We start from the raw sequence: 131,208 nt of genomic DNA on the forward strand, positions 1-131,208 counted from the left end.
GATATTAGTCATTGAAAAGACTGAATCTTGGACACACTCCACATTCCAGATTACCATGTAAAAATATAACATTTTAAACAAATATTTTAATGTAAGCAAACATTCAATTCACCCTTGCTAGCAAGCACAAAATGACTTAATTTCTATTTTTTTTCAAATACCAGCTGAGTTCTAACTTAGGATCAGCAAACGTGATACAGATTATCTTCTCCTGAGATCTTGTTCCCTTGCATTTCAGGAGGACTTAGAAGAGATAATGCACCTCTTACCTAATCACAAAGTCATTCTGTGGTCAAGATAATTTTTAAAGGTGTCTGATTAAGGACCTCAGGGTTCAATCACAAAAGAATTAGTTTAAGATCTGTCACTCAAAAAATTCGGTTTTAGCTTAGGTCTTCTTTTCCTATCAAAGTTTTAGTATCCAGGCTACTCCTTTCCCTTCCGCCTTGTATTTTTAATGACTTGTCTGCTTCTTGTTACATTTCCTTTACTGTGTATACAAGGCATCAGGGTGAGATAACACCCAATGTTTTGTGAAAATATATTAAAAATAAATTCCCACATATTCCCATAAAAGGAGGCTTCCATGATGTGTTTTTGTCATGACATGGAGCAAAAGAGGGGCACCCTACTTTTAAAATAGGTGTTAAACCAGAGACATGGGTTAAACTCAGACCTTCGGGTGACACGGGCACCAGAGGTAGCGTAACATTTTATTTTAGCTGGGGATTTAAACTCATAATGTAGTTTTATGGCATTTTCTTGAATTACATCAGATTTTCATCATCAAGACATATAATTTTCACTTTTGTTATTTATTTGTTAGATCGTCTCTAAGAGATGTGTTTTAGCATGTTTTAAACTGCTGTGGTCCTGCTTGGGGATATGTATTGATTTGGGAATTCATTTATTGACTATCTACGTTACTGCCAAATAATCTGTTTGCTTGTCCTCATCTACTTTAGATTCTGGAAGCAGTGTGGAAATTTCACACACCGCTCATTACATTGATGGAAAATATTGTCCAGGAGGTGATCAGAAGACTAGGGAACAGCATAACCATCTTGCTGCTCTGCATGCTGCCTAGGATTACTTATTTTGAAATCTTTGGCTGAAAATGTTGACATGTTAGGTAATGAATAAAAGTCACATCATAGAATCATAGAATGGTTTGGGCTAGAAGGGACCTGAAAGATCATCATCAAAGAAACAATTTTTTTTTTTTAAAAACTTTATGGATTACAAAAAAGAAAAACCCACAAAACCACCTGCAAATGCAGTGGATTTCCAGTAAGTCCCTCCAGAAAACAAAAGTGTTCAGAAGGTTAAGTATAATAAACCTGTGACCTGAATGGTGAGGGGTGTGGGGAGAAGGAGCTTGCAAATAAGAATGCTATTTGGCTTTGTAGCCAGAGAACTGTAACTACAGAGCTGCCTAATTTATAGGTATATTTATGAAGACTTAAAATGGAAAGGATGCCATTTTTTTTTGCAGGTGCTCCTACTTTGCAGTTGAATGTGCTTGTGTGTCTCCCTGCTGCCCCATGGAGTAGGATGAAAAGGTAAAACAGGAGTCAGAACTTTCTCCGATTTTTGAACTTTGTCCTTTGTAACAGAGTAGGTGGAATTGGAAATTTGCTTGGCTGGAGCAAGGAATCTGGGAATCCAGTCGCTAAAAGGGGCTGACAAGAAACCTGGAGAGGAGCATTTACCAAGGGCAAGTAGGGATAGGACAACGGGAAATTTAGGTGAGATCTTAGGCAGAAGTTTTTCATCCCCTGTGAGGGTGGTGAGGCACTGGCAGAGGTTGCCCAGCAAAGCTGTGGCTGCCCCATCCCTGCCAGTGTTCAAGGCCAGGTTGGATGGGGTTTGGAGCAACCTGGTCTAGTGGAAGGTGTCCCTGCCCAAGGCAGGGGGCTGGAACTGGATGATCTTTAAGGTGCCTTCCAACTCAAGCTGTTCTGTGATTCTGTGATTCCTGAAGCTACAGCCTGTCTGCAGGGGTGCAGCCCTGACCTTAACTCTTCTCGGGGCCACTCAAGGCCTCCTGCCTGCTACTGCACATCAAGCTCGTTGTGTGACATGCTGATGCCACCACAACCAGCCACCATCCTCAAAACTGGCTGTCCGTGCCTGATGGGCAAAAGATGTGACAAAGAGGAGGCAGCTCTCCGTGGCTTTTCCCTGTGCGTGTGCGGGCAGCGAGGCCTGCAGCCCCCGCAGGATCTCCGCGCAGGCTCCCGAAGCCTACCCCCGCGCTGACCATGCAGCTGGGTCCAGCCCCCCGCCTCGGGGAGAGCCGATCTGGCGCTGGGCCGGGGAGGTGGCAGCAGGCGCCCACGGCCGTGCTGCGGGGCGGGACGGGGCGGGACGGGGCGGTGGCGGGCACCGCCCTCGGTCCCTCCCCCGGCCTCCCACCACCCACCGGCCTCGCGCTCCGTCGGGACCGAGCTGCCGAAACGGAGGAGTTTCGAAGTTTGTGGAGCAGCCGGCGCGGGGGCCATGTGGCTGCTGTGGTTGTTGCTGGGCTCGGCGGGTGAGTGCGGGCGGTGGCGGCAGCCCGGCAGCGGCGGCGGGGCGTGCTCCGCTCGGCGGAGGAGGGCTCCGGGCCTCCCTCCCTGCTTTCTCCCGCCTCCCCTCGCCGGCTCGCTGCGAGCAGGGCCGGGGGCGCCGCCGACCTCCCCTCCCCTTCCCATGGCCGCTCTTCCCTCCCATGGCGGGCCGGACGCGGGGCTCGCTGGGTGGGCCGGGCCTGGCTGTGGCGGGCGGAGACCCTCCCCTCAGGGCGGTCTCGGGGCCCCCGCTATAGGGTGTGTGGGGCAAGCGTGTGGCGAGGCATCGGGTAGGAAGGTTTTGTTGCGTCTGGGCCAAGCTTGGGCATTAAGACAGCCGAGGGGCTGCGGCCCCGCTGGTACAACCCGGGCCGGCCGACGCGGGCCCCCTTCTCTTTGCCGAGGCCTTCCTGGGGTGGAGGAGGCCGGGGCGGGCTCGGACAGACGCACCGCCGGGGTCTGTGCACCGAAGGGAAGCGCTCGGGTCCTGCTTGGCTTTACTTGGCGTCTTCACGGGGCATTTCCTACTTTTTATTAATACTCATCTTGTAGAAACTATTCCCCCCTCCCCCGGCCCGCATGTCTGTCAAAGCCGGCGAGTTGATGATGTTTTGTGCAGCTTTGCTGCAGGTGTGAATTATTTCTTAGCGGGCGCCTTTCCAGGCAGTGTAGGTAGCCTGCCTGCATGCTGCTGGCTCTGCTTTGGAATCGCGCCGTGGCGATGGAGTGATGACATGCAATGGATACAACTGATTATCAAGTTCCATTTCTTTCTTTTTCGAAGAATGTTTGTTGTCATGATGAGCTGACAAGTTTCATAGCTTCAGTGGTAAAAGTTTGTTTCGAGTGTGTAGATGGATAGGAAGGAAGAGAAGCACAATAGGACTTGTGCTGTTTTGAAATTAACTGCAAACCAAAGCAGCAACGTTCGTATGTCTTATGTAGGTTTGTCTCTTTGCAACACTACCTCAGCAGTTCCTTTTTTTGGAAAGCTTCAGGCCCAGCTCAGGTTTGTTTATCTGGATTGTGTTGCCTTCTTCCTTATTAATTTGCATTTACTACTGCCAAAACTTTACCTAATTATTCATAGCAAGGTGTAGTTTCCATGCGTTGCATATATTTGCTTGTAATATCACCCTTAGATTCACATGGAGGGTTCTATGCTGCAAGATACTGATCTTCACATGGGAAGATTTCCCAGCCACCCACTGGTGTTCCTGCTCCGCCTTGGCCTGGGGGCAGTGACCAAGAAGACCTGTTTCTCATGTGGAAGTTAGTACTTCAGCTTTTTGACTGCAAGCTGCCCTTCTTGAACAAGAGTTACCCTGCAGTTATTTAATGAGAGGCTTTGGCTTATTTTGGGGTAGATTCAAAGAGCTTTTCAAGCCTGTTAGTTTGTTGGGGTTTTTGTGATTCTGTTTTTCTTGTGAAGAATAAAGTATGGGATCTTTGGTGATTTCTTTTTTAAATGTTGCTTTCTTTGTATGTTTTGGCAGCCCTGCAAGCTTCCCGTAGGGCAAATTAGCTTGTCTCTGCCTGGCCTTCACTCTGTTTTGAATTTTAATTCTGATAACTCCTGAAAACATTTCTTTTCCTGTTGATCATTTTTTGGGTACAGATGGGAAACCTTGAAACCCTGGGGATTGATTTCAGCTAACAGAAAATAACCACTGTGTAGTGTCTCTGTGTCTACAGTTCTGCTAGGTGCAGAAGTCTTGTGTTGGTGAAGATACGGATGGCGAAGTATTGATCTTTTGTTTCCATCTTTATTCCTAACATTATTACTGGATCACTTCGTGCTTTTGATTCTGAAAGACTTTATCTGCATGGGAAAGGTTTTATCTTGTGTGATATGTAGTGTGAAATTATAGTTCAAGGCTAGGTTGGATGGGAGATGAGCCATAATGGGGATAAATTCTAATGGATACTGGGAATGGCTTTAAGCTGACAGAGGGGAGATTTAGATTAGATATTAGGAAGAAGTTCTTCCCTGTGAGAGTGATGAGGTCCTGGCACAGGTTGCCCAGAGAAGTTGTCGCTGCCCCATCCCTGGCAGTGTTCAAGCCCACTTTGGACCGGGCTTGGAGCAACCTGGTCTATTGCAAGGTGTCCCAGCCTGTGACAGGGTTGGAACAGGGTAAGCTTTAAGGTCACCAACCCAGAACAGTCTTTGATTCTATAATTCTGGTTTGATTTCAATTTGTAATTGCAACTGATAATCAATCAGAAAGAGGCTATTGATCTGAAGCTTTATCTTGAGCTCCCTCATGCGATGGCTTTCCTTTTCCAGTTCCCTCTCCTCATTTCAGGTTTCCTCAAGATCTCGGTATGTGCACACCCAGTCTCTTTCACCAGCAAGTGCCCAGGCAGATGAAAGCAGGTTGTGCCCAGTGCTGATCCACTCCTGCTGCCCTGCCTATTTCATCCTCTGACCCAGCTCCCAGTAGTTCCCAGTTCACTTGACTCAGTGTCAGCCCAGGAGTTCCTGGACATGAGTTAGGTCCTGCAGGGATTCCAGTTACCAGCTTAGGCTGTGACAACATTATTGAGTAAGTTAATGTGGAAGAAGGTTTATAAGTTAGAAAACAGACATCTATGTTTATCATCTTCCACAGTTTGCATTACTTCAATAATAAAAGCTGATCTACACACAGTTATAGTGAGTCTAGGGAAGGATTGCTTCAGAGACCTTCCAGTATATTATAGCTGAATAAACCAATGAAATGTAAACAGTCCCTAAAAGAAAAATGGATTATCTGTAATTCTGACTATCACTGTGCTTTATCTCCTATTCAAGGAAACCTGAATCTACTGAATATATTTGAATACAGATTTATGTATTTTTTTTCTTCAACCTGCACAACCTCCATTCAGGAGTGAAATGATGGCAGGAGTCACAAATATTTAGCTAAATGAACTGTTTTTTAAAAGTATGATTGCAAAGTGAGTGGAAAAGGAAGACTACTTTTTTATGAGAAGTACAAAACTTCCTGTTTGAATTGTGGAATAGGTCTTAAAAATGGCAGCTTTCAACTGGCTGGAGAGTCAAAGTGCGGTCAGTGCAGCACTGGAATTCCTGGGTGTGGTCCCCAAGATGTCACAGCTCAGTGGAAGGACCTTTCTGAGCCAAATATGCAGTGCATATATTATACCTTTTAACTTGTTCTGTGTTCAGGGAAGACTTTTGTGCCTTGTTCTCTAGCCTTTTGGTCTAATATTGTTGGAATCACGACTGTCTTCCACAGGCAGCATAAACATGCAGGCCCACACATGTGATTTTGTCGCAATTTGTCAGTAAATCTCAAATACTGTCAAAAAAAAAAAAAAAGCAGCATCCCCAAAATCAAGCTGGGGTAGGAGCTGCTTGAAGAGTAATATTGCCATGTTCATCTGCATTGTGTAATGTCTGCTAGCTGAAAACTTCCACATGCTACTAATGAAGTAGTATTTCCTTGCATGGGACTTCATTTGTACTAACATTCAGAGATACTGCTTTTAGTGGAGGTTTTCAAGCAAAGACATTCTACATACTGCATGGAAGAGCACTGCTGAGCATTGCCCTGTTCTACTGTGCAAGCAGAGAACGAGAAAACCACTCACTACTTGGAGAGCTGCATCTGTCCTGCTTATACTCTAGGTGTGTTTTGTATTTTTGATGCAATCTTCGGAAAAACTTTTAAACTGGGTCTAGTGGTCTATAACCAGTGTTTATCTCTCTTGGCACACAAGCCAGCAGTGGGCTTGTGTAGCACGTCAGTGTGTTGGCAATGGATAAAGATTTTTGTAGTGCCTTTGGCAAGTCAAGAAACTTCCAGTGTGGCAAAGTAGTGGGAGAAATAGGTGATACACAGTCAGCCAGCTATGTCCTGGGCTGCATCACTAGCAGGTCGAGGGAGAAGATTCTCCCCCTCTGCTTTGGTGAGAACCTCCTTCAGTCCTGTGTCCAGCTCTGGGGCCCCCAACACAAGAGGGATGTGGAGCTGTTGGAGCGAGTCCAGAAGAGGCCACAAAGGTGCTTCAAGGGCTGGAGCACCTCTGCTATGGGACAGGCTGAGAGAGCTGGGCTTGTTCAGCCTGGAGAAGAGAAGGCTCTGGGGAGACCTCAGAGCAGCTTCCAGTGCCTGAATGGGTGGCAAGAAGTCTGGAGAGGGGCTTTTGACAAGGGTCTGTAGTGACAGGAAAAAGAGGGAATTTAAACTGACTTAAAACTGATTAGATGTTAGGAAGAAGTTCTTCCCTGTGAGGGTGGTGTGACACTGGCACAGGTTGCCCAGAGAAGCTGTGGCTGCCCCATCCCTGGCAATGTTCAAGGCCAGGTTGGACAGGGCTTGGAGCAACCTGGGCTAGTGGAAAGTGTCCCTGCTCATGGCAGAGGGTTGGAACTGGATGAGCTTTAAGGTCCCTTCCACCCCAAACCAGTTTGATTCTGTGGTTTGCTGAAGATGTAGGTCTGCCAGCAGTCATAATGAGAACAGCTGGGAAGTACTAACCTTAGTGCAAAGCTCCACATCCATGTTGGAGAGAATGTCTGGGATTTCTCATGGGAGCCAGCACCTGCAGACAGGTTCTCTCAGGATGAATTTCTGGTTATCTGGTTTGATGTTTGATGCTGTTGTCAGACTTCCCTCTTGCAGGGTCCTTTTTGATGCAGGGACGGAAATAAGGATATGGTGATTTTGTGGGTATCATGTAAACTTAAGGGATTTTGAGTAGTGTCAGGGAAAGTGATGTCTCCTTGGCTAGGCTTCCATAGGTTTCTGTTGCTCCTTGGGTGTTTGAAGTTGCAGTGATTAGGAGCTTCCAGTTGTCCATCCCACTTGGGATAACTGCCACAACAGTAACCTGCAGTTGTTGAGGGCTGGGAGGGTGAAAGAGTGATTGCAGTGTTGCAGTCACATGTTGTGATAGGAGGTGGAGATGGCTAGCTATAAAACAGGTTGTAAAAATGCACCTTTCGTTCAAATGTGAAAAAAAGCATTACAAACTTACAGTCAGTTGGCATTGTCTGATGCAGTGGGAGACTAGCAAGCTCCATACTTCTTTGGATGCAAAAATGTCCTTGTGATAATATGTTTATCCTACTTCCATTCATATGCTGATTATCTACCAGGTGAGAAACAAAATGGCTCCCTTTGCTGTAAAGCTGTGAAATGTGCTGTGATGATTATAGTGCTATTTTGCTATCTTGTCCATTTGGGCAGCTAATGATGAGTTTTAGGAAGCCCTGTAGACTGTTACTGTTCAGTTGTCCCACCTGCTGCAAACTGGAGCTGTGTATGCACTACCTTTGGTAGGAGGCACACTGCGATAAGTATTTAAACTGGCATTTTCAGGGCTTGAACTTGAAAACAGTTGTGAGCAGGTGGGAGAAAGATCTTATGTTTCAATAGTTATTTTTGGGTTTGGGCATTTTTGTCTTTCCAGATATTAAAGCAGAAGAGGTCTTGCAATCTTCTGCTCTGCAAGATCTCGTAACAGGATATGCCAAGATGCAGAATGGAATATTTCAAGTAAAACCAGTTTTAATGACATATTTTAAGCTATCTCTAAAGTGAAACATTTAATGACAGGCTGCCTTTTGCCTGAAATGTAAGTAGATCATGGCTGGAGGTAATTGTAGAGTCAGCCATTAGTATAATGAGTTTATCATTAATTTACTGACTGCTGGAGAATTTTTGAGGGGGAGCTCATATGTGTTAAAAAAACCACAACAACCCAAAACACAAACCAACAATGAAGATAAAAATTTAAACGAATAGCTTAAGAAAAAACAAATCAATAAACTTTGCCGACACCCCTGCAGAAAGCATTTAACTAAATTAGACTGTCTCATAATGAAACTGTTAATTTATATGATCGGTGGAAATTTACATTTGCTGTGGACTGAGTATGTATCCAGATACTTGTTTCTCTGACACGTACAGACTTGTTAAGCTGCAGGAACTTGATTGTGTGTTTGAGTGCCTTTTTTTATGCAGCCTCTTGTACTAGTAAAACTGCCATAGCATAAGGCAGTTTAAGCCAACTTTACGTTGCATGCAGGGTTGTCTAGTGGGACAGAAAAGCCTTATTAAGGGAGGGGATGGTGTAATGCTAATTGGTTTTCATGTGAGTTTTAATTTGCCTGTGAGAAATGTGGAGGCAGTGAGGAGGTTTCTAAATGGAGCCGCTTGTCACTCTGGTCATTCTTGTCCTCGGCTGCTTTTGCAGGTGTCCCCTTTTGGTTGATTGCAAAGGAGCTTGTGGAATTGGATACCAAATTTAGTTGCACTTCATAGAAGTCCTCTGAAAAGTTGAGAGAAAAAATAGGTAGTTTCTGTTAGTGTTGAAGGGCTGGAGAATCTTGTGGCTGGGTAATCAAAGAGGCCCAGATAAACAAAATCGAAGTGGAAGCAGTTTGTGGGAGGGTGGCTGATGAGAACTTTCTCCTCTGATCCTCAGGCCTTCTTCCTGCCATGGCCTGGACAGCTGTGAACTTGGGCACAATTAAAACATATCAAGCAAAGCTGTTTTTCGGATATGAGCAAATGGTTGTGTAAGTTGCTGTGCTGCCACAGAGTGTGACATGTCACAGTGAACAGGTAGCTGAGGCAATGAGGGGAAGGTGATGTTGCCATGAAACTTGTCTAGAATGATCTCTGTACTATGAGTTTTTATCATGCTGTGTGATCCTTTATTTGGGGGTTACAGTCATCATTTTGGGGGTTGGAACCAGCTGATCTTTAAGGTCCTGTTCAACCCAAACATTCTGTGATTTAGGATTAGGGGCTAATGAACTTGTACCAGATCTGGGGAGGTTCTGATATTGTGTCCTTTTAGCCAGGAGGTTTCAGTTATTTTAAAACAGATTTAATGTCTCTCAGACAGCCTGTAAGCCTTAATTTATTAAAGGTCAGGAAGTGTGTAAGTGGAATATGGTTGAAGTGTGCTATTCTGTTATGAAACAGTTTTTTTAGTAGGACCAACAATATATTTTTTCAGTGCCGTATTTTGTGGACTTGTCTCTTAGCATTGATTTATCACTTCACTTGTGAAGGAGCCAAATGACACAGCTCCAGACAGAACACATCTGCCAGCCACATCTGTGTCAGCTCAATGCTTGTACTCTGATGGGCAAAGCTGGTCACGGTCTTCATGCGCTGCAGGATGTACTCCAGGTTGTGTTACTGATCAGCAGCATGACTTCGGGCAAGATCTCTTTCTTTCCTCGTTCTAGTCATTTCCATTTTACCTGTTTAATCAGGGTTTTTTGGACATCAACTGTCTTTCTTTCTTTCATGCTATTAGCACTACCCTAATTTTAGTCAAGAGTTGTATGTTACAAATAACAGGCATATCTTTCTACAATTCAAAATAGCTCTTTACTTTGAAGAAATGTTTTTGATATGATGTTTTTTTCTCAAGCATTCCTGTTTTTTCTTGGTTTCGTTGGTATTGCAGTAAAGTCATTAAGATTCTTCAAACAGAGGAGTTTCAGTTTTAGAAAAATGTGAAATGTGATATAGACACACCAATGGATATAATTCTGACAATCTCCCCCCCTCTTTTGGCACCTCATAGTTGTGTTGCTTGTGCAGGGTGCTCTTCACAGGTAACACATGCTGTATTGAACCTGCTACCTAGTGGCTGCTTCCCACATATGGCCTTAGAAGGTGATACTTCAGCTGGTGTTTCTGAGTTTGGAGACTGCAAAGACAGTCTTGGGCTTTGTATTCTGCTACTGTTTTCCTGACGCAAGAGTAAGTTATGTCAAGGGCTATTAAATGTTTCTGCTGGACTTTCTATTAGTTTAGCTAAAATTCTTCAGCTAAAAATAGCACTATTTCTCATTGTGAATCCCTTTCTTGTCAAATTCAGACTTCTTTCCCTTCCTTTCTTTCCCTATATCTTTGTTCTTTTGTTCAGAAGCTGAATGCTAATGGCTTAGTCTTCACTAAATTGGTCAGCATGAAGAAGAGGAGGCTCTGGGGAGCCCTTAGAGCAGCTTCCAGAGCCTAAAGGTTTTGACAAGAAAGCTGGAGAGGGGCTTTTGGCAAGGACATGTAGTGACAGGACAAGGGTGAATGGCTTTAAACTTTCAGAGGGGAGAGTTAGATATTAGGAAGAAGTGGAATGTGTTCTGTAGCTGAGTTTGGAAGGTGGTGGTTTGGTACAGCAGACTGCTAAGGACTTGGTCTCCCTAGGTTCTTGGTACAGTTTCACAAGTGAATTGTGCATCGTGAGTAAGTTACTCAGTTTCTGGGGGATCAGTTATGATGTATAGTCAATATTTTTGCTTGACCCAAAATTGAAGGTGTGCATGTATGTCTACATAATTTGTGAATGTGGGCATTGTTAGTGAATGTTAAAAAATATGCTAGAGCAGTTCCTTGTGTTGTTTAATATGAAGACTAGCCCTGCTTTGCTTCACCTGCCAAAACTTATCAGCTCTTCATGAACAGATAAATTGATAGAGTCAGCCCATAAGACCTCCAAAGGAAGCACATTTCAGTCAATGAACTCCAAAGGCAAAATAACTCTTCTAAGTTGCTAACCAGTGTCCTGTCAGTGGCATAAGGTGCTCTTGTGGCTGGGGGCAAAACTGTAGTCGCAAGAGCTGGGTAGAACTGCACACTACTAAAACACTGGGCTGCATCACCAGAAGTGTGACCAGCAGGTTGAGCGAGGTGATCCTGCCCCTCTGCTTTGCTCTGGTGAGAGCCCCCCTGCAGTGCTGCATCCAGCTCTGGGGACAACAGCAGAAGAGGGATGTGGAGCTGTTGGAGTGAGTCCATAGGAGGCCATGAAGATAAGATGCTCCAGGGGGTGGAGCATCTCTGCTATAGACAGGCTTAGAGAGTTAGGCTTGTTCAGCCTGGAGAAGGCACTGGGGAGAACTTAGAGCAGGTCTAAGGGAAGGTGTTTGGAACTAAATGAGCCTTAAGGTCCCTTCCAACCCAAACCATTCTAGACATACAGTCTAACTGGAACCTGAAGTGCATGTATTTTGTGCTGGGGAGAACTGTGGTTCTCCAGAAGAGTTAGGGGCTCTGATATTGATCTTGGGGATGGGAGGACTAAATCTTCTATGTTCTGAGCCACAATAAGAAGCATGTCTTATCAAGGACTTGGCATGTGTAGAACAGTCTTCTGCTTTGCTTGCTAGAGAGTGGAAAGACAATCAGATGCCGAGATCAAGATCTGGCTGGCAAGAATGCCAACTGCCATGGTGAAATCCTGGAGTCTGAAAGAACTGTACTTGCTGCCCAATCAGTTTTTAAAAGACTAAGTCATTAAACTAATTATGCATAATTGAGATTGGCTAGGGAGCAGTAGCAGTGTGTTTGTGGGGACCGTTATCTATTCCAACTCAAAATAGACTTTTTTTCTTTTTTCTTCTTTTAACCAAGCTTTTGAAAGGTGGAAAGAATGAAGCTGGAGAGGTAAGAAATGATCCATGTGGCTGATGCTAGTCCTTTCTCTTAATAAAGTGCTGGATTAATACCTGATAAATCAGGTATTAATAAATACCTGATTGTGAGTGAAATGCCTACATTGAGTAAATTAGAATAGTAAAAAAATAAAAAATCATAAATCATGAGAAACCAAACAACCCAAAACAAACAGCAACAAAAAAAACTCAAATCCCCAGACAAACAAAAAACCCCAACCCATTGTGAACTTTTAAATTAACAGATCCTTCACTTTGCCATGTAATCAAGGTTCTGCATTTTAAACTTGCCCTTCATTAAATGGAGTACTGTTGAATTCTGATTTACAGTTTCAGACATTTCTGTTTGCTAGCCCTTTCTTAAAAGGTGAGGCATTTTTGATCTTGTGGATGTGTTGGCTTTGAGTATCAGCAAACATGAAGGTAAGAAAAAAGTGAAGCCATGTAATACTTCAGCCTATGAGCACTCAATCTACAAGCATTTGTTCTTGTACAGTTAGATGGAGGGCTTCCCCCTAGATCTGCACCCAGTATGAGTTTTGGGAACCAGGTTTTTTTTTTTCTCTCCTCCAAAAAAGGAGCCAACATGTGCAGTGAACAAATCAGGAGTGTACTTCTGACCAGAGATCAGAGTGATTGGACTAGAACTCTTAACAGTACCTGAATGATAAAAAGGGTGTTGATAGAGCTCCTAAGAACACTATGTTCAGTTCTGGGCCCCTCATTACAAGAAGGACACTGAGGTGCTGGAGCGAGTGTAGAGAAGGGCATTGGAGCTAGTGAAGGGTCTGGAGCATCCTTGGAGCATTCCATGAGGAATGGCTGAGGGAACTGGGGTGCTTAGTCTGGGGAAGATAAGGCTCAGGGGGGACCTTATCACTCTGCAACTACCTGAAAGGAGGATGGAGCGAGGTGGGGGTTGGTCTCCCAGGTAACAAGTAGTAGGACAAGAGTAAATGGCCTCAAGGTATGCCAGTGAAGGCTTAGACTGGATGTTAGGAAAAATTTCTTCTCCAAAAGGGTGGTCAGGCATTGGAACAGGCTGCCCAGGAAATACGGTAGAATCACTGTCTCTGGAAGCATTCAAAACCCGTGTAGACAAGGCCGTTAGTGACATGGCTTAGTGGTGGACTGGGTAGTCCTGGCATATTGATAGGGCTTGATGAACTTGAAGGTCTTTTTCAACATAGTTGATTCTGTGATTCTACATTAGTTACAGCAGAAATGCCCAGTGTCTCTTCCTGCAGCATCTTTGGTAACTCTCAGGTTCTCAAAGTTAAAGGCTCTCTTACTTATTACTGACTTCTATGTGAGTTAAACTTTGGTGTGTAATCAGATTAGGTATCCTTAAAATTTCTAATGGGATCCTTGAAAATCTGCCAATGGACTATTTAGGTTTTCTGATGAATTGTTTTAATGGAGCTCTGCCTTGCTATTTGTTTAAGTCTTCAGGGTAGCCTCAGGCTGCTTACTTTCCAATTTCCTTGCGTTATCTATAGATAAATGTCTGCCTTACTGGAGCTTAATGGCCAGTCAGCTGAGTCAAATGAAATCTGAAAATACAAAAAAAACAGTTCTTGTTGCTGACAGGATCTTCTTGTCCTAACTGAGGCTGAATTCAGAGCTGCTGGTCTGCTGACTGCCTTGTACGTGGTCTCAGTAGTCTCATGGGGACCCCGTGTTTGGCTTGTAAAGCCTAGTTTAGCTAATTTTCACTGCAGTGTTGGTGCTTCATTTGTTTGCTCATCAGTAGCTGCAAAATTAAGCAGCCCACTCTTGTGAACAGACTTTCCCATTTAAGAAACGATAAATATAACTTCCTTTGGGCCTGTATCAGAGACACCTTTGTAAGGCCTGTCGGATCCTGTTAAAATTAAACCAACAGAACTTAGACTTCGAAAATACCTGGTGGTTATCTCTCTTGAACAGGAATCTGATATGGGGTATCTCAAAGAGGCAGTTGCTTCTGGGAAATGAGGCACTCTTTCCACCTTCCCCAGTCTGGCCCTTGAAGGTGCCATGAGTTGATCATTTGCATACATAAGCCTTCCAAGCTGCTCCGCACATCTTGGTAAGAAAACACACCTGGCAAAGGCAATGTTTACTTCAGTTTGGAAGTTGTTGGCCTGTTGAATAGCGTTGGCCTATTGTTTTGGAAAAAATTGTGTTATGGAAATGCTGTAGTAAATGTTTTGGTTAGAGAACAGTTTGAGTGAGCTCAACTGTCGAAACTAAACCCTGAGAGTAAGCAGCTCTACCAAGAGCTTGTCATTGCATGATTCCAGGGCACAATTGTTTCGGATAGCTTGAAATCTAGAGATTCATAATTGTTTTTTAAACAAGCTTCCCAAGTTGTTTCCTGGTCTTCCTGCAATGCTGCTCCTCCAGCATTAAACAGAGTAAGGGATAGGTACGTATGCATACAAGAGAGAAAAGTTGACACCATAACAGGGGTTCATATTGAGACCCTGTGAGTGTGAAGAAGAGGGCAGTTAATCACTATGTCTAAAATAACTTTAATTTTTTAGTTCCAGGGGATCAGTTACCTCTATAAAGTCACTGTGTGGTAGTCGAGCAGGCAGGAGTTTGGGAAGATGGAGTTTCATCAGCTAGAGGGAGGGCCTAGCTGTATTTTAATTAGAATCTCTGGACTAGGTATTAGCTGCAATATATATGGGTATTAGACACCCCATTCCTGGCAGTGCTCAAGACCCAGGTTGGACAGGGCTTGGAGCAACCTGGTCTAGTGGAAGATGTCCATGCCTGTGGCAAGGGGTTGGAACTGGATGAACTTTAAGGTCCCTTCCAATCCAAACCATTATGTGATTCTATGATACCTGCTCAAAAACTTTTTGTTATGACTCTTCATGTTTACTACTGAGGAATAAATTATGCAAGATACACCTGTGGGCTTTAATATTAATACTTTGCATTTTTTTATTAGGAGTCTTAAAAAGCAGTTTATATATTTGGAAAACTATTGATTGGTATGTATCTTCAGGTACCCATTTTCTTGGCATCTGGGAAGCAGGGAAATATAAATTATGCATGCTTGCAACATTCCCATGGGATAGGAGAGCATTAGTAATCATTAACAGATTAGGAAGACTGAAGTCAAGGAAAGCAGAGTAATATAATCATATAAGACATCTGTGGCAGGGATGAACCCTTGTCTCTGCTCTTCTCAAATTCCACCCAGGAAGCTGCCCTTTCCTGACAGGGATCCTGCCTGCAAGACTGGTCTGTGTCGCAAGTACTGACATTAATCTTCCCCATCCTGAAGCTTTTTGCCAGCATTCCTACTGGGAGCAGACTAGGAGTCGGCACACTGGCATTGAACCATTGCAGTGTTTAATGTGTCATTGTGGGGTTTCAACAGCAGCTGGGTGATGTACAGCTGCCAGTTGGTAAAGCCTCAACTCTGGCAACTGCTGTTGAGGGTGGAAGTTCCGAGAGTGTGGAAACTTTCGTGTACGTGCATGTGGACAGCACATAGGGCTGTCCGTTTGGTAAGCCTGATGAAGAACTGGGAAGGGGCAGGATAGGTAACACAACATGCAATGAATGGTCATGTCCTCCTATGTCCGTTTGGTTTTTAGTAGTACAAATAGGTAGTGGCATCAGTGGAAAGCTCAGGTGGGAAGTACAGTAGGGGTAGACTGTATTCTTTTTCCTAAATTACTTATATGTGTTGGTGGTAGGAAATGTGCCTCTGTGGTACCTACCACTGACAGTCTTCAGTGGCTGGCAGGAGGGTTTTAAATCCAAGACTGAGTTCTGTGTCTTTCTGCTGAGCTTCTAGTTGAATTTATTTGCCTTGGCAGAAAAGTTGTCTGATTTGAAGACACGCTATGCACAGGCTTAAAATATCTTGAAATAGTAGGGTTTGAATACCACCTTTGCTTTTTCAGGAGCAAATACTGCCACTGAACATGCAGATCACATTTGAAAGTGCTTTTTCCGTAGCTGCCCTTTACTTCAAACACAGCCTTTTATTTATTTATTCCACACACACCTCCCCCCCCAGCCCCCAACAAGGTAGTAAGATGTAGTTACTGAAATTATTTGATTTTGTGCATGGAGCACTCACTGTGCTTCTCTGAAGTGGGAGTATTTCACACATGGGTAGAGTGGAACACAAATCAAGGTGATGTGTGATGATGTACAAGTAGAATCAAGATAATATCGTAGAGATAACGGTGCTCCTTGGCAGTACATAACACCAGGCCTATTTGCTGTCTACCTCGCTTTGTGCCTTATTGAAATGGAGGTACCACTTACCCACCTCAGGTTCTTGAGTTTTGTAAAGGCTGGTAAGTGCTCGGTATCTCAGAGTGATTGTCATCAATAATTCATTATTACTTAATTGCTGGAGCTGACTTCTGATTGATTTAGTAAGTAGGACACTAGGAAATGGCACTTCTCCCCAGTCAGTTCTGTTTTGCTGCTTTTGCCAGCCTCTCATGGGGGAGTTGTCCACATGCCTTCTCACTCTGTCATGGATGCTTTTTCCTAGGGCCACAATAAAACTAGAGGAGCTTGCAAAAAGAAGGGGATAGGCAGCATCAGATGGGGTTTGGGATTTCTTTTTGCATCAGTAGCATGTCCAAGAAAGGCTGGACCACAAAGACTGGAGTTGGAGGGTTCAGCTTGGCACTTGTGACACACCATCACTGTGTGTCGATGCATCTTTTGCTTGCTCAGATAGACAGTTTTCTCTTGGATGGCTGTCTTTCATTCCTGCTGCTCCTCAAAGTGCTTAGGGTTCTGCTTGTTCTGTCTATTGCTGTTGCCTATAAGCTAGTCTGAGAAGACTGTTTCACTTGTTCCTTTTAGCTCACACATAAAACACATGAACACCATGTAGGACACTTGTGGCCTGTGTTGTTTACCAAGAACAAGTTGTTTGGTGCTAGAGTCCTGGGCAAGCTTTAGCATTGCATTTTATTCTCTATATCTTAGTTTTCCCTTGATGCTTTCAGCTATTTCACAACTATGGGTCAGTGTACTTATGTTTGTGTTAACTTCCTGAATGTAATTATTATGTTTGAGTTAACTTCCTGAATCAGAAATACCACCTACATAACTTGCAGCAAAACAATGAGTGTGTAAATCTGTCTTTTGCAGCGAAACAGTGAGTGTGTAAATCTATTTTCTGTGTTGGATATTGTGTTTAATTAAAGAATTAATTGCATAGGAGATTAGGAAAATGAGAAATCCATTACATTCAGCCTTTGAGTGATGGAAAAATTGCAGTTAAATGAATTGTATTTATTAATTGAGCTTCATACCTTTTTCCTTTTTAAAAGGGACTGACAGTTGAATAAGAGAAACCTTGTTGCTTAAGTAGAAGGCCAAGACAATAAAAGTGCTTTCAGTATAACAGGCAACTATATAGTTAATTTCTCCTGCAGCTGCTCCGGTTACATGGCCATTAACAGTTAAATTATTAATAAAGTAGTGCTGAAGGAAGCTGATGTTGGTTATCCTCTTTCCTCTGTGCTAGTCACCAGGGGCACAGGGGTCTCATTCCTCAAGCAAAGCGAGATGCAGACAGGCTTTCTTCCAGACTTGAACATGGCCAAGTTGTCAGTGTCTTTCACAAGGAATTTATGTTACAAGGAATGATGAGCAATCTCTTACCTACTGGCAAATGAAGGCCTGCCTAGAATGAATGGGTTTGGGAGGCACTTTGCACTGGTGTCTCTGATGGCCAGAACACCCTGATGTATTGTCATGGTTTAACTCCAGCTGGCAACTTGGCCCCACACAGTTCATTATTATTGCTCACTGCCCTCCATTGGGATGGGGGAAAGAATGGGAAGAGTAAAAGTGAGAAAACTTGTGGCTTGAGATAAAGACAGTTTAACAGGTAAAGCAAAAGCCACGTGCACTGAAGCAAAGCAAACCAAAGAATTCATTCACAGTCCTGGCTGTGCCCCCTTCCCAGCTCTTTGTGGGCCCCCATCCTGCTCAGTGGTGGGGTGGAGTACAGAGCAGAAAATGCCTTGGCTCCTCATAAGCACTGCTCAGCTGTAACAAAATACACCCCTGTGTGATCAGCACTGTTTCCAGCACAAATCCAAAACACAGCCCCATACCAGCTACTATGAGGAAAATTAACTCTGCCTCAGCCAAAGCCAGGCCAGTTGTGTTAATGTGAGTCACATGTTATCCAGTGACTTCACCTGTGTCTCATGATGGTGCTTGTCCTGTGTCCCAGGCAACATGGCTTGTTGTGTTCTGCTGATGTGGCATGTCTCCTGCTAAGAGGAGGGTAGAGCTGTCCTGTGAAATTGCTGTGACAGATTGTCACTAAGCATTAAAGTGCCTGGTTTTGGAAGGATCTTGAAGGATAGTGGCTTTTTTTGTTTGTAATAAAAACAAGATTTTAAAAGGTCCTGATTTCATGGTGTGTATGATCTAAGTGCAGGATTCATCATCTTTGCCAAGTATATTTGTCTTTGTAACAGTGTTTTTTTTGGTGGTTTTGTTTTTTTTGGTGCTAATGTGCTCATCTCCATATACTGCAGTAATTTGCCACTACTTTGTAATATAAGTGCAGGAAAAATTTAGGGAAGATAATTGTGTTGAATTAAAACCCACTTCTACTTTTGTAGGAGGAAAGTCTTTGCTCTTTTTCATTATTTTTTTCCATTTGCTTTGCATCTTCTGTGAAGTATATGATCTCTTTCTGAACTATTTAACTAATTTTCTAAGGCTACAGCAGGGTCCATTACCTCAAGGAGCTTTGTACCTTACCTGTGAAGACTTGTTCCTCTGATCCCGATGAAGTGGATTCAGAGAAGAGAGAAAACCTCATTGTACGGATGACTGCGGTTAACTGGGCTTTCTGCCTGGGAAGGTGGGAGCTGTGACTCTGCAAGTCTTTGACAGAAAATCTGAGCAGAATGTGTCAGCTTGTCTTTTAAGAAAAGTAGAAGTTATTTTAGTGGCTTGGAATCAAACTTTAAGAAATGAGTGTAAGAAGAACCTTAGGTGCCTTTTTAAGGAAATAATTGCTTCCAAGTGTTTTCAGTTCAGGTTTCCCCAGGAGAAAAATGATTTTTGGATGTTCAGCACCTCTCTTATGAAGGTGGGCTGAGAGAGCTGGGCTTGTTCAGCCTGGAGAAGAGAGGGCTCCAGGGAGCCGTTAGAGTAGCTTCCAGTGCCTGAAGGGCCTGACAAGATATGCGGAGAGGGGCTTTTGACAAGGGCCTGTAGTGACAGGACAAAGGGGAATGGCTTTAACCTGACAGAGGGGAGATTGAGATGAGATTTTAGGAAGAAGTTCTTCCCTGTGAGGGTGGTGAGGTGCTGGCACAGGTTGCCCAGAGAAGCTGTGGCTGCCTCATCCCTGGCAATGTTCAAGGCCAGGTTGGACAGGGCTTGGAGCAACCTGGTCTAGTGGGAGGTGTCCCTGCCTGTGGCAGAGCATTGGAACTGGATGATTTTTTTAGGTCTCTTCTAACCCAATCCACTCTATGATTTTGTGGTTCCCATTCTATTAAATATGGGCCAGCATGTTCAAGGTGAGATTATGTATTGCAGCACTTCTGGTCCGGTGTAAGTGTGCTTAGGTACTTCGTTAGAAAATCTAAATACAAATAAGCAGCAGCCAGTAAGGGCTACAAGTGGATTGTGGTGTTGTTCTGTCCAGTAGAGTGCTGTCATAGAGTAAGATGTATTGAAGAGTTATTGTAATAGCAGTGATGCACAGATACAACAGCTCATGGAAATGCAAAGGTTGGAGACTGCTTGCTTTGGTTGCTGCTTGTGTTGAGTGGAATAGGAGAAACCTTGGCTAGTGTTCAACTAGTGGTCTGTTTTGATAGCACTAGCTGTTAATTTAGTACTGTGTATTACCTACCAAAACATCCTTTGTTGTTTCTTCTGAACTTTGTGTGGTGTGGGAGAGGGACAGAAAGCAAGGTGCAAATGTGTATGTGAGTGGTAATGGAGAGCCACAGTTAGAACCAGCCAGTTGCTTATTTTTGGGGGCTATAAAAGAAATGTGAATATGGTTATTACAGAGAAAATATGTTCTGGTTTTCCTTGTATTCCAAAGACATGTCTTACTGCTTGCCTTATCTTACCCAGATGTGTTAGCTGCTTGGCAGAAGTCTTGGCATTGCATGCTGTTAACAATTCTCTGCTCATTGACCTGAAAGTAATAACTGTTGAAACTCAGAAATGCAGGGTTTTGAGCTGTGCTGCCTTATCCGGTCAGTTGTATTTTTCTTCTTTATTTCTTTCCAGAGATCAGGGGAAAAACTAGACAAACTACCATGAAGTGTGATATCTTTCTTTTATTTCTGATTAACCAAATACAGTCTCAACCAGTAAAAAACCACAGTGTGTGAGACCCACTACACTAAATTTACACCCTGCAATTTTCAGACATTAGCTGCTGCTAAACTGGCAGAGAGGCTGGAGTCAAATATACCTGCTTTGCAATTATATCTGCTGCTTCAGTAATTACGGGAATGGACAACTAGGCCAATGAGACCGAAAATTAAAATTAGCCCTTAACAGCAGCATGCTGAAACTGCTGTTTCATTTGTGTATTTATTCATCAAGGCTCTCGAGAACCTTCATTGTGGCCAGTCTCAGATACTGCTGCAAATGATAGTGCTTGCTTCCCTAGATCCTTGCAAAAAAGATCGTCAAATCTATGAACATGTGCATCCTAAGGTTGAGGTTTGTGTGAATACAAATGTATCCTGCCTTGGAACCAAGTAGATACAAGAATGATAAATTTATCATGTAGAAGCCATGTCTTTTGTCTGAGCATCTTGAGTTCTCTGGGTTACTGAGATGTTATGGACTTCTCTTTCTGCTGAAAATTTCACACAGTTCCTGAGAATCTTGTCTTCTCCTCCTGGTTTCCATCTGTGTAACTCTGTAGGTGATGCCCTAGCTTTGCAGTTTGGCACCGTGCTCTGTCTGGACATGTCTGGGTAGGAAGCCTGCTTGGCTTCTTCAGAAAGTTCACTTTGTAGCATACATAAATGCGGGGGATGCCAGGAGGAATGTGGAGATTTTAGCATTTGTTTCATTAGCAAAATAATGCTTGGGGTTATAGTAAGGTTTTGGAGATCTCCTAAGTTTTAAGGGCCACAAAGGTGCTCTGCAAGCTGGAGCATCTATCTTGTGGAGACAGGTTGAGAGCTGGGCTTGTTCAGCCTGGAAAAGAGAAGGCTTCAGGGAGACCTCAGAGCACCTTCCAGTGCCTAAAGGGGCTGACAAGAAATGTGGAGAGGGGCTGTAGTGACAGGACAAGGTGGAATGGCTTTAAATTGACAGAGGGGAGATCGAGATGGGATATTAGGAAGAAGCTCTTCATCCCCTGTGAGGGTGGCGAGGCGCTGGCAGAGGTTGCCCAGAGAAGCTGTGGCTGCCCCATCCCTGGCAGTGTTCAAGGCCAGGTTGGATGGGGCTTGGAGCAACCTGGTCTAGTGGGAGGTGTCCCTGCCTGTGACTGGCGGGTTGGAATTGGATGAGCTTTAAGGTCTCTTCCAACCCAAATCATTCTGACATTCTAGGATTATTGTCATGCATGCATCGTAAGTTTTTCTGCTTTTTGCTAAATCTTCCTCTGTCTTCATTCCTGTGTTCTTCACTGTACTCTTAAATGCAGCAACTGTTGAAAGAGCCAACGTCCAAGATTGCCTATATTGCAAACAGCCTCCTGATTTTACTGCTAGTTTGAAAGCAGTTTAGAAAACATGGTTTGCATGGATGGGATCTGGCTGTGTAATATTTACTGGAAAGAACTCATCACCAGTGTCTTGTGAAGGTTCCAGAGCCACACCACATACTGCACATTAGTTTCCTGCCTGTGTTGGGGGCACTGCATGTGTTCCTTTACAATGCAGAAAAGTTGTTGCTCTCAGCTCAGGCTTCTATGAGTAAGTGAAATAGACAAGGTGAAACTAAACTCTTTTGGAAAGAACAAGCCTCTCCAATATAATCCCTGCCACGTATCTTCCTAATACTGTATTTCCTATTGACAAAATGCAAATTCCATTTATTTTTCTATTGTTGATTTGCTTACAGAAACCAGCAGAAATCTAATCCATGCAGCAGATACCAAGTCACTTTATCTTCTGTATAGTTTTTTATTATTACTGTATAAAGCATTTCAAAGAGCTCATTTTAAATGGTAGAAAAGCATGCTTCAGGTAGGTGGCTATAAAAGCTGTTATTTTTTCACTTGAAGTGATTATTTTCTAGGTCTCTGGTAGTGATTAGGAGAAATGTCTAACTTCAGGTAAATTACTAGTTGTTGTATACATCTGTCCTTCCTGAACCCCATCTTCTGCCCCCAGTTAACTCTCTTTTGAGGCCTACCTAGTGCATGACATGTCACCAGAGCTACAAGGAAAGGGCAAACGCCATGGTCTTTTATAAAAGAAACCTCTTAATTCTGAAGTAATGGGAAAATCTCTTTGAATAGACCTAGGGGAGAACATTTGAAGAGGCTCATGTCCTGTGAAGTCTCACTGTTGAATTAGACCAGTATATCAGCAGTGATATCCAAAGCATTGCAAGGGGGGTGTGAGGTCCTGGATAGTGTAAAGGATGTTGCTGAGGCTGCACCACAGCTTGTTTTGTTTTCAGTACAGAGTGCAAGAAAACTGGCTTATTCTAACCCAGCCTAGTGGTCCTCTGAAATCAAAGCTCTAGTATGGTGTGTGATCTTAAATTCATGTTTTTCTAAAATGATTTTTTTTCTTTTTTTTTTTAATCATCTATTTCCAGGCAATTCTCCTGTTTAGGAGCCCTGGCCATGTGCCATCATTGGCACCTGGCCCAGCCCCTCTCCTCTTAAACTGTTGTTTTTCCTGATTGTCTTCTGCTAATTCTTCTGATAATTTTAATGGTTGCTTCAGTGTATTGTTTGAAAAACACTGTTGTTCCTCTTCCCGATATTTTTAGGAAGCCTCAGGAGAGAGGTTTCTGGTCTCCTTGTTTTCTCTTCTTAGGGCAAGACTTCAAAGCAGGAGCTGAGTTGCTTTCCCAGGGAGGGAAGTCTGCAGATCTCTCTCTGTCTAGATTAAAATCATGGTTATCTGTCATCAGTCTCCTCACACTTGGAAATTAGCTCAGTGTTGTTGAGTGAGAGCTTATGAGGATTTTTTCCTTATTGTTAAGGACACTGATGTTTTGTTTGTTACTCTGGCATGCATCCTGGCCTTTCTTGGCTTTGCCACCTCCGCAGAGCCTCGCATCCCAGCTGTGTCTAGCTGGCTCTTTCCGAGGTGTGGCCTTTTCATGTAGTCACACAGCCCCAGTTCTCTCCTCCTTACCAATATCCCAGCTTGCTTTCTTTTCCTGATGTGGAGTACTGATTCTAAATGCCTAAGTTACTCCTGCTGTCATCAGGAGTATAATATATAACATGTAATGTTTAAAATAATAGTCCTGCATGTGTGTTGGGGCAGTCCCAAGCACAACTGCTTCTTGGGTGAGACTGGATTGAGAGCAACCATGTGTAGAGGGCTTGGGGGTGTTGGGTGATGAGAAGCTCCCCATGACCCAGCCGTGTGTGCTTGCAGCCCAGAAACCACCTGTGACCTGGACTGCATCAGCAGCAGCGTGACCAGCAGGTCAAGAGAGGGGATTCTCCCCTTCTGCTCTGCTCTGATGAGACCCCCCCAGCAGTGCTGTGTCCAGCTCTGGGGTCATCAACACAGGAGGGATGAGGAGCTGTTGAAGCTAGTCCAGAGGAGGCCATGAAGGTGCTCCAAGGGCTGGAGAAGCATTTGCTCTGGAGACAGGCTGAGAGCTGGGCTTGTTAAGCCTGGAGAAGAGAAGGCTCTGGGGAGACTTTAGGGCAGCTCTAGTGGAAGGTGTCCCTGCCCATGGCAGGGGTTGGAAATAGATGAGCTTTAAGGTCCCTTCCAGCACAAGCCATTTCATGTTTCTATGATTATCATAACTTATTCTTGCTTTGCTTATTCCAGAATGTTCACTCAGTGAGTTAGCTTTTAGAGCCCAACTCTGTCTCTGGCACACCTGTCATCAAATGCTTATTCACCAGTAAGGTCTCAGCATCTGATACCAGCCTTTACCACCTACGTGCTTGCTGGGGCACAGTACGGCATGTCTGGTTCTGATATGCAGCTTTCCTTACTGGGGAAGACTTTGAGGTGCAGCTGCCAAGACAATTGCTGCTTTTGAAAATTTGCCTTAATTGCTTAAAGAAGGAATTGTGGCATAGTTGTTAAGGACAAGCAACTTTATCAGCCCAAGTGTTACCTGTTGGAGTTGGAAATGGAAGTGTTTTTGTTTTAGAATATCTGGTTTAGGTAGATTCTGAGAAAAGATTACTGTCCTTGTCTTCCTCTAAACCTCTTAAAACGCATGCCACAGCATCAAGGTGTTTGGGCTGTGCCTACTTCAAGGGCATGTGTATTCCTCTCCAATGAACATTCTGGGATGGCAGATGCCCTTGAAACTGGCTGGTGGGTTGATGCACAGAGTGCTGAGAGTATATGGCTTTAAGGTTAACTTTTTTAAAGCTTGCAGCTCTCTTGTGTTTAAGTTTATGCAACTGGATAGTAAGAGGAAAACCACAAATTTACAGCCAGGGTTGAAGAAAGATGTGGCAGCTAATGCTGATTTGTATCATTAAGCTTTTGAGGAGGTAACACCTTTAGCTAATCACAGCTGTGTACAAAAAGCAGATGTGGTTAGTTTGATGTAGTGCTTCTGAAGCTGACCAATAATCATAGAATCTCAGAACAATTTGGGTTGGGAGGGACCTTAAAGCTTCATCCAGTTCTAACCCCACCTACTACCAGACCAGGTTGCTCCAAGCCCTGTCCAACCTGGCCTTGAACACTGCCAGGGATGGGGCACACAGCTTCTTTGGGCAGCCTGTGCCAGCGCCTCACCACCCTCCCAAGGAAGAACTTCCTAACATCTCATCTCAGTCTCCCCTCTGTCAGTTTAAAGCCGTTCCCCTTTGTCCTGTCCCTACCTGCCCTTCTCAAAAGCTCCTCTCCACATTTATTGTATCTGTGTAGTGCCAAAAAAAAAAAAAAAAAAAAATTAGTAAATTAGTCCTTGCAGAAACAAGTCTCAAAGAACACGTAAAAACTTCGATCTTTGAAAGTAAATGTTCAGATTCTGTGTTGGGGAAACTGAAAGTTAACTGTGCTAAGTAGGTTTTTATCGACATGGGGTATTGTGTGAGGAGGTTTAAACCTAGCCTCTTCCAGTTAGCAGAACGAATCAGTAGCTCTCCAAGATGCTTATTGTTAAATGGAGTTTCTGTTCATCACTTCTGTTCTAGGTTATTCCTTTAAATATGATTAAGTTTTGGACATTGGACCTTTGTTTTGGACCTGTTAGGTATTGGTAGGGCAAATATTTTTTTTTACCAGCTCAGCTCAGATCTGTGGACCTGAACAGTTAGGCTGCAAAATCCCAAATATAACTTCATTTCAGACATTGTTGTTCTTTATTTGTTTCTTGCCCTTCCTACCACTGTTGAATGGTACATTCTTCTTTCAACATGGTGTTGACTTTGTGCAAGAATTACTGTCCAGTTCCACTGTTTGTCTTCACTGGTTTACACAAGCTGATGATTTATGCTGGGCAATGATGTTGGGAGTATCCTGTTGCAAAGAAGATGTTAGGCAAACAGGGCTGTGTTTGAGAGAACAAGTAGCTAAAACCTTGTTATAACAGCAGAAAGTAACTATAACTAAAGGGGGCCGACAAGAAAACTGGAGAGGGGCATTTGAAAAGGGTGTATGTAGTGACAGGACAAGGGGGAATGGCTTTAAACTGACAGAGGGGAGATTGAGGTATTAGGCAGAAGCTCTTCCCTGTGAGGGTGGTGAGGCCCTGGCACAGGTTGCCCAGAGAAGCTGTGGCTGCCCCATCCCTGGGAGTGTTCAAGGCCAGGTTGGATGGGTCTAGTGGAAGGTGTCCCTGCCCATGGCAGGGTACTGGGTGAGCTTTAAGGTCCTTTCCAATGCAAACCATTCTGTGATACACAGATCTGTATGTAGTTTGGTTTCATTTCACATGTTTAAAGGCTAGATTTATGGGTGAGTGATTAGGCCCTGCATTGAGGGAGCACTTTAAAATTTCATATTCTGTTGTGTTTTGCAGACAGAATGTAATTTTCTCAACAGTTTGTGAACTAAAGACAATTTTGTATTGAATACGTAGGAAAGATCCTTGGATAAATCACAGACTGGGACCTGTCCAACATTAAGTATAACCTTCAAATCATTTGCTAATAAACAACCATTTGGTTTTACCTTGCAACACCATGTTGCTGGAAGTGAGTCATTGAGGTTTCTGCTCTTTTGGCTAGGCCTGATCAATTTTAAATCTTGAAAATGCTAGATACTGAATATATTGCATCTTGTGGGTCACAGTTGGAAAACTGAAAGAGGGGAAATTGAAGCTGAACAGTGAGCAGTTCCTTGAATAATCACTAATTTACCCACTGCTTCTGTGAAGAAACATTTTTGAGTACTCCTATTGCAATGGGACTGTCAATCTGCCTTTGCAAATAACCCTCATGACTTCCAGTGTTGCATATGCAATGTAATCATCAGGCAGTTTAAATGAGGATAGGGGAGGATAGGGATTAAAACTGTTCAAGAGGATTTAAGTTGTTGATAATCACTGGCAGGTGTCCTTGTGACAGATGGCTTAGGTGATGTCAGAGGTTTTGCAGCAGATCAGGAGAGAGCTTGTCTTATTCTTTGCTTCCCAAAGCCAGCCTGAATGTGCACTGGGGTGCTTTTTTGCTGTTCTGGCAAGGTGCCTTTGCGGTAGTGCATAGCAAAGCAAATAAAGATGAAAACTAGCATTTATGGGAATTTGAGATTAATAAACGTGCAGCTGCAAACAACTTTTTTTATTATATCAAAGGTGTTCATTGAAGAGATGGAAAGTAAACTTCGTCCTTGTTAGTGTACTTTCCTACCTGTTTGGTGCTGTTAATGGGCAACCTTTTATGTACTACATGCTTGAATTCAGTATAGGACCTTCCTCTTCAGAACAAGTGCCTTTGTCTCATTTTAGCATAGGTAAAGTGTAGTAAAGAGTTTAAGTTGTTGCTACAGATTTTTTGTGTGGATTCAGGAGTCCTGACTTTGCTGTTCCCTCATAAGCACGTATTGGCTCTGCCTTCTGTTTCAGTCCAGTGACCATTAAGCCAAGTCTGCCTTAATTCCACTGGTGTTACCTTGCTGACGACACACTTTCACAGCCAGTGAAGTTCATGCATACACATGTTAAACTCAAGTTTATAGGCCAAGCATAATGTTTGGAGTTCCTTCACGCTCAGCTTTTGAATTAGCCTTCTGGGTGCATCATCTGCTTTAGTAGATATCTACAAAGTAGATGCAGAGCGAGTCAGATATTTCATATCAACACAAAGAAGTATGATAAGATACATCAGTTCTTAGTGGCTAAATTTACAGGAGCAGATGGACCTCAGTGTAAGCATTTGTAAATAGTTTTGCAGTCTCTGAGGAATCAAGTCTCGTAATATCTTACCAGTCACTTAGCACCACTTGTTTGTCCTCTTTAAGGTGATGGAGGAAGATCAAAAAGTGTTTGTTGAAGTCTGCCGTTACAGCTCACCTTCCTCTAGCTGTGATGTGTTTTGCTGGTGTACAAATACTGGCAGGTATTGAAGGTCATGTCTTTTTGATGCCATTTTGCCTCAAAATCCAGCTATTGACATGTTTTAGTTCCTCTCCTTTTGTTTTCACCAAACGTTGCAGATTTCAGTAGAGAGTAGATATCGGATGTGCTGAAAACAAACCTGGTGTGGAGTTACATCCAGCAAAGGGATAAGCAGGAAGAAAGAATGAATTCGTTAAAGTATGGAACATACTGTGTGTATCATGTGATAGGAAAGTATCCTGAGTACCTCATCAGCCTCACAGCTCCATACCAGCCAGGATCAAAATAATTTTCCTCACATTTGAAAAGCTTTAAGCAGTAATCCGTTGAACCTGTCCAGTGCAGATCACAGGATTCCCACAGATGTGCCAAAAGATTGGCAATGAAGAGTTCATGCTTCGTCATTGGCAACAGATCCCTTTTGCAAAGAGGAAGTTACTGTCATTGTTCACGAGGGTGTTGAACATATTCTCCTTCAAAACCTCCTTGCCCAGGGTGATTATCTACTCTTACTAATGATAGTTTCCGATACAGAGGCAGCAGTGTTACCATTAGCGATCTGTTCAGTAAAAGGGGACAGTTCTCTGGAGTGCCTCCAGGTAAAAGGTTTTGTTGTTTTTTGTTTTGTGAAAGATATCCTTGACTTGCTTTCTTCACAGTGTGAAGTGCTCAGCATGACTAACCCTTTATTTTTCCCCAGTTCTTTTTTCAATGAGTATTAAATATTTAGATGTGAACATTTTAGAAGTGACTGCTAAAACAGATTGACTTTCCTTACTCAGACCCTTCAAAGTGAAACACGAGTCCCTTTTTTTATTCAGCCCAGATGGTATGCTTCCTAAAGTGAGCAATGTGTTGCAGTGAAAATGGACCACTTCTATCCCCTTCTTCCCTTCCTCCTTTACTTAACTGCAAGCGTCAATGTAGCTCATATTTGGGCTGAATTCAAAATTAGTCAGAGGATTCAGGGTAGATATGTCAACTATTGGAAAGCCAGCTCTGCCAGATTGAAGGAATTTCTGCCTATGCCTAAAGGCAGCATAGCAAGTTGGCTGCACAAAACCTGACATTGGTATGGACCTTGTTAGAAAAATGGAAAAGATCATAGAGTCCCAGGGACATCTTCCGCTAGACCAGGTTGCTCCAAGCCCCGTCCAACCTGGCCTCGAACACTGCCAGGGATGGGGCAGCCACAGCTTCTCTGGGCAACCTATGCCAGGGCCTCACCACCCTCACAGGGAAGAACTTCTTCCTGATACCTCATTTAAATATCCTGTTAGCTTAAAGCCATTCCCCCTTGTCCTATCACTACAGGCCTTTGTTAAAAAGCCCCTCTCCAGATTTCATGTCGGCCCCTTTAGGCACTGGAATCTGCTCTAAGGTCTCCCCAGCTAAACTAACCCAGCTCTCTCAGCCTGTCTCCATAGGAGACAGATCTGGTATCCATTATTAGCTAGAAAATTGCCCAAGTCTAGATGAGGGTTTCACATTAGTGTTGTCAGCAGGATTTTTTTTATTTTGAATATGCACAGCTTCCCTGGGGGAGTGGAGTGGGTTGGATGAGAGATGCGGGTATGAGATAAGAGAAGAAGGTAGCAAAGAGCAGCAGGGAGAGATCATAGAGTCATAGAATGGGTTGGAAGTGACCATCAAAGGTCATCTAGTCCAACCCTGCTGCAATGAGCAGCAACATCTTCAACTAGATCAGGTTGCTCAAGGCCACATCCAACCTGTCCTTGAATATCCTAGAACTTGTAATAACTTTTGTTAGAGAGAATTTATAACTTACAGGAAAGTCTTACTGATCTGAAAGCTGTTTTTTAGGGGGAGTGTGGAGAAAGGATTTAGGTTCTGCTGTTGAAGCTCTTGGATGCTTTATGACCAATCCATATTTGGCTAATTCAGGAGTTTCTGGAAAGCCTCATGCTCACAGGCCCATTGTTTTGGCAGCTGAATTTTCAAAAATGCCTGTACAGAGTGGGTTCCTCCCTGGGCCTGCAGGAACAAGCATGGAAAGGGTCTTCCCTGAGAGTGCTGATCCTGGCAGCTGTGATCTGCTCCGTGCCCCATGCAGCCCTAAAGTGTGGGGCCTGCTGGTGTTGAACCAGGTGTTTAGCATGAACCTGGTGTTGAACCATAAAGATTTGCAGGCAGGTGGCAGGAGGAGGGATGTTTTTGTGACGCCTTCACCCTTATGTGCAAAGGTTTGTGCTTCTGTTTTTTGTAATACGGTCAAGTGCATGTTGCGTAGCACTAGTCTGGAACCTGATAGAGGAAGACAGAGGGAAGGATATTCTTTCTTCATCTGCTGCCTTGCCTTGCAGCTTCCCTCCAACTTGACAGCAAGACATGCCATTTTGTTGCCTATTAAAACCACTGAGTGTTGTCATCTTCTTTCACTGAACTCTGTGTTCTTGTGATATCAGCATTCCAAAAGTAATGGAGTGGGAAACATGGTAGATTAAAATGGCTGACTAAAGCTGTGTTTAATCCTGAATCTTGAAGGCAAATCTTTAGGTTTCCCCCTTGTGCGGTTTTCTCGATGTATAGCATCCTACTGCTAAACTCCCTCTACCTGGCAGACTCTTAGAGTGCCAACTGCCTTACTAGCCTGGGGACAGATGTCCAGGGGACTGGATAAATACCAAGAACCTCAATTCTAAGTTAATCAAAAACGTAGTATAAGTTAGTCAATATGTTATGTAGCTCCTCCCCCTTGAGTAACAGCAGAAAAATACTCTGCAAAGCTAAGTACTGATGTTACAAAAGCTTGAGAGTATGAAGGTGAATTCCTACAGCCTTGTCCATTTGACTTGTGTTTTAGACTGACCCTGTGAAGGAGAGATCTTTCTTTGTATTTTTTAACACTTGGCTTTGACCTGAGGATACACAGAAGGCTGCACGTGTGTTCCTGGAAAGAAAATATCAAGAAAGAAATCTGTGAAGTGGGGAGTGTGAATGGAGAGCAGCTAAAATGATTATTTAGGGAAAAGAAAGTACTACTGAGTACCATGCTCAGGAGAATGATAGGCTAATGAGAAAACTACCAGGGTCAGGATCCATTTGTCTTGTCTTCGTTCAGTCACCGATGAACACCTTGCTTAGTAATTGCTTTTGCTGCCTCTTTTAAAATCCCCTGTAAACTTTTCTGTTTTTTTCTTTGTCTCAGAGAGCCAACTGTTGCCTGGGAATAACTTCACAAATGAATGCAACATTCCTGGAAACTTCATGTGCAGTAATGGGCGCTGTATCCCGGGGGCCTGGCAGTGTGATGGGCTGCCAGACTGCTTTGATGACAGTGATGAGCGAGAATGCCGTAAGTGACATTGCTATAACTTTAACGTGCTTAATATTACAAGGCTTGGCTGCGTATTGTTACCAGTGTACTCTGTAGTGTGTAATAGGGAAGTAACAAAACTACTACCAGTTTTTTAATTTCGTCATTCTTAGAAGAAGATGTACAGCCTTCCTTATTATTTCAGGTCTTTAACATTCTTCAAAGTGTCCAGTTTTAATACACCACTTGGTAGCTGATACCTAAACCCCTAGTCACAGATGGATATATTGAGACAGACTTGATTTACTTTCTTTCAGTGGAAGACTGTGGTTTTTAGGGGTCATGTGTATACTGTTCCAGCACACTGGCCTAGTGCTTGAAGTTGACCTCCACTGTCATCAAGACTAGTTCCTTTCATTTCAAAATCATTGACTGTATCCTATTATTTTTGATCTCTCCTCTCAAAATGTAATTTTGAACCCTTTGAAACTTAATACTAACTTTCTGTAAAATAGACCAAATGAGTTGATTAATAATATTTACATGTTTTAATCCTTTCTACAATACTACTGGTTCTAGGGAGCTAAAAAAAGTCTGATCTGGTTCTCCTCTGTGATTTCATCTTTTTCTTAGCATTAATTAAGGTTCAGTTAATGTTATTCAGCCATTATTTAGCATTAAACTTTCCAGCCTATATGTTTTACCCAGACAGCAAGATGATGCTGCAGCATAATGCTAGGATTTAAAATCCAGCTGGCAGTGCAAAAAACCTTAAATTTCATGGGATTCTAGAGTGACTGAGAAATTTCTGAGAAGTTACTGCTTTTCATCTGACCAGTGTTGCTCCTTCACATATATACTTTATGGAGATTTTTGTTAAACTGAAGTTGAGTTGTAAGAAGCTTACCCTTCCAAGACATCATTAGCTTTGCTTATGGAGCAGAAGGAAGAAGGAATAGCTTCTGCCAAACTACCTGGCTAGAAATACCATGTTTTGTTAAAACCTCTTGCTTCTTTAAAACGATACCTTCTCTTTACCACCAGTTATCCATCCCTTTTAACATAAGGGGGCTTTAATAACTGTGCTGTGGAAATCTCCATACATAGTTTTCCTTTAAGCCAGTGAGCTTTTCTCGCTTTCTAAGGCATTAAAAGTATCTGTATCAAATATCTGAAGCTTTGCAGTCTCTATAAGGCATCAGGCTTGTATTGCAACAGCAGGAAAAAAAAGTTAAAAAAATTAACCTGTCTCGCTTAGATTTTACCATAGAATCATAGAATGGTTTGGGTTGGAAGGGACCTCAAAGTTCATCCAGTTCCAGCCCTCTGCCACAGGCAGGGACACCTTCCGCTAGACCAGGTTGCTCCAAGCCCCATCCAGCCTGGCCTTGAACACTGCCAGGGATGGGGCAGCCACAGAGTCTCTGCACAAGGACCCTGTGACAAACAAGTGAAAAACGGATCAAAAGGTCAGTTTACCATTTTGAGGTAAATGGGTTATCTTTAATGCTGACCTTTATATATACCTGCTGACATATTCCTTGGGGCCACAGCATCCCATTGTTGGAAGGATTCTCTTCTTGAAATTTAAGAATATGCTAATATTCTTAGTTAAGCTCATAATTTACTCTTGTCATCTTTGTTTCCTATTTCCTTTGCTCTTTGTACATCTTTATATTAGGTTATTACAGAAAGAACAAGGCAGACACTGCGAACAGCTTTTGTCAGCTAATGAGCAGCAGCTAGTGAGTGGTGGCATGTTGCTGCTTTCGTCAGCTAACGAGCAGCAGATGGTGCAGATTCAGAACATGGCACGTCAGCTCTACTAAGTGCCTGCCATGACAGCAGCCAGAATTAGAGCCGCACCAAATACCCAGAAGTCTAGATTTTCCTTCGTGACTCGGAGCCATTTCTTACATGCCAACTTTGCATGTTCAGCTATGAGCAAATAGCATCACACTGTGACTACAGTGACTAGCCCTGTTAAGCTAGGGACTGTGGGCTGAAAAAACATCCAATGCAGGAATAGCCTGGGGCAGTGTGTTCTCATGTTAGGAACCTCTGCCTATCATGTGTTTCAGTTCCCACTTGTCAGTGTGGATCACTCAACACAAAGATAAAGATAAAGCAGGTTTTTGAGTCAATTGCTAAAAGGCTGTGTGATTTGAGTGTTGAGATGTCTGTACAACAGGGCATTATCCATGCTTCTAGGAATGTACTGCCAACACACTTCCACACTGGCTAGCCAGAGCTGGCTTCTGTAGGATGAGGGGTGATGGTTTTAAACTGAAAGAGAGGAGATTCAGAGTAGATGTGAGGAAAAAAAAAATTGTAATGAGGGTGGTAAAATACTGGAACAGGTTACCCAGAGAGGTGGTAGATGCACCATCCCCGAAGACCAGTGTAATTGCAGCAACTTGAATACTTTCAGGCTCTGCCTTCCTGCTAAAATGTGTGAAATGTTGGAAGTGTGGGGCTTGTGGGGTTTATTAAGAGTATGATCTGGGATTTAACTCTCCCTCTAAAAATGACTAAGTCTACCTTTATGGTACCCTCCCTTACACTAAATCTCCATCTAGTGCTTTTTAAATGGCTTTGGTGAAAGCACAAGTCTCTCAGGAAACCTGTATGTAGGTAATATTTTTATACCGAGTGCTTATTGTGGGAGTGTTAGTTTTAATATATGGAAGGGCAAAATCTAACAGCAGGACCAGAAATAAAGAAGAGACAAGCATTCTACCAGAGCTTTCACCCTCAAAGGTTCATGGCAATGAAAATATACAGTCATAGTAGGTTTTGTGTGTTTATGTTAATCGAGGAAGCATTATCATGTGCTAGCATTCCAGGCTTTGAGATGTTGTGCAAACAACCACCTTACAAAACTGTACAAAATCAATCTTCAGTGGTCCCATTCGTATTTATAATCCAGTAAATATTTGTGTAAAAGGCTAATGACTTCAAGACTTTTCTTTCTCTAAGTAACTTAAACATGTAGCAGAACATTACAAATTCTTCTATAAAAGTAGTTGTATGTGTTGCAGTAATTGTACGTATACATGTAGAAAACCTCTGGACTTCTGTTCACAATTTATGATTACTGGGTGCTTCTAAGCCTCCTGTTTTTCTTGCTGCTTACTGTAATCTCCTGATTGACGTGGAATATTTGTTGCAGGTATATTCTGACAGACATCAGAATTCTTGAGCAAAGCTGAATATTATACAATGCATGAAATGACCATCTGCGTTACTTTGGAAGATGCTGTAAGCCAGCTGCTGATCTTTTTGTCACTCACATGGCTCTCAAACTTGGAATATGAAACTGGAATGAACTCTTGTTTTCATTCATGATTAAGCAGTCAAGTGCTTAGTAGTTATAATAAGATTTGTAATGATATGACCATGGTGAATGTTTCATTTGAAGCTCAATTACAGAAATTTACACATGGGTAAGGGCAAGTACAGTAACTACTTACATTTGGTAGCTTTTTATGCAAGGGTTTGTGATGCTAATTATTTAATCCTTTTGATAGTCTGCTCTAGATGGGGGGGGGGGGGCAGTAAATAGCCTGATTGGAGAGCTTAGAATGAGGCAGGTTTAACAGCTAGGTGAAATCAGTGGCGTAACTGAAATAAAAGTCAGGTAGGTAGTAGTCCAGGATGGAGTGAGGGATCATAGCTCATCAGGTATGCAGAGGTCCTCTGAGGAAGGTTGCCCCTGACACTGAAGTCCCTTGCGGGTAGCATTCTGTCCTGACTGAGCTCATCCTGAATAACTTGACAACTTCGAAGTAGTACTTAATTTTTTGGGTATACCAGCCGACTTAGAATTTGTCCTTTTGTGTGATAACTTCTAAAATACTACTTCTAGTGAGAAATCACTTTATTGAATGTCTGCAAAACAAGCTTTTTGTCTGTGTTCTCTTACGACATCTTGTGTGTTTTGTGATCACTTTAAAGGACTGAAACATAGACTTCTAGATTGTGAAGGAGTACTTTAAGGCCTTACTGTCTGGCAACAAGTAAAGCCACTGACCCATAGTAGTCCAACTCTGAAATGCTTTCTTTTTTCCCCTTTTCAAAGGAATTAGTTTACTCTTCATGGCAGCAGACTCCATTGGCTTTTTTACTTCAGCATTGTCCTTTCTCTCAACGTATGCTATAGTGTAAATATTGCCCATGTAAGTGCGTGATAGTTTATTATGTTGGAGGCAAATTCTCGTGTTTCCTATGGGGCTAATTTTGCTACATAAAAACCAAACAAAACCAAAAAAACCCCAAAAATTCTGTCTTTGAAATGAAGTACTTTTTTTAGGCTCACTTTCTTTGAGTTTATGTTAGTAATTTATGACTAGAACTCTTTTATCTGTGTGGCTAGCCAGGGAGCAAAGGCAAGAGTAACCCAAAGGCTTTAGTAGGTGTAATGAATGTTCTACAGTTCACTGTTTTTTTGGATCAAAACTCATTAAATTGTGGACCTGTTGGAACAAGTCCAGAGAAGGCCACAAAGATGCTCCGAGGACTGGACAACCTCTGCTTATAGAGGCAGGCTGAGAGCTGGGCTGGTCCAGCCTGGAGAAGAGAAGGCTCCTTAAGGGGAGACCTTAGAACAGCTTCCAGTGCTTAAAGGGGCTGACAGGAATCTGGAGAGGGGCTTTTGTCAAGGGCCTGTAGTGACAGGACAAGGGGTAATGGCTTTAACCTGACAGAGGGAAGATTGAGAGGAGACATTAGGAAGAAGCTCTCGCCTTGTGAGGGTGGTGAGGCGCTGGCACAGGTTGCCCGGAGCAGCTGTGGCTGCCCCATCCCTGTCAGTGTTCAAGACCAGGTTGGACGGGATTTGGAGAAACCTGGTCTAGTGAAACGTGTCCCTGCCTGTGGCAGGGGGTTGGAAACTGGACGAGGCTTAAGGTTCTTTCTAGCACAAGCCAGTCTGTGATTTTATTGACTTCTGCAACAGTAGAATATTGGGAGGATTTTATACTGGGAATAATACTCACGTATTAGCTTTTTCTAGGTGGGAAATAGCTAGCTGAGAAGTGAAACTTCTCCATGTCTGCAAGACAGCCCTGTTGAAGGCCCCTGTGATGCATTTCCCTTCTATGCTGAGGCAGCTGAATGACTGCAGGTAGTGGTGGCTTTCCCACTGGGAACTGAACTGAAAATACTGTGGAGTCCAAACAGTAATTAACAAGCCCAAAATAATGTTAGTATTAACTGTGTTATGGTTTATATCAGGTTTTGGGGTGAAAGAGATTGTATCCCAGTGCCATTCTGCTGTGTTCAGTGTTGCAAAATCGATCCTCTGCTCTGTAAATTCAAGTTAAAACCTGTTTTTCAGAGTTGAAAGATTAAGATCTAACTAGTTTGTGTAGAAAGAGTTGTTAAAGGTATCTCAACTTTACCATGTTGAAAATAATATTTTTAATTCCATCATGTGGAGTCTTTACTGAAACACTGCGCCTTGCCATGCATGCATCAAGAGAGACCAGATTTACAGCACTGCCTGATGTGGCTGTGACATTTCTCGACATCAGTTAATGACAGCAGAGAAGTTTAAAGTAGTTCATTATCAAAGTCAGGAAAATACCTGTGGCTCTGCAATAATGCAGCATCTGCACACAATGGTTTCTGTCCAGGGAGCTGCTCTTCTTGCATGCAAATAATCAAGTTTTGATTAGCTGTATAAGTCATCATCTGTTGTTGAACTGAGACATGTGGGTGTGAAGTGGTATGAAGTTATTTTGTGTGATTGCTACCTGAGAGGGTGCTAAGGCAACAATTTGACTTCAGAGGTACTGATGCTGAAATGCTGTGCAGTTTACTTCTAGCTGCAGGTTGTCACAAATGTCTGCCACGGTGTATCTGCTACAACCCCTTTCCTTCACTCCAGATTGCAAAATAACTGATAAAAAAAATCAAAATAGAAACCTTTGTAGAGTTAAAGAAAGGAAATGTGTTTGTCCTGGTGGCCACATCATGTTGGGTGCCTATAGGTGTGATAGGCTGGAGATGTGAACTGTCAGAACAGTGATGATTCAGTCGTCAAGTTTCTTCCCTAATGTTTCTATAGCAAGACTTACGGAAAAGAAACTCAACCTGTCATATATGTGTAACATCTTTAAGCGTTGTATCACTATAGTGAGGAATAGCTCTCACATTTTACTCTGATGCCTAAACAGTAGGTTAGTATTTAGATATGACAAGAAGTCGGGATATGCCATCTTGTCCTGGCTATATTCCCCAGTTCTGTAGTCCACAACTGCACTTTACTTGCTGATAATTATAGAAGACGTTTGATGCCTGTGCTCTATCTGTGGAAAGAAAAATCACTTGCCCATCATAGATCTGCTGTAACCTTCTAGTTGGGTTATAACTATTTGTAGACAATCAAGAATGTCAGAATTGCTTTTGTGCAATGGGGTGTATATATACGTATATAAATACATATACATACAGCATAAAGTTTTACATAGTATATGCAAAATCTGATTTTTTTTTTCCCCGCTGCTGTTCATCTCTGCTAAGAAATTATAAAATGGATTACAGTTTTCTTAAAAAATAGAGCCTTTTCACACTTTGTACCCTAAAGATAGCATTAACAGAAAACCATTTTGCTGTAGAGCTCTGCCTGCAAACTCTCACATCTTCAGTAGAAGGTACAGCTGGTCCTAATGGGAAGTTACTATTTTTTTTAGAGCCTTAAAGGAAGGGGGTGGTAAGATTGGTTTCTGCATAGCATAAGGAGTGACTTCACACATTCACACGTACAACTTCCAAAATAGTTTTCTTCAAAGAGGGGAGATTTAGACAAGATGTCAGGAAGAAGTTCTTCATCCCCTGTGAGGGTGGTGAGGCGCTGGCAGAGGTTGCCCAGAGAAGCTGTGGCTGCCCCATCCCTGGCAGTGTTCAAAGCCAGGTTGGATAGGGCTTGGAGCAACCTGGTCTAGTGGAAGGTATCTAGGGGGGTTGGAACTGGATGAGCTTTAAGGTCCCTTCCAACCCAAACCATTCCATGATTGTACAATTTAGGCTTGGGGCAGTGACGGGCAACAGGCTTCCATGCACAAAGGAGATAGTTGCTCTTGTTTTCTGTGAAGTACGACCCTCTTAGTACTGTTCCTCCAATGATCCCAGGCTAGCCAATTCACATGGGTCTTTAGTTAGGAGTATCTTGCTTGCTAAATTTACACACTTTTACTCCAGAGTGTTGAGCAATTTAAATTTGCTTTGAGAGGTTCTTTTAGTCAAATTTAAGTTTGAATGTTTGAGTCATTCTGTAAATCATATAAACTAGAAAAAAAAAAATCAACCCAAGCAAGTAACATCTCACAAACCTTAAAGCATTTGAAAGCATGCCATAGGAAGGCACCAAACACTGGTGCCACCATTGCTGCCTAGAGTATCCTGTACTGCAACAGAAGTATCTCTAACGTTTGTAAATGCTTTCTTTCATTCTTACCCTCTTATGTCTATATCTTCTGCCAGCAAAAGCCAAATCCAAGTGCGGTGCTACATTCTTCCCTTGCGCCAGTGGGATCCACTGCATCATCGGCCGTTTTCGGTGCAATGGCTTTGAGGACTGTCCTGATGGCAGCGATGAAGAGAACTGCAGTAAGTGCAAGCCCACCTGCAAGTGAGGGCACTTCTGTCAGCTAATTAATAGAACTTAGAAGGGAAGCATTTGTTAGCCTTCAGTTTCTGAGTCAAATATTCTCCCTGTTATTCATGATCCCAATGATCCTTGTGGTTTTCACCTGTTTGTTTGTTTTTAAAGGTACAGTTCAGTCTTGGTGTGTATATAATGCCTATATGATGCTTAAGGCGCGTTTAACTTTGAAATGAGATTTAAGCTGACTGTTTGACTTTGAACAGCGTTTCTGCACTCAGATGTATCTCAAGTTAGCCAAATATTTATTGTGAAAATTTAATTTTTATTTTCTGGTTTTTGTCACTGAAGAATGTGACTTACTTGTTCAGTATCATTTAGATTTCTCTGTTTATGTGTGTTCTCAAACAGTAAAAACCCAAAGGGTTATTTAGTGAATCTCTTTGAAGGAAGGGGTTTTCAAATTCAGATGTGCCTGCCAATGCACTAGTTTGAGGTGGTGTTCAGCATCTTGCAGGGAAGTTCACAGCAGAGAGATCATCTGAAATACCACTTGACTTGGGCTAAACCCTCTTGAGTGCGTATGTAGACCATTTGTATATGTAACTCTAGCAGGGATATATCGTAGCAGTGAGGAAAGGTTGTGTTCAAACCAGCAGCTCTGTTGCTATTACCAGGAGCTGGTAAAAGCGTGGGTCTGTAGGCAGAAACTTGCAGCAGATATTTAATGACATTTAAAGGTCAGGAGGAGGACACCGCACATCAGCTTTCAAAGATAACAAAAGGGAAAAATCTTTATAGTGATATGTCACTGTCTGATTCTTCGCATTCTTGCTTTTCTTGTTTGTGTGCTTTCCCCAGTGTCATGAACATCTCAAGGTGCCATCTGTTGTTGGCCTGGTTTGGGCCCTGCCAGGACTTTGGCAGTGAGATAGCACCTCTGCAGAGCAAGTGAAGCTAGAGAAATAAGATTGAAGGCTAAGGAAATGACTTTGGGTTATACTTTAAAAAGTGGACTAGAAAGACGTTTCAACAAAAGTGTTTTGAGTATCCTTGAGGTGATGGACTGACAAGTGGCAGATCTCAGTTGAAAATGCACCAGAGTTGGTTATGAATTACATAAATTCCCATGAGCTTGTAGTATATAATAGCTCCAATGGGACCTTGCAGCTGATAATAACATGCTGCTGATCTCCCTGTTTCCCTGTGCCTTTTAAGCATGCATTTGGCATTTTCTGGTATATCCAAGTGTCTGATCTCTGTTTTGCTTACTTAGAGGAACAACACTGTAGGTCCTAAAGTGACCTGGAAAATTAATATGCTATGCAAGTGTGCAGTGGTTTCAGACCGAAGGACACTCGGCATGTTCATGATAAATGTGCTTTGGGGGAGCTAGAGAATTGGGGGTGTTTGTTATATATGTTGCAGGTTGTATGCAAGGCAGACTTTAAGGTTTGCTTTTTAGATGACTCTTTAAAGAAAGATCTGACCTCAAAGAATAAAAAATAGGCAGTAAGTATTTCGGCATTGTAGCCCCCTGTGTTATTGTGGCAGAGAAGCACTTTGAAGCAGATAAGGCATCTAAACAGCTTTAAGATTTTCAATTGGAAAGTCGCATTCTGTTTCAGTTGTCTTATTACCAAAAACTGGCAGGAGTTCAGATAAGAGTGCCAAAAACAATTAAGAGACAGAGAGATTGATTTATGAGGAGATACTAAAAACTGCTCAGTTATGCATATCTCTGCTAAGTGATGACGGTGTTGGAAGTTGAGGCTGTATATGTGCTGCATATGAAGGATGCAAATGCTGTTCAAGAAGGGATTATGTAGTTACATATGCTGGGCTATAGCTAAGAGTAGAGGGATGAAATTAGAAAAGAGAAAATTAAGATGAATATCAAGAGGACCTCCTTGACTGTGAGATGCATTGATGCTGTGATGTAATCTGCTAGAAGTATTGAAAACTGCACTGCTTGAAGCTTTAAATGGACCTAGACATAGCATCTTGAAGAATGTTTACTACTGGGTTTGGAATGGGTGAGAAGACTATTCTACCTAAACAAGTCTGCTTTAATACTGTTCTGGTTTTGCTCTGTATGCAACACTGGGCCTTATGTGAAAGAATTTTCTGGGTGCTACTGTAATGTGCATGCATGTTACCCTTAAGAGGGGTTGAAACTCAAACACTGAAAAATTGAAAAATATCTACATTGCCATTCTATCAATTCAAAACAGTGAGGAGAATGGGGAAGGTAGAAAAAGAAGCAGAGGTAAATAAAGCACAGCTTAGCAGTTCTCGGCCAGGGTTGTTGGCTTGTAGTCTGAAACTTGAGCTAGACAGTTTGTTGCAATAGGAAGCAGCAGGCAGTGTTTATGGTAGGCAGTGCTGCCCTCCTTGTCTTCAGTGTGAGCAAATGCTGAGCAGTGATCATGACAGGGGCTCTCATGAGAGTGAGCAGAAGGCTTATCACAACTGTGGGTGGACTGAATCCCTGCTAATGGTAATGAATCCTGCATAAATTAGGAATTTCATCTCTCTCTCTTTAGAGAGACAGGGTTGCTTTGATTGCCAAGCTACTCCCACATATTCAGCGAATTGACCAACTGTTGAGTTGTGACCTTTTGTCTTTGATTGCTGAAGGGCTGTTTCACTGCCTGGGTAAGTGAACCTCTAATGGAAGATTTCACTCTTTTTGCAGCAGCCAATCCCTTGCTTTGCTCTACTGCCCGATTCCACTGTAAAAACGGTCTTTGCATTGATAAGAGCTTTGTGTGCGACAGTCAAAATAATTGTCGAGACAACAGTGATGAAGAAAGCTGCGAAAGCCCCCAAGGTAGGCACTGGGGTTTGATTCTATTCTGCAATATTATCCCAACTCCAATTAATGCGGAATACAGGCTCAATAGCAAATATGATTCTGTTGGCATTCTCTGTGGGCTAGAGCTGTGGTTTCTGAATTCTGCAGCTAATGAGTGAGATGTGGAGTGTGTGTGTGCACACACTTCATGCTTAGTGCTCAGAAGACTGGAATCTTTTTCAGATGAGTATAAATGCACTTTTGCAGAAAGTATTTGTAATCTATGATCCAGTGCTCACTGAAGTTGCTGGGAATCCATTTAGTGGCTTTGAGGAGATGTATTGGACCCAGTGGGATGAATAGTAAAACTTTGGTTTGAAAGTAGTTCAGTAGTCTGTCTGTTTACTAGATGAGTAAATCTGTGTAGGCTTAAAGCTTTATATTGTCGCTGCTCAGTTACTTCCTGAAAGGCGTGTTTGTGGCAGGACAAATATGCAGTGAAAAAATTTATTCCTGCCTTGCCTTGGGTTTGTATTTAGAGAAGAGAATGAGGATGGCAAAGAAAACCTGTTTGAAATTAGTTGTGTATTAATTCTTGTGAGAATCATGGAATACTAGAATGGTTTAGATTGGAAGTAACTTTAAAGACTATCTAGTTCCAACTCGCTGCCATGGGCACAGACATATTCCATTAGCCCAGGTTCCAAGCTCTGTCCAGCCTGGCCTTGAGCACTGCGAAGGATGGGGCATGAGCTAGGGAAATAAGGAACATCAGGCCAAAGGGGTAAAAGTTGAAAGATTCTAAATCTGCCCCCTTTTTAAATCAATAAAGGTTTGATATATCCAAATAATTGGAGACAGATTATTTTATAGGTTAGAAATAATCATATTTTATTTGCAGAGTTCTTTCTGTGGTTTAAAGCCAATTTTGTGCATATGTTTGTGTCCACTTTTAAGTATCTCCATTTTAAGAATCTCAGTGCAATGTCTTTTTTTTTTTTTTTTCTTTCCTTTTTAACTTATAGTAGCAGTCTACATGTGGTGCTCCTCCATTTGTTTTCTGTAACTTAATACTACAGTATGTTATAAAACATGAACCATATATAAATGATTTGAGGTTAGCAAACGATTAGGCAGCCTCAGAAGATTAATGTGGGTGCTAGGGTTTCTTGTTTGGTTTCTTTTTCTGTTTTTTGCTCCTTTGGCTTCTGAAGCTTAGAGCAGCAGTGTTCTTTTCAAAGGTTGGGATGAGTGCTTCCTCTGCAGATTAGTTGCCTGGCTTGCCTCCAGTTTGATTGTTGTCATGACAGTCTGCTTTTGGAAGTGACTGTCAAGCTCATGAGAAGAAAAGAGCTGGATTTCATGGAGTTGTTACTTCTGTCTTTATGTTTGGTCCTTCTGGAAAGTCAGATTAATAAGAGGGTTAAGCAAAGTAATTCTGTTTCTAAACCCAGGAAAGAAAGAGCCCCCAAGAAGAAAGAAGGAACTCTCTCATTAGGACTAGAACTTTTTGAGCTGGTTTATTTTGGGGGGGGGGGGGGGGGGGGGTTGGGGTTTTTGGTTGGTTGTTTTTTTGGGGGTTGGGTTTTTTTTTTTGGTGTTTTGTGTTTGTTTTGTTTTGTTTTTGTTGTTTTTTTTTTATTATTAGTATTAAAAGAGTCCAAGTACAGAGTTGGGAGTAAGGAGCTCTCAAAAGGAATTGCTGGTTGTGAGGAGTGTGTGTGATTGCGTTTGGTGGCTTTAGAGCCTCCCTGAACTGCCATTTCACCATCTGTAAGTGGATGAGTCTTATGTACCTGTCTTTCACAGCAAGGATTAAACAGTATAACATGCTCTGCTTCCCATCAGAATGTAAATGACAATTCCCTCTGGTTTTTGCAACTATGGGTATGTCTGTCCTGGCTGCCAAACACAACAACTGCTTTGTGTTAATAGGGATTTAGAGACTGCTGTGGACAGTCTTTCATTTCTTATAATTCTTTATACAGCAGATCTAATTACTGTAATTACAGTGTGTTTTGTGTTAACACAGTACCCAAGGTCATTAGCTAGAACTCAAGTGTTCTGGGTACTTGGGGACAGAGCAAAGCAAATCTGTAGGGTATTATGAAAGCAAGATAGAGGGTTTTCTTCCCACTAGATGTGTTGCCATGTTCAGTGTAATAGAGTGTAGTCTGACATACAAGATAGAAAAATAGCACAAGGGTAATCTAAAAATGTGTTGATTTAGACATCACTGAGCTTCTGAACCACTGTATGATAGTGTCATTATCGCTATTTAACAGATGGAGAAGAGGGGGCATAGATCAACTAAACAAAATGCTCCCAGAGATTGACATCCTGGTTGGTAGGAGCAGAGCTTCATCTGTGCCTGTCTGCTTCAGGGGGATGTTGTGAGAGTTAATCAATGTTTGCAAACTGTTTTGAGATACTATAATAACATGTGGAATAGAAGTGTGAATTATTAATTGGTACTTTGCTCTCCTGCTCTTGGGTATACTGACAAGCTGTTTAAATTAACACCTTTTCCTACTCCTCCATGATCTTCAAAGGCCTCCTTTATTCTACTGTTGTACGCTCCAGTAGCATATCGGTTTGGGTTGTGTCAGATATTCCTCCATGCATAAAGATCCTTTCAGTCAAGAAGGGTCACTCTGCAGGCTAGGAAAACAGGAATGTGACCTTCGGGGAAAATGTATTGACCTGGCTTTAACGCGGAACAGCTTAAAATGTGCCATCCTTCCTGAATAACAGTTCTGCAAACAAACTGCAATTTGAGATGAGCCTGAAGTTGTGGGTTTATAAAGATTAACTTCAGTTGTACTTAGGGGTGGAATCACTGGGGAGACGGGGGATGGAATGGGGGGAGGGGAAAATTGTGGCCCCAGGATTTAGTTGTGAAAGTGGGAGAAGATCAAGTTTTTGAGAATGTGTTCCCACCCTGCTTTCTCCTTACCACTTATAACTAAGTGTTGTACACCTTGCAGAAGCTTTGTATGTTGTGAGAAAAGCATCATTTTAAAAACTAGAACCATGAAAATTTAGCAGCAACTCAAATAATTCTCTAATTCCCAACAGTAATTACTCATAGCTCTCGCCCCTGCAATGGTAAACTTCAGAGACGTTCCTTTAATCCCACCCCAGCTACACAATGGTTACCTCCAGTTTCCGGCATTGTAATAGTACAGTCTTTGTGTGGAATATAGTGTATTCATCTAAGTATGCACCTGAGTTTTAGGATTGGATAGAGGGTATAACTGCTTGGATTATCCACTTGAGTTGCATATATGAATTGAGCTTTCGAGGGGGTTATTCCAGTTTAAACAACACTTGATTGGAAATTTCTGCTCCGGTTCTATACTTAATGGATTTTAATCCAGGGAAATTCCTTTCTCCCACATACTGGATATTTTATTTAAAACTCCTTTTCATGGCCCTTTTGTTCTAAGTTTGCTAAATACCTTTATCAGCTTTAACCACATTGCCTAGAAAAGGGGGCTTACTGCTGGAACCAGGTGATCTTTAAGGTCCCTTCCACCTGCAAGCATTTTATGATTCTATGAAAACCTTAAAAGGGTGTTTGTAGATCTGAGAGATGTCCAGCCTCTTCACATGATCTGCCTGAAGCTAAAAGCAATTATCAGCAGGTGATGACTTGGGTAGTGTAAAAATCAGTTTTATGACCTAGGTCAAATATTAGACAAGGTCACTAGGGGCTCACCATGTTTGTCAACACCTTTAACAGTGGGGAAAAAGGGGAAAAAAAAACAGTCTGGCAGTAATTGCCTTGCCCTGAAAGCAGTTCATTGAAGGCAGTAATAACAACATGGAAGTAACTTTGTGTCTTCAGCTCATATTATGTCTGTTCTGTAGATAGGTGTACTTCTGGATGCTGGTGGTAGCCTTCCTGCAAGGTGCAGCTTACTCTCATGATGGAGGTGCTGTTCTTAATGGGAGTGACTTATTGGACTCTTGCTGTAATCCTTTTTTTTTTAATACGTATTTTTAGGTAATTCCAAACTCAGTATGTGCACGTAGTAACAGCTACTTTCAGTCAGTGGCTGATAAGGGAAGCTGGAAATTGAAGCTGTAAATGGGATAGGGTTTTTTTTCTCACCTGTGCAGAAATGAAATATGAGCTCTTAACAGTTGTGTCCAGATATTTTTATCTTCACTTCATGACATTTATGTCAAATTAACAGTTCTAGATAAGGGTGATGACATGAGTGTGCAGTTTCTTTGCCTGTGCTTCAGAACTTCGAAACTAGGTGATAAAATGTCATGCTAGAGGAACACAGGTGTAAAATAAAGGACATTCTTTCTCCCCTTGTTCTTGAGGCTAATTAAATTCTCTCAAACTGTCATTAGTAAAAGAATTCCTTTCAAATACATTTTCCAAAAGTTTTTAACAGCATGTAGGTGTTTGAAATACACTATATACTTTGGCATGTCATGCTGTGTCCAGGCTACTGAATTGCATTAACTTTTCGTAGATATCAGTTTCATTTAATTAATTGTTCAGAAGCTTTCTCCTGCTGGATTGCAGGTGCCAGCCCCCAGTCTTTTTGCTGTCAATGGAGGGAATTCAAATAAAAGGCACAAATAATCATAGAATCATATAATGGTTTGGTTTGGAAGGGACCTTAAAGCTCATTCAGTTCCAACCCTCTGCCGTGGGCAAGGACACCTTCCACTAGACCAGGTTACTGAAAGCTCCGTTCATTAAATCTGCCTTCTGACAGTCCACAGCCATCCCTCCTTGTCCTGTCACTACATGCCCTAGTCAGAAGTCCCTCTCCAGATTTCCTGTACCCCCTTTAGGTATTGGATCCAAGCACCTTGTATAAAAGTGTCTCTATCCAGATGTTGTAGCAGCTTAATACACAATCAATGCTGTAATTCACCTAAAGGAGCACATTTTCAGTGGAGGCAGTTCCCTAGAGCAGGGTCACCAAAGGTCTGTTGAAAAGTTTTACTGACATCTGCTCAAGAAGAATAAATGCAGTGACTCCAGGTCAGCCAGATGTCTCTGTAGCTAGTAACTGTGATGATGAAATGCACTTGGCTCATGTCAATGGGGAGGAGAGCAGCTAGAAATGCAGAACTGAGATATAGGCAACCCCATGTGTGTGGGACCTCAATAGGCATGGGCAGTTTTGTCTGTTAGTTTGAGAAATCCTTGCTTGGAGTAATTCTGTTTTTTCTCAGTTGTTCCACTGTGCTGGCATTGCTACAGTTTTACTCAGCCTTACAGAAAATATGATTCTGTATCATCTTACAGGAGAAATAGTGGTATGGAAAACTGAATTTTGGAGGATGGTGGGATGTGTCACAACAGGTGGTATTTACATTAAAGTGAGTATACCAGCCTCCCTGGTTTTTCATGCTCGCTCCTGCCAAATGCTAGTCCCAGCCAGGTCAGCGAGAGCATTAGCTTTCTGCAGCTGAAGCAAATGGCAGTTGTTTCCTTATTGAAGGTCATGCTTCAGTGGCCGTACCAATACGCTGTATTTACAGCAGAGAGTGAATTGCTTTAGGGTGATTTTTAATACCTGAGCAAGACACCAGCCAGGGTTCCTAAGAGAACCCTGACAAGAAACCTGGAGAGGGGCTTTTGACAAGGGCATGTAGTGACAAGACAAGGGGGAATGAATGGCTTTGAATTGACAGAGGAGAGAATTACATGAGATCTTAGGAAGAAGCTCTTCTCTGTGAGGGTGGTGAGGCACTGGCAGAGGTTGCCAGGAGAAAGTCTCCTTCCAGACTTTGGATTAAGCTGAGATTCATCTTCAGCCAAGCATTTCTGTACCTGTAAATCTGTGAAGGATGAGGCTGTTGAATTCTAGCTTTCACTTCTTTGCTGCTCTTGCATTAAAACTTGTGTCCCAGAGTCTGATCAAGCCTCCTTGGAAGGCTGGGCACCACAGTGGATTTTCTTCCGCCTGCAGAAAATAGTGGTGAGACACATCATGCCAGTCTGTGGTGTGTGCTGTTCCCTGAGCTTGCCAAGCTAACTCATCCTCCTATCTGACATTACAAGATTCTGTACTAATTTTCTATAAAAGATCATACTAAAAATCCATATTTATGAAGGGTGCTAAAAATGTAAAGCAATTATATGGTTTTCAATTACATAAACATCAACATGCAATGGAAATTATATGCCAAAAATAATTAATTTTCTGTTTATTTTTATTATAGAGTCTATGCAAACAGTAAAACCTGGAGAACAAGCAGGGGGAGGAGTGCAGAGGGTACAGTGAAATAAAGTGCTTTTAGAATCTTCAAATTCAGTTGTCAAAGTAGGTATTGGCTGTTAAAGGAAGTAGCAGCCTGGTTGAGTGGGAAGCATTGTGTGCAGATGTCCTGTTCCTATCTATGTCCTGTTAAGTAGTGTTTCCACTAACATGTCCAAAGGTTGGGACAATGAGAGTAACTTTTCATGAGTCCTGAGCACAGAGGTAGCAGCAATCAGAGCTTGCTGTTCATTTACCTGCTGTTGGCATGGTAAATGAACTTTGGCATTTTGGGTTAACATCGGCTGTATACCTGATTTTTATTTTAGAGATGACAAATACAAAACTTGTAACTTCTGAGAGCTTTATAAGAGTTTTCTCAGGGTTGCCCAGAGAAACTGTGGCTGCCCCATCCCTGGCAGTGTTCAAGGCCAGGTTGGATGGGGCTTGGAGCAACCTGATCTAGTGGAAGGTGTCCCTGCCCATGGCAGGGAGTTACAACTGGATGAACTTTAAGATCCCTTCTAACCCAGACTACTCCGTGATTCTAAGTTTTTAAACTCATCTGAAGAAAATAGATATCATTAATCATTTCTGAATGTTATCTGTCACCTGAAGTGCACCAGCAAGTCACTGTGGGTTCTGGGCACTGGTACTGAAATAAATCCTTCAAGGCTTCAAAGCAGAAGCTTTCAAGTCTTTATTTATTCTAATATCATTATTGCATCACCATAAATACAGTGACTACCAATTAGTTGTTAAGTGGAAGCAATTTTGAGGAATTTTTGCTAAGAGGTTAGGAAACTTGTTAACTGCATGAAAGCCTGTGGGAATTAAAAACTAGCTTGTTTCATTTGTTCAACTGTTTGTTCTTAAATCATCATTACCCTTTGACTCCAATATGCTGAACAGCTGGCAAACACCAATCGTGTTTTAGTGATGAGTGTTCAAGAAAATACTTTTAAGATTTCTTTAGGCAGGTTTTCCCGTGTTAAATAATGCTTGTGATTTACAGAAGACTCAGAGCTAAAAGTTTTCTTCGAAAAGGGTTTTCTGAACTAACACTTGAACTGTTTTGTCAGTTAACTTTGGAGACCATGGTGGCTGGAGCCTTGCTGGCTGGTTTGCATGGAGGTGATTTGGACTTGGCTTGAGGGAAAGGGATCATTCTATGCAATTAAATGGAAACTCTGCAAACTATTTGACACTGATGCATGTAAGAACCCATAGCTGCAGGAATATGGTATGAGAGAGTATCCTTATGGGAAGTGACTGACTGACTTGCTGTCAAATTTATTTTCCTTTTTTCACACTCTAGAAGCAGAAAGCAGTTAAGCATGTGATTTCACAAATGCAATGCTGAGTGGGAATTTTATCTTTGCTTAGTAACTGGTATGGTTGTGATCAACCAGGAAAAGGCAGATGAGAAGATTTCATATTCTGCTCAAAAGCTAACAAATTCCAGCCTTTTTTTTTTTTTTCCCCTGTAGTTTTTCTTGCTTTTAAAGCCAAATTTGTCTGACCAGATTGGAACAGGTATGTTGGTGATTGGTTTAATAGAGATATTCTTGAGAGATGTCCGAGACAGCAAGGTGGCTCCAGCAGGTATGATGCCAGGTTGGATGGGGCTTTGAGCAACCTGGTATAGTGGAAGGTGGAAGGTGTCCCTGTCCATGGCAGGGGGTTGGAACTGGATGAATTTTAAGGTCCCTTCCAAACTAAACCATTCTGTGATTCTTTGAAAGGACTGAAGCAGTTGTTGTGATAAAAATAAGACATGATGGCAGTGAGCAGAGCCTGGCTTTCTAATAGTTGGAGATCATCATAGGCAGGGGCTTAAGCCATGCTCCTACTTTTTTTTGTTTGTTTTGTTTGGGTTTTTGTTTTGTTTTGTGAAAGGATCACTTGGCTGTAATCTTGTCATTATCTACTGTGAGCCTGCTTGTAGAATTAGGCTGAGATGGTGGAAACCTGCTGACGCCCGATCAGTTTTGTGGTAAGTCAGCTGCCAAGGTTTACATTCCTGAGCCTAAATTCTTGCTCTTTCCATTCAGTTCATAGTACAAGTATGATCAAATCAGTGAGTGTTTGCAGAAGCCACTTCTGGTCCCTTCTTTGCTTTCCAGACTGCCTTTTCCACCACCTCTTGATAGATAAATCCCAAAGAGCTGATGATTACTTGGCAGCCATGTGAGATCAGATTCTATTCATGACTGATAATTGCAAGAAAATATTCAGAGAGTACCTTCTTGGCCAAGCTGGATGTAATTCAAGACTCTGTGTGAAGGACTGCTGGCTGGAGATGCTTAAGGACATGTGTAGAAGTGGTATCATGAGCTTGTATATGGCAGAGAGATCATAGCACGGTACCTTTGCAAGCTCAGGTCTGAGGTGGAAACCAAGTGAAATGGAAAAACACTGTGAAATGAGTTAGCCCTTGACTAATGAATTTTCCAGGAAGCTACAGGGCTGCTTTTGCTCTGTGCCTTTCTTGTCTGAACATCAATTATGTGGTGAGTCGTTCCAGAAATCCTAGTGCAGGTACGGAATAGAGAAAACATACTGAACCTGTTCCTGTGCTTCTTCATTTATTGTTTCACTCTCACCGTGTTTTCTACTGTCTCTTGTTAGAAAAATTTTTCAAGCAGTTTATTGATGTTTTGTTTATAAATTTAATTTGATTGGTTTGTTTTTTAATTTGATTTGTTTGGTTTTTTTTTTAGTTTTTGTTGTTGTTTTTTTTAATTGCCATCTTTCCTGTAGGGTATCAGGGGCTTTTCCTCCTTTTCCTCACTGGTTTGTGTTGTTTGTTTGCTTTCTGGTTTCTTTCTCTCTTCAGTTTTTGTATCACACTCTTCATGCGTTCCGTCTCATCCCTGGCAGTGTTCAAGGCCAGGTTGGACGGGGCTTTGAGCAGCCTGGTCTAGTGGAAGGTGTCCCTGCCTGTGGCAGGGAGGTTGGAGCTGGATGAGCTTTAAGGTCACTTCCAACCCAAACCGTTCTGTGGTTCTCTGTTTGGTTTTGGCTTTTCTGGAGATATCAAACAAAAGGAGCTATACGTTAAGCCACATACAGATGTTAATCCACAACCTACAGTTAAAATACTACTAAGTTTTATTCCCTGTTCAGGTAAATCTTTCCTACTCAATCATTGTTTCATATTTTATTGTCACCCTGGAAGGGCATGAGGTGATTTACACTTAAAACACAAACCTCAAAAACCCCCTATATGGGAGAAATCATACATCTCCCTGACTGGATATACATTTCGTTTTGTTCTACCCAGCTCTATGAGGTACCACATCTCTGTCCTCTCCAATACAAGTGCCAGACAGTGGGCCTCTATGGGAGCATTGCCAGTTGGCAATACAGTATACATAGTAAATGTGTGTTTTACAGAATCACAGACTGGTTTGGTTTGGAAGGGACCTTAAAGCTCATCTAATTCCAACCCCCGTGCCATGAGCATGGACACCTTCCACTAGATCAGGTTGCTCCAAGCTCTGTCCAAGCTGGCCTTGAACACTGCCAGGGATGGGGCAGCCACAAAATCCACAAAGCTATTAGTGTTGATGAAAATACTTCTTGATTATAATTTCATAAGAGTTTTAATATTAAAATTTTAATGGTGTACACAAGTCACAATCAGGTGTGAAAAGGAGTCGACTTCTGCTCCAGTTGTGCTGAAGCTGTTAGAGTAGGAATTTTCTTCCTGCCTGTTTTACCACATGATCTATACTGCTTATATTTTATGGCCTTGATTTATAACGTTTGTTAGGAGTTTCTCGGACATGGCAGCAAATGTGGCATTGTGGCAGTGGATGTGCAGAGCAGGAGCTGCACTAGTAAACCAGCCCACTCATGTATATTAAAGAAGAGGAGGGAGAGGAAGCCCTTAGCAGCTGGTTTGAGTGCAGGCTGCTGCCAGCAGTTGTTGAGAAGTATTCCTCAGTGACACCCGGGAATAGTGCTTTGGAGTAAAATCTCCCTGGGTTTTTGATGCTTTTCAACTACAAGTCTTTGTCATTTGCAAAGGGTGGAGCTGTTCTCACAGTGCTTTTCCCCAGGGTTTTCGGCTGTGGGAGCTGACTGAGGAGAAAGGGGAGGGAGAACAAGAAAATAATTGGGCTTTTTCAACTCCTTCCTTTCTCAGGGCTACAGTACTGCCTCTCCAAAACTGTTACATTAATGCCTGATGGCAGTTGCTTCTGGCATTGCAATTACAACATACTCTGTCTCCTCCTGATAGTTAGAATCGTAGAATCGCAGACTGGTTTGTGTTGGGACGGACCTTAAAGCTCATCTAGTTCCAGCCCCTGCCATGGGCAGGGACACCTTCCACTAGACCAGGTTGCTCCAAGCCCTGTCCAGCCTGGCCTGAATCAAACCTTTACCTTTCTTTTTCTCTTTTGCATACAGAACAAACTCTCTGGTTCTTTATTTTCCTAAATAGAGGAGTGGACTTCTCTCAGCTGTTGAGGGTGATGGCTGATGTTTAGATTAGAGAGCTCTGCCCTGCACTGGGCTGCTTCTGCTCCTTCTGTGAACTGTATAGTGAACGTGCCCCCTGCATTTAATGAACATGGCATCCCATCTGCATTTTTTTATGAAGATCTCATGGACCAGTTGCTGAGTCTTTTTAAATAATTCTCTTGGAAGAACGTTCTGCTTTGCTTGAGGTAGGATTTACGTAGTGCTGAGCTTGTCTTCTGGCTTGTTCCTTTTTCAGTGGTTACATCAAGCTGAATTCAGGCCATTCTGTCATTAGGAACTTCTTAAACTACTGCTTTATGCCTTCACCTTTAGATGTCAACCTTTCTGTTGACGTTTTCTGTGTGGTTCAACCTGTCCTGATCTTCTGTCCTCTGTGTTCTATCTGTTGTGGGTTTCTATTCCCCCCAAGTCTTGCATGTTTACATAGGTGCTTCATTTCAGAGGAATACAGGAGGGATGCAGATGTTATGACTTCATTTTTTATATTATTTATTTTACTGTTTGGGCTTTTTTGATCTCTGGAATTCAAAATGATCAAATAAGAATTCTCTTTCATTTTTCTTGGCACTAGTTTCTCTCTCCATGGATGGAAGTGGCTGAGGTTGGTTCTCACAGAGTCAGTGACTGGTAAATCACATGAATCCATCCTCAGTCCAGCTGAATTTATTACCTATTTCTGGTTTTGCTGGATCTCAATTTTTAAACCTTTCTTCCGCTCTGCGTAGTTCACATTTAGCTGTTGCGGGTGAAAGGCAGCTGTGCCACAGCCTCAGCAAGTATTTCACAGCATCTTAGACACTTTCAAGTAGCATGAAAATTATTTCAGGAAGCAGAAGCATGTTTTTACTTGCCAGGTATTGTGTGAAATGTCCAGAAAAATGATCTGGTTAGGAGACCTTCCTTGGGAGGAGAGGAGGAGAAGAGAAAGATAACAGCTGTGTATTTTTTACTGCTTTGAAACAGCACCTCTTGCAGCTTACAATGTGCTTAAACTTGTCTGCTTACTGACTTGTTTGTTCCATTTCAAACCTGGATATAATTAACATAACTTTATAAACATGAGTGTTTAGAAAAAGGGTACGACAACTTGAGGGACCTTGTTCTTCAGGGTGTTACATGGCTTTCTCTGGAAGTTCCTTTTGCAGAGTAGTTTATGTGCAGCTTCAAAGTATTTCTCCTGCGTAAGAACAATGTTAAGTATCTTAATTAGATAGATCAGGGTGCTTTTTTTAAATATATTTTAAAGACATTTTCCATGGTGAGACTTGAAGGTGATGTTTCTACAATTCCTTTGACTAAGCCATCAGGCTGTCATATTCTCCTGAACTGTATAAGTTACCTGCTGACATTATTTTGCTTTCAGGACATCTGATCAGATGAGATGAGGATTATACAGGTAGATCCAGAAGCTAGGTTTGAAATTGTTGAGAAGTGTTGGTGCTCACTGCCATGTCTTTTACAGGAAGAGGGAAGGAGAAGCCTTGAGGGACAATGTTTATCGTAGAATCATGAAATGGTTTGGATTGGAAGGGATCTTAAAGCTTGTCCAGCTCTATACCCCTGCCACAGGCGGGGACACGTTCCACTAGACGAGGTTGCTCCAAGTCCCATCCAACCTGGCCTTGAACACTGCCAGGGATGGGGAGCCACAGCTTCTCTGGGCAACCTCTGCAAGTTCTTCCCCTCTTCCCCTCACAGGGAAGGACTTCTTCCTAACATCTAAATCTTCCCTCTGTCACTTTAAAGCCATCCCCCCTTGAAACTCCCATCTGTTGTCATCTAAAAGTATTTACTATTACAGATTCTGATGCCACTTCTGCTCTGCCTAAGTGTGCTTTACATGAAGTGTGGGTTTGGTTCACTGAGGTAGACCTATTGCCATAGCAGGAGTCTTTAGTGCTAAAGTAGCACTTGTTCCTCCAGGTCAGAGTGAAGTTCCCACTCTACACACCATGCAGCCAGTCACTGCATCTTTTGCCATGTTGCATATAAATACACATTTTAAAAATGCTTTATGTAGGTTTCCAGAGCTGAGGTCATTCACTCAGTGTTCTGTTAAGTGCATCCTACCTCTGGTTTTTCTTTGCAAAATGGCAAAAGCGAAATTAATGAGAACAGCTTGCTCAGAAGAGGCATGTTCAGTAAGTTCAGAAGGCAAAGTGGGAGTCCTAAGAGCTTGCACAGAGAAACTGCTTTGTTCTCCATGAATGCTTAGTTCTTCTCATTTGAGTACCTTTCCTGAGGGCAGTGGGGTGCAGACTAAGGTAAATTGTAATTTGAGTCCTGTGAAAAGTGCCAAGTAATCTGCAACTCGGGTACTGAAACTTGAAATAAAGGGCTGTATTTCAGTCAGTACCATGTGTTTTAATCTGAGATGAAGCCTTGAATATTGCAGAATCTACTAGCATGCTGGTGCAGCAGTGTTATCAATAAAAGCAGGCACTTAACTTGCTGAATTCATATTTCTGCAGTTTGCAGCAGCATTTTTCTTCCCTGTCTTCCTCCCTTCACAGTGTCACAGGCATCTCTGGAAACTCATTTACCCTAATCCTGTGTTTGACTCACAAGACCCAATGAGCTAATAGCTTGAGAATAAATTGCTGTAGCAATTGCATTCATAAATATCATGAACAGCTTCCTGAAAATGGTGTTTAATTACTTGAGACAAAGCTTTCAAAACATTAAAACAGCTTAAAAATAATTACTTGGCTAAATCAATGAGGTTCTGTGAATACGTTTCATTTTTCATAACCCTCTGTTTTTTTCCCTTTTCAGAAAATGGTCAAGGAGCCTGTATTAAAAACTAATTAAATCTGCAGCACAAGACACAGAAAATTCAGAATTTAATGCTAATGGATTTTTTTTTTTTTCATTTTGCAGATGATTGCTGCCCACTCACATGCACATGAGTACGCACATCGCTGGTATTTACAAAGAGCTGACTGTAAACCTTGGTATTCTTGGTTTCCAGGAGTTTATCTCACAATCACATTATGTAAATGTGTTTTGTAGTGGTTTGTTGTTTTGTTGTTTTTTTTTAAACCTGAGCAGTTTAAAGTGAGAGTAAATGTCTGTCTGGAGCACTGCATGGGATGCATCCCGCAAAAGCATGGTGGAACTGTTTGTTCTGTTGAAAGAGCCATGGTGCTTGAATTTAATTTTAAAGGCTCTAAAGCATCTTGACAGAGTAAGACAAACGCGTCTGACTGTCTAGCAGTGGTGTTTGCCAGGTGAGGCAGTGTCCCACATGGCATTGTATGCATTGCGCTGAGGCAATTGCTGCCTTTCCTAAAGAAAGGCTGGCAGAGAACGGGTGAAGAGCAGCCCCGAGGAGAAGGACTTGGGGTGTTGGGTGAGGAGAAGCTCACCATGATCTGTAAATCATACTCTGATTCTCAGTGATAAAATGTCTGTGTTTGGTGAGGCTGTGCTCCTGTTGAAAATGTGTAGAAAGGAGTATGCTTGAAGAACAAGCACTTTTAGCTATCTGTTTAAAAAACAAACACACACACACAAAATAAAACAAAAAACCAAAACAAAAAAAAAACCAACCAAAAACCACAGTGTTGGATCCCAAATTTTGGCTATCACATCACAGGATATGTCTGTTGAGGGGGTGATATTTGACAAAACCTTACTACCATTGCTTCTAGAGGCCTGATGCATTTGTTGTTGGTTGCATGTCTGATTCAGTATGAGGAGAAGATCCCGTGAAGCACCCCAGGGCCTGTAGCTCTGCTGGCTGGAGGGCAGCTCTGGGGAGTTCCCATGCCAGGTAGCTCACCTACCAACGAAGTAGAAGAGAAGCCTCATTAAAGCCTAGTTTGTGGGTGGTAGTCATGTATAGGCAGGAGCTGGTGGGGACAGGTGGTGGATGTGGGAGGAATTTAGTTTTACTGGGAGAACAGTGTACTTCTGTGAAGCTGCAGTGTATGGTACATGGTGCCAAAATGACTTTTTGTGAATGTTGTCAAATGCTTTTGGAAGTAACATACACAGACTTGTCCTGTCCTTCTCTGAACACAAATCCCTACTAGCTTTTCATGGGGGGGGGGGGGGGGAAGGGGGTTGAATAGGCAGAGATGATTCAAGATCATTTTTCAAGGCACATGCATGTGGTTTTGACCTTTAAAGGTCCAGCGTCCATGAATACTGATTTCAAAGCTTGCAGTGGGGGCTATTTACCAATCTTGTCCTTTTTAAAACAAAACAACGCACCCTTAGGTGGGATTGATGCTCAGGTGGGAGGGGAAGTTCACCTGTCAAATAGAGAATTCTGTTTGGCAAAGAACTTTCCTCTGCAGGTCTGTGTTATGCCAAGAACATGGAGAATGGGGCTTCTTAGCACTACTAGACTCATAGTTTGATTGTCACAGAATATTTAATGAGTGATACATGTAGCTTGAGTGTTGTGTTTTTTAAGTTTGGAAGTCTGTTCACTTTCATGTGGCTTTAAGCTTAGAGTGAAATGCAGTAACTTGGTGCTGCGTATGCCAGCCCCCAGTCTTTTTGCTGTCAATGAAGAGAATCCAAATAAAAGGCACAGATAATCATAGTATGGTTTGTGTTGGAAGGGACCTTAAAGCTCATCCAGTTCCAACCCTCTGCCACAGGCAGGGACACCTTCCACTAGACCTGTCCAACCTGGCCTTGGACACTGCCAGGGATAGGGCAGCCACAGCTTCTTGGGGCACCCTGTGCCAGGGCCTCAGCATAGTCTTGCTGTCAGGAGAGTCTTGCTAGCTACAGCAGCAGTGTTGAGTAACACCTCCTGTCTTCTGCAGTGACCACAAATGTGTGTTCCAGGGATCAGCAGACCCAGAGCAACTTTGCTGGTGGTCATTTCATATTCCGTGATGCGGTTCATGCATATGCACCTCACCTCTGCATTTTAACATCCAAGATGGTTTTTTTTTTTCCCTCCTGGTCCGATACAGAAGTTGCTTTGAAAGGTGAGCCAGTGTTTGGCATAATAGTTCCCATATTTTTCTCCAGAGCTGCAGATATGTCTGTTTCGCCATATTTTTATGACTTGAAAGTGGGCCACTTCAGTGATTCCCTGTGTAAAAATTGAGGTAGATTTTTCTCCAAATTACCCTTTAAAATTAGAAACGTCACACCATGAGTGTCAGAGTTGTGTGTAATATGCTGTGATGATAACCACCTGCCCTCTCTAATGGAGGAGTGAAATGTCTTGAGCTGTTACTGAGTAAGTCTGTGCCTGTTTCAACAGCTTCTGTGTTCCCTTAGCACAGATAAAGAAGTCAGCTCTGGGCTGCGTTGCTGCTGAGCTTTTCTGTTGTGTTACAGCCACTCCGTGGGGAATTATCAGCCTTTCATATATTTATGCCATGCCAGGGTTATGTTAGTTATATTTGTAGTTTCTGTTTTGCAATTAATGCTGTGTTTGGTTTGTGTTTAAAATTGTTAGAGCAAAGGGATGATATTCTTCTCTGGGCTACATATAGAAAGCTCTGGAAATAACATGTTTGATTTTCAATCACAAGAACTTGCCATTGCCTGTGTCACTCCAGAGGATAATGTTTTCCCTTCTGGTTCCCATTATTATAATAGATGCATTCAGAGCATTCTGTTTCTGTCCATTAACATGCAATCATGTGATTGATTCTTGTATGTGAATTAGATACTTTTTTCCAAAGGAAATATGTATTTTACATGAGTTTTCCATTCAAAGCACTGGCTATTTGACTTGCCAAGAGGAGATGTTTCTGTATCTTGGATATTTTTATTGATCAGGATTTAGTGGGAGGCTGACTTGCCTTTCTGAATGGATCTCTTGTGTCAAGGAAAGCTGCTGACCAAGGGTATTTTTAGACATTGTTAATGATTCAGAGAATGTCCTGTCAAATAGTTTCTTTTCAGTTTTTTTTTTCTTTTCAGCATCACATCAGGTTAACGTTCAGCTTGTTGTGTCTGCATCCTTTGCCACTATGAATTCTTTGCATACTTTGGGATAAGCATCCATGCAAACCCTGTGGCTCTTGCTATTTCTGTACCTCTGTTTCTTTTGTTCCCTGATGGAAGGGGATAATACTGCCTCTGAACTACAGTAGGATTTTTAGAAGTGTAGCCAGCATCTGTAAAAATAAAGAAACCTAAAGCAACTTAAATACGAACAACCCCCTTTTTCAGCCCTGAAGAATTATATGGTATGCCCATGGATGATCAATACTGTCTTCCTTCAAACTGCCTTGTGCAAAGGTATAGGATTTATTTGAGACCATGATTCCAGAATCATTAATTCTGGGGCTGTGTACTGTTTTATCAGCCAGTACAGATTTGACCAATATTTTTGGTTTTAGCCACAACACTGGGTGTATGTCAGTTGGAGGAGGACAGATGATACCTATCAAGCTCAGTCTTCATAGTCACTTGCTTTTAATAAATTTCTTATCCTAAACTATCACTTTGTATCATGTAAAACTGAGAATACCTGGGACACATTACAGTTTGTGGCCTCAGTACTTGTTCTGGGGAGGCAGTGGTTCAGCAGAAGACACCTAGTGTAGGAAGGGTATTGAAGCCCCATGGGTAAGTAGATATTCACTGCATGCTTTGTTTACTGCTATCCTAAGCTGAAGTAGGCCTCTGCTTAAGAGAGCTGCTGCTTTTATCTTCAGAGATGCAGAGAAGGATGTTTAAACATAATTTCTTTATCCTGAATGCTCCAGTCCCTTATGGCTTCAGAATTTAATGTGGTTTGTGGTATAGGCCAATTGCTAAGTAAATGAGAACGTCCCAGCTGTTTCTGCCCATGGTTGCATTGACAGACTCCGGAGCAGGGTGTCAGTGATAGTCTTGTGATCTTAATCTGCTGTTGTACTGATTGTAATGTTTCCTCTGTAATAGAGCCTCTTCCTAGAGCTGGAAGTATTCATGGAGCCTTAGCTTCATGAATACATCCTCCAAGGAAGGGAGAGAGCCTTCTGGAGGGAGTTTGACATTTAGTCACACATTTGACAGTGCGACACTTGCGCAATATGTGGAGGTGTTCCTTGCTGTTGAACTCCTTGATGTTAATGAGATGTTCTGCACTGTTGGCAACTGATTTGACAAGTCAAAGATGTTGTTTTTATGTTTAAAAATACTTCTCTACTATTGTATCTGGAGTATAAATATAGGGACAATCTGTCTATAGGCTTCCTGGCATACTTTAATTGTCACCAGAGATCATAAAAGTACAGATCAAAGAGAGCATCTTTGCCACTTGGGCCATCCTAATCAAAGAACTGAGAGATTGAAGTTCCTTGAACATCTGTGATTCTACTCTATGGCTTGCAGCAAGATTTTGTCTCTATTTTTTTCCCCTCAACTTTTAAGATAGTCATGCTTCCTCATCTTCCAAGGATGTAGTTGGAGATTATATCAATCATTTGTTGATTGATTACTTAATCGTAGAATCACAGAATAGTTTAGTTTGGTTTGAAGGGACCTTAAAGCCTTAGTTATTTTTTACATCATACATCTAAAAGTAAGTTGTTCTGTTTTTTAAAAGACAGGAATCATTTATGTCATTTTAGGCTTGACAGAGTAGCTGTAACTTCAGGTGATTAAAAAGGAAAACCTCAAAACAAAAAAACAGAACACAGCGCCACATCAGCAAAGCAAAGCTCTGTTGCAAGCAGTCAGTTTTATGGTGACAGAGGCCAAATCTCCATGTCAGGGTGTTTGGGTAAGGTTGTTTGCATCTTAATGTGATACTTAGAACTTGCAGTAGGTTACCTACTTGCTGAAAGATTGTCTCCCTGTCTGCTTTTAGCAGGGTGTTTTGTATGACCTGCGAAAGCTGCAAAGTACAAAATTGCTATCTAAACAGAGCAAAGCTTCTGAGAAATGAAAAGTATATATATTTTTTTTCCTAAGTGAGTGGGGTAATAGTTTGGATTGAGATATGAATGGGTTTGGGCAGTTTGATTCAAAATTGGCTTCTCCTAGTAGGTGACTTCCCTGGGAAAGGGGTGCTTGTGTTTGTGGGATTTCCCTAAAGAAATCAAAATTTCACTGGGTAAAATGCCACCAAAACTGCTGTTTGACCTCTGCACTGGTGAAATGTGTGTCTGTCTGTCTGTCTGTGGGAAATGCTTGTACCACTCAACAATTTGAAGTGCAGCAAAAAACCTTAATTGCCCTTCTGATCAATACAATCCTATTCTATCCTCTTTGTTTTTTTTATCTCTTGTTAATCCTGTTAAGAGTGAGAAGACAGTTAAATACAGAAGGCCCATTTAATCTCTGAATTCCTGGAAGTGAATAGTTTAGAGCTGTATGGAAAAAAAAAGAAAAACAGGTCAAAAGGATATTTCCAAAATAAGCATTTACATTCTGATCTCAAAATACTCACTTTCACTTTGAAGTCTCTGTATCAAATGTTGTATTTCATATTTATACATTTTAATTTGAAATCAGTCCAGCAGTTCATAAATATAAATACCAGAATATCAGAGCGTAATTAAGTCATTTGCTATGCAAGTAAATAATGATGAAGGGAATCGTAGAAGCACAGACTGGTTTGGGTTGGAAGGGACAAAGCTCATCCAGTTCCAACCCCCTGCCACGAGCAGGGACACCTTCTACTAGACCAGGCTGCTCCAAACCCCATCCAGCCTGGCCTTGAAAATTTTATCAGTTGTCTCTTATTCACTGTATTGGGGAGGTTTGTTTTTTTGGCTTACACAGGTAAGAAATTTATCAGTTTGTCTCTTGTGAGGATAAAGGGCTTAGATGGCTTTTTCCTAGTCTTGGAATGACTTCTCATTACTTCTAGCATGTCTAGGTAATCTGCTTCCAATTAAGGCTTTCTGATTTATTAATATTTTTTTTATTAAGCCTGGTGTGTATTAGGCAGATTTTAGTTCTTTGAAAGACTGCCTTTATTAATCAAATCCAGTACCCATCAAGAAGAGAAAAATGCCTTTTTGCTAAAACAATGCAATTAAGGAGTGTTTCCACAGTGTTATTTGTCAAGACCTAAATTTACACACATTCAGAGCAGCTTTTCTGGGAAGTCAGTAATACAGAGGGGGTTTTTTAGCTGTAAATCACTGATGAAGTCCAAAACAGGAAGTAAATGTAGCACAGAGAAGACATTACTTTTTTTCATTTGGTAAAACAGCTTTTTTGTTCCTACGGGGCAGGGAAGATTTTCACTGTTGTTAATTAACAGCAGGGGAAGCATCTGGTTCTCTACAGAGGGTTTTTACTTGGACAGTAATTTCTTTGTTAGCATCTTCATAATGATTGTGTTCACACGGTTTGTGTGAATGCAGACCAGCCTGTACTTCCCTAAAGTTGCAATGTACAAGCCCTTGGAGTTTGGGGGGGATGATGTAAATGCTGTGGAAGTACTAGGAGTAAGAGACTCATTGCTCTTTGATTTTGTGATGATCCAAAGGTTGCATGTGTATAAAGATGCTCCTGTGCCCCCTCAACTCAAAAAAGGACAGTTCTTATTTGTTATTTTTTTTTTCTGTGTCCCATCCCTGGCAATGTTCAAGGCCAGGTTGGACAGGGCTTTGAGCAAGCTGGTCTGGTGGAAGGTGTCCCTACCCATGGCAGGGTGTTGGAACTGGATGGACTTTAAGGTCCCTTCTAAACCAAACCGTTCTAGAATTCATTCTATGATTCTATGATGCTATGTGAGGTGAAAACACCATTACCTTATGAGTATGATTTTCTAAATAGGAAACACCAAGTGAAAGGACTAGAGGCTGAACCACTCACTAAAATTTATAGTAGCTAGTAAACAGTAAAGCGGCCATTTATTACTGCGTTTCTTAATGGTGGACACACTTTCAAATGAATATGCTTTGCCAAAATGTATAGCTCTGTAATACCAACTGATGTGTAATTGCTCCAATTACTCTGTGGAGTAATCAACTCTGAGGAGGAAAACGGGTGCTGATGGTGACAGCGGGTTTGACTTTCCCTGGTTTGGTGCTGGTGGATGCTCTCCTGAGCTCCTCTAGGTAGCGGGGTCTGAGAATTACCATTTGGTTAAAAAAGAGGTATATTATTTTTTACCAAGAGTAGTCTTTGACTTGCATAAACTAGATTTGCTTCATGTCCATAGAGGTGTTGGGGGGACAGAAAGAGGAACACTGCAAGAAAAAAAAAATATTTAAAATTTCATGATTGTCAGATCTTGAGTCCTTTTCTTTCTAAGCAGATCTGCAGTACATGTCATTACCCACTGATTTTCATTTTCTTTTAACCCGATTAGAAGAAACACATATTCTAGCAGTCCCTGTGATGGAGGGGAAATGTACTAAGAGAAAGGATGTTGACGTTACCCCTCATGCAATCAGGCCAGGCAAATTTTACATATAGTGTAGAAAAAAACTGGTTGAATCTCTTCCTTATTTCCAAGTATTGGGCATTGCAAAATGGAGCCCAGAGGTAAAGGAAATTGGAGTTTTGTAGGCTTGCATGTGAAGACATGGCCAGTAATGGGTTGCTACTGGCGTGGTAAGTTAAATTCAGCTATACCTATATATACTTCATCTTAAATATTCAGTTGACAGCTCTTGGATCACATCATCTCAGCTGCAGGGAACGAGACTGTTTCCCTTCCATCATTTAGATTAATTTTGTCGAAGGATATCTGTTCTCATCCCATTGTCCTAACCAGAAGCTATTAGCTAACCTATGGTTTACAAGATACACATTAAGATGGAGGCTGTCTTACTTCAATGGCACTGCATGTTAATAAGCTTAGATTTGCATCAGTCTGAAAAATTAAATATCTCTGTCATTTCAAGCTTCAGCAAGTGCTTGAAGTTCAGTGCTAATATTGGAGGATGGAACCGTTACCAAGTACTGATCAGGGTGACAGTATTTGTTGTGAGAACTTGTCAACCAGTCTTGAGATTTCTTTTGTTGTTGTTTTAAAAATAAAAAAGGAAAAAGAATGCCTAAGTATTTTAAATTGCTTTCTACATGTTACTGAGATGAACTCTCCAAGACTGGTTGCCCTAGGGGAATCGATATTAGGATCATCAAAATGTTAAGGACCTGATGGCAGTATAGCATGCTCCATTTGAAATGGGTAGTAAGTTATCTGATATTGGAGTAATTACTCTGGTGTAAATGAGATTGAAATCAATATCAGATTAGTGGCTAATTGGAGGCCTCTGACTGGTGTGGGTATGTCTTCAGGGGCTGGAGAGAAATTCCCATCACCAGTTCTGCTGGGCAAACTCTTTCTTCATTCTTTCCCACATTTGCTGCCATGCTTTTCTTCCATGCCTGAATTTGCAAGCTTTCATTAATCTAGAGCTTTGTATAGCACAATTGAAGAGCTCTCCTTGGAGGACAGTATTTCAGAATTGTCTGCTAGGAAAGATAAACCTGTGAAACCAGATGGAGAAAATTTATATTTATTAAGAAGTAGATGTTACAAACCTCAAATCTTCCTGCCTAACGTTGGTGCAATTGGCTTATAGTCTTCCTGCTCTTTGTCAAGTCCCAATTCTGTCTGATTTTCTCACAGGCTTGCCGTATTGTTCTGTGTTCTTGTATTCAGGTTGCAGTACAGCTGGCTGACAGATGAGGGGGAATTGCATTTGTTTTGCTTTGAGCAAACTGTATTAATTAAAATACCTCCCACCAGGCTTGCAGTTTGCTCTAAGTAGCACATATCATTAGCTTTTAAAAACCAACAGCATCATAAACTTAATATTATTTTAGCTTAAATGCTCTATAATTTAAGATGCACAGTATAACCCTGAGGCAGAACAGCAAAGCTGGATGCATAACCCTGGATGTCCCACAGAGTAATGTGGGGTTTTTGTAGATTGAAAAGAGCCTATATTAATTAGAAGGGGGAGAAATTATTTTTTGTTTTAATCAGCAAAGCAGGTTAATTGTTTGACCAGAGCAATCAAACATGGAAATAAACACAGTCTTGACAGGTATGTTCTTATTTTATATATATGTGCATCTGTTCCTGGAGAATAGGGTGCTTGGCATGTTTTCATCTTGCCAAAATGCTTTTTGTAATGAATAGCAGGCTATGGACAAGTTGTGGCTTGGAAAGTGTAGCTCTGTATCTTTGGTTTCCTTCTTTTCAGCCAGGGTCAGAATATTCTTCTAGGCGGGTGAAAGCATTTGCTGGCATCTTTTTTAAGACATTTTAACGACTGGGACTGTCTCAGAGTTAAACCCGGAGCATGAGAAACTTTGGATCCAATAGGAAGAAACAAATAGATCACTCTGTGAAGCAGGAAGGGGTGAAAGGAGAGTTCCAAGGCACCCGGTTTGCTGTAAGATACAAGAACAAACATATAGTGTGTGTTTTAGTAGGAAGTGTCATTAGTTACAGGAGAAAGTCAGAACCTTGGACTATTCCTATGCAATTCAGTCTGGGTTAGGGTTTATTGGAGTGACCTCTTGAACTGTTAAAAATGCACCGTAAACAATGCAAGAATGAACGGGAGCTTTCCTCTGCTGGAAAAGACGAATTTGCACATAGTGTTTAAAATGTTTAGCACACACCAGAAGCCTCAGTGCAGAGTGTATTGCCATGGTAAATGCTTATGCGTTGTGGCATGCATTCACTGAGTATAAGTAAATAGAACAGATGAAATTGGTCTCTTGGGCTTTAGATTAAGGGAAATTTCTCTTATTTAAGACAGTATTGGCCTTGGGTCATTCACTGTAGTATATTTTTTTTCATGCAGCACATTATTAAAAATGCAGTGCAGTATAAAGGATCATTAAGGATGTGCATTTCATTAAATGAATGCCTTATATCCAGTTATCAGTGAAAGTAGTAAGCGAATGAATAATTAGAGTTTCAGCAAAGAAACCATGCCAAAGACCAAGTCAGAAAGAAAGCTTGTTGCTCATCTGTCACCTATCATTTAGAACTACACTGATAATAATGGTGAAGACAACAGAATGAGAAGGATGCATGTTTGGAAGATCTGTGCCATTGAGGTGTGGCGAAAGTAGTTGGTCAAAAAGGTAGACCTAGATCTAGGTCTAGACATAGACGTATCTAGATATGCAGCTGAAATGTTCTGTCGCTGCTTCCATTTGGGCAGGGCAAAGTAGTTTGGCTTTAGTTTCACACCTGTATCTGATTGGTATGCTCTCAGCAGAAGGTCATTACCAAAGGCTGCCAAGGTGGAGAACTTGAATGCACAACCAGGATTAAGTCCCAGCAGAAATATCATTTGCATGCACTGAGCTCAGAAAGACCCAGGGTAAGCTGGTTTTCCTTTTCATCCACTAAAATAGGTAAACTTTGTCCAAGGGTATGGAACACTTTGCTGCTCTCATCCTAAGAGAGCCTTTAACTGCACAGCTTCAGGCTGTTTGGGTGAGAGCATTCTTTTCCTTCTGTTTTTTGTTGTTTGTTTTGTGTTTTGTGGGGTTATTTTTGTGTGTGTGGTGGTTTGTTTTGGTTTTTGGTTTGTGTGTTTGTTTGGTTTTGGGTTTGTTTTTCAGGAGAGGATTTGAGAACCCTTGGGTTAGCAAGAGGGTGAAAGAGGAAGGATACTGCAAAAATTGCATGGCAGGAGGCAGCTCTTTATTTCATTTTCCTTCTTAAGTATGGCTTACATATTTATATGTTGCATCAAGTAAAAAAGCATGAGCAGTCCTTGAACAAGAGATTGGAATTGCCATCTCTGGTCTCTAATTGCTGGGCCATGACCTGCAGCGTAGGGAGGTTCAGTAACTTTGGGGAGGTAAAAGAACATAGATTTGAACTCCTTTGACTAGGTAAGATCATACAACCTGTATTTCCTGTGCTGTCAGATGCTAGAGAAGGAGAAGAGAATAATACTGGTTTTGTGTTAAATATCACAAAATGTCTGTTATGGAATTAGCATGCAATGAAAAACATGCATAATATTTTGTACAATGAGTGTCAAGTTTGGGGTCTTTGTAAGATACAGCACTGAAAATAGGGTTTGGAGCACAGAAATGGTCATGGCTTTCTCCTTCATCTCTACAGGTCCTATTACTTCAATACTGGTTTAATTATTTTCTTGGGTATGGTTTCTTGCTACTCATCCTTAAAGCAGCATGGTTTCATTCCCAAGAGCAGAAAACCTTTCCTTTACTGAAATTTGGCAAGTCACTTTCAAAAGGATGCAGTTTTCCTCAGTCTGAAAACCTGATTTATTGGTTAATCCCCACAGAGGATATAGAAAGTGTCATATGTTATATGTTCTATGAGGTGGTTTTTTTTTGTCTAGACAGAGTATTAGAGTAAGGTTAGAAAGATACTCAGGAACATCTGCAATTTTTAAATGTAATAGGACCTATTACTAAGTAACTTCTCAGCTGCCAGTTGCTTTATGCTGAATACTTACGGTTTTTGAATAAATTCACATGCCTGCACTTGCTTTCTGCTAAACAGCTTTGGCCTGTGCTTGGATCCAGTCTTATTCAAGTTGTTTATCAATGACCTGGATGAAGGGATGGAGTGTACCCTCAGCCAGTTTGCTGATGATACGAATCTGTGGAGAGTGGCTGATAACCCCTGAAGGCTGTGCTGCCATTCAGCAGGACCTTGATAGGCTGGAGAACTGGGTGGAGAGAAACCTGATGAGGTTAAGCAAGGGCAAGTGTAGGCTGCTGCACCTGGGAAAGAAGAACCCCAAGCACCAGCACAGGCTGGGGGCTGACCTACTGAGAGCAGTTCAGCTGAGAAGAACCTGGGAGTACTGGTAGAGAAGGCTCTGGGGACACCTTAGAGCAGCTTCCAGTACCTAAAGGGGCCAACAAGAAATCTGGAGAGGGGCTTTTGACAAGGGCCTGTAGTGACAGGACAAGGGAGAATGGCTTTGAACTGGCAGATGGGAGATTTAGATTAGACATTGGGCAGAAGTTCTTCCCTGTGAGGGTGGTGAGGCCCTGGCACAGGTTGCCCAGAGAAGCTGTGGGTGCTCCATCCCTGGGAGTGTTCAAGGCCAGGTTGGATGGGGCTTGGAGCAACCTGGTCTAGTGAAGGAAGTAGGTGAGCTTTAAAGTCCCTTCCAACCCATACCATTCTATGATTCCGTGATAAAAGACTCTCCTCTCTTCCAGTCATTTTCACTTGCACTTTTAGCTCAAACTTGTTTCCTCTTTCCCTTTATTTGTGCTGCCCATCATCCCCTATGAGAGCTCTGTTTTGCTTGAAGTCTCTTGACCACTGCCTTCTGTACCAAGGTGACTGAGTGAAATGGTAAGAATAGTGAGTTAGAAGATAAAAATGTCACTCAGACCTGAAGATGTTTAGGGACTTCTGCCATGAGTTTAACTGTCACTGAGCTAACAAAGTTAGGGCTGAACAGGCCGTTTCTATAGAACCATAGAATGGTTAGGGTTTGAAAGGACCTGAAAGGTCATCTGGTTCCATCAAATGAACTGCTGTCATAGACCATGGGTACATTTGGATCAAACTTGTTAAACCAGTACTTTTTTGTGAGCATTGTATTACTGAGAATCATATTTAAAACATGCCATAATGAACAAATACCTGTGTCCAGTGTCTTGCCAGACTAAGGATTTTTCCATCAAACTGAGGTCATCCCGCTAACCTTCACTGATTTTAAGGGGAAACCAGCTCATTACTGCAGCAGTAATTAAGTCTGCATGCCTACTTGAGTGATTTTGATTTTTAATTAAAGTGTAAGTGTTATGGTGGAGTATTTGAGATAAATGACAGTTCAACATTTGCAAGACTGACATAATCTGATTTTTTTGTTTGTTTGTTTTGTTTTCTTTCATTCCTTAAAAATGTTTCTTAGTGTATAGGTATGCGTGGAGGAAGCCTCAGGAAATACACACTAGCCTGGAATATTTCTAGCACATATTTTTGAAGTTTTGAAGAAGAGCATAGAAGACTTCCATCAGATGAAAGATGCAGAGTACATTAAAAAAAACAAACTTGAAGAATTTCACTTGAAATCATTAGCTGCATTTTTGTGCATATGTCTGTGTAACGCTGTTGTTGCTGGCTGCTAGCAGAATGAAGAAAAAAATGTCTTTGCTTAAGAAAATTTTGGACTTATTTACAAAGAGCTTTGCAATTTTATGTGATTAGAAGTATTTAACAGTAGTCTGTGAGAGTATGTAACTGAATTAATGTTTTGCTTCACTTTTTAAAATGGATGTGATAAACAAGTAGGGATTCTTCCCCACTGAATTGCAAATTATCTGTAAAAAGGAGATCTTTGCTTTCTGACAGTGTACTGGTCTAGTTTGTTCAGAACCTCCTAGTTAATAATACACGTGTGGCTCACAGGTTCAACAGCCCTTAGACTACTGAGACAGAACAAATACTGTAGTCATTTGCTTTACTGGTAAGGGATCACTAATCATAGGTCTTTATGACACTTACTGAAAGTGCTTTTTTGGCATTCTTGGGCTCTTGACTTTCAATGCTTTTTCTTTTTAATTACCATTTTAATTACTCGCCATCCACCCAGGGAACTCACAATTGGCTCTTCACTGAGGACTTTCAAAATGAGGAATTCCTCTTGGCTATTAAGCTTCCACCTTCTTTGTAATAGCGACTCTGCTGATTATGATGTACACTTCCTCCTGACTTGGTAAAAGTCCCCTTCTCTCTTTTACTTTAGATGTGGTCCAACACAGCTTTAACCCTGTGTCCTGTCATACAGCTTTGTAATGCTCAAGCCTTTAGCACTCTTGTCATGGACTCTGAAAAGCAGCGTCCAACACAGATGATGGGATTAAGTGTCTGGGATCTGACTTTTGTTGCAACAATATTTTGAACCGTTTTGGACATAGTTGTTCCTATCACTCTTTTTGAAGCTCTTGTTTATTGTCATTGTACCATATCTGCTGACAGAGGGGAGATGTAGATGAGATACTAAGCAGAAGTTCTTCCCTGTGAGGGTGGTGAGGCCCTGGCACAGGTTGCCCAGAGAAGCTGTGGCTGCCCCATCCCTGGCAGTGTTCAAGGCCAGGCTGGATGGGGCTTGGAGCAACCTGGTCTAGTGGAAGGTGTCCCTGAACGTGGCAGGGGGTTGGAACTGGATGAGCTTTAAGGTTCCTTCAAACCCAAACCATTCTGTGATTCTATGATTTGAGGTGTTCCTCTTAAGCCAAATGATACCATTATTGGCTCCAGATAACTAGAAGAAAAGTTAGTGGCAATGATTCCCTTTCTGCTTTCCTTTCTGAAAATCTGCTGGCTGATTAAACATTGGCAAGAATTCTTGACAGGTGGAAAAACCTAAATTTGATTAAACCCAGAAAGACAGAGGCTATGGAGTTAAGCTGGAAGAGGTGTTTGAAATACAGATGAGTTGACCTTTTTGTTGTGTTGGTTTAAATAGTAATGGGTTGGTTTAATGGGCTAAAAAGGTAGTATTGCCATTATTGCAATGTACTAAGGACACGGGGTTAACTTGGTTAATTTGCATGAGGCTGTGCAGTGTAGGCCTCTGAATTGTCCTCTGGTTTTCCACAAAATGTTTACTGGTCATGTTTGAGTACCAGTTACATTCTGGAAATTGCTGGGGCCCCCATGCAGTGCTTATGCTGCCACAGCATGGAATTTGGTAAAAGGCAAGATTTTACATTGTATGGTGTCCTTTGCAAAAGGCATATTCCAAATCAGTAAAACACCATGTGTACAATTGAAGCAGACTACCCTAGAAAATAAGAAGACTGTTAAATGCTTGCTCATAGCTTTGGAAGACTTTGACCTATTGATTTCAAAATTTACCGCGCAGAGTGTGTGCTCCTGGGCATTTATTTTTCTAGGCCGATTAAAAATCTGCCTTTCCTACTTGATTATTCCCACACACACACCTTGGAAGGGACCTTAAAGCTGATCCAGTTCTAACCCCCTGCCACAGGTATGGACTTCCACTAGACCAGGTTGCTCCAAGCCCTGTCCAGCCTGGCCTTGAACACTGCCAGGGATGGGGCAGCCACAGCTTCTCTGGGCAACCTCTGCCAGCGCCTCACCACCCTCACAGGGAAGAGCTTCTTCCTAAGAGCTCATCTCAGTCTCCCCTTTGTCAGGTTAAAGCCCTTCCCCCTTGTCCTGTCACTACAGGCCTTTGTCAAAAGCCCCTCTCCAGATTTCTTGTCAGCCCCTTTAGGCACTGGAAGCTGCTCTAAGGTCTCACCGGAGTCTTCTGTTCTCTAGGCTGAACAAGCCCAGCTCTCTCAGCCTGTTTTTTACTTTAAAAAAAAAAAAAGTCCATTGCAGAACTGGACATCCAAAATCATTAGTCACCCTTAAAATATTAGGCACTATGTTTGAATGACAATGAAAGAAGATTCCAGGTTTGAGTTTTTTCTAAGCTAACGGGCAGAAATGGAGTAGCCCATGTCTTGGGGGATGATGTGCTTATGTACTGCATGAGAAGCCAGTTGCCTGCAGGCAGCTTTAATTTTTTTTGAAGAATGTACAACTGATAAGCGTATAGCAAATATGTATTAGGGCAACACTCATGTTAAATGGTAGAATTTGCAGTACTCCTCTATGCTATATTACTAGTACTCTCTGCCTTGTTACTAAAAGCAATTAAAAGAACGTTTGGGTGTATGGCACCAATGGAGGTAAAAGCACCGTGCTTTCAAGAATGACTTGGTTAGAAAAAATTTAATTTTCAATTATGCTTGAAAGGACAAAGTGCAAAATTAACAGATTTGCAATTAATTTCAGTAGTAATTATGTAAGAATTCCAGACATATAGAAGATGAGAAGCGTGGAATAATTAGTTGTGGATTTTTTTACTGCTGTAATTACAGTGATGAATATTCATGAAATGTTTGGGGAAGGGAAGCACAGCAAGCAATTGTAGTTAATTAAACTTTTAGCTGGCTTAGTTATGGAGGCTGCTCTTTTTTCTTTAATCCTTTCAAAAATGCTGTGAAACTCCCGAGGCAGGGTAGTTCCACTCAAGTGTGAAAATTACTCTTTAGGATCTGTTTTTCCTATGTAGAGGTCTCCCAGGTCATCTTCTTGGAAAGCTGCTCAGCAGGAAAGGACCTGGGGGTGCTGATTGATGGCTGCTGAACATGAACCAGCTTGTGCCCAGGCAGCCAAGAAAGCCAACAGCATTCTGGCTTGTATGAGAAATAGTGTGGCCAGCAGGACCAGGGAAGTGATCACCCCCTGTACTGGGTAATGGTGAGGCTGCTACTCAAGTCCTGTGTTTAGTTCTGGGCTCTTCACTACAAGACAGACATTGAGGTGCTGGAGCGGGTTCAAAAAAGGGCAATGAAGCTGGTGAAGAGTCTGGATCACAGGTGTGATGAGAAACAGCTGTGGAAAATGGGGGTTTTTAGTCTGGAGAAGAGAAGGCTTAGGAGGGACCTTATCACTCTGCAACTACCTGAAAGGAGGATGGAACCAGGAGGTGACTGGTCACTTCTCCCAAGTAACAGGTGATAGGACAAGAGGAAATGACCTCGAGCTGTTCCAGGGAAGGCTTAGATTGGATATTAGGAAGTTTTTTTCCCCCAAAAAGGTGGTGCCCAGGGAAGTGGTGGAATCACTGTCCCTGGAAGTGTTCAAAAATGCTTGGTGGACATGGCAGTCATGGGGTAACAGTTGGGCTTGATGGTCTTGAAGGTCTTTACCAACTTGGTTGCTTTATTATTCTGTAAGTCATAGATAACCATTATGTTCTGATTTTCTGGCACTTGAAACTTCTGTGGAAAGTCCAGTGAAAGTGAATTGCAGCTTTTATTGTTTTTGTATTTAAAAGGTTCAAAGAGATAGATGTAGAGTGATACACAGTTGAGCATGAGGTGGAGAAACCATCCTGATCTTCAGTAGCATGAGGCAAAAGTGATGGCTGTACACAGTGATGTTGAGATTGGCCTTTAGCTTCCAAAGGTCTATATTTTGGGTTCCTTACCTATAGAAACAGAAGGTAGCTGAAAAATTAAAGAAAAATTGTTTGCAAAGGGAGCAAGGAGCCATGAGGGGCTAGTGTTTGGGATTTGTTTTGTGGCCTTACTCAATTTTTCCTGGATATTTGGTATGTTCAGTTTAGCCTAGAATTCAGTGTGTGTTTTGTTTGTTTTGTTTCTTTGGTTTTTGTTTGGTTTTGTTTGGTTTTTGTTTGCTTGTTTGTTTTTTGTGGGATTATTGGTTTTTTTTCTTTCCTGATTTGTGCATAGTCAGGCTTTTTAGCTGTTATGTAGGCATGTTAAATCCATCTCCATCTTGAATGCATGGACACTGTGGATGGCTTGTTAAAATGTCATACGGTACTAGGGAGGACAGAACAGAGTTGCTCCAGGATAATTAAACGCACCTTAACAGTAAAGTAATAAAGCCTCCTCCTTTACAATAGTAAAGAAAAAGTAAATAATCCATTCAGTTGTGTGTGTGGGGGGGGAAGGGTATGATGATGGATGCTGAGAACTCCTGCCTGATCCTGGCCGACAGTTTTTAGCTCTACAGCTTTAGGTGGATCATTGTATTAATTTCAGCCTTGGTCTTTAGGAAAGGAAGATGTTCACCTGTCTTGTTGGATTACTGTAACATTTCTGTGATTTGTCTATATATGCTTGAGGGAAATGTGCTATGAAAGTAATAGTAGAGTTAATGATTTGCATCTGTACTAAAAAGGAGCAGTAGTAAATGTGTTTGTTTCTTCCTGTTTGAAATGAAACTGAAACTTTTTTTAAGAATGATTTTTAAAATTGCTGCAGATGCTCTCATACAGGTTGTGTATATGGCAACGTGTTTCAGCTGTTACAAAAGAAGCTCTCTAGAACCTTTGCCCACATAATGTGGTTATTCCCCAGTACATATTCTATACTGTCACACAGCTTTTGTTTAAATATATTCCGAAACATCATTTCGCTTTCTCTTCTTTCTCTGAAGTGTATCATTAGATTTGCCCTGCATCTATTCCCTTTTACCCTTGTTATCTTTAGTTCTAATCTGCGTGACAATCTAACAAAATGAGTCACTGAGCTTAATTTTTATAACCCATGGCTATTATAAATACTTCTATCATATCCCCTCTTAATCATCTTCTCTCAAGACTAAATAAATCGTACCGTTTTCTCTATTGATATTTAAGCCCTGTTTCCCCATTCATCATCGTTGTGTCTCGTGCTGTACTCTCACCAACCTAATTCTGTCAGTCTTGAAATAAACTGGCCAAAATAGGATGCTGTCGTTCAAGTGCGGTTTCATTAGTGTTTTGTAGAATCACACAACAATATGTTTAATATCCTTTCTTTGTGATAAGCCAGTTTTCTATTAACCTTCTTTACCACTGCAATGCATTAGACCAAGATTCTGTCACTAAAGGTTCATTTTCATGTGACACATTAGCTAATTCCGTGCCTTTTAAACTATGCTTAGCTGTGCTAATCTTTATTATTTGCCTCCAGTCTTTTCATGCAGAATGTCAACTATAAGTATGCTACCAAAAATCTCTTCATTTGTCCTTGCATACAGTAATTATCTTGACATAGTGATTAATAATTATGATTCTTGCCTCTTCATACAAATCTGAAAATGCATTTTGCTTTCTTGCATTGAACACACACTTTTCATATCAAGAATTGCACAATTCAGCATGATTAGCGCAGTCAGCCGGGGTCAAAGGGAAAATAAATGTTTCCGCAATCTCTGTGGAAACAAAAAGCAAGACTGCATCTTCAGCGAGAATAAAACCTGGCACTCTCACATTCATTAGGCTGCATTTGTCAGTGCTGAATAAACAACCTTTCATCAAGTGCAGCAATTTAATTCATTCTGTAATTAAAGATATTTTTGCTTAATTTATTTATTTGAAAACTTGCTGAAATGAGACCAAAATTCTTATAATTCATATTTCAAAAAGAGGAATGAGGCCTCTGGATAAAGTCCCAGGTACTATAATACCTTGATTTACTGTCTGAAATGTTACACTGAGTCCATCCGCAGAGGAAAGCTATCCAAGTTTCCTCTACACATGAAATGGAGAGATAAGCTCCTTTTTCATTGCCCCTGGGTTAGGGCAGTCCCAAGCACAGCTGCAAGCTGGGGGAGGCTGTATGGAGAGCAGCCCTGAGGAGAAGGACTTGGGGGTGTTGGGTGACAAGAAGCTCCCCATGACCCAGATGTGTGTGCTTGCAGCCCAGAAACCACTCGCGTGGGGCTGCATCACCAGCAGGTCAAGAAAGGGGATTCTCCCCCTCTGCTCTGGTGAGACCCCCTAAATCCTGTAGATTATATAGAATTGTCAATGAAGTATGAACTTGTATTGAACTCAGCAGTAGGATGGGATCATGCAACAAGTGAGAGAAAATTCTTGAAAATAGAAGATCCATCTTTGTTGCAATGAGGGTGTTTTCAGTCTTTTTTTCTGTGTATCTGAGGACAGTCTTGGTGAAACTAATGCAGGTTTGTCAGCTCACTCAGAGAAATAACCCGGGTATGGATTTTATGGGGTGCCTTGGGTTATTTGATTATAAGGGGTGAATGTATTAGTGGGGTTTTTGGATTTACATGCCAGCGTGTAAGTTCAGAGGTCTCTGATTGCTTCTCATTTTCTTTCCCATCTGTTTCTCTGGCATTACACAGTCTGTGTTTTGTGATCAGGAAGGCCAAATAGGGCTGTGCAATAGCTGCTTTCACAACCAATTGTTATCATCTTTGCTGTGGTGTTTTATAGTTTGATTTGCAACCAAGTATGATGTCTGTTAACACCTTCCTGAAGATACGACCTGAACCTAGCAAAGCTGCTGAGGCCATAATTTGGCAAAACTTTGTTGCTGTTTACAAGGAGTTAATAAGAGTTTGTAGCTGTAAGCAAACAGTTTGTATGTCAAATGGTTGTCATGTAGAGTCAGAATGACTTTAAGAAACAAAGTATCTCTTGATGTAACTTTACACAGGTGCTTTCTCTGGTGGAACCAAGCGCTGATCACCACCTTGGTTTGAACTGTGTGTCTACCCAAATCCACGTGGTCATCATGGACTTGCTTTCCTCTCCTTTTGCTTTCTGGAGGTAGCCTGTGGGGCTCTTGCTGGAATGGATTTGCTGCCCATTCCTCTGCTGCATCCTAGAAGCAGTCATTGAAGGGGCATTGGGTGGGTATGAATGGATGATATGAAATGGGACGGTAGGAAGGGTTTTAGGTGACCTAGCAGGTCTTGTCAGCCTTTGCTGTCTGGTTTGGTCTTTTTTTTTTTCCACTCAAGATCACAACCTGCTAATGGTTTCTGAATAGTTAGAACATTGTCTTGAATGAGTCCCCACCTGTGTGGACCTTGTGTCTGACAACATCTAGTTGCAATTCTGTTAAAAATAGGATTGATAATAGTAATATATAAGACAGGGCATGGACTTTGTACTAACACCTTTTCAAAACACAGAGTCATTAAAATACAGTCTTTGAGTGATTAGACTAAATTTAAAAGCTGATTGCTTTACAGTATATCTAAATCACACTTAAGCAGTATTTCTTGCCATGTACAGCTGGCTGTAGGGTTTGTAAACTGTGCACTGCATCTCTTCAAACCTTATTATCATTCTTATGCCCCCTACCACTAATGCAGCATCTTGGAAAAAGTTAATATCCCCATTCTAGTTGAACAGGATGTCTCTTCTTGCCAACCTCCAGAATAAACACTATAAAAGTGGAGTTCATCTGCCTGTCCTGTACAGCATCCCACACTGAGCTTTTTCCAGACATCCTATTGAAATAACATGCATTTTTGCGGGCATGTAAATCACCCAGGATAAATAGGTAACAGTTTTGTAACATGGTGTAATTTAGTTTCAGAGTTGATAGATGATAAAAGCACAAGTATTACATCCATCCACTGATGTTTCATTTTAATTAGTTTACTTTTTGTTTTCAGTTGCATGGGGTTTTGGTTGTTTGGGTTGGGTTTTTTTCCTCATAGGTATTCAAGTGATTCCAAAGAATGTTAGCAGAGCATGTAATGGAAACTTGGATTCTAAACTCTCAGGGCCAGACAGGAATAGGAAAGGCAAAGCCACCCATGGCTTTTGACAGATTTATTTTCCTTCATACTTTTGACTTGAAACTGCTTAAGACCTTTCAAAATTAATCAACATAGAGCATGCTTCTGCAGCGAGCAGGGACCTGATACAGCATCCAGGCTCTTACCTACCTTAGAGCTCTGCAATTCCAATTAACCTTTCCAGAAGACAGGATGGTGCACATGCACATAAATTTGATAGTGTTGCCAAGGGTATTTGGTAGGAAATACACTTGTTATGCTGTTAGTTCAAGAAGTGAAGAAGAAGCCAATGCTGGAGACTAACTGTGAGTCTGCTTGGGTCTTCCTGGTTAATTACACAGTTCTGTTAACTTTTGCATTGAAACTTTCTTTTGTTTTAACTTTCAAGACTATACAGTACTACTCATAAAGTGTACACAATGGGTTACACAGCAACCAGAGACCCAAAATCTAGATTTTTCCTGCAGCTGGGAAATGCTGTTTGTGACTTGAACACCTCTTGGGATACAAGGGGGAAGGAGCAGACTATAGTATGAAATCAGTGGCTGTTATCTTCAGCTTGGCGTGCTGCTAATTGTCATAGGTCTTGGCAAGAGCACCAAAAGCATGTTTATGCTGTGAAGACAGTACAGTTTTTCTTTCTTCAAAGCTTGTTCTCTGCTTTATTTTATAAGCTCAGTCAACCAAAGAGCCTTTTAGTACTGATGCTTTTTGAGATTTTCGGTTTTAGTTTAGTGTCTGGGGGGAGGTGATAACAGTGGAAGCCCCTATACCTGTCAGTGCACCAGGCTCTTGCTGGGTGTCATAAAATATTACAAGAAATGTACAGTAGAAAAATTCTTGGCAGCCTCCTTGATAGTGACTCTCCATTTTCAAAGTAGGAAAAGCAGACAAACAGAAGTAACTGAACCCCTCTATTTAGAGAAGAGGACTTTATTAGGAGAATGTTCATCCTTTTTGTAGTCTGCCCCTGCTTTCTGGCATAGTTTCTATACTGGTTGTGAATTAATCGAATTACACCACTAACCTTTTGGGCTATCTCATGTTCAGGAAGTGCTGCTTGGATCAGCGTCAGACTGATCCTGAATTGCATTTGAGTAACACTTTAATTTCCTCCTTGGCCTCCATCCAGCTGCCAAGCCTGGACCTTTTGTTTTCTGTGCTTGATGGCAAATTTTGGCTTTACAGGTTTTTTTACATTGCTGCCAAGTTAATTTTAGAACTTCAGTTGCCATGGCTACTGCTAAGTATTTTTTAGTTCTCTACTTATTTGCTCAGTTTGCTGCTTTCCTTTTTAATTTTTTTCCTTTTCTTTTTCTGTGTGTGAAGTTCATGAAGTACTTTTCCTACCCTGCAGAAGACAAAAAGGAGGGCATGCGAGAGGAGAGGCTCTTGCTCTCCAGTCTGACTTAGCTGCTCTTTCGGCAGCAGCAAAGACTTGAAAGCACTGCTCTTGTAATGTGTGTTCAGGATGAGTCCGGGAAGGAAGGCACAGGTAATGCACTCACCTGGATGTACTAAGTGAGATGTGCTGAGACCACTGTTACTTCTGCTGCCTGTCTTGAGGTTTATCTGTGTCTTGCAGGTTAATTGTATAGGCTTATACAACTAAGTGTAGTTTCAAGTCATAGAATCCTAGAGTGGTTTGGGTTGGAAGGGACCTTAAAGCTCATCTAGTTCCACCTACAGGTTTCATCCTGCTGCTTTCCCAGGAATTTTACTTCTTTACTGAGTACCTGTTAAGAAAAGATGTAAACATGTTGTATTACTTTTGCCAGTTCCCATCGGTAAGCTCTGTTTAGTGTGTGTAACACCTCTATTAACAAATCTCTATTCTGTGACTGAAACAGAGAAAGCCAAAGTGGGGCAGAAACACGCTTTGAATGCAGTTGAAAACAAATCCGTGTCTTAGGTGTCCAAGGGAAACATGAGGCTGCGTGGGGAGGGGAGCAAATGGTAACTAAGCATGAAACTCCATGAAGTCTGGATGAGAAATTTAAGAGCTTTTGGGGACTTAGCTGGATGCACTGGAAACTCCTTGCACAAAAAGTAAATAACAGCAGAGGCTCTGCCTGTCTGTATTTGATTTTTGTCATCTTTAACCTTCCAAGCTGCAGCTCTGCTCTTTAGCCAGTCGGAATTTAAATGTGTTGCTACAGTAGCATCTTTGTTGGAGATGGACTGTGACTAGTGCTCATTAAGGCTACAGATGTCTGCTCAGATTATGAATTTCAGAAGCTTTTTCTGTGATGAACTGTGAAATGCCAGGCTTGAGCAGAAGATTAAAAAAGATAAAATAATGGCCCCTCATCCCTGTGTCTGGCAGACTTAATGCAGTTGTTCTCAGCTCTCTCTAAAAACTTTGAGGCAGCAAATTTGTTCGCAGTCAATGAGATAGCCCTCTGAGCACAACCCGTTGTGTTTCCTTTATCAGTCTTTTCCTGAATTATTCCCAAAGCTTTTTACACTGCAGAAATCTCTAATCCGCAGATAACTAGGGTTTAATAGGCATAAGTGGCAGTGATAAACTGTTTATATATGACACGATTAAGAAACTTATATCTTTATAAGGGGGGTGAGGGGAAGTTTGAAGAATAAATACTCCATGAATTTAAACCTGAAATTGGTGAATTTGCATTTAATAGCAGAACAGGGAGACGTATTTAAACCTGACTGGATAATACCTGCTGCTTCTGGAGAAGATGACTGAATTATCTAGAAATTCAGTTCAGTGACTTCTGTGATGTGTAAACATCTACTGAAAGTTACTAGAGCAGAGCTGAAGAGTTTGTGGCTCTTTCTTCCTAAAACAGTGGTGCATGTCCAGCTAAGATTTTTCAGGTGTTCTCATATCTCCCTCCTGTTGCAGTGTGCTCAAAATGTGTAGAGGTTCATCAGGCAGTCCGATTTAGTGTTGTGGTTTATCCGCAGCTGGCAACTGAGCCCCACATAGTCCCCCTGGTGGGATAGGTGAGAATTGAAAGTGCAAAAGTAAGAAAGCTCATGGGTTGAGATGGAGACAGTTTAAAAGGTAAAGCAAAGGCTGTGCATGCAAGCAAAGCAAGGCAAGGAATTCATTCACTGTTTCCCATCACAGGCAGGTGTTCAGCCATCTCCAGGAAAGCAGGGCTCCATCATGCATGATGGTGACTTGGGAAGACAAATGCCATCACTCCAAATGTCTGCCTCCCTGCCTTCCTCCCTCCCTGCCTCTCTCCCTCTACATGCTGAGCATGACATAGTGTGGAACATCCCTTGGGTCAGTTTGGGACAGCTGTCTCCTCCCAACTCTTTGTGTGCTCCCAAGCCTACTTACTGGTGGGGTGAGGACAGGAAAGGGCTTTGGTTCTTTGTAAGTGCTGCTGAGCAGTAACAGGGACATCCCTGAGTTTTCAACACTGTTCCCAGCACAAATCCAGAACACAGCCCCATACCAGCTACTATGAAGAAAATTAACTCTGTCCTGGCCAAAATGAGCATAGCTAGGTACCCATTGTTCCCTTCCACGTATCTGTAAACTCACCTGGCTTTGTTACCAAGAAGTTGCTCATTTCAACATGATCAAATATATTGTGAGGCAAAGAAAAAACTTGATGTAGAAGTCTCCTGTATGCAAAACTGTCTCACAGTTCTGCTGCTTTTGTTTTAGCTGTGCTATGGAGCAGTTTTCTTGCCCGGAACATTTTGGAAGACTGTTCAGAGCAGTTAATTTCTTCTCCTTGAATGGGAAGTGCTCTCTCTAGGGCTGCAAGCCAAGGTAATGTTACTTTCATCTTTTGCAGATTTAGATTTAAAGCCTTTGCTACAAAAGGTAGGTTAGATGCAGGTGTCTCTTTCTTGGTTTAAACTGCACCACAGAGGAAGTGAAATGTCACTGGACTTCACTTGTAAACATGTTTTGCTAAGGGACCTTAACATTGTATCCTCTTGGCCCAGAAGGCAAGAATAAGGTTGTTACGGTGGTGAAAGAAGACTTTGTTTCAATGAAAGCTGTATCTTCCTAGGCAGAACTCCATCTCAGAGACACGGTGCACTCTGTGTTCCTGTAAAGATATAAAGACTATGCATGTTTAGGGAGCTGGTTTTTTTGCATGGGAAGGGAGTGTTTCCATGAAAAGTATTCAGCACTGCCCAGGGCACAAGAAAGAGCACTTGATTGGTAAAATGGATTTTTTTCATCTTCGCAGGATCATAGAGTCACAGCATAGTTTGGGTTGGAAGGGATGTTAAAGCTCATCCAGTTCCAACCCCCTGCCATGAGCAGGGACACCTTCCACTAGACCGGATTGCTCCAAGCCCCATCTAACCTGGCCTTTAACACTGCCAGGGATGGGGCAGCCACAGCTTCTCTGGGCAACCTGTGCCAGGGCCTCACCACCCTCACAGGGAAGAATTTTTTACTTTTATATATATATATATATATATAGGATATATCTGTACCCCTCAGTGGAGCTCCATGTGGACACACAGAGGCTAGAACTATCTGAATGGATGGAGATGCTTATTCAGATCCCAAAAGCAATATTACTATGTTGGCAGATTCAAAGGCTGCACAAGATTGCATTATTCAGAACAGCGTCTTCATGGGGCTCTAGTGGTTTGGAGATCTCTACACAGACCTGTGGTCCCTAGTGTAGGCATGCCTTTTAGGTTGATCTTGTTCTCAGAGATACATTGAACTATGTGGGAATGCAAGCAGCAGATCTAAAACCCTGAGAAGGGCTAGAGTTATATTGGCAAAGAAATGATGTTTCATTGGGTGCAGTAATCCCAAAGCTCCAAATCAGCATGTTAGTTTCAAATTTACCCAAAATCTTTGCAAGATATGTGGGTTGTTGCATGAAAAGAACCAGATAAAATAGATGTTTTGTTTCAGACTGTCCTAAAGCTGGCCATCAGAACCCATCTGACTTTTGATCAGGTATTTTCTTCTTCAGCATTCTGGTTAATCTGTTTGGATTTATGTAAGTTTTTTGTGCGGGATCTCAAAGATGCTTTGCTATACAGGTGGATAACCTTAAAAGTGTTGGAAGTATGTTGACATGTAATTCACTCTTCTCATTTTTCTTTCCTTTTAATAAAAAGGAGTTTATAAAGAGGAGAGATGGTGCTGCTGTGGAATGATCCCATGGTAACTAATTAAGTCTCATCAGGTGTGCATAGGCAGCCTGTTCTGAGTCTTATGCCAATGCGCTGTAACCAGTGAGCTAAGATGAAAGAAAGTCCTGGGGTATTTTATTGGCATGTTATAATATATTTACCTTCCTTGCAGTGAAGAATTGCAGGTATTGTATGCATCAGTTCTTGCAAATAAACTTGTTGATGTTCACATAAAAGTGATCTGCTCTGGGATAGCCCTTGTCCATGATATGAATTTGCTTCTCCGGTGGTAAATTTAAGGAGTGTATTAAAGAAGCCACTGCAATATGTGATGGCTGTAATTAAAATTACTAATGCATGTAAATTCCTTTTCTCCTTTCTGCTTTGATTTACATTCTTCATGCAGACTTTGCTCACTTTGAGTGAGCCAGAGACCTCCGGTTGACTGGTAAACAATGATTTTAGCCATCTCTCTAGCACAGTTGCACAGGGAAATAAATTTAGTAAGGATCCTTGCTGAGATGTGTGACCTTAGGTATCAAGAAATCTGCATGTCTTGCTGACCTGCACAGCTCTGGTTGTAATGGCATCATCAATAAAACAGAACTGTTCAAGAGTGGTGGATTTTGTAGTTAGTACCAGGACCAATAACCATAGAATCACAGACCAGTTTGAGTTAGAAGGGACCTTAAAGCTCACCCAATTCCAACCGCTCTGCCATGGGCAGGGACACCTTCCACTAGATCAGGTTGCTCAAAGCCCCGTCCAGCCTGGCCTTGAACACTGCCAGGGATGAGGCAGCCACAGCTTCTCTGGGCAACCTGTGCCAGTGCCTTAACCACCCTCACAGGGAAGAAATCATGTTCCTTTAGTTCCTTTCCTTACAAAGAAAGTGCAGTCTTTCTTTCCCATCTCATTCCTTCTCACTGAAGTACCTAGGACTTAAATAGAGATGTTTAAAGGATTAGCTATTTTATTTTGTGTTACCTTACCTGACTAATCCATAAATTATTTTTAGGGTTGCTGGAAAATAGGGTTTGGTGTTTAACCATGCAAGTGAACTACCAAAATAAAATACTTAGAGAAATACCCGAAGCATCTTAATGCAGTACAGTGGGTGCTTGAGGAAAGCTCTTCTATTATGCTGGATACAATCAGTATATATTTCATTATTTTGTTGCTAGAGGAATTTGTAAGTGGCTCAGTGGCAATTCTGAGTGATCAAAAAGTGAGTTTAGTTGATAGGTGAAAGAAAGAAAAATAATGTGTCAAGATTTACTGTCCAGCCCTCTGCAGTAGGAAATGAAGAATTTGGATGGATAATCCTCTTATTGTATGGATGTGAGAAGTCTGGGGGTTGGGTTTCTTTTGGTTGTATTTGACTCCGTTTCTCCATTTTTCTAGGGATAGATGAATGTCTTGTCAGAAAAGTACTTTTCTTTTTGAGTCTACAAGGAGTTACAGCATGCACACAAATAAAAATTCTCCCCCCAAAAAAGAAAATGGTACTCAAAGGCTGTATGATCTTGTGAACATGGGGCTGGAAGGCTGGAATGGAGCCGGGAGAACGTGGTTCTGTGGTGCTGGCTCTGAACTTAAATGCAGCAGAGTCACATCAGTGTGTTTATGCCATTTTGCTTCTCTGAGCCTCTTTCCTCCTTTGCGTTTGTTGCCTTTTACCATGTTTTCTTCTAAGATTTGCGTGTAATTCAGAATCCATTCAGATGTTTTACAGTCATTATTCCATTACTTTTTGCTTCTCTGGGCCCAGAGCCCAGGCAGGAATTCCTTCTCCTGTATGGTGACTGAAAAAATCCAGCTCTTCCACCTTGGATTTCTAGGGTGCTGTGCCAGGTACAGCTAGTTTATGTGCTTATGCCTCAGACCTGGGTGTCTTACCTCTGTAAACAAGAAGGTTATGACTGATAGGTAAGGATGGGGGAGATATTCCCATGATATAGTGCACATGCTTCCTACTACAGCATGTGATTTTTTTTGTCTTTCTTAGATGGTCTCGCACTGGTAGTTTATATGCTGGCATTAACTGTGAATGAGGATGGACTGAGTGACAATTCTGTGCCAATCGCTGATTTGCCTGCGTATGCTTTTTATAACATAATTTTCCACAATACAAAGAAAAACTGAAAACTTTTTTTCTCACACCGTAATAGCAGAAAACAGCGTAGGTTAGAAGGAGTTTTATACTGAAACACATCTCAGACTTCCTTTACCTTTTGTCTTGTAGAGGCAGGCAGTGGCCAAGATTATGTGACCTCAGAAAACCAGCTGCTCTACTACCCTAGCATTACCTACGCTATCATTGGCAGCTCTGTCATTTTCGTTCTTGTGGTGGCCTTTCTTGCCTTGGTCCTGCATCACCAAAGGAAACGCAACAATCTTATGACCTTGCCAGTGCATCGACTGCAGCACCCTGTCCTGCTGTCCCGGCTGGTGGTGCTTGATCACCCACACCACTGCAGTGTCACCTACAACGTTAACAATGGGATCCAGTACATGTCTAGCCAGGCCTACCACAGGCCAGTGGACCTGGACTCTCCACCATCCTATTCGGAGGCTGTGCTCGACCAAAGGTATGTGCAGGAGCTAATTCTGTGCTCACCAAAGTTTCACACTACTGGAAGTAGCTCTGTTAGTCTGTGCTTTTGCTCCCTTTATTGAGAGCAGCCCTGAGGAAAAGTAGGGTTTTGCTTGATGAGAAGCTCGCCATGACCAAGCAGTGTGCACTTGCAGTCCAGAAAGCAACCGTGTCCTGGGCTGCATCACAAGGAGCATGACCAAAAGGTTGAGGGAGGGGATTCTCCCCCTCTTCCCCTCTCTACCTCTACAGGGTGGTGAGAACCACCCTGCAGTCCTGTGTCCAGCTCTGGGGCAACAACACAAGAAGGATGTGGAGTTGTTGGAGAAAGTCCAAAAGAGTCCAAGGGCTGGAGCACTTCTGCTGTGGAGACAGCTGAAAGGTGACTTGTTCAGCCTGGGCAAGAGAAAGGCTCTAGGTAGACCTTAGAGCAGCTTTCAGTGCCTAAAAGGGTCACAAGAAATCTGCAGAGGGGCTTTTGACAAAGGCACGTAGCGATAGGAAAAGGGGGAATGGCTTTGAGCTGACAGAGGGGAGAATGTGAGGGTGGTGAGGCCCTGGCACAGGTTGTCCAGAGACGCTGTGGCTGCCTCATCCCTGGCAGTGTTCAAGGCCAGGGTGGATGGGGCTTGAAGCAACCTGGTCTAGTGGAAGGTGTCCCTGCCCATGGCAGGGGGGGTTGAAACTTCCAAGTCAAACTATTCTGTGATTCAATGATTTATCCTTATTGCTTTTGACAGAATTTCAGCATTGCATTTCCGTCACATGAATAGGGCCAGATCTGGGCAAATTTGAGCTGCTCCTGAATATGAAAAATACCTGGTCCTCGGGTCCCCTTACTATTATGGGTATTAAAGGGGTTTTAGGCAAACTTAAGTTTGCCTCTAAAGAGATTTTGAGGGTGACAGGAGAATGCAAAGGAATGTATCACTTGTCTAGTAGTGTCTTGTGCTAGTCTGGAACCAAACCATGAAAATTAACTTTGGAGTTTTGCCAAAATAACCAAAACCCAAGCAGTTACTCCCATCATATGAGATAAGTATATAAAGGTGAGAGGTCTTCAGTTCTTGCATAAAGAAATTGTGGAGTCCATCTGCCCTTCACTACTTTACCAATAGAGGAAAAGGGCAGGACTCTGAACTGAAAAAAAATGTTCTCATTTTAAATAGCTGAAAGTGCTTTGAGCTTTCGTGAGTGAGTACAGTTTGGGTTATGATATTTTTGCAGTTTGACACTGGTTTTATTTGTACAATTAACCTTCATTTTAACCTCTGTCTGTAGAGTCATTCCAAACAAAACTCCTAGACTGACATCCTCTGTACATAAAAAGGGCATGGTATGAACTTTCATGATCCAGATTGTTCACTGTCACCCTGTTGGTATTTTTTTAGTATGAACTCTGGGATCTGAAAATGATAGTGTGGTCCTATTCTTTGCATTTGGCAGCAGCTTCCATGTCTTAATGTTGATATTCATAACAATGCTATCTTTCCATAAGCAAGGGTAACTAAATGAGCAGCTGGCCAGACTGTAGTCACTTCTCACCTGGGCTGAAACAAGTTAGCAATTTAATAGCTAATTGCTCCCAGTTTAGTTTTCAATCTACTAAACCCTTTAGACCCTTCACTTGTTTCCTGTCAGAACCAAAAAAAACCCAGTTTTCATGAATCCAGTACTCATCTTGTCTATGCCTACTTAGCAGTTGCTCTGCATGTGATATCATGACAGCAAAAGTGATCTGTCATGTGGAGAATTCAGCTCATTATTTATTTGTAGGCCATAAGCCATTAATCTCTGTCACTCAGTGGAAGTTTCCTCAGAGCTTTCTTGTGTTCACATCATTACAGGTGTGAATGCACTACTTGTCTTATTTCTTTTGAAGCGCTTTCTCTGGTTGTGTAAATGTTTGTAGGGAAAATTCTTGCTTCTTGCAGCAGTCTTTGAGGGTAAGATGAGATTTGTTGGAAGTGCATAGCCATGAAACTTTGAGAGTAGAGTGTTAGGCAGAATGTAATTAGCTGTATTGTATCTTGGCCAGAAACCTTGGTGCCCAGTGGTGGTGTGAATGTTTCGGAATGACATGTATGAATTAGGCAGGTCTGTTTGAGGTTTCCTGATGAGAGTCATCTTGGAAAAGCTAAGAAATCCTGTTTGGTTTTTTCATAATTGAAAAACTGTACCACCATCCATACCACTGTTTTCAGTAACCTCTTACTGTGTTGTGTGTCTTACAGCAGACCACCTTGGTTTGACCTTCCTCCACCGCCTTATTGTTCTGAATCTGAATCCCCTAATCAGCCAGATCTTCCTCCTTACCGATCTCGAACAGGAAGCTTGGCGAGCACAGACACCCCCATGGCAGGAAGCCCTCTGGGAACAGCTGGCAGTTGGACAAGGGACATCCATGACAGTATGGATGGCCACAGAACACTTCTTGAGAGGACAGCAGATCAAAATGATTCTCTGATCAACTACACTGCTGAAAGAGAAATGTAAATGCTTCAGTATTTGTGATGGGCAGGAAGGCATTTACCTTTTCAAGTCTGTATGGGTTAATCTGCTGTGGCTAATAGGTTTCAGGGGGACATCTGCCTGAATGATGACTTGATTTGAATCCACACTAAGTTAATTTTTTAATTGAGCATTTTGGACTCATCAGAGACAGGGCTGTAAGAGCTAAACGTCACGTCAACTCTCCACAATATTTCAGCAAGCAAGTTTTGGTTCCGACTAGTAAGAGAAACATCAGTTCTGTGTCAAAGAACTGATGTGATGTCCGTCTTGGACTATTAACTGTGTATGAATGTACATATGTGCTTGTATAATATATAGAGATGTTGCACACACACACTTTGCCAGAAGGACTCTTGTTTTCAGACTGCCTCCCATCCTATTGACATGTGAACTGTTTCTTCTTACTGCCTGGTGCCAACTGGTGGTCCTTGAAGCACATGAGATGCAGTCTGGAGGTCCGGTGCCCAATGCTAGCCCACTAGCAGTGCTCGAATTGCAGAAAATATCCTACTTGACCCTTCTCTTCATGACCTGGAACATTCCTACTGTGAATGTAATTGTCAGCGTTTAAGCTCATGAGGATACAACAAATCTCTGACTGAGCAGGTTGGGTTTTTTCCCAAATGGTAATACCTAGGCTGAATTCATAGGTTTTCTTAAGGTTGGCTTATCTGTCAAACTTCAAGGTTGAGTACAGTAGCACTGAAGCTTCTCAACAAAGCAGCACAAGACTGCTTTTCAAAAGTGAAAAAAGCAACATTACTTCATATGTTCCGTCTTAAAAAAAAGAAACAAACCCAACGAACAACCCAAACAAAACCAACCAAAAAAATCCCCACACCAAGAAAAAAAAACCAAAAAGCTAACCAACCCCATGCGCCCCCCCAGCTCTTGCAGTTAAATCTTGAACACCAAAATCAGCCCAAGGCAAAAACTCATTATGGAAAGCTTTAATGGGAATGACTAGTATGTTGTATTTGTAAAATAACTGAAAGCAGGTCATGTGGTATTGGGCTTGTCAGCCCTGTCTGCAGCATGTATACATGTTTCATTCTATATGCATGTAAGTAGTGTATTGCACAGATTTAGTTCTACTGCACCACTAGAACCTTAAAATGTCAAAATTTCACCATTATTCATGTTCATTTGGTTGAAAACCAGAAGTATTTGTGCCTGTTTTGTCCTAACTCTTGTAATGGTCTCCTGTGAAGTGTGTTTCAGTGCACAGTGTTGAACTACTTGGGTGAAAGTATCTAAGACGTGACGGTAGCAAGAGGGGTAGGTAAGCTGTGCATTTAAATGCCACTGTAGTGCTATGTACAGAAAACTATGCTTAATTTACAGAAAACAATGCAGCATTTTCCTCTTGTCCAGAGGGAAATTGGCCTTGAAAAATTATTTATACTTAACATATCAGACACATTTCCCACTTCTCCTTCAATTTAATGAACAGTGCCATTAAACAGACTTTGCTGTCTGTTGGAAATGAAGGAAGCTGACTGCCCACACCTCCTGCTTTCTTCTTCACCATCTTTCTAAGGTAACTTCTTTTGGCCAAAGGTTATATGCTCAGAACACAAGAATTTTTGAGCTTGAGTGTAAGTAGGGGAACGACTCGAGTCTCGGTTCTCACACATGGACCTGAATTTCTTTTCTGTGGAGTGTTTTAGGTTTGTTGTTTTGGTTTGTTTGTTTGTTTGTTTTCTTTATAATTTCCAGCTCTGGAGTCTGCTGCCATGGTATGGAAGAGGCAGGGGCCAGGCATGTTTACAAGCAATAGGTCATGCCACGGCTGAGATGACATGGTGAGGAGTGCTGGAGAATTCTAATGCTGATGGGCTTCACTGCCTTTGGAAGCAGATTAAGGGCAGCCTTTCATTACAGGCTTGCTGGGAACTCAAGCAATATAATTACACTGCCCTTCACAAACCAGGACTTGGCTAATTAATGAATCCGATTTAATAGGCTGACTGTTGTGATTGTCACATAGCAGTTATTCTTTATTATACAGGTATGTTAAACTTGGGTACATAGCTGGGTTAATAGTAAAGGTGGGTAGAGGGGTGTCTCCCGTGAGCACTGGGCCCTGCTGTCCTCTCTTGCTTTTGTTAAAAGTTCTGCTCAAGCCTCTGTAAGAGAGCTATGTAATGCTGTATCAGAATTAGCCTTCATGTTCTTCTGTTGCAGTTTTAAAAACATTATATTGGGCTGTAAAACATACTGTTGAAGAGCTTGGAGTAGCTGCACTGGCATTAACGACCTTTTTAATTTTAAAGTTACCTCAGGCTGTATTAGTGAAACTAAATCATTGTGTCCTGTGTAACTTACATGGCATGTCTCCCTCATGCAGGCCTTCCGTGGGGGACTGCATTTCACCATGTGCATTCTAAGACACCGGGGTGTGTGAAAACCAAATATTGTTTGCCTATGGGATCTGAAAAACGTTGCCTTGCTTTACTAAGAAGTAGGAAAAGAATGGACGTAGCCTGCTTCTTCTGCCTTCTGTGTCAGGCACTGTTATATATGTACATATATATATATATAGAGAGAGAGATATGTATAAAAATAATACTCTTTCAGGTTGTATATATTCACATAATTTTGCATTAAGATAATCCATTTGGACCTTATAAAAAAGAAAAAGAAGGAAAAAACATTCTAAATGGTGTTATGTTTTCCCTTCCAGTTAAGGGTATATTTATCTTTGCATAGGAATCATCTAGTTTTTGAGAACACGAGTTACAAAGGGAGATTGTGCCTTCCTGATTGAATGTTGATAAAGGAGGCTGTTAACCACATTTCTGGCTGTTGTTACATATCATTGTCTAGAGACCCAAAAAGAGAAGTAAGTCGTGTCTTCCTATGTTATTACTTATGGGGACCGCTGAACTTTGAGGAGCAGAGAGCTTCAGTATCTTGTTCCTAAAAGTCATGCTAAAACTTTTAAGGAGGATTTTCATCTTTCTCCCGTTTGCTGGTTTGTAGAACAGATTTGCTATCTGGTATCTTCAGAAATTGCTGTAATATCACACCGAAATTGTTTATAACATGTCACTTCTAGTAGTGTTAATACAGCGTTATACTGCATTATTCAGTGGCATCTTTGGGAAGGCGTGATAGCAACAACCATACTGGTGAAGTGAAATATTTCATTGAAAATCCACAGCTTGTAAAGCTGAAGTTAAATGTTCATGAAATACCATGTGGTAGAATTTCATTTCTGTAGCTGGTAAAATTGGAATTGATCATTCTATTGTTTGCAGTTCCTCTTAGCCATTTAATTTGAGGTCAGTCCTCCAGGAGCCTTCCTTTATACATAATATTTAAACAAATGGATGCTATTTCAAAGACCTATTCTCACAAAAGTAAAGCTGATTAAAGTTTTCTTCCAGATTCAAATTCTCTTTCCGCATGTGTATTGAATGGTGACCACTGCAATGAGTCACTTTCTTCAGCACAGGTATTAATATAATTGATTCCAAAAAAAACATTGAATCACAGACTGGTTTGGGTTGGAAGGGACCATAAAGCTCATCCAGTTCCAACCTCCTGCCATGGGCAGGGTCACCTTCCGCTAGACCAGGTTGCTCAAAGCCCCATCCAGCCTGGCCTTGAACACCACCAAGGATGTGTAATAAGCCAGTAAGATTTGGGTTATATAAAAATGAACAAATAAATAAATTTCAGGAGTTTTGAGTGTCTGTAACCTCTGCTGAAGTCAGTGGTGTGCATTTAAAATTAGGCTGTTAGTGAATCTGCTTGATAACAGTCTAAAGTCCCTTGTAAGGTAAATTACAGTTTACCTTTCTGGTATTGTGCTAATGGAAAACTGGCAGTAATGCTTTTTAAAGAGACCCTGTGAATAATTTTCTTGACTCTTGTCTACAGCGACATACCTGACAACACTGACTGCACGGTGATTTTTAAGTAACTGCATTTATTCTTCCTCTCCTTTTAAGTCAAATCAGTTTTATTTACACCACTTCACTTTGATACAGCTAATACGGCCCCTTGTGATAGATTTAGAAGCTAGGAGGAAAGAGATGATGACTCTCATTTTAATTAATGCTGCAGCTTGTTAATCTTGTGTGCTTTACTTTTTAGACATCTTAGGAAGACAAATGTTTTTAGTAGATAAGAAAAACTATTAATGATGAAAAGGATAGTGGGACACTGATTCTTAATTTCATTTTTAATGAATATTTAAAATTGTATGAATGAAGAATTTAATGCTATATTTGCGATGTGGTGACCGGATGACAAATACTGTTTTTAACTGTGGCTCATTGGAAGCTTCTTTGCATATAATGCCTGGAACTAAAATAGTAAGACAAGTGCTCTTCTTGCAGTTCATACTAGGTGTGACATATTTTTCATTAACACAAGGCTATATTGCACTTGTGGACTAAAATATGGAGTGCAGAAAGAATGACAGCGCTGTGCTGGATTCTGCCTGAATGTATCCCAGAACAGGGCTGTGGCCTTCATTGTCTTTTTTTTTTTCTCCCTGATTTTGGAGGGTTTTTGTCAACTTGAAATAGACACGTTGGAACCCAACCCCCAGCCTTTTCTTAAACTTTTGTAAACTGGAAATCTTCACAAATGTATTCTGTATTCCTCAATAAAATTGGTGTTTTAATACTGTTCACAAGTGAGGATGTCCCCTGTCTCATGAAGTCTTGGTTGTTGAGTTTTATAGCCTCCTATATGAAGGTTCTTCCAACTTCTTTTTGCATTCAGTGTTTTGTTAAATCTTGTGTGTGTTTTTAAAAGTATTTTTAAAAGGAAATGAATTTGGAAACCCACATTTACCTGTGTGTATTAAAATATCCTGATACGTCTCCATATTTATACCAACGAAATTGCATGATTTCATACTATCTCATTCTCATTTTGACATTCTGTTTGTCCTATCAAAGACAAGGCATCTGAAAGGATTCGTGTTTTGTTGTTTGCGTTGTTGCAAAGGTCGACAGGCTTCAGCAGAGATTCATAGAATTACAGACTGATTTGGGTTAGAAGGGCCCTTTGAGATCACACAGTTGGAACTCGCTGCCATGGGCAGGAACACCTTCCACTAGACCAGGTTGCTCCAAGCCCCATCCAGCCTGGTGTTTGAATACTTCCTTAATTTTTGCTTCTTAAAAATCAAACAAGTTTATTTCAGCAGTGATTTCTGATGGCAGCAACTTCCCTTGCTGGTTTGCAATCAATCTCCTAATCATTCAGCCTCAGTTAGCTATTGGTGAGTAAGTAAGGAACTTTTCACTTTTGGGGAGCTCCGGTCCAAAACAATGTGCTGTTACTAATTGAAGTAAAAGCATCTCCATGTGGAAATTCACAGCTCTCTGCTTTTCAAAGCAACAGTGAGGGTACGCATATTGCATAAAGCTGGGTTGATTTCTCTAGGGAATTAACTTCTGTTTATCTGCTGAACATACTGTGAATAGAAAAACCAGAATGTGATCCTCTGCTTCCCAAAATCCCAACAGCATTCCCAACAGCTTTTACTTAGAGGACCACTGCAGATGAAAAGGTTGAACAGTCTTGTGGCTGATCCAGCCCTTGGCATTTCTGTGGGAATGGGCACAATGTAGTTCCATGGTGCTGTTGCTTTGGTGGGGGATACCATGCAGAAGACTCCTTTCCACTGGAACTGATTTGAGACCATCACTTCCTATCTGCTGCCCAACAGCCACTAAATCAGTAAGTACTCTTTTGTTACTTTTTTTTTTTTGTGCTTTCACCTAACCTTAATCCCTACCAGTTACCCTGAGGTAAAAATTTTATGTCTCATTACTTGATACCACAACCTGAAACTCCTTCAGATTTAAACTATGGTCATTTGTCAGCAGAAAAAATATTGTGTAAGCACAGTAGGAACAATAATTCTGCTTGACCCAAACCAGCTCAATTCTAGAGGAGCATCCTTGTAGCTTCTATTTGATTGAATGAATCAATCACAGAATGATCGTAGAATGGTTTGGGTTGGAAGGGACGTCAAAGATCATCTAGTTTCATCCCCCTAGCATGGGCAGGGACAGTGGTCTATTGCATTTTTTTAGAATGCTATTTCCTTGACAAATGCAAGTTATGTTGCAGCACAGTGATGAAGTAGTATGATTTTCCATCCTCCTGACCACTGGGTAGTACTGTCTTTTCCATCTACTTGTAATCTTTTAAATCCATTCAATTTAATAAAAGATTTTTGCAGATTTAAGGAAAAATGAAGAAGTAAGTCTGGACCTGCAGGGAGCTGTTTCAAGTTCTCTTTTTTTTTTTTGCAAAAATTCGGGCAGTGATGGAAACACAAACAATTCTTCTAACCTCTGGGTACTTGTTTACCTTATTTGTACTTGCAGACTTATTGAAACAGTTATTCCATGTAGCTTTTTGTGTGGAGGAGGACTCTGTCTAGAGCAAGTTTCCAGGCTGGGACTTCACCTAGGAGCAGGTATTTCTGTAGGTTTCTACAGGTTAACAAATAGGTGGAGTCTGAATGTCTCCCAGAAGGGAGCGAGGGTGTATTGGAAATGGCTTGCCGTAAATAATGCTGGTTTAAAGATGCAAACAGCAGTTGCAGTGGGTGGAGGGTAGGGGTGCAGATTCCTACAGGAACACCCTGTCAGATCGCCAGCTCCAGTATTTTTGCTTTATGCAATTGGGAAAGAAGTGGGAGGGAGAAAAGTAATTTTGACCCTGAGTGTGTAGGTAGCGCAAAGTAATACAGGGAACTACAGAGAGGAGAGAGAGACCTGTGTGCCTTTTACGCTGGCGTTTGAAAAATGAGCTCAAGATGGTGCTTTGAAGGGTGGTTTGGTACTATTATTTGGAAAAAAACAGTCCCCACTTTCTTTTCTTGGTGTCGGTATCATGGGCGAGATGAGGAATGTGTGGGGGAGAGCGTGGCTTCACGTTATTTTTGGACTTTTATTTTCCTTTGAAAATCTAGGTGAAGTTAATTATGGAATGACAGCGGTGTCTGATCTGAAGCCGGCACTTTCATCTCACCTCCTGCTTTTAAAATAGCTGTGCTCTTATCTCTGCTCTGAGGAAAGGGGTGCAGAGGGAGGGCACCCCTGTGCTCTCGCAGGCTGCTGTCACCAGATGAATGAAGTGCCTTGTGAGATCCGAGGCAGGTACAGACTGCCAGCAAAGATGTTAAATGCCTGACACTGTGCTGATAGCAGTTTTATATATTATTATTAATCTGCTAAAGTGAGCAAAGGAGCTCTATTTCTAGCATGGCCTAGCTGCAGCGTAGAGAAGCACCTAGTGTGTGCAGCAAGGTGGGCTTTGGGTGGGTGCTTCAGCTCTGGGGCCCCCAACACAGGAGACACGTGGAGCTGTTCAAGGGAGTCCAGTGGAGGCCACAGAGATGCTCCAAGGGCTGGAGCAGCTCTGCTATGGAGACAGGCTGAGAGAGCTGGTGACGAGGCACTGGCACAGGTTGCCCAGAGAAGCTATGGCTGCCCTATCCCTGGCAGTGTTCAAGGCCAGGCTGGACAGAGTTTGAAGCAATCGGGTCTAGTGGAAGGTGTTCCTGTCCACAGCAGGGTGTTGGAACTGAATGAGCTTTAAGGTTCCAGCCCACTCAAGCTGTTCTGTGATTGAGTTTTATTTTTCAGGTCACTGTGGCTAGGTCCATGTGAGGGGATACCTTGGGTTGCTAGATATGCTCAAAATGAGGGTTTGGGGCTCTAGCCCTCTTCCAGTCCTGCATGGCATCCCCTGGAGTAAGTCTGTCTGAAGCCCTTAAGCCACATCATGAGATCCAAGCATCCCCTTAAACAGAGGCAGCATAGTTGTTCTTTACCGAATGTGACAAGTCCAAAGACAAAGCAGGGGCTGGGGGGGGGACTGTGGCATAAGGGGAAGGGAGGGTTAAGAAGGTGAAATGCAATGTCATCTGGAAATGAGCTTGTGGTGTACTCTTTCGAGAGTGCCTGACTTCGCATCATCAGCCAAGCAGTGGCCTACGACAGATCCCTGAGGCTATGTGGGGGCTATCCCCCACCACTCTCAGCTGGTAGGAAAATGCCAGCAGGTTGGTCTGCCCTTATCTTTGTTCAGTGTGAGAGTTTATTAAGAGTTTATTTGTGCCCATAGTTAGATCTCTTCTGTCAGCTTTATCTTACATGTCCCTTTAGGGCAGGTGCTGGTGCTTCTGTGCATGTTCAGTCTGTGGACTTCCTTCTGCCCTTCCTTTCTCCTCAGCTTACGTGACTGCTTTACCATGCCCTGCTGAGTGAAGGTAATTCACGCAATTAAAGGCCATCTCTGAACTTTTCTGGGGTATTTTGATAGCCCAACTTCTGCCAATGTGTTTTATCACAATTCGGGATAAGGCTGTCTTGTATGGGCTTTGTACCCCCTATTATGGTGGTTTTTAGATTAATGGAATCTTTTAGTTTGGAAAAGACCCTTAAAATCATTAACTGACCATTAATCTAAAACTGCCAACTCCATCACTAAACCACGTCCCTAAGTGTCACGTTTCCAAGTCTTTTAAATGCCTCCAAGGATGGTGATTCCACCACTTTGTGGGCAGCCTGTTTCAATGCTTGACAACCCTTTTGGTAAAGAAATTTTTCTTAATATCCAGTCTAAACCTCTCCTGGCATAGCTTGAGATTGTTTCCTCATTTTTCAGTCATATTTTCAGTCAGCAGCCCATGCAGATACAAGTGGTAGCATACTTCTCTACAAGCAGGACCCCGGACCCGAGCACATTAGCAGCCCATTAGTTACGATGTGTTTGTGGTTTTGAAGTGTCTTGTTTTGTTTCCAGTCAGGTATTAGACCTCAGCTGTAGTCTGGTGAGTCTAGGAGTGACAGCTTAAGGAAGCACCTTTCAAATCCAGGAGCTAAACCAGTAAAACATCTGGGATGGTTACTGCTTGAGTGAACAGCCCAGTGAAGAAACAAATCACTGCATGTGACCCTTCATGCTCATTGTCTGCCTGATCTCCATTTTCCCACTGCAGCCAAGGTACCCTCATCACCCAAAAATCAAATGCAATGCAGTACAATAATACAGTGCAAGAGTCTCCTTTTTCTTCTCCAGCTGGGCTTATTTTCCATCCTGTGCTACAGAACAAGGGGGCAAGTAGCCACCAAGCGGAATTCAACGCTCCTGCTCTTGTTCAGCAAGAAATTATTCGGTGAGTTGCCATTGTGTCCCAACAACCTTGCACTCCCTGGTAGATAGGTGAAAAATGTCTTCCATGTGGCACTGGCACTCTGGGTGGCAAACACTCCCCTTTTTATGTCTGTTTATTTTAAGGTGGTCTAGATAAGCAGTGTGGCAGCCCTTTCATTAATCAGATGTGTTGCTGGCCTGTGACCTGCTAAGCCTAGAACCATTTCTGTCAGATTTAACCCTCTCGAAGGCAGAGTAGAACGGGCCAGTGGTTCTGGGGGGACTGGGGTTGTGTCTAGTCACATCACATTTCTTTGCTGAGGGCCATGCACTCAGATAAATAAGCAAACCCATGGAGCATTAGCTTGATCATTTAACAGCCTCTCTTTCAAATGCATGAAGCGTTTAGTTCTTGTTAGTCTGCAATTAAACCAGTGACTCACAGTTAAAGGTAAAAGAGAAGAAGGAAGTATCAAGACAGCTTTCAGACAAGCTTCTGAAAATTGCCAAAGAGCAGCACTTTATCATTTTCCAATTGCTTAATGTTAGTTCCAAGGCATTTAATTTTTGAGTGTTGAATGCCCTCTTAAATACACCCTGCCCCCCAAGTGAGACTGCTAATGAAACAAACAGATGGTGATTTGAATAGAGTAAAAGGACATAATAAAGATGTGCTTTGAAATAGCCAGACAGAGCAAATTAAACAGAAGACTGGGGGAAAGATTGATGGAAAACCGAGAACAAACCACCTCAGTATTTACTTCAGTCACCAAATGGCCCAGCATATGAGTGGAAAGCTGTTTATTGATCTTCCATAATCTGATATAAAATTTGGGGGTTCTTTTACTATGCTGAAAGTGCTGGGGTGATAAAAACAGGACTGTAGCCTTGATGGAGCACCAGGGCCAGTTGCATGGATCTGTCTGTGCATTTTGCTGCTGTCCCTGGGGCTGTGTGTGTCAGCAAGGACGTCAGTTTGCTTTCTGTTTTAAGCAATGCCTGCAGAAAAAAATACAACTTTTTGTTGTTGTTGCTTGCCACTTTCCCAAACTAATGCAGTTTCAAATGCTGTGCCAGAGAGTTTGGAAGTCCTGAGGCAAAAGTCAAAACTGGCCCTCTTAATACCAGACTATTGTGGTAAGCTTGAGTATCTTCTCCCTGGGTGGGGAAGGGGACTGCGGAAGGATGGCCCCTGGGTGGGTGCCTCATCACTCCCCTCTTTTAACTCCCACTGCACTGTATCTGGGCTGCCCTGTGTTCTATGATGCTGGCTGGTGCTGCTGGTTGGCCTTTCAGTGGTTCTTTCTCTCTGGTGATCTCAGGCTGATTTACAAACACTGAGTTAAGCTTTATAAGATGCTGTGAGGAGAAAGAATGACAAAACAACAGATGATTTACTTATTTCAAGTCCAAAGAAAAATAAGTAGTGAAATCTGGCCCAAGACTGCAGCTGAGGAAAAACCTAATCTGATTAAAAAAAAACAACAACCCAAACAACAACAACAACAAACTCAACTGATTTATTCTTTTTTTAATACAATTCTTCCCTGTGAGGGTGGTGAGGCCCTGGCACAGTTTCCCAGCGAAGCTGTGGCTGCCCCATCCCTGGCAGTGTTCAAGGCCAGGTTGGATGGGGCTTGAAGAAACCTGGTCTAGTAGAAGGTGTCCCTGCCCATGGCAGGGGGTTGGAACTGGATGAGCTTTAAGGTCCCTTCCAACTCAAACCATTCTATGATTCTATACAGGCAGCAGTTTGCATATGAGAGAAGGAATGCAGATGTGGTACGGGGGCAGCCATCGACCCTTGCAAAGTGGTGTAACAAACGGGTGATGAAGGATAAGAAATAAACCTCAAAGGATCTTTACATCAAAAGCAGAGAGAGAAGCTGCAATTAACCTGGTCAGATGTGGGAAATTTGGCATGGGAGAGAACCAGCATCAGAATTTGTACTGATGTCCTCCTGTCCAGACCCTATCAATCTTGCCAGGGAATCTGACAGGTGAAAAAAGTCAAAGAGCTGCCAAGGGATTTTGAAATCAAAGGGCTTTGAAAGCTGGATCAGAGAATGGAGCTCAGTTTTCCCATGTGCTTTGAATTTATTGTTGCTAATGAGGAAGCAATCTCTGGTCTGAGTGAACATGCTGGACCAGAGGGGTCACTTCAGATTTCCCTCGCATTCAGGAGAGGGATATCAGGAGGCTTTCTCTAAGTTAACCCTTTCACTGTCAAGCATGTACACATGAGCAATTCGGAGTAAGATGGCATGTAGAGGGAAATGTTGGCTCCTTTCAGGCAGATGGAATCTTAGAGACCTTAGAGCAGCTTCCAGTGCCTAAAGGAGCTGACAGGAAATCTGGAGTGGGGCTCTTGACAAGGGCCTGTAGGGACAGGACAAGGGGGAAGGGCTTTAACCTGACAAAGGGGAGATTTACATGAGATATGAGGAAGAAGCTTTTCCCTGTGAGGGTGGTGAGGCCCTGGCACAGGTTGCCCAGAGAAGCTGTGGCTGCCCCATCCCTGGCAGTGTTCAAGGCCAGGTTGGATGAGGCTTTGAGCAACCTGGTCTAGTGGAAGGTGTCCCTGCCCGTGGCAGGGGGTTGGAACTGGATGAGCTTTAAGGTCCCTTCCAACCCAAACCATTCTGTGATTCTATAAACTTCTTTGTGGACCAACCCTAATAAAGGACTACACCTGAGCATAGCTGGTTTACTGCAGGCATTTCTCTGTCAGGTGTGGGATGTCCAAACTTCACAAAAAAAAAGAAATACAAGCAACCCCCAAAAACTGTATTTATATTTCACTCTAGGATGCCTTATTAGGCCCTTTCCCTGTTCTCTGCATCTGTTTCATCTCAGGTTTATTTGAGTGATACATCACTCCACCCCTGAGATGTCTGAAGACCTTCCTAGAGACCTGCCAAGGCTGTACTTCCCTCCAGGACATATTTATTCTGTAGCAAATCCTACAGCAAATGCCTGTATATCTGGCAATCCTGAAAAAAAAAAAAACAACCAAAAACAAAAACAAAACAACAAACAAAACAAACCATGGGTAATAGGGAGCTAGCTGTGAAAATGAAATTCATGTCAGTGAATCGATCAGAACCATCTGGGCTTGACTCATTTGGAAGTGCCACAATCTCTTCCTCACTCTGCAGGGGTATGTGCACCACACAGACGGTGGGGAATGAAAATACATGACATTTCTTTTCTGTGCTGAGCAAATTTAACCCACAGCTATATGAAAGGAAGGATAAGGCTGCCTCCAGCAGGTGGAGAAGGGAAGGGAGCATACCAAGGGGAATCATCTCAGTAAGTTGCTGGTTTACATGGAAAGTCTTATATTGAGACAAAGCAAAGGAAGTTCTTCCAAAAGAAAGAGATGAGCTGATTTTTCACTGGAGCTTCCATTCACAATTTCTTTCCAAAGCCTTTCATATGAATGAGGCAGAAGGACACACTCAAAGTGGGTCAGGGAGAGGTGAAGACTTGCTCTCAGCTATAAACCCCAGCAGGACGATTCCTTTGAAGAGCATTGTAATAGTGATTCAGGTTTTAGTTCAAGAGTATGTTGTATTCTTAAAGCTCTGTGGTACTGTATTCCTGAGAAATGGGAGAGAGTGATAAATTCCACAAAAGACTGTTTTCTTTGTAGACAGCAGAGAATCATTTCAGCCTGCGCTGTCTTAGGGAACACAATACTCTAGCACTGACCTCTTTTTCTTGGCAGTATGCTCAGTACATTTGTAAGTTCCTTTGCCTACACACTTCAAGAGGCTTAACACCAAGAGGATCAGGTTAATTATTCTATCTCCTCCTAAATAGATGTAATGTAGCTTTCTACCTGCTGGGCAGAAGACAGAGGTAAAGTGAGATGCTCAAAAGTCCTGGCTGTGTGTCCCTTTCTAGAGAATTACCAATGGATTGAATTTCACTACCTGAAAGTTGACTTCATTTTCAGTGACTCACAGACTTCATGACTCTCTTCACTGCTTCAACAGAAGCATTAAGAAAGTCTGTGTATTTACTTTTTTTTTTTGGTACTTTTCATTTATCATTGAATTCCTGAAATAGGATGGTGTTCTTTCACTGCCAGAGTGCAGTCTGCTCTGGAGTGGAGGATCATAGAATCATACAATGGTTTGGGTTGGAAGACACCTTAAAGCTCGTGAGTTCCAACCCCCTGCCACAGGCAGGGACACCTTCCTCCAGACCAGGTTGCTCCAAGCCATGTCCAACCTGGCCTTGAACACTGCCAGGATGATACCGAATGATTTAAGAAAAGGGAAATGTAGGGGAAGAAGAAATTTTAATCAAAAATGCCACAAAAATGATTTTTCTTGTGCAACGTTGCCCTGGGATCCCTTTTGATACTGCATATTGGATGGGCCCAGAGGGACGGTTATCAGAAGAATATCAGAAGTATCTGAAGCCTGAAATCTGATCCTGAAATAACTGAATGAAGGTGCAGGATCCTTGTTGATATGGATGAGAGTGTCAGTGTCAGTCCCCAGTGGTGAAGACAAGGCCTTTGCCTTGGAGAGCAAGCAGTCTAGAGAGGTGATGTGCAGACTAGGGCAGAAGAGGGAATGACGGGTACACCTTGGTTAGATTTCTTGCTTAGCAGTTTTTATTTTGGGGTTTTGTTTTTTTGTGTTTGGTTTTTGGTTGTTTTGTTGGTTTTGTTTTTTTTTTTTTAAGCATAGGAAAGGTTTTTAATTTGTTTCTTGCCTGAGGACAAGGTCCAGATTTCATTTCATTTCCAAGGGTCGTTGCTTTATTGAAAACTGTGTTACCACACCCACAAGGGGAGCTTTGAACGTGTCTCTTCTAGTGCCTTTAATATTAGCCAGATCTTCTAAGATAGTACCAAAGGGAGAAATGAGGTCACTGGAAAGCAATGCATAGAAATTGTAAATAAGATTTCTCACAGGGTTGATGTGATAGATGAGACTAACAGTGATGTTTGAAGTTTACCATCTGTGCCCAGGAAAAGGAAAATATCCTGAGACACAGATGGCCACATACACTTTCATGCTGCCCTTTTGAGGGAAGTAAAAGAAAAGTTGTCTCTAAATCCACTTCTCAAAGCTTACAGTTATGCAGTGCACTCCAGTTATGCTTTTGTGTTTCTTTGATTTCATTATCTTCTGATTCTTTATTTGTCACCAGACATGTCTTTACAAGAGCATATCAACTGTGTGTAGACAGCCAGTTCAAACTTTCTAGATTATCCATGATGCTCTGCTGTTCTGATTTGGTACATCCTGGAATAATATTGACTGTTGTTAGTGGATTAAGAAAAATAATATTCAAAAGTAAGGGTCATGTCTCAATGTGGGCATATAAATGAGATAAATACAGAAACAGGCTTGGGCATGAGGCAGCAATGCTTAAATGCCATAAAGCACTAAGGAACCAAATAATCTGGGACAGTGCGTAATTTACTGGTTCTGGTCACAGATGTACAGTGAACTTTCTGCAGGCTGAGCCCTGCCATGATATGGAGCAGAGACACAACCCAGGGAGCCGTGCTGGCTTGTGTAGCACTTTGTTGGGAAGTGATGATGACATTTGCCTCAAGGCTTACTGATACAGACAGTTAGAACACCCCTGCACCTGCAGTCACTGATACAGCTAGCTGTAAAGATGTCAGCATTTCCCATTAGCCCAGTTCCCTGTCAGTGCAAAGGCCAGGCACTGGTATGCTGCAGTCTTCTCATTTAGGTTTCTTATCTCTTCCTTATAGCACTCCGCAGTGTCAAAGCAAACTTAGGTTGTGGTGGGATTTTATTGTGTTTGCTGGGTTTGGGGTTTTTTGGTTTGTTTTTTTTTAAAGAAACTAGAAATCACACTGCAAGGTCCAGATTTTCAGTGTAAAGTTCCTCCTCCATCTTATTTGCATGGCTGAGTTATAACCTTCTAAATCACAAACAAAAGCCCTGGCTGACTCAAGCTAACAGCTCTAATGGAGGCTGTTATATTTCTGCTGCTACTTGGCAGTCAACCTTCACTACCTCCTCAGCATAAAAGAATGCTGTCAACATGAAAAACTGTCTTCTTTGGAGGGGAGGGGGGGAGGAATACCTACTCTTGTTCCAAACCAGCCTTTTACAACAGCAGTAACTCCAAGAGAGTAAGGATGCAAGTGGGATGCTATTTAATGGTCTCTGTTTGGTGTGTTTACTTTGCATGTTTGACAGCACTCTGTGCTGTGCAAGTGTTGCTGGGATGCATTAGCATTTCCTCTTTTAGACTGGCAAGAGAATGCCTGCTTGGAGGGTGCAGAGGGGCAGTGAGGAGAGGAGATGCTTTCATCCCAGGCCTTTTATTAACAGCAGCAAGAATCCATATATATATGTATATGTGGAGAATAGAGATCAAATATACAGGATGTGTTGTGCTTAGAATCATAGAATCACAGAGTGGTTTGGTTTGGAAGGAACCTTGAAGATTGTTCAGTTCCAACCCCCCTGCCATGGGTAAGGACACCTTCCACTAGACCAGCTTGTTCAATAAAATTTGTTTGCAACATGCTTGGGAGTGAAGGCGCTCTCCCTCCCCCTTCTTCCTTCCTCCCCCAGAGACGATTCTTACGGTGCCCTGCTCACCACTATTTAAAGCCAAAACAATGCAAACCTTCAGTTGTCTGCGATGGGCCAGTTTGGAAACTGGTCCAAACATTCCAAGCTGTCGGTATCCTCTATATACAATGCCATTCTTTCCCTTGCAGGTGCCAAAGCTGTCCCTGGAGGAATTTACAATTCCCTGGCAAAAAAAAAAAGAGAAGGCAGGTTGTCTACTTCTTTGTGATTAAAATGACTGGCACACTGCAGAGAACTGACTGCCACTACCTTCTCTGCCAGCTTCCCCTAAACTGTGCTCAGCTGCTTCACCCCACAAATGTGTTAGCAGATGACAGACCTTTTGCTAACCAGTTCTGTTTTGCTGCTAAAGTGAACTGGTCTCTGTAGGCTATTGTAGGCATTCGGTTGCTCCCAGCTTCTGAGGACACCCCAGGCTACTGCTTCCTGACCAGGAACTGCAGAGGGAATAGCAATGAGAGATCAAGCTCGCCATCTCCTGGGGAAAAGGTATTTACGCTTACAGGAAAGTTTAGTGTATTCCTTTCATTCTCACACTTCTCTTTGTGAAAGACCAGGGTTGTAGGAGAGTCTTAGGAAGCATGCCACGCTTGCAATGCTAGCTCTGACCCTACTGTGGTTCCTCTTTTCCTATGAAACTTGATAAAACAAAGACAGTGAGTTTATATCACAGGCTGTTGGTATTTTTGTTATATACTTCATCCATACTTCAGCAGTAGCAACGTTGGTGGCAAGACTCGTATGCATTAATAACCCCAGAAAAGAGGTGTGTAGTGTTGAGCAGATGCAGGAATAGTCAGGTTCTTAATGTACCTTAAATGCTAACGACTGTTAGCAACCGCCATGTATACCCTGTGAGAACAGGGACATGTTGTAGCTACTGATTAGTTGCAGTATACCTTAGTTTTCACCAATAGTTGTATGTCACTTCAAAAACTGATGCCTACCATGAGGCTTCTAAGGATACCTATGGATTCAGCAGGGCTGTGCTACTGCAGTGATATTCCTGGCAGTGTTATTGTAAAGTGGTTAGCCAACTGGAGGCTAAATTACATTGCATTAATCAAGTTACACATTGGAGGTAGCAGTAATAGGCAAAGCCCAAATGTCCCAAGTATTATTAACTTCTTATATCAACAATATGAGGGGAAAAAATATTATGAAAACATAACAGGCAGAAGTTCTTCCCTGTGAGGATGGTGAGGCCCTGGCACAGGGTGCCCAGAGAAGCTGTGGCTACCCCATCCCTGGCAGTGTTCAAGGCCAGGTTGGATGGGGCTTGGAGCAACCTGGTCTAGTAGAAGGTGTCCCTGCAGGGACCCCCCAGCAGGGGGTTGGAAATCGTTGAGCTTCAAGGTCTCTCCCAACCCAAACCAGTCTGTGATTCTGTGAAAAATACAGCACAGATCAGCAGCTACCTGCACAATGTCCATGTAGATGGGAGGAAAAACATGTAACAGTGTAATTACCGTGTTGTGGAATGAAGTTTCTAAGCGGTCAAGTAGTTAGAAAAGGGTCTGGGGAGGTAGGATTCCTCAACCCCCAGTGCTATCACTGGTTAAATTGCAACCTTATGCACCTACTTTACCTCTCTACATCTTAGTGAGATGAAGTTTTTTTCAGGGGTATGTGAGAAAGATTGATGAATTCATTAAACTAGTTACTTTTGTAGGGGTTAGTGTGATTCAGAATAACTACAGTTATAAAGCATCTAAGGAAGTTACACGTTGTTCCTAGCAGCAAAAACTGAGATTAAGCTGAGCTTTTGTGATTTTGGGAGAGCGATGTTGTTCACTTAGGAGATTTGTTACAAAAAAAAACCAAACATTTTTCAGTCCTGATCTGGGAAGGGGGTCCCATATACACTGTTAAGTATAAACCCTATTGGACAATTGGATGCCAAAAAAACTGCAACTAACATTTTTTACTTAGGTCAAAACAATTTTAAATAGGATTTTAAACTAGTCATGGTATGTGAAGTGAAATAACAACATATCCATTATAAACAAAGCAAAAACTTTGTATAGGTAATAGTTTTGGTAGAACTTGAATATGTAAATTTCACAAACCCAAAACTTAAACCTAGATAGAGTAACTATTATACTTGTACCAAACCAGGATGATTCTTATAGTCTTCTACTGTTTGAAATATGTTTTGCTGTTATACTCTTTAAAACTTATGTTTAAAGATTATTAATTGAAGGAGAAGCTTGGAATCCTAAAGGCATTTTCTTCCTGAGTTGTTCTTCCTCCCAGTCCCATCTATACAACTTTTAGCCTGAACGCCCTGAAGTACACATTTCTTGCAGTAAGAGAAAGCAAAATTTAATTCAGAATAATACAAAGTAGGCTTTAAAGTTTTTAATGCTTTTTCAATGCTTTGACATAGTCAAATCCAACACAATGTCCGAATTGAAATTACAGTTCAAATTTAACTTGCATCTTGTGTTTTACAAACAAATGTATGCTTTGCTTAGTGTAACTGAGTTATCACTTGATAAACAGTGTGCATGTAGGAGGTGTTTTTTGTATTCCTCAAATACTGGAATGAAAATGGAGTTTTTGAGCTCCACTTCCCAACCAAGGCTTGTGGTTTCTTGGGAGGAGGAGTTCATTCAGGTGATTCACATACTATGCCAGCTCTATTCTTTATTAATGTCCTTGAACTATTCTCCCAAAATGAACAACTGTGGTGACCCCACTCAAGGAAGATGCAAACTAGAGTGAAGAATGGTCCCTACGACGCTGAAAGGCACAGAATATAGAGCTTACTAGGTTCAGCCATCAAAAGCAGAGGGGGATTTTACTGCTTCTAAGTAGGAGGGTGTCATGGTTTCATCTCAGCTGGCAAAAATTGAAAGGTAGAAGTAAGCTGAAGAGAGTACTGGCTCAGGAACAAGTAATTCTAAACACATATAGGCTAACCCACCAAATAGCAGCAGTACATGGAAGGAGGAGAAAAAGTAAACTGATTTTGAGAGCAATCATCTTATGAAAGAGATCACATACAACTGCCTGCGATAGCAGGCACATTACTCTCTCCCTGTGCAGCTGTTTCTGTAAACAGGACTTTAATGTGACATACTCTTGCTGGTCAGGTAATGACAGTCTTACTCAGCCTGTCTTGTTTTATACACCTTTTTTTATTGAGCAGTCTCAGCTCTTCTGGCAAAGGTGATAACAGCCAACAAGGAAATACATATCACTTGAGGCAAAGATTTGACGGCAAGTTCTGTCAGCCTCCTAAAGCTTGGGCTAGAAAATACCAGTATTTTCTTGCAGAATTACTTGAGCTATAGCCCTTGAAGTCATCAGATCTTTGTCCTGACTCTGATCCAGTGGACAGCCCCTTCTATTAAGTCTTCACAAACAACTCAGAAATGCCTGCAGCTAGCACCACTCTAACACTGGAAAAGCCTTTTCAGTTTTAAGTCTTTTCTTTTAATTCTATAGCTGTATAACAGGTTTGTGAGGGAACTCTATGCAACTATCAGTTTTTCATTTCATTGGGCCCTACAACATTCTGGCTGTAGCGTCAGTGTTTATCTTGAGGATTTCCTCTGTGTATTCACTCCCTAGCTCCTCTAACACTGACTATTTCATTATGCATCATTTACCTCCTCAGTGAGTCTTACCTTCTAAAATAAACAGTACAATATAAACTACTCGGGGATTTTTTTAAGGCTAGGCTGCAAAGCCACAAAATTCCTCAAACTGAAGAACTGTCTTCTAGTCTGGAGCATTACAGAAGCTTATCAGAAAGAAACATCTGAATTTTGTTAATCTTCTGCACTTACTGCTCCACACTTTCAATGAAGATGTTTTTAGGTCAGGGTCATCACCTGTGATATCGCACAGAGCTGGTGCCCATGTTAAAAAGGGTGTCCTGAAACTGTTATTATAATGAAGAGAAGACAGTTTAAAAGGTGAATTCATTTCAACAGGAAACAAAAGATCTCTCTCCAGCAACAAGAGTAAAGATCCATTAAACAGCCTACAAACTAGCACCATCACAAAGAGGCTGAGGTAACCCAGGACAACATCTCTTCTAGCCTCAAAATGATTCACTAAATCAATTATCAGTTCATTTTTTAATTAAAGGAAGAATTAAATAAACAAACAGCAGAACACTTTGGGGAAGTATAGGCACATATTGCCACAGAAGGATTTCCTCCAGTGTACAGAAAATGGCCATCAATTTTTTACTGTCCTAGTCTTTCGTGCAGTGAAGGCAAACCCCAGAGCATAAGAAACCCAAACACAAATTATCTGAACTCTCTTTTTTTCTTTTCAAACAGAAAGAGGAAACTACTTGCTGCTAAAGATATTCAGGCTAGTCATTTTGCAAATGGTGCTATGAAGCTGATTGGGAGGGAATGTGTTGTAGCGTAATTGCCCTATTTCAAAGCATTAGCATGTAAGAACAAACTGCAGCACGGCAGTGTTTCATTGAGAGGGAGAAACTGCTATATCCAGCATGCACCTTAGTACATGCACATTCCACAGAGAAGCACCCTTCCTTTCTGCTAGTGCTGGAAGGCAACACATCAAACAGCTTAAGCCTTTTAGATCCTAATTTCAGGGCAGAAAGATAGCACTTGCTTCACTGGCTGCAGCTATTTGCTGTTTCCAGTTATGATCCTTGTGATTAAGCCAAGCTCTGAGACCTCAAATCCTAGTCTAAAATAGAGACCAGCTTTTGTTCAACAACATCTTAGGAAAACACTTTCTGGCATCAGACCAAAGGAATGTTTAAGTGTTAGCTTTTCAACAGCTATCTTAATCAAGAAATCTCTTTGATTTTGTTTTGCTACAACAGGAAACATGTTATGCTAGGCTGCCACTTGTGAGAGGTATAGGTGGAGAATACTTCCCTTCCTCACTGCTGGAATCCATGTCCTTGAGTATTTATTTGTTTGCAACAGCAGAAAGTTGGTCCCGGATCCTTCCCAGACCTTCTAACATAGTGTCTAGGGTTTCTTTGCTCAGTTCCACAGTCAGTGCAGAAACAACAGGACTATTTCCACATAAGGCAGTATCTTCCTGCATCTGAAAATAGGAATGCAGGCATTAGCTGATGAAAAATGTATTCATGTGTTTCTTTGGCACCATTACGAAAATCAGTGTTTATTAGCTAGATTAAGAAAAATGGCTTAAATTTGGCATCCAGCTCCATTCTGAAGGACCACAGCACATTTTCTAAGATGTGTGCCTTACTAATGAAGCATGCTACCACTGACTGTGTTTAAGTAAGCATAGACTGCCATGGCTACAGGGAAATTTCTAAGAGACTTGTAGCAGGAAGCCACATCCCTATCACAAACATCTTAGCAGATACTGCATAGGATACTTCACCCATCCCACACACAGAAACTAAGGGGTTTTTCCCCCTCCTCTTCTGAAACCCACTCATCCCACTTTTTACTGGTTGGGGAGATCCAAAACTCTGTAGAATATAATAAGCAGCAAGTTCAGCTATAATCCCTAAACGATAAATATGGCCAGTGAAGGCAGTTATTAGTAATCAAAAGTAATTTCCCAGCTAATGCAGTCAGCTAAACATGGCGATGAGTGGCTCAGAATTAAAGGGAAATGACTTTATAATTTATCTTCATTTTTTCTGCAGAGATCAACGGTGAGCAGGAACAAATACACTGTCTCCTCGCATCCTCCTGCAAAGAAAACTCTCCCTTGCAAGAAGAGGAAGGCTTTCACCAGAGACATCATTCCCAGGGTCTGTGGTATGTCAAAGATCACCTCTGGTTAACTGCCCACTAAGCAACAGGCAAACACCAGACGCCTGTCTGCACTGCTTTGAACTATCACTGGTAAGTCTGGAGTTGGACTTGGCTGTTTTGATCCTGTACCCTTTACAGCCACTGACATTACCTTTAACTGAAGCAGGCAAGTAGGAACTGCCATTCTGCTGATGCTGTCTGAAGATGTCTTGATGTCCACCCTCCAGTCCATGTCGACCAGCCGAGGCAGGGAGACTGAGGGATTAAAAAATGGGTCTGTTAGGCCCAGCAGCACATGGTGACACCAAACCCTGGAACCCCTGACTACCAGGACATACACGCTTCTCCACTTCTGGCCCTGGGAAGTGTACAACTTTAGTGCTCCTACCTGGTTTCATATCAATTTTACTCGGCAATAAGCCAGTCTCTGAAAGCCTCCTCATGACACTGGCAGGACAAACAGGGTTCTCCAACCACCACATGCAAAGACGGTACAGTGCAAGACAAGTATAGCTGGGAGGAGAGCAGTAGCCATTCATGTATCTGTTCTTTAAAACTCTGCCTTGGTCCCTAGGTAATATATGTCAGATATTTCATGAATATAATACTAAAATAATCCATTCCCTAGAAGACAATCTCACTGCAACAAGGTTAAATATTCTTCTAATGAATACAAAGACATAAGTGTCTGCGCAAAGCTCCTGGGTGGTGCTCCAAAAGCCTTGCCTCTGGGTTATGAAGAGCTAGCTTGTGTGTTACACTGGTGTGTTACGCTTGCTCTCATTTCCTCTAATGCATGATAGCATCAAGGATACAGGAAAAAGCATTACATGTCTTGGTAACACTAGAACATTGTTTAATGTAAGCAACTGCTTTATTTACTGTATTAGCATTACACAAGTTTATTCCCTCTACCTACTTCCAGGGCATGAAAACTTAGAGGGACAGTGTATTTCCAGGTCTTGCCATACTGTTTAGCTGTTGGGCATTATCTCCTCTGGAAGGAAAAAAAAAGGGTTAGGAAGATCGATGCAGACCTCAGAGTAGTCTGTTATGCACTGGTTCTCATTTGTAAGCCTCCAAGTGCTACGGTTGTAAAGAATACCTCTTGGAGAGAAAAAGTGTTGTAGCTGCATGAAACACCTAACTGGGATGTAACTCATTGCCTGTGACATTAAGAGTTTGCATTCCTTAATTACATCACAGTTTAGAAAGGTGAGAAAAAGCAGTTATGAATGTATGCAGTGTACTTCCTGATGCATGGAAGAGAAGAATGCACAGAGTTGTGTAGATGTGCAAAGATAAGTTATTCCCCAACATATACATCTCCGTATTATTGAATATGGACATCACTTTATGACTTGAATGGGGAGGTCAGAGTGCTTCACTTTCAAACTCTTGCAAATAATTACTTGCTATACATTGCACTCTGCAAGGCAGGAACAAACTGAGCATTAAATGGAATTGCATGAAGACTGGTAACAATTTTGCACAGATCTAAATGCAAGCTTTTCGGCCTCTGCTAAGCTCTGTGATTCTGCAGTCATACAGCTTCATCTAAGGCAAATGGGTGTATCCATGTGCTACATTAAGAAAACACACTGCAATGCACTATTATAAACAATGACCTCAAGAAACATTAATTGTATCGAGGTATGAATTACTACTTACTCTGACTCGCTTGTGCTTCATTCCTCCAAGCAGAGCTGTGAAAAAGTGAAGAAAAAAGCATCAGCAGTGCTTGAGGCAGCAGGAGGGAGGAGATAAAAAGAAAAAAGGTAGGGAAAGCATTCAGAGTGGCTTATCCCTGACAGAAAGGTCACCAGGGCTCCAGCAGTAAGCAGGGGAGAGAAACTGCTTATGCCAGAGTGCCAAGGAAAGGCTGTCACTGGTGATGGTAGGCAAACTGATGACAAGCCATTAGTTTTTTATAGCTCACTTACCCCATGTACCTTTCTCCCAGGTTTTATCAAAGTGATGAGCTACCAGGCAGTGAGATGTACAAACATGCAGAATTGCCACCACTTCACCTATGCTCTATCATATGCCTCTACATATAAGCCAAGGTGGTAAGTGGCTGGGCATCTAGATACTACCCAAGCAGATTCTGTAGTGCTGAAATCTAGCCCTCAAAGTTTTATAATTTTTCTGCCACACAGGTGAGTGTTAGGATAAAAGGGGGGTTGCCTTATGTGATTGAGTTCCATACCCATTCCAAAAGTCTTGGAAAAACCCTGTGTGCCCACCACAGCTGTGTTTTGCTTGCTGTTCTACTCAGATGATGGATTTCATTCCACTCTGCTCATCCCAGCCTGTGTGATTATGTCCAAGGTACACACAGAATTAATTAATCAATCACACATGAAATTAACAGGGGGGTGAGGCTTTGAGCAACCTGGTCTAATGGAAGGTGTCCCTGCCCGTGGCAGGGGTCTGGAATTAGATGATCTGTAAGGTTCCTTCCAACCCAAACCATTATGTGATTCTATGAACAGAAACAAGACTTTGTATGCTTCCAGCTATCTACATATCAAAAGAGATACTATGGCTTTGACTTTCCAGCCAAGAGCAATGGCAGGTAGGTAGCACTCACATGTTCTCCAAGATTATCTTAGTCAGAAGGTTTTTTAGATTTTGATGGAAGTTTTCGGGAAAGAGCGCGAGGACGTCTTCTGCCTTTGTCAAGCCACGGTACACGACGTGTCTGGTGAGGTTATGCAAAGCAGATACCAGCTGTAGGAAAGAAAGAGGAGGAAGGGATCTGCTGGTTTTAAAAGCATTACATGCAGCACAGGACAAGCCTTAAGTAGCCAAGAAAGACAGAGCTTCTGCAGCGAGACTGACACACACACCCCCCTCCGCCCCCTCAGGGTCTTGGACATTTCAAGTGGTGCCTGACAGCCTCAACAGGTACGGAGCTGAGATTCAAGCTGCCCTCCGGCGTGCATGCCTCTTCCCTTTTGCCACCCTGTACGGCCCCTCCAGGCAGTGCCTCCCGGAGAGGATAGCTTTTACCGAGCACGTTTCGTTCCCGCAGCTGCCGCGGTCCCTGGGAGTCCCATGGGGCCGCGCATCGTCCACAGGGCCTGTGCCAGCCCCAGTGCTGCCGCTGCTGGAGGCCGCTCCTCCCCTCCCTCCCGCGCAGTGTGGCCAGGCGAGGAGCTCCTGTTCTCCTGCTCCTTCGCACGGGGCCTGACGCTGTCCCGTCCGGTCCTACCTGCTCCGCTGCCTCGAGGTCGGCGGTGAGGCCGGGGCAGGCGCGCTGCGACAGCGGGCCGAGGCCGGCGGGTGAGCTGGAGAAACACTCCTGGCACAGCAGCCGCACGGCGTCCTTCGAGGGTGCCTGGTGGGGAGCAAAGCAGGGTATGCTCGGCCACGGCCCGGGAGAGGCGGCAGCCGCCGGGCAGGGTGCCACGTCCCCCAGCAGCTCGGAGAACCGCTCACCTTCAGCAGGCTCTGCAGGGCGGCGAACTCCCCGTCCCGCAACGCCGCCATCTTGGCGCTCTCAGCTGAGGCGAGCGCCGACCTCCCCGTGACGCGCCGCCGCCATCTCGGTGCTGTCAGCTGAGGCGCGCGGGCACGGAGCGGAGGGCGGTGCGGCCGGGCGGGCTGGGCTTTGTAGTCCTGCCCTCGGGGGGCACCTCGCGTTCCTGCAGGCGCAAAGGCCGGCGCGCCTCAGAGCCCGGGAAAGGCTGTGACTGCCTGGGGTGCCATTGGCCACCGGCTGAACATGATCCAGCTTGTGCCCAGGCAGCCAACAGCATCCTGGCCTGTATCAGCTGTAGCGTGGCCAGCAGGGCCAGGGCCGTGATCATCCCCCTGTACTGGGAACTAGTGAGGCTGCACCTCGAGTCATGTGTTCAGTTCTGGGCCCCTCACTACAACAGGGACATTGAGGTGCTGGAGCGGGCTTAGAGAAGGGCAACAAAGCTGGTGAAGGGTCCGGAGCACAAGTCTGATGAAGAACAGCTGAAGGAACGGGGTGTTCATCTTGGAGAGAAGAGAAGAGAGAAGAGAAAAGGCAAGGCAAGGCTCGGGGGGACCTTGTCTCTCTCTACGACTACATGAAAGGATGATGGAGTGAGGTGGGAATTGGTCTCTTCTCCCAAGTAACAGGTGATAGGACAAGAGGTAATGGCCTCAAGCTGCACCAGGGGAGGTTTACATTGGGTATTACAAACAATTTCTTCCCCAAAAGGGTGATCAGGCGTTGGAACAGGCTGCCCAGGGAAGCAGTGGAATCACCATCCCTGGAAGTGTTCAGAAACCTTGTAGATGAGGCCCGTAGTGACATGGTTTAATGGTGGTCTTGGCAGTCCTGGGGTAATGGTTGGACTTGATGATCTTGCAGGTCTTTCCAACCTAGTTGATTCTGTGACTTGAAGAAGAGATGTAGGTTTGTAAGGACTTACTACTCTTAAAAATACTGATGAACTTACAGAAACCATAATAGCCTCCTCAAGTAGGAAGACTGAGCTGGCTTGAGATGAGCAAACATTTTGAGCCAGCTGCATCAAAAGAAAAGTATTTTGCTGGTTCCAAAGCACAGGAACCTGAGTGATTGATGGAAAAATTTACTAGTGCCTTTGTGCTAATGTAGCTGCTGTTAACAGAATCTCAAAAGTACAGAGACACCTCACAAAGACACAGAGGTCTGTTTCTAAATGATAGCTGTTTCAGCTGCTTCTGGTCTCTACAAAGACACAAGGGTCTCACCCCTGCTGACAGCCCTGCAAGCCAGGAGGCATGTGGGGCGGTAACTCAAAACATCCCATATCCAGCTGTCCTGAAGAGCTTGTGAGGAGCACATCTTGTCTGTATTTTCCATCTATAACAGCTGGACTGAAGGAAAAAAACACGATGTTGCTGAGGTTTATTTCCAGATAGTAGTGATTATTTTTAAGGCTGCTGGTGAAGGCAATACCAGCAAAATACTCCAAGTATAAAATTATACATTAGTTCTCATTATTTGTGTTACGGGTACAGCCAAGGTTTTCGCAGTTCATATACAGAATGGAAAATAAATATAATAGTAGTAATAATAATAATAGTAAATGGCCCATAGCACCTGAACTGTTTATCTACCTTGAGACTTACTTATAAAAGATTACCAGTTAGAAGTTGGAAATTTTTTCTTCTCTTTTTCTTTCTTACTAGGTAAGGTAAGGAAAATGCACATGAAACTTGGAAGGTGGTGTTGCAGGTCCAGTACCAGAAATCCCTGTGGAAGGTGATCTGCTGCAGTATCCCCAAAGAGCTCATCTGTGATGATGTTTGCTGTGAAAACAGTGGGGGGAAATGGCTGGTAATTCTGAAAACAAAGAAAGAAAAAGACAAACAAACAAGGAAGCTTCTCTCTTATATTTTTGAAAATTATGACAAAAAGTAAAGTAGGTGTTTTAAATATAGACATACAAGGAAAAAACTTTACTTTAGAAATGAGATCTTCATTGTTACCAACAGAGCAGAGATTCCTGCTAAGAATATTAATGGTATAATTCTTCCCTTAATAGTGGTGGAATCCTACTACCATGGCATATTTCTACAGTCTTTTTTCTATTGATAGCTCTCAAATGGAAGGATGTCTTTCACAATGGAAAGCATTAATTTTGTGGAATTATAAAAAGAATGGAAAGTCATAGCCATAGGGCCAAGAAACAATATCTAAATTAAAACTGATGTTATAATGCAGATAAAGAAGGAACTTGTTTTTAGAGAGCTCAAAAAATAGCCATGACATTCTTATGTATTTCCATTGCACTGTGATTAAATACACCACAGCATGAAAGACTGGAAATAAATCTGGCTTCCACTATGTAAGAACTGTAAGTGCTCAGTACAAGCAATTTTACAGTGTGTTGTATTTATTTGAAATAGCTACTATGAAGAATTCTAAAAGCATGCAGGGCAGCAAGAATAATCTAATTTTAAAATTTCTCTGCATTGTGAGGGAAAATATTTAATCCCAAAGCAGATTTTTTTTTTTCTATTTTCAAAAAGAGAAATAGAAATAATGATTTGATCTAGTCTTGCTTATAGATCAGAATTAGAAGGAGGGTAGAGAGAGGGGACATTAGAGTGGGGGACCCTACCATGGCAGGGAATTTAGAATTGAATGATCTTAAAGGTCCCTTCCAATACAAACCATTCTATTATTTTATGATTTAAAAAAAAAAAACACAACAAAACAAACACCACCAGCCCTCCCCCCCAGAAAAAAACACAAAACAACAGGGATCTTTTCTTGTACACTTTTCCTTTATTTCATACATTCATGTCACAAGGTGAGAAGCTGATACAATGTCAGAAGCATCCTAATGCTCTTAAGGAAAAGCAGATTCCTAGTAAAGTTGCTTATCCATTTTTAAATTAGAAGACACAGGACTTAGCTCCTAAATTAATGCAGTAGAGATGTGACATCAAGTATATGTTGGTCGAATTGGATGTAGACTATGTGGTGACCTATGCAGGTAAGCCCTGCAGAGTTTCAAGGCACAGCGCACAGTCACCTGTCTGTCTGTCAGCACTTAGGGACCCCACAGGAGAGTCAGCAAGAGGAAAGCCTGCTTATGCAGCACCCACTGCAGTGCAGACTGATGCCTTAGCTTCAGAACATAGAATCACAGAATGGTTTGGGTTGGAAGGGACCTTAAAGCTCATCTAGTTCCAACCTCCTACCACAGGCAGGGACACCTTCCACTAGACCAGGTTGCTCCAAGCCTCATCCAGCCTGGCCTTGAACACTATCAGGGATGGGGCAGCCACAGCTTTTCTGGGCAACCTGTGCCAGTGTCTCACCACCCTCACAGGAAAGAATTTTGTATGAGAATAGGTGAAAGATCAGTCACCATTGGTTTAAATTGCAGCTCGGTAAGCAGAAGAATTCTTACTCCATTATCAGTGCAGTGCTGGTGTCATTCAGGCCCCTTTTGTTGCAGTTGCTGCCTTTTATTGGTTTGAAATGATAAGTATTAAAGGCTTATTTCTGCTTTACTAGCTAGGATTGTCTTTTCATTCTGTGTTAGTATCGGAGAACATTATCATAGAATGGTTTAGGTTGGAAGAAGCCTTAAAGATTATGTAGTTCCAACTGGCTAGTTCAAAGAAGTCCAGGTTTAAGTGATAAGAAATAGTAGTGAAATCATAAAGCTTTGATTTAGTTGGAGAATGTGTTGACCACACATGTAATTGCAACAGAACGCAAACAAAAATCAGTTTATTTCTCTGATTGTTTTGGGTGGCTTAAAACTCAGAAAGGGTGAGGTATACCACACACACTCAGAGAAGCCTCTAGTAATGCTTCAAAACAGAAGAACAGGATAGTAAAAACTAAGAAACTTGAATATAAATTATATCCCTCTTTCTTCCGCTAAAGCTTTACCTCATCACAATTGAATTACTGTGCTTTACTTACCAGGGCACAAAAGGGTAAATGTCAAGATAAATGTTTTTCAGTTTCCTTCCCTGTATTATTAACACCACCATGGACTGTTAAAATTATTGGGGTCTTTAAAACATAATTGTTTTTTCATTATTTATCTGCTGTTACCACTGTTCACTTCCTTGAGTGCAAGTAGTAAATCCCCAGAGGAGTGTTTCATATCTGTGTAAAGGTGTATTAGAAGCTTTGCCTCTGGCCTTTTAGAAATCGTACCAGTGCAGCTGTGTTTGTTTGTGCATCTCTAATTTCAGGATTTGAGCCAGCCTCTCAAAGAAGCTTCCTGTTGTTAGCCTGTATTTTACTGTCATCTGCAGAGTTTTGTGGAATATCTGATATTAGTGACTGGACTGTGTGAGGCAGCAAATGCTGTGGACTATTCATCTGCTCTGTCATGGAAATTTCTATCTGAAATTATTCAGAGGTAAGAAGTTTCATTCAGTGTCTTGAACATGTCATGGCCGCCCAGTTGTGTTTACAGCCTCTGTGCCCGCGCATGTGTTTGCGCACACAAGAGAGAATAAGGGCTCTGATGAGGACTGTTACAACTGTGTCAGTACTAACCAAGTGGGCCTGAGATGCCTATCACCCTCACAGACATACAGTCATTTTCTAAAGGGGGAATAATACAGTTTCTTCACTTTATATCTGTCACAAACTAAGAGAGCATTGTTTGCTGTAAGAGATGTTTAATTTTATGCTTCCATTTCTATTCATAGAATTATAGAATCACAGAATGGTTTGGGTTGGACCTCCAAGTTTTTCTCCTCAGGACTGTTTTCAATCCATTCTCCACCTAGCCTGTAGTTGTGCTTGGGATTGTTCTGACCCAGGTGCAGGACCTTGCACTTGGCCTTGTTGAACTCCATGAGGTTTGCACAGTCCCGTATCTCCAGCCTGTCCAGGTCCCTCTGGATCCCATCCTTTCCCTCCAGCATGTTGACTGTACCACACAACTTAGTGTTGTTGGCAAACTTGCTGAGGGTGTGGTCAGTCCCAGTGTTAGATGTTAAATAATACTGGCCTTAATACCAACCCGTGAGTAATACCACTCATCACTGGTCTCCACCCAGACATCAAGCTGTTGACCACAACTCTCTGAGTGCAACCATCCAGCCAACTCCTTATCCACCAGGTGGTCCATCCATCAAATCCATGCCTCTCCAATTTAGAGAGAAGTGACAGTGTTAAATGCTTTGCACAAGTCCAGATATATGATGCCAGTCACTCTTCCCTTATCCACCAATGCTGTGGCCCCATCATAAAAGGCCACCAAATTCGTCAGGGAGAATTTGCTCTTAGTGAAACCATATTGGCTGTCACCAGTCACCTTTCTACGTGCCTTAGCATAGTTTCCAGGAGGGCCTGCTCCATGATCTTGCCAGGCAAGTGTCTTAGCAACTTCATCTGACAGTTCCCTCAGGACCCATGGATGCGTCTCGTCAGATCCTATGGACTTGTGCAACTTCATGTTCCTTGGCTGATCTCTAACTAGATCTTCTCCAACAGTGGATGGTTCTTCGTTCTCCCAGTCCCTGCCTTTGCCTTCTGTGTCTTGGGTGGTGTGGCTGGAGCACTTTCCAGTGAAGACAGGAGCAAAAAAGTCATTGAGTACCTCAGCCTTCTCCATGTCCTGGGTAGCCAGGTCTCCTTTTATCTCACTGGGGAGGTAGTGTTTCTTGCATCTTACTTTGCTGTCATGTGTATCTGAAGAAACCCTTCTTGTTACTTTCTATATCCCTAGCCAAGGCCCTGCACTCCTAGGCCATATCCCTATAACCTCCCCAGGATGTGTATCCCTCCCTCCGCTGCCTATGCTTTTCAGTTTTGTGTTTGATATGATAGCCACAGTTTCTTCTTCCTGAACCAATGAGGCTCAGGAGAACCATGCCTTCACAAAGAAAGCCCAAAGCCAGATTTGGCCAAAACTTAAATATTTCATTTCACTTTAGCCTTTGACAGCCTTTGATATTGCTGTTCTACGGGAGTCAACGTAAGTTTCCTCCTGATTAAGAAATGGAAAAGACTGGGAGCAACTAGCTACACCAAGGCGAAAGCAAAGGTTTATTTTCATAGCTGTGGAACCCTGAGTCTGTAATGGCAAGGAGCATGGAGTAATAAGCATGAGAGAGGTGCTGGTTGGAGCTGAACACAAAACACAAACATTTTGCATGTGTCCTTTCACATTTTATGGCTATGTTGATTTATGGTCTTTTCCTCTCAGTAAACTGCAGAACAGATCTTGCAAAAACCCCACCCTCTCAGGACATGCTGTATTTAATCCTGCACCCTAGATACATAGTTTGATGTTTTCTCTGAATCTTTTGCCATGCTGAGAAGAACACCTAAGCATTGGTAGGCTTGTTGTTTTGTTTCCTACTGACTGGTACATCCGGCAAACAATCTGATTTCATTCTTTGTAGCCACAATGATACCATTGTACAATGTCACAGATTCAGTATCATCTGATGCATGGTTCCTCGCAGTACCAGAGACTGAATTGAAGGGCTACTGAGGAGTGTCATAGCCTTAAAAAAATTATGTGGCCAAACGTAGAATTTGTTTCATTTTGCTTTGTTTTGTTTTGATAGCTGTTGTTTAAACTAGGCTCCCCAGTATTTCTTGATTAAAAATAAATACTTCTGACATGTTTAAAAAATTACCTTAGTTGAAAGGTAAAGCCAGTGACCTCAGGTCTGTCGTCAGCCTTAAGAAGTCACTCATTGTCTTACAGCTCCTGATGTTGCCCTGTCAGTGGAGTACTTGGTTGCTTTTCCACAGGCTGTGTATCCTCACTGCAACAGATTATATTGTCAGAAGAGTCACTACCTGGGGCTTGTCAATCTACAGTGATGTTACATACAACTTCATTATGCAGTGACACAAATATCATTGAGCCAAAGTGCTACTTTCAAGGAAAATTGCTTCCACCAGTAAAAATAATGTTTAAATCAACACAAACACTGATTTTGGTGGTAAGGCGGCTTCATGTCAGCAACAAATCTGAATCAGCATGTCTTGAAATGAAATGATGAATTCTCATATCACCCCCACTATGGAGACAGCCTGAGAGAGCTAGGCTTGTTCAGCCTGGAGAAAAGAAGTCTCCAAGGAGAACTTAGAGCAGCTTCCAGTGCCTAAAGGGAATGATGAGAAAGCTGGAGAGGCGCTTTTGACAAGGGCCTGTATTGACAGGACAAGGGGGAATGGCTGTAACTTGACAGAGGGGAGATTGAGATGAGATATTAGGAACAAGTTTTTCCCCCTGTGAGTGTGGTGAGGCACTGGCACAGGTTGCTCAGAGAAGCTGTGGTTGCCCCATCCCTGGCAGTGTTCAAGGCTGGGTTGGACGGGACTTTGAGCAACCTGGTTTAGTGGAAGGTGGCAGGGGGTTGAAACTGGTCCCTTCCAACCCAAACCATTCTGTGATTCTCTGATAAGTAAATGTTAAACAGTGTTTGGAGAAAGTTTCAGTGTTTCAACTCAGTACTGAAAAATATGCTGCACTTTCAACAGATTACACTAGATTTTTTTTTTTCGTAAGCAGAAGCAAACAGGAAGCATAACTCTTTCAGTATCACCACTGAGTCAGATTTGGTTCAACTAGGAAAGAAAATCTGTAGTAGAAAAACCCATTAAAATCCCCTTTCCTTCCTGGAACAGGAAATGTAAAAATAGGAATTGGCTACATCCAAATCCTGCTAAAAGAGTTAAAAATTACTCATTTCTTTGAAAAAAAAAAAAGAAAAGAAAAAAAGAAAAAAGAAAGAAAAAGGCTGTACCTTTGGTTTTGGAAAGGCAAGTGTAATGACCTAACCAGTTTCAGATATGAATATACAGCATCTTAAAAAGGCACTTTCTGAAGTGACATTGAAAACACTGAAGCACACAGAGATTCTAACTACCTTGATTTTTGAGACTGCTATTGCAACCTCCAAACCAGTGTCAATCAATTCAATCTGTGAACTATGAACCACTATTGATCCATAAGACGTAAGAGTACAGGCACTGCAATACTTGCTGATTTCTGACTGTTGGAAGCTGGTGAGCAGTATCAGTACTCCAGTTAGCATCTCCAGTTACAATGGCTGTGATTATAAATGTAATTTAATTTTTCTAAAATCACAGCATTTTATTAACTAAATGTCAGGTGCTTTATCCACTCCTCGCTGCAAGGGTCCAGGATGGCGCAGATTTACCTTCTCTGTGTTGCCCTGGCAGTGAAGCAGCAGGATGTGTTGCAGCTAACCCTGTGCATATCTTGTGCTTGGCTTCTGGATATATGGTCCCACCACTTCAAGGTTTCCACTATATTTTATTTTTATTTTTTCTTCCACCACCTTTTAAAATTAACAGAATCAAAGTAGTGACATTTTTGCCTGTTAACCTGCTTGCGTGTTTGGTGTGGCCATTATCCTGAACAGCTGTGGTCACCTCTGGGTACTTGGTGACCTAAGGCCAGTATGTTCTACAGCCACAACACTACCTAGAAAACTCTGAAACTCTGAAAGACTTTTTTGCAGCAGAAGGTGCTGGCACACTGGGGATGCAGGCTGGGTGATGCCATCTCCATGTGAACCCAGTGTGCCAGCAGCCCTTCACCAGTGTATCTCACGTGGTAGCATGAGAACCCCTCTGAGCAGATATATCAGCCTTAAGCAGACTGTCTCATAGCAAAGTGGTCTAGCCAGGACTTCCAGGAAGTGCTGGGGAAGTCCAGAGCTGGTGGCAATGATGCTGCTCTGCTGCTGACCTGTGTCTTGCAGCCATCTGTTGTCCGTAACTGAGGGTCAAAGGAGGTGATTCTGCCCCTCCCTAAAGGAGGTGATCCCTGCTCTCGTGAGACCTCAGTTGGAGTAATGTGTACAGTTCTGGTGTCCTCAACATAAGAAGGACATGGAGGTGTTGGAACAAGCACAGAGGAGGGCCACAAGGATGATCAGGGGACTGGAGCACCTCCCGTATGAAGATAGCCTGAGAAAGTTGGGGCTGTTCAGCCTGGAGAAGAGAAGGCTGTGTGGAGACCTCCTAGCAGCTTCTAGTATCTGAAGGGGCCTTTAAGGATGCTGGGGAGGGACTCTTTATTAGGGACTGTAGGGGTAGGACAAGGGGTAATGTGTTCAAACTTAAACAGGGGAAGTTTAGGTTAGATATTGTTGTGGTTTAAACCCAGTCAGGCAATTCGTTCGCTCACTTCCCCCCCTTTCTTGCCCTCCCCCTGCTCCCGGAGGGACAGAGAGGAGAATCGAAAAGAATGCAACTCCCACAGGTTGAGATAAGAACAGTTTAGTAACTAAGGTATAACACAAATCACTACTGCTACCACCAATGATAATAATGATAAAGGAAATAACAAGGGAAGAGAATACAACACCTCAGCACCAGCTGACCGATAACTCGCCCCCCTCAGCCCGACCAAGCACCCACTGATACCTCCTCCAACCCTGCAGACTCCCAGCCCTTCCGGCTAACTCCCAGTTACATCCTGGGCATGATGTGCTGTGGTATGGAATACCTCTTTGGTCAGTTTGGGTAAGGTGTCCTGTCTCTGCTTCCTCCTGGCTTCCCCTCCTCCCTGGCAGAGCATGAGACTCACAAAGTCCTTGGCCAAACCAAAACATCATTGTTATCAGCTCTGTTCCCAGGCCTAAAGTCAAAACACAGCACTGCACCAGCTACCAAGAAGGGGAAAAATGACTGCTACTGCTGAACCCAGGACACATATAAGGAAGTTCTTTACTGTGAAGGTGGTGAGGCAATGGAACAGGTTGCCCAAGGAAGCTGTGAATGCTCCATCCCTGACAGTGTTCAAGGTCAGGTTGGACAGAGCCTTGGGTGACATGGTTTAGTGTGAGGTGTCCCTGCCCATGGCAGGAGGGTTGGAACTAGATGATCTTAAGGTCCTTTCCAACCCTAACTATTCTATGAGTCTATGATTTATTGAGCTCCTAATTCACAAACACTAGTATTACATAAAATGGTATGGAGAGTCACCACTTACAAAAGGTTGAGAACTTAATTTGTTTTGGCCCAGGTTTAGGCTTGGATGTTGATCCTTAGTTAGAAACTTTCCATTACAACTCTCTTTTGGTCAACTTGAAGCCACAGATTGAAAAATGGATGCCTTATTTTTCCACATGTTGAAGAGAACCTTCATGTTCAGAAGACTCAGTAATCCAAATGATTTGAGGTAAGCCTCAAAGACTGTTCAGTTCAAGCTCCAGGCATTTTGAAATGGGAGCCTCAGGGTTGAAATCGCCTTCTGCTGGAGGCTTGAGAGTCACTGTGTTTGGACAACCATTCACATTTCTCAACATAAGGAGGCAGGAGAGGAGTTCTGAATTTTTCAGGTCTGATGCGTGACCAGCAACTTGACTACAGAAGTAGTCGTATTGAGGGGGACTCGAACAGGTGTACCTCTCTCAAAATGTTGAGGCCAACCCTCCTCCCGTCTAGAGCAGGAATGTTTCTTGCGGAATACTTCCTTGGTTGCATCCAGCAACCTCCACTCACCTTCTTCTGCAAATACGATCTACATGATTAACTGGAACTGAATCAACACCCACAGATTAGGGCACAGGATACAGAAGGATTTTATTATGAGTTGGGTTTCCTGGAGGGAAGTTCAGTTAAAGAGGAGGCTTGCATTCTCCCCAGTCTATTGTTCACTCAGACTTGGACTGTGGCCTTTTCTGTTTATTTATTCAGACAGCCCATCTCCTTGCATACCAATCTGTATGTGTACAGTAAGCACTGGAAGCTCATTCTAGTGGTAATAATGCATTGCAGCAAAAGGAATCCACATCTTGCCAAGTCAGCTGCTCATCTTGATTCTTTCTGCCCTCTTCTCTGCTTCCAGGCCTATGCAAAAAAGGTAGGTGCAGGCAGTCTGCATCCTGTGTATACAGTCTGTCATTCCTCTGAGCACTGCTGCATCCTGCAACTTCCATCAGGTGAAAAAAAATACCTTTATGTCAGCAAAATGCCTTTTTCAAAGGTAATGGAGGTGACAGAAGATTTCATGGCTTAAACTTTCATTTTGTAACAGAGGAAGTTGGTTGGTTGATGGTTTGGTTTGATTGGTTTTTTTTTTGTTGTTTAATTTTATGACCATTTTGTGTAGAGAAGGGGGCAATATGGAATCAGATAACGGCTAATTAGAATTGACTTCACAGTTTAGTCTCTGGCTACGTATTTGGCATCAACATAGTTTAACTTGTATTTGCCCAGATATTTCTCTTTGCCTTCTCCCAGGAATATGTGACATTCTTGTGCCATGGAGTTTTCCCCATGAAGACATCTGCCCTTCACAGACTTTGGAAAGCTCAGATGTGAAAATAAATTCATCCACATCTGTAATTGTAGAGAAGGAGTGATTGAAGTGCAGGGAGCACCTCTTGCCAACTTTAACTTAGCTAATACAGGTAAAAATAGCGGTGGTGGTGTCTGAGAAAAGTCACCTTTCCATATGTTTTTCTTGTTCCTGTGGTCCATACAAGGCATCTACTGTTGGAGGTAGAAAAAGGGCTCAAGCCCTCCATATGTTACATTGCCTGGTAATCAAGTGCAAGCTGGCTGGCGTCACTGCTAGCCTGCCTGAGCTGAGATTTATGCAGACAGGTTCCCTATTTCCAGCTGGCTGTAACAATTGTACAATTAGACTAAGCAAGCAACTCAGAGTGGTAGAACTACTAATTTGCAAAGAAGTTGATCATTTATGGTGAAAATGATCATTATGAAGATGCTCTGAGGCTGGAGCCCCTCTCCCATAGAGAAAGGCTGAAAGATAGGGGCTTGTTCAGCGTGGAGACCAGGTTCGAAGAAGAACTTAGAGCAGCTTCCAGTGCCTAAAGGGAAAGACAAGAAATTTGGAGAGGGTGTTTTGACAATGGCCTGTAGTGATAGGACAAGGTGGAATGACTTTAAGATGACAAAGGGCATTTAGATTAGATATTAGGAAGAAGTTCTTCCTCATAGAATCGTAGGATCATAGAATTGTTAGGGTTGGAAAGGACCTTAAGGTCATCTAGTTCCAACCCCCCTGCCATGGGCAGGGACACCTTACGATAAATAATATCACCCAAGGCCTCGTCCATCCACCATTCCATCTCTACTCTCACCCTGTGAGGATGGTGAGGCCCTGGCCCAGGTTGCCCAGAGGAGCTGTGGCTGCCCCATCCCTCGCAGTGTTCAAGGCTAGGTTGAATGGGGCTTGGAGCAACCCCGTCTAGTGGAAGGTGTCCCTGCCCATGGCAGGGGGTTGGAACTGGACGAGCTTTGAAGTCCCTTCCGATCCAAACCAGTCTTTGATTCTGTGATTCTATAAAAATATATCTGCCAGACAACATGTAGCTGCACTTGCTTTTGCCTCTCACTTCCAGAATCCCCTGTCTATGCCTGAAGATCACTTCTCCCTCACTGAGCAACCCTATGCAATAGGTGCAGCCTGATACAGTCTCTTCATAAGGGACGTTTCCCAGCTGCAGGTGAACACAGTCTCTTTGCATACATGTGCCGTGTTTGGTAGACTTCCTGGCCCACGATGCAATGCAGTGCTAGTCCATGCATTGTTTTACTGAGGTCTCATTAAAGCAATTTTTTTCCACAGTTCAGGACTCTGCCTTTCCTTAGCCGTGACCCAGCAGATGAACTTCTTGTTGCAGAGAGAGGATGTGAGAGAAGATGCCTGCCCAGGGCAGGGCATGGTGTGCCTGGATCCAGTGAGTAATAATCCAGGGTAAATTACAGTTTACTTGGAATGTTTTCGCCATTATGATTTCAAATGTTTGATCAAGGTGTGAAAATGGTGGGGAAAGGAAGGAGGGAAACAGGGAAGGAAGGAAAAGAAGCAGGCTGGGCCTTCAAGAAATCTGCAGAGGGGCTTTTGACAGGGGATGTAGTGACAGGACAAGGGAAAATGGCTTTAAACTGTCAGAGGGGTGATTAAATGAGATGTTAGGAAGAAGTTCTTCCCTGTGACGGTGGTGAGGCGCTGGCACAGGTTGCCCAGAGAAGCTGTGGCTGCCCCGTCCCTGGCAGTGTTCAAGTCCATGTTGGACAGGGGTTTGAGCAACCTGGTCTAGTGGAAGGTGTCCCTGCCTGTGGCAGGGGCTTGGAACTGGATGAGCTTTAAGGTCCCTTCCAACCCAAGCTATTCAGTGATTCTATGATGTGTTGAATTTTTTTGGTTGCAAAGCCTGTGTTGGCCTTGTGTCTGTTCTAGTGAGCTGGCATTACACACACAAAATCTCAGGTCTCCTTCATGAATGGCTGAAATTCCAGTCTTGTTTGGCAGAAGGGAAAGTTCCACATGAACAGTCTCTATGGAGAGGTTTTGAAAATCAAAAACCCGAGAGACTGAGAAAAAATGTGAGAACTGGAGATGCATGAGCCCAATTTGTCCAGCGCAGTCGGGATATGACTCTTCCACACAAATGCAGAGCCCTAGACACAGATTCCACAGCTAGTGTTCAAACACCACATTAGCTCTCTGGAGGAGAGCATGTCTGTACACACAGCCACTTGGCCACCGTACAATATTGCTCATAAGCCAAAATGAACACATTTTTATGGGATTCTTCAGTTAACATACGTTTATACTGGCAATCACAAGCTGAATTCCGCTAGTGCATAGACCCTACCGGCTTGCTGTGACTCCTCCTATGCAGAAGGTTGATACAGTTTTCACTATCATTTAAGCAGCACTTTTAGCATCTTATATCCTTCCCTCGTGCATTATGGTGCCTTTGTGGTACGAAGGCTGTATCTGATAACAATAGATAATTTGGGATCAGAGGCATCTGATAACATGGAGGAATATTCTGTGAAGCTGTCTTTCCCTTTATGATCCAAGTAACTACCACAAGCTGTGCTTATTCCAGCTATTTGCATCTTACTCTGTATATTTAAATGCAGTCCATCTTTCAAATGCCCGCATTTGTCCATCAAGCCTTCTCAGCCTCTCTAGTTTAATCCGACAGTATAACATCACTGTATACATCACTTCTGTGCCAGAAATCACTGACATTCCTATGCCAGATAAGAACATCTATTCAAGGTGTTTAACTGATCAGGAAAGAGGGGTATAGTTACGGAGTTATAACTCACTAATTCTGCCTGTCCCTTTCTCTGTGTAGGTAAAGTCTGAATGGACGAAGTTTTTCTTCTTTCCCCTGTTATCCCACAGACTTCTTCCCCACAGCACAACCCCATTCTTGGACAGACAAAATAAGATTTCTTAGCCACTAAAGGCATCTTCCAGTTTGGATCAACCTCAGGAGTGATGCATGTGGAAGAAATGACCTGTCGTTTACCGTGGAAGTCAAGAACAGATAACTAAAGGAAGCACCGAGATGTAAACCCATAAATTCAGATTGTGGCACCCAGCTGCCTTCTGTCATTCCTCACATCCCCAAGGAAGGCAGGGTCAGCTCTGGGAGGTGAGGCCAAGTTGGCAGCAACTGTGTCAAATAGTTTGGTACAACATGTGCCACTTGACAACAAATGAGAAGCCTGCTCTGAAGGGAAAAGCATGTATGCTCATCATCCCATCAACTGTGGGATGGCTGGGAGGGTTCAGGTCTTTCCCACATTCTTTCTGCATATAAACATAGAGCCACTGTGATCGCCTCTGGGGTGACACATGATTTCTTCTTGGCCCCTGACTAAACTGCTTCTTGTCTCAGTCAGCTCAGGAGGTGAACATGTTCTTCTGCTGCACCCACACAGATTCATTGGCTTCATCTGGCTCTGAGAGCTACAACAAAGTGAGGATACTGATTACATTTAGGTGTTTTAAGTAGAAAAGCCTATTTTTTTGAACTGAGGAAGCTGTACCTCCAGGTGGATCTTTCATCATGTACAAATGCTTTCACCATGTAGGAATGCTTCTGTCACACAAAGCAAGTGAGGTGTAAGAAGTGAATATCTAAAGGGGGCCTACAAGAAATCTGGAGAGGGACTTTTCACAAGGGCATGCAGGGACAGGACAAGGGGGAATGGCTTTAACCTGACAGAGGGGAGACTGAGATGAGATCTTAGGCAGCAGTTCTTCCATGTGAGGGTGGTGAGGCTCTGGCACAGGTTGCCCAGAGAAGCTGTGGCTGCCCCATCCCTGGCAGTGTTCATGACCAGGTTGGATGGGTCTCGGAGCAACCTGGTCTAATGAAAAGAGTCTCTGCCTGTGGCAGGAGGGGTTGGAAATAGATGAGCTTTAAGGTAACTTCCAACCCAAACCATTCTGTGATTCTGTGAAATAAACGACATACTGAAAATCAGTAGACAAATCACAGAAAGTTGGGGATGAATAAAGGAAGGCACCTTAGAAATTTGTAATTAGAACAGTGTGATCTGTCACCCATTCGCCAATAAGAGTCATCTAATACCTTGTGATTCACTTGTTTTGTGGTAAGAAAGAGGTCTTGTACCACGTGCATACTCTTTTGGGTTTGCAGCTTTGAAAGACAGTATAACCCAAAGCTGTTGCCAGCAAATAGCTAATACATGAAATACCAGACCTCTGCAGCTGGTAACTGAGCAATTTGTCACCTTGCCAAAATTACCTGCTACAGTGACTTCTTTACTGGCACAGCGTACAGATCCTAAATGACCTGAAATTGAGCCCCAACAGTGCTGCTCTGGGGGCTTTCCTCACACTTAAGAGCACACACTGGGATTTTCTCGGGCTCTTTGGCTGATATGACTGTGTAATTCACACAAAAATTGGTCTAAGTGCCTTTTTCTGATGCCATCCACAGGACAGTCAGGTCAAGCTCCCTTGGAGAGTGGGAGAGGTGTCATTTTTGTAACATAGTTCATCTTCCAGCACAGAATGATGACTAGACCAGGTTGCTCAAAGCCCCATCTGCACTTCCTGGCCTTCAACATTTCCAGGGATGGGGCAGCCACAGCTTCTCTGGGCAACCGGTGCCAGTGCCTCCCCACCCTCACAGGGAAGATTTCTTCCTGATATCTCATCTTTGACCTCCTGTCAGGTCAAAGCCATTCCCCCGTGTTCTGTCCCTAGCTGCCCTTGTCAGAAACCCCTCTCCTGCTTTCTTGTTGGTCCTTTTAGGCACTGGAAGCTGCTCTAAGGTCTCCCTGAAGCCTTCATTTCTTCAGGCTGAACAAGCCTGAAGAAGAGAAATAACCAAAGAAGAAAGAGAAGTAATGAAGAAGAGAAATACCCAAAGAAGAAAGAGAAGTAACAAAGAAGAAGAGAAATAACCCAAACAAACAAAAAAAAAACATTACCAAGCTGAATGAGGATACAGTGATGAAGCAATTAAGGAGGTAGAAGAAACCATGAAAGGACCATCAGAGGAAAAAAAAATACAAAACACAGCCATGTGTTTCAAAAATGACTGTGTCAGAGAAGATGGGAACTGCTCTGAGGGTTGACTGAACTGTGATATTTAGAAAATGTGACATACCACTCTGATGCCTAAGGATGAAAACTAGATTGGAGAGGGTTTAGGTCAGATGAACAGAATTCCAAGTAATTAATTTAAATGTTCAGTTTACTGACCTTGAGGATGAAAGGCAAGATGGAGTGGACAGAGATGCTAGAGAGTCAAATAAAGTCGGGAGTGTGAAGGAAAGAACAGTCTGTTTTTCTTTCCCGTGTGCTTTTGACATTTATGTTACTGTTTCTAGCAGAGGTCAACAGAAAGAAGACTGGTTGCCGCTGCCTTTGCCTAACTGTGCTTTGTCGTGTGACTATAAAGTATCACACACAAGCATGCTTTAGTTCTTTTCTTCATTTAGATCTTGTCCCTCCATGGGCTAGATTTTGTCTTCTCAGAGTTTGCCACTGACATGACAAACAGTGGGCTACAGAGGAGGAAGCTTTAGAAACACAGAAATTAGAGATAGAAAATTTCTCTGGAAAAGATCAATTGTGCTTGGTAGGCCAGGGGATAAACTCTGGCGTTGGGCTTATTTAAAATACGACAAGAAGTCTCCTGGAGCAACTGCTCCACCAGGCAGTGCATTTTACAGCCAAGCCATTGTAACATTCAGCTTTTTGCCTCCTTTCAGCCTAGTTTCTCCTTCCTCATAATAATAATGCACTCAGCTCTGCAAACCTAAAGTTTTTCTCCCACAGTGTCTACTTTTTGTAGCTGTGTCCTACATGTCATATGTAGCTGTATTTAGCTCTTCCAACTCATATGACAGCATCTCTAAATCAGTCCTCATCAATTCTACTTAAAACAAAAAAACAAACAACCTTTATGTTTGCTGATGTATTTTTGATGCACAGATATTCAGGACTGAATGCAGTGTTCCAGGGGGTTTACACTACAATACCACTAAGAGGCCTTTGTTACAGTTTCTGTTCCTGAACTCTACTATCCCATTGTTTTCTGTTTTTCCCCCCGGTTCTGTCATCTCAAATTACAGGCAAGTCTAATTTTCTCTCTTCTGCTATTGTAGATCTCTTTCAGCATTACACCTTCTGAGAGTTCTTCTTTCTGAAAAATAGCTGGGATTTGAGTTATCTTTCAGCAGATGTAGTATAGCTGCATTTTTCCCTGTGGAATTACATTTGGTTTCCTGAATATAATTTGTGTCAGTGCTTTGACTTGTAAAATTAATAGAATAATGTACTTTCAATCCTGCTGCTTGGAGGTGCTTCCCTCCCTGCCCTTTTCCTCCCAAAGCCTGAAACCATAACAATGAATATTAAAATATAAGAAAAGTAATGTTTTTAAATTCTCTTCACAGGACTTTTTTAAGCTTCGTAGCATCACTGATAATGGAATTTTCTCACTACAGCCACAAGAGAAAGATGAACCGTATTGTTACACAGTTTGCACAATACCACTGAGGACTGCCACACTTGTCCTCGCTGTCTTAGCTGGGAGCTGAGGTTGCTGCTCCCAACTTGTCCCTAGCTGTCTTCCCCACACTCCTTGTCAGAATATGCAAGGTAACTTCAAATGTAGCTACTAGCTAATCTTTTGCTGTCCAAATCATCTGCATTAGCTGAACTAAATTATTTCTTGCTTGGTTGTGTGCCCTCTCTCTCATTGGTCAGCTGGAGCAAATAAATGTTTTCCCAGCTGAAGGATGTTGACCTCAACATGGTTCAGCTGCAAACCTCAGCAATTTGGATATTAGTGCCAGAATGAGGCTCTTCAGAAATTATCGTAGAATCACAGGCTGGTTTGAGTTGGAAGGGACTTTAAAGCTCATCTGCTTCTGCCCCCTACCCGCCCCTAGGCAGGGACGCCTTCCAAGAGACCAGGTTGCTTGAAGCCCCATGCAGCCTGGCCTTGAACACTGCCAGGGATGGGGCAGCCACAGCTTCTCTGGGCAACCTCTGCCAGTGCCTCACCACTCTCACAGTAAAGAATTTCTTCCTCAGGTATAATCCAAATCTTCCCTCTTGTCATTTGAAAGCCATTCCCCCTTGTCCTGTCACTACATGCTCTTCTCTAATGCCCCACTCCAGATTTCTTGTCAGCCCCTTTAGGCAGTGGAAGCTGTCTCCCTGGAGCCTTGTCTTCTCCAGGCTGAATAAGCCCAGCTCTCTCAGCCTGCCTCCATGCAGAGGTGCTCCAGTCCTCAGAACGTCTCCATGGATTCCCCTGGACTTGCTCCAACAGCTCCATATCCCTCTTGTGTTGGGAGCTTCAGACTCCCGCATTGCCCTCCTTATAGATCACACTGTGGGTCTTTTCCCAGAACTCATTTCTGGGAACCACATGATGCTGAAGACCTGATGGATCACGTATCTAAAGCAAAGGCAATATGTTGTGAATTCATCCCATCAAGTGCATCATAAAGCAAACTAATAAAAGGTCACATCTGTTAGTCACAACTCTTGTGGTTTGACTTCTGTTGAAGCCCAGGCTGTGTGAGAACAGGACGTGTGTATGCTCAGGGCTGTCTTGCCATAGAGCGTGCTGCTGAGAGGATGTGTGGTGTTGAGGCAGACTGTCAAAAACAAAATTAAGGCTGTAGCTATTTTTCACATATCCATTCATTACATAAATGTAGCAACCTTGTTGATGTTGTCAACTTGCCTGTTTTTCGGTTTTCTGAGATGATGCTGCAGACTTGAACAAGGCCACAGAAGAGTCCTCTTAAAAGTGCATGGCAGTCCATTTGCACCATGTATTGGCTTTGAAGCTGACAGCAGATGTCTGTCAGTTATCACTTGTCTGTAAGGCAAGTAGCTTCCTTTGGAAACAATATTCTTCTCTGTTTGCTCTAACAAAAGCTAAATGGGAAAGGGGGGCTATTAAAGGGTATTTTTCAATCTAAACATAACTCTTTTCAGATCTCTTTCACTGCAACCTTATTCCACTCGGTTAAGTTTTAGGGGCAGAATTTACGTAACTTTGAAAGCTAGGTGTGTTTTGCATAATCTCAGATAGCTAAGTTAGGTAAAATTGATCCCACCTAAGTATTTTTATCTCTCTCCTTGCTAATATTTCTATTTGTCTGCTCTTGTATAATGTCTCCTCAGTACCTATGCTTCTGCATAAGGTAACTGGGAGCCCTCACTCCCAGTGACAAGGACTCTTCAGAGAACCTTCACTTCTTCCTGTTGTGAAAATCAAAGGGAACTTCCCCCTTTCTCCCAGTGCAGTGGCATGGGTATGTTCAGCTCTTTCCTCCCTGTTATTCCACAAGTGGGAGTGCAGCCAATCATCAGGGTAGTCACATTAAGTCTGTGTTGTAGCGGTGAGGTCCCTAGGTGGTAGCCCTGAAGCTGAAACCACATGGCTATGATGGGTTTCTGCTCTTAAATGCAGAGCTCCACAAGTCTGCATGTGCAAGTATGTGTCCCACACCTGAAATGTATTGTCAAGTTTTAACTCTTAACCATGTGAGTTAAAATTTGGGGAAAGATTCCAACTTGTGTGCTGTTTTGTTGTTGTTTTTTTCTGAGAATTTCCCTTGGAGGGTGCCATCTGAGCAGGTATGTCAGGTCACCATCCTCATCACCCGCACATTCCTTTGCTTGCCCATGGAGAACAGTTCAACTATGATCAATCACATCTTTGCTTCTGCTGTCAATCTATCCATAGTGGTGGAAACTTCCCAGCTATATCATGAGCT

At 42.4% G+C, this 131,208-nt stretch overlaps 2 protein-coding genes across 4 annotated transcripts; one reads left to right on the forward strand and one right to left on the reverse strand.

Moving 5' to 3' along the window:
- The first annotated feature begins 2,406 nt into the window (after positions 1-2,406).
- LDLRAD3 (low density lipoprotein receptor class A domain containing 3) lies at positions 2,407-86,549 on the forward strand. Of its 3 annotated transcripts, none has more exons than XM_057410937.1 (6): positions 2,407-2,536; positions 30,818-30,964; positions 38,411-38,536; positions 41,230-41,364; positions 83,351-83,696; positions 85,936-86,549. In XM_057410937.1, exons 1-6 carry the CDS (start codon positions 2,503-2,505, stop codon positions 86,195-86,197), a joined length of 1,050 nt encoding a protein of 349 aa, XP_057266920.1. In that variant the 5' UTR covers positions 2,407-2,502; the 3' UTR covers positions 86,198-86,549. The 3 variants fall into 3 exon arrangements, with proteins under 3 accessions (XP_057266920.1, XP_057266921.1, XP_057266922.1); XM_057410938.1 differs by having other exon boundaries at positions 41,233-41,364; XM_057410939.1 differs by lacking the exon at positions 2,407-2,536 and adding an exon at positions 3,230-3,561.
- A 19,305-nt stretch (positions 86,550-105,854) lies between these two features.
- Positions 105,855-111,266, reverse strand: COMMD9 (COMM domain containing 9). Its single transcript, XM_057410944.1, has 6 exons — positions 111,144-111,266; positions 110,917-111,042; positions 110,293-110,432; positions 109,371-109,405; positions 107,851-107,954; positions 105,855-107,010 (listed from the first exon to the last, which is right to left on the reverse strand). The coding sequence occupies exons 1-6, from the start codon at positions 111,192-111,194 to the stop codon at positions 106,870-106,872; spliced, it is 597 nt and encodes a 198-aa protein (XP_057266927.1). The 5' UTR covers positions 111,195-111,266; the 3' UTR covers positions 105,855-106,869.
- Positions 111,267-131,208: the final 19,942 nt, after the last annotated feature.

This window comes from Pezoporus wallicus, unplaced genomic scaffold (assembly GCF_028554395.1).
Source record: "Pezoporus wallicus isolate ANWC-B61680 ecotype Strahan unplaced genomic scaffold, APGP_CSIRO_Pwel_v1 contig_5958, whole genome shotgun sequence".
NCBI classification, from domain to species: Eukaryota; Metazoa; Chordata; class Aves; order Psittaciformes; family Psittacidae; genus Pezoporus; species Pezoporus wallicus.

What these genes read in the sequence shown, in the direction of transcription:
- LDLRAD3 (XM_057410937.1), top strand. Translation starts at nt 2,503, where the DNA reads ATGTGGCTGCTGTGGTTGTTGCTGGGCTCGGCGG. An exon ending in GTTGTTGCTGGGCTCGGCGG is followed by an intron (nt 2,537 to 30,817) that starts GTGAGTGCGGGC and finishes TCTTTGTCTCAG; the next exon opens with AGAGCCAACTGTTGCCTGGG. An exon ending in AAGCTGCGAAAGCCCCCAAG is followed by an intron (nt 41,365 to 83,350) that starts GTAGGCACTGGG and finishes TTTGTCTTGTAG; the next exon opens with AGGCAGGCAGTGGCCAAGAT.
- COMMD9 (XM_057410944.1), bottom strand. Translation starts at nt 111,194, where the DNA reads ATGGCGGCGTTGCGGGACGGGGAGTTCGCCGCCCTGCAGAGCCTGCTG. An exon ending in CCCTGCAGAGCCTGCTGAAG is followed by an intron (nt 111,043 to 111,143) that starts GTGAGCGGTTCT and finishes GCTCCCCACCAG; the next exon opens with GCACCCTCGAAGGACGCCGT. An exon ending in CTTGCCTGCTTCAGTTAAAG is followed by an intron (nt 107,011 to 107,850) that starts GTAATGTCAGTG and finishes TCCTATTTTCAG; the next exon opens with ATGCAGGAAGATACTGCCTT.